Source organism: Electrona antarctica (genome assembly GCF_951216825.1).
Source record: "Electrona antarctica genome assembly, contig: scaffold_93, whole genome shotgun sequence".
Taxonomy (NCBI): domain Eukaryota; kingdom Metazoa; phylum Chordata; class Actinopteri; order Myctophiformes; family Myctophidae; genus Electrona; species Electrona antarctica.
In genome coordinates, this window is record NW_027638165.1 from 180,490 (window position 1) to 287,974 (window position 107,485).

The 107,485-nt window shown below is 42.0% G+C and overlaps 1 protein-coding gene across 6 annotated transcripts; it reads right to left on the bottom strand.

Annotated features, from left to right (window-relative positions):
* Positions 1-6,464: 6,464 nt before the first annotated feature.
* LOC306918346 (disintegrin and metalloproteinase domain-containing protein 10-like) lies at positions 6,465-82,503 on the bottom strand. 6 transcript variants are annotated; one of them, XR_013789325.1, is made up of 18 exons: positions 82,337-82,503; positions 75,353-75,503; positions 73,581-73,699; positions 61,579-61,737; positions 60,661-61,037; positions 56,134-56,262; positions 55,343-55,435; positions 54,149-54,332; positions 52,613-52,776; positions 52,157-52,340; positions 38,193-38,343; positions 30,583-30,766; positions 27,824-27,932; positions 19,388-19,492; positions 18,865-18,980; positions 13,330-13,456; positions 7,391-9,875; positions 7,296-7,332 (listed from the first exon to the last, which is right to left on the bottom strand). XR_013789325.1 is itself a non-coding variant. In XM_079531242.1 (17 exons), the coding sequence occupies exons 1-17, from the start codon at positions 82,416-82,418 to the stop codon at positions 9,628-9,630; spliced, it is 2,547 nt and encodes an 848-aa protein (XP_079387368.1). In that variant the 5' UTR covers positions 82,419-82,503; the 3' UTR covers positions 6,465-9,627. The 6 variants fall into 6 exon arrangements, 5 of the variants coding, with proteins under 5 accessions (XP_079387368.1, XP_079387367.1, XP_079387366.1 ...); XM_079531242.1 differs by having other exon boundaries at positions 6,465-9,875; positions 56,134-56,259; positions 60,793-61,037; XM_079531241.1 differs by having other exon boundaries at positions 6,465-9,875; positions 56,134-56,259; positions 60,751-61,037.
* Between the last annotated feature and the right edge of the window lie 24,982 nt (positions 82,504-107,485).

Consider the following 107,485-nt stretch of genomic DNA (forward strand, 5'->3'; position numbering starts at 1 on the left):
AGTGAGTTTTATGTTAGGACAACCGTCCAATCAGTGAGTTTTATGTTAGGACTCCAAACCGTCCAATCAGTGAGTTTTATGTTAGGACTCCAAACCGTCCAATCAGTGAGTTTTATGTTAGGACTACAAACCGTCCAATCAGTGAGTGTATCATTGTCCACCTGGGAGGAAGTTTAGGACCATATATGGTATGACCATATAAGTCTACATATATATAATATATACATATAGTATATGTTATGTCATACATGTATCATTGTACTGTCCTACAGAAGCAGAGTGCAGTGCAATAACTACAAAAGAAACGTTTAAAAGTGTTTTAACTGGTCAGCCAAACGAGATACTGTCAAATACGTGACATTACACTAATTCTCTATCTGTTCTCGAGGTAATTGTTTATCCTCCAAAAATCCCGAAGACTAATTTGACCTTTCGGGATATTTGACTGCACGTTGGGCTTTGTAGGACAGATCTGCTTTAGTGTCGTACCATAATGATTAATTTAATATCGTACCGTAATGGTTGTTCTTCCCATTGACTATTTCTCCTACCATTCCTTACAAGTACAACTACTAGTACCAGGAGAGTACACAAGTACAGCACGTACTTGGACTGCACCAGGAGAGGGAATACTTTGTGTGGCTGTCGGTGTATAATTTCATGACTAGATGTGATACTTGTGAGAAAGAATATTCTATGAAATGATTTCTATAATGAACTGAAACCTCTGCTACACCTGTACGTACAACACGTAGAAGTGAAAACGGTTCATACAGTAAATACAGTGTTAAGATAATTATAGATATGGATTGTTAATAATAATTATTGTATTACTGTATGAACAGATCTAGGGTTCATACAGTGTTTTATTATAGATCTGAATGCTTGTGTGTTTTGTGAGTCGTCTCGTCCGATTGTGATGTGATATTTATTGACTTTTCAGTTGTTTTTTGTACAGATACATTTGTGTGTGTGTGAGAGAGAGTCTGAAGTACTAGTAGTAGGCTATAATATACTACTAGTAGTATATTATACTACTAGTAGTATAATATACTAGTAGTATATACGTAGTATATACTAGTAGTATAGTCTATACTGTATGTATGTTAGTATAATACTGTATGTATGCGTGTTCCTCTGTGTCGTCCATGGCCTTTACTGTATTATTTTATATTTATTATTTTATTATTATTATTTTATTATTTTATAGAGCACTCTATACCTTTATTTTGTTATTGTATGGCTGTTGTTTAAGATCACAGTGAAAACCTTTATTTTGACAAACTGAAACCATGTTCACTGAAGGAACCTTAACGAGCAATAAATAACAAGAAGGATCAAAAGGGTTAATGTTGCACGAGCTGAACGTCTGGGAGCCTTTATTCTGAAGGAACAACATATGCTTCAGAACGTCTGGGAGGCAGTGGGAACCTTTATTCTGAAGGAACAACATGTTTCAGAACGGGAAAATACCTTTATTCTGAAAGAACAAGAACGTCTGGGAAGTTGAGCTCAGATCAATGTTGAACATGCTTTAGAATGTCAGGGAACATACCTTTATTCTGAAAGAACAACATGCTTTAGAATGTCAGGGAACATACCTTTATTCTGAAGGAACAACATGCTATAGAATAATAGAACATGTTGAACATGCTTCAGAATGCATGTTGTTCTCCTAAAGGAACATGTTGTTCTCCTAAAGGAACATATTGTTCTCCTAAAGGAACATGTTCTCCTGAAGGAACAAACGAACTACAGAAAATAAAAAGCATCATTTTAGAAACTGTTCAGATGTTACAGACCAGCCAACACACACACAGTAATGTTTAATGTAGTAGAAAACTCACTCACTGGATCCTAAGGTGAACACAACAGAACAACAACAGAACAACAACAACACAACAGAACAACGCGACGCAACACGACTCGACACGACACGACGCGACACGACTCGACGCGACACGACGCGACTCGACGCGACACGACGCGACGCGACTCGACACGACTCGACGCGACACGACTCGACGCGACACGACTCGACGCGACGCGACTCGACTCGACGCGACTCGACTCGACGCGACTCGACGCGACACGACTCGACTCGACGCGACTCGACACGACCACAACACCATAACTAAAGTAAGGTAGTTTTCTGTGAAGTGCATTACGTGTTGTCTCTGGTGAACCTTGGATGAGTCCAAACACTCTCATATGATGTACATAATTATTGTGACTATAAACATTGTGTACATATGATAATAATTATGACATATTAACATTGTGTACATATGAAACGGTACCTGTTTGTTGCTCAGTAACGTTAGAGTTGTGTTAACTTCCTGTTAAACGTATACATTTCTCTGTATGTTGAGCCCAGCATCCCTGCTGGTTTCCTGTTCCTGTTCTCATATACTTCCTACTTCCTGTCTCTCCTGGTTCCTGTTCCCTTATTAGGCTACTTCCTGTATGTGGGTAAATCATAGTATTAAAGGTATGAAGTGCATTGTTGTATTTCCATGGAGAACACATTCAGGCCGCTGCGAGTATGATAATGTAAAAGAGGAATACATGTTTTTGTGTGTATTACGTTTTGTATGATTTGGTCCGACCCTGATATTAAAGAGTTATTGTTGCATCTGTGTTTATTTGATGAGCGTTGATTGGACTAAAACGTGTCATTATAACTAAAAATGGCTTTTGGAAGAATGGGAAAAATGTGTTAAGTTGGAATCAAACAAGTTACCCTGCAGTAAACTAGGATTCTGTCTGCTCACTGTGTTGGATAAATGATTAAGAAGTATGCTGTGTGTATTACTTAAGGTTTTACTTAAGGCTGTGTGTATACTTAAGGTTTTTATACATCTGTTAAATTAATCTACACTAGGTCACTGAAGGCCTGCATATTTATTGGTACAAAAACAATATCTGAATTCTACTCGAATACAGAGCAGTTATTTATTTAGCTGCTAATCAGAACTCTCTAAGTCAGGAGGTAGATCAGTTATTTTAGTTATTAAAGCAGAACTCTCTAAGCCAGAGATCGATCAGTTATTTTAGTTAGTAAAGAATAAGGTCGCGAATACAAGCGACGGGTGGCTGGCATCTCCCTTAGAGACAGGGTGAGAAGTTCAGTCACACGAGAGAGACTTGGAGTAGAACCGCTGCTCCTTCGCCTGGAAAGGAGCCAGCTGAGGTTGTTCGGGCATCTGGTTAGGATGCCTCTCGGGCGCCTCCCTAGGGAGGTCCTCGACGCACGTCCCACTGGGAGGAGACCCCGGGGCAGACCAAGGCGCAGTTGGAGGAAACACATCGACTCACTGGCCTTGGAACATCTCGGAATCCCCCAGGAGGAAGTCACTAATGTTACTCTGGAGAGGGAAGTCTGTAGCTCTCTGGTGGAGCTGTTGCCCCTGCGACCCGACTACGGATAAGCGGTTGAAGATGGATGGAAGCAGAACTCTCTAAGTCATGAGGTAGATTAGTTATTTATTTTAGTTTTTAAAGCAGAACTCTCTAAGTCAGGAGGTGTTATTTTAGTTATTAAAGCAGAACTATCTGGGCAGTAGGCTATTATGCGTGTCTAAGTATACCAGGTCTTATTACTTAACTTAAGACCTGGAGGCGTGATCAATGCCATTTGGCTATTCTGAGTGGCCAAACAGCATTGACCACGCCTCCAGGTCTTAAGTTAGGAAGACCTGGTACTTAAGACATGCATAATACTGCCCTCTAAGTCAGGAGGTAGATCAGTTATTTTAGTTATTAAAGCAGAACTCTCTAAGTCAGAGAAGGGTAGATGATAGATCATAAAGGCTGTGCAGAGACCACGTCACATGACCTGTGTCATAAAAAGTGGCATCTGCAGCCTGTATTATATATATATATATATATATATATATATATATATATATATATATATATATATATATATAGGCCTATATATATATAATTGTATCATTGTTACAAACGGGCAACAGATTTGGCACTTGAGAAACTACAGTCAAGGTGGATGCAGAACAATCCTTTTAGAAAGGTAGTTAGCCTGCTATGTAGAGTCTGTCCACTTGAGGGCGACACATCACAGAATAAAAACAGCCTGGGCAAGTGCTATAGAAGAAAAACCTGCTGTTTTTTTCTACTTTCTAATTCTTTGTTTGGCCCAAAACATTGTGTTTATTGTCATGATTGTCACGACAAGAGTTGGCTTTGTCCGCGGCGTAAACGTCTTTAAATAAATACTTTCTGAAAAGTCTATGAGGAAAATGAACAGGGATTTATTTTCGGGTCTCTCGAGGGGGCGGGACTGCGACGCTCTATAGGCCAATTCTGAACAGGTTAGTCTTCAGATTACGGTGGAAGATTGGGAGTGAGTCTGCAGTTCTGACTTCAATGGGTTGTTCATTCCATAGTTTGGGAGCCTGAAGGAGGAGCGTTGTCCAGGGTGTTTTAGAGAAGGGAGAAGAGTCAGGGACGTGTGGAGTTGTCCAGGGTGTTTTAGAGAAGGGAGAAGAGTCAGGGACGTGTGGAGCGTTGTCCAGGGTGTTTTAGAGAAGGGAGAAGAGTCTGGGACGTGTGGAGCGTTGTCCAGGGTGTTTTAGAGAAGGGAGAAGAGTCAGGGACGTGTGGAGCGTTGTCCAGGGTGTTTTAGAGAAGGGAGAAGAGTCTGGGACGTGTGGAGCGTTGTCCAGGGTGTTTTAGAGAAGGGAGAAGAGTCAGGGACGTGTGGAGCGTTGTCCAGGGTGTTTTAGAGAAGGGAGAAGAGTCTGGGACGTGTGGAGCGTTGTCCAGGGTGTTTTAGAGAAGGGAGAAGAGTCTGGGACGTGTGGAGCGTTGTCCAGGGTGTTTTAGAGAAGGGAGAAGAGTCTGGGACGTGTGGAGCGTTGTCCAGGGTGTTTTAGAGAAGGGAGAAGAGTCTGGGACGTGTGGAGCGTTGTCCAGGGTGTTTTAGAGAAGGGAGAAGAGTCTGGGACGTGTGGAGCGTTGTCCAGGGTGTTTTAGAGAAGGGAGAAGGGTCTGGGACGTGTGGAGCGTTGTCCAGGGTGTTTTAGAGAAGGGAGAAGAGTCAGGGACGTGTGGAGCGTTGTCCAGGGTGTTTTAGAGAAGGGAGAAGAGTCTGGGACGTGTGGAGCGTTGTCCAGGGTGTTTTAGAGAAGGGAGAAGAGTCTGGGACGTGTGGAGCGTTGTCCAGGGTGTTTTAGAGAAGGGAGAAGAGTCTGGGACGTGTGGAGAACCAAGAGGTGCCAGCATAGTTTAGGGCTCCAGCTGGAGTTTGAATTAGGGCTCCAGCTGGAGTTTGAATTAGGGCTCCAGCTGGAGTCGTGACTCGTGAGAGCACTTTTGTTGACAAACAAAGTGTAGCCTAGGTTCTGTTAGCTGTTCAGAGCTACAAACAACAAACACAGCTCTTTTTGAACGAGTCTTTAATTAATGCATTTCAAGTACTCCAAAAAATTACATCTCTTTGCACAATACAATTTAAAATTTCTTTTTTTTCTCCTTTTTTTTCCTTTAGTAAAAATGTTCAAAGTGAACAACAATGTGCGATACTGTATAGAACACAGTGGAGGGCTAGGGTTAGGCCTAGGCTAGCCTAAGGCTAGGCTAGCCTAAGCCTAACCCTAACAACATGGTTAGGCTTAGCCTAGTTGGGCCTAACTGGGTTAGGCTAGGCTAAGCCTAACCAGTGAACAGTAGTTTGTGGGGCCTACCGCGTCACCTAACATTTAGGGTTAGGGTTAGGCTAGACTAAGCTAAGCCTAACCCTAAGAGTAGTTTTGGGGCCTACCTAACCCTAACCCAGACCACGTCACCTAACAACATTTTCAACTCAATTTGGACATTTCAGTTAAACACGTTTATCTAAAAACCTTTTCCCCCCCCTTTTTTCATTTTTTTTACCAAGACTAGGAAATTAAAACAAAGTAAAATGTACAGGTTATTGTTCATTTCTTCTGCCAAACCAAACCATGCCACAAGATAACAAACACAGGAAATGAAAACATTACACGAACTCCACCTAATTATACTCAAGTGTTTTTTTTAACTATCGATGATGAAGATGACTCCATTTCAACAAGCAGAGAAATTAAATAACTTAAAAGCCTAAATACCTTCAACCATTTTGAAACCATCTTCATGTAACTGCTCCTCATTAATAGCCCGACAGACTAACCATGACGTTAGCTCGACATTAACGTTTAGCCATGAAGTTAGCTCGACACTCCATTAACGTTTAGCCATGAAGTTAGCTCGACATTAAGGTTTAGCCATGAAGTTAGATCGACATTAAGGTTTAGCCATGAAGTTAGCTCGACATTAAGGTTTAGCCATGAAGTTAGCTCGACACTCCATTAACGTTTAGCCATGAAGTTAGCTCGACACTCCATTAACGTTTAGCCATGAAGTTAGCTCGACACTCTATTAACGTTTAGCCATGAAGTTAGCTTGACACTACATTAAGGTTTAGCCATGAAGTTAGCTCGACACTACATTAACGTTTAGCCATGAAGTTAGCTCGACACTCCATTAACGTTTAGCCATGAAGTTAGATCGACACTCCATTAACGTTTAGCCATGAAGTTAGCTCGACACTTCATTATGGTTTAGCATGAAGTTAGCTCGACACTACATTAAGGTTTAGCCATGAAGTTAGATTGACACTACATTAAGGTTTAGCATGAAGTTAGCTCGACACTACATTAAGGTTTAGCATGAAGTTAGCTCGACACTACATTAAGGTTTCACTTCATTCTTCACACTGAAAGCAGCCTAACTGGGATTGGTTCACACCAACCAATGAAAATAGTAGCAAATCAGGTGACGTCGTTGTCAATCATGTGGCTAACACGGTTGCTAACCGAGCATGTAAACAAACGGTACAATATGTCCATGTAAACAAGCACGGTACAATATGTCCATGTAAACAAGCACGGTACAATATGTCCGATGATGATATTTATCAACGGGCGGGTCCATCATATTAATGAGCACCAATTATATGAAGATAGCTTGGGAAATGGGTGAAGTGGTCCTTTAAGAGGAAAAGCAGTTATTTTTTTTATTTTTTTTTGTCACATATTATGAACATCTTTGAACAATTTACTCTGACTGAATTAGATACAAAAACATAAAACAAGACGTATCAAAAATGTAATTTCATTTTCAAATGAAATGCTAATTTCTCCAGAAAGTACTGTACAACTTTTACAACGTGGATAACCTCCGGGCTAGACTCGCCTAGCCTTGAAACCCCCTCCTCCCCCCCTCTGTACACCATATATGGACACAATATGAAGCTCCGCCCCTTCACCAGGTAATACCATTTACCTGCACCTTCACCAGGAAAAAACATTTACCTGAACCTTCACCAGGAAAAAACATTTACCTGAACCTTCACCAGGAAAAAACATTTACCTGAACCTTCACCAGGAAAAAACATTTACCTGAACCTTCACCAGGAAAAAACATTTACCTGAACCTTCACCAGGTACATTTAGCTGCACCTTCACCAGGTAAAACCATTTAGCTGTACCTTCACCAGGTACAACCATTTAGCTGTACCTTCACCAGGTACAACCATTTAGCTGCACCTTCACCAGGTAAAACCATTTAGCTGCACCTTCACCAGGTACAACCATTTAGCTGCACCTTCACCAGGTACAACCATTTAGCTGCACCTTCACCAGGTAAAACCATTTAGCTGCACCTTCACCAGGTACAACCATTTAGCTGCACCTTCACCAGGTAAAACCATTTAGCTGCACCTTCACCAGGTAAAACCATTTAGCTGCACCTTCACCAGGTACAACCATTTAGCTGCACCTTCACCAGGTACAACCATTTAGCTGCACCTTCACCAGGTAAAACCATTTAGCTGCACCTTCACCAGGTAAAACCATTTAGCAGGACCTTCACCAGGTACAACCATTTAGCTGCACCTTCACCAGGTAAAACCATTTAGCTGCAACTTCACCAGGTACAACCATTTAGCTGTACCTTCACCAGGTAAAACCATTTAGCTGTACCTTCACCAGGTAAAACCATTTAGCTGTACCTTCACCAGGTACAACCATTTAGCTGCACCTTCACCAGGTAAAACCATTTAGCTGTACCTTCACCAGGTAAAACCATTTAGCTGTACCTTCACCAGGTAAAACCATGGGCTTCAATTAGTGGTTATTTATTTATATTCAACAAAATAAATCTAAACGAATCAAAGACAATAAAGGGTCCCTTCTAGTCACAATATCTAGTATTTTAAATACTGGATACAAAACTATCTAGTATTTAAAATACTAGATACTAAAGTATCTAGTATTTTAAATACTAGCTACTAAAGTATCTAGTATTTTAAATACTAGCTACTAAAGTATGTAGTATTTTAAATACTAGATACTAAAGTATGTAGTATTTTAAATACTAGCTACTAAAGTATCTAGTATTTAAAATACTAGATACTAAAGTATCTAGTATTTAAAATACTAGATACTAAACTAGTATTTTTACAGATTTATTTTTTAACCCAACAATAAAAAGTGGCAACCTGGTTCAACCAATCACATGATTCTGGTTCTCAATGTAGGGTCCGGGGACCACCGGGGGGTCCAAATGGACCCTTACAGGTCTGTAACTCTGAGAGTGTAACACATGGAACCAAATGGACCCTTACAGGTCTGTAACTCTGAGTGTACAAAGGAACCAAATGGACCCCACATTTAGGAGTTCTGATTGGACCAAGTCGACATCAATCACAAACTGGAGACCCTTTTCCTTTTGAAGTCCTGAGAGTAAAAAAAACAACTCTTCATTTTACAGTAGAAGAAAATACTGTTTTTTCTTCTTTTATGATACATTTAAATCTGTACAGTCACATGACCAAGACTGTGTGTGTGTGTGTGTGTGTGTGTGCGCATGCGTGTGTTTGTGCGTGTGTGTGTTTGTGTGTGCACATTTGCGCGTGCGTGAGTGCGTGCGTTTCCTTCAGAAAGGGAGAAAAAATATAAAAAAAGATGGCTGCCGCCCACGTTTAGAACCAATCAGAGTAGAGCCGACCACGTTTAGAGCCAATCAGAGTAGAGCCGACCACGTTTAGAACCAATCAGAGTAGAGCCGCCCACGTTTAGAGCCAATCAGAGTAGAGCCGCCCACGTTTAGAGCCAATCAGAGTAGAGCCGACCACGTTTAGAACCAATCAGAGTAGAGCCGCCCACGTTTAGAGCCAATCAGAGTAGAGCCGCCCACGTTTAGAGCCAATCAGAGTAGAGCCGCCCACGTTTAGAGCCAATCAGAGTAGAGCCGACCACGTTTAGAACCAATCAGAGTAGAGCTGGAATATGGATGAACTTCAACTTGTTGTTGGGCTTTTTGTCTTTGGATGGAGTGTGTGTGTGTGTGTGTGTGTGTGTGTGTGTGTGTGTGTGTGTGTGCGCTTGTGTGTGTTCCCACTGTAGTGTGCACACGTTTGCGTGCGCACGCATTTGTGTGTGTGTGTGTGAGCATGCATGTGTGTGTTCCCACTGTAGGCACAAGGAGGGGCCAAGGCATTGCGGGGGGAGTGTGCATGTGTGTGTGCGCGTGCGTGCGTGCGTGCGTGTGTGTGCGCGCGTGTGTGTGTGTGGAGGTCAAGGGTCAGCGCCTCATCTGGCCCATCTGATAGTTCTCTCGGGGGTTGGGTTGGTTCCGGTGTCTCTGAGGCTGGCTGGCTCTGGCCGCTCCGCTAGGCCTCTGGTTGTGGTTCTGTCTCTGGGCAGGGGGGCCATGCCCCCCCGCCCCCCCGTGAGGCCCCGCCTCCCGGGCCCCTCCCCCGTGGGGGGGCTGGACCGCCTGGGCGTTAGCGTTAGCTCGCTGCTGCTGCGCGCGACGTCGCTTCAGGGTTCCTGAGTGGGGAGAGAGGTCATTATTACACCATTCTATTTAGAGAGGTCATTATTACACCATTCTATTTAGAGGTCATTATTACACCATTCTATTTAGAGGTCATTATTACACCATTCTATTTAGAGGTCATTATTACACCATTCTATTTAGAGGTCATTATTACACCATTCTATTTAGAGGTCATTATTACACCATTCTATTTAGAGAGGTCATTATTACACCATTCTATTTAGAGGTCATTATTACACCATTCTATTTAGAGAGGTCATTATTACACCATTCTATTTAGAGGTCATTATTACACCATTCTATTTAGAGGTCATTATTACACCATTCTATTTAGGTCATTATTACACCATTCTATTTAGAGGTCATTATTACACCATTCTATTTAGAGGTCATTATTACACCATTCTATTTAGAGGTCATTATTACACCATTCTATTTAGAGGTCATTATTACACCATTCTATTTAGAGGTCATTATTACACCATTCTATTTAGAGGTCATTATTACACCATTCTATTTAGAGAGGTCATTATTACACCATTCTATTTAGAGGTGTCATTATTACACCATTCTATTTAGAGGTCATTATTACACCATTCTATTTAGAGGTCATTATTACACCATTCTATTTAGAGAGGTCATTATTACACCATTCTATTTAGGTCATTATTACACCATTCTATTTAGAGGTCATTATTACACCATTCTATTTAGAGGTAATTATTACACCATTCTATTTAGAGGTCATTATTACACCATTCTATTTAGAGGTCATTATTACACCATTCTATTTAGGTCATTATTACACCATTCTATTTAGAGGTCATTATTACACCATTCTATTTAGAGGTCATTATTACACCATTCTATTTAGAGGTCATTATTACACCATTCTATTTAGAGAGGTCATTATTACACCATTCTATTTAGAGGTCATTATTACACCATTCTATTTAGGTCATTATTACACCATTCTATTTAGGTCATTATTACACCATTCTATTTAGAGGTCATTATTACACCATTCTATTTAGAGGTCATTATTACACCATTCTATTTAGAGGTCATTATTACACCATTCTATTTAGAGAGGTCATTATTACACCATTCTATTTAGAGGTCATTATTACACCATTCTATTTAGAGGTCATTATTACACCTATTTAATTTTAATAGCTATTTAACTTTAGCTATTGAAAAATCGAAGAACGACTGACATAGAAACATAGCTTTTTCAGAAAACTGTCAGGATGTAGAAGACATTTTTAGAATCTGATCTCAGGTCAGAATGGGTTAAAACAGTTCCATACACCGTCCTGTTCCTGAGTGGAGAGAGAGCATATTTTTTTTGCATGCAATGAAACTAATTGTGAAGTAAATCAGAATTCTATTATGTTTTAGTCTAGTAGCCAGAATGTGAACCCGGACATGTTGAGTACACCAACGTTTTATGTTATAAATGTTTAGTATGGGTCCCCAGCATGTAGAAACTGCCGGATGATAACTTGCATATGTTGAGCAATTTTCATAATTGGCATAATATGTGACCATTAACAACCTATAGAAGGCAAAATATTCAAAATGTCATCATGCTTTATGTAGCATGTGAGGGCTAAAAACAGCCATTGCCGTCATCACAAATGTGATGATTTCAGCACAATTGGGCAAGTGGGCATGGCCGTTTTTAGCCCAATGAGTGTTTTTTTTTGCAAAACAACTAGTTTTTCCATCATGTAACCATGGTTTCCATACGTTGTTTGGTCGTATTGCAGTTGTTCATGGCGCAAAAACGAGGGTGAGGCTTGATTTCATAGGGCGTGCCAGATAGATTTCAGCCGTCACATTTACCAACGCTACGACTGAAATTACGCAAGGATCAGCTGTTTGGGATCACTTCATAAACGGCGTGCCGACGTGAACGCACGCCAAAACCCACGCTGGAATTTAAGGCAGAGTTTACACTCCATTGATAAATGAGGGCCATAGACAGAGGCCGGGGGGGTCGTTTGGGGTAGTTACCTGGTAGAGGTTTAGGAGGGGGTAGTTTGGGGTAGTTACCTGGTAGAGGTTTAGGAGGGGGTAGTTTGGGGTAGTTACCTGGTAGAGGTTTAGGAGGGGGTAGTTTGGGGTAGTTACCTGGTAGAGGTTTAGGAGGGGGTAGTTTGGGGTAGTTACCTGGCAGAGGATTCGGAGGGGGTAGTTTGGGGTAGTTACCTGGTAGAGGTTTAGGAGGGGGTAGTTTGGGGTAGTTACCTGGCAGAGGATTCGGAGGGGGTAGTTTGGGGTAGTTACCTGGTAGAGGTTTAGGAGGGGGTAGTTTGGGGTAGTTAACACACCTGGTAGAGGATTCGGAGGGGGTAGTTTGGGGTAGTTACCTGGTAGAGGATTCGGAGGGGGTAGTTTGGGGTAGTTACCTGGTAGAGGATTCGGAGGGGGTAGTTTGGGGTAGTTACCTGGTAGAGGATTCGGAGGGGGTAGTTTGGGGTAGTTACCTGGTAGAGGTTTAGGAGGGGGTAGTTTGGGGTAGTTACCTGGTAGAGGTTTAGGAGGGGGTAGTTTGGGGTAGTTACCTGGTAGAGGTTTAGGAGGGGGTAGTTTGGGGTAGTTACCTGGTAGAGGTTTAGGAGGGGGTAGTTTGGGGTAGTTACCTGGCAGAGGATTCGGAGGGGGTAGTTTGGGGTAGTTACCTGGTAGAGGTTTAGGAGGGGGTAGTTTGGGGTAGTTACCTGGCAGAGGATTCGGAGGGGGTAGTTTGGGGTAGTTACCTGGTAGAGGTTTAGGAGGGGGTAGTTTGGGGTAGTTAACACACCTGGTAGAGGATTCGGAGGGGGTAGTTTGGGGTAGTTACCTGGTAGAGGATTCGGAGGGGGTAGTTTGGGGTAGTTACCTGGTAGAGGATTCGGAGGGGGTAGTTTGGGGTAGTTACCTGGCAGAGGTTTAGGAGGGGGTAGTTTGGGGTAGTTAACACACCTGGTAGAGGATTCGGAGGGGGTAGTTTGGGGTAGTTACCTGGTAGAGGTTTAGGAGGGGGTAGTTTGGGGTAGTTACCTGGTAGAGGATTCGGAGGGGGTGGTTTGGGGTAGTTACCTGGTAGAGGATTCGGAGGGGGTAGTTTGGGGTAGTTACCTGGTAGAGGTTTAGGAGGGGGTAGTTTGGGGTAGTTATCTGGTAGAGGATTCGGAGGGGGTAGTTTGGGGTAGTTACCTGGTAGAGGTTTAGGAGGGGGTAGTTTGGGGTAGTTAACACCTGGTAGAGGATTCGGAGGGGGTAGTTTGGGGTAGTTAACACCTGGTAGAGGATTCGGAGGGGGTAGTTTGGGGTAGTTACCTGGTAGAGGATTTGGAGGGGGTAGTTTGGGGTAGTTACCTGGCAGAGGTTTCGGAGGGGGTAGTTTGGGGTAGTTACCTGGCAGAGGTTTCGGAGGGGGTAGTTTGGGGTAGTTACCTGGCAGAGGTTTCGGAGGGGGTAGTTTGGGGTTGCTGCTGGGCGTGTGGACGCTGCAGATCTTGATGAAACCGGCCATCAGCATGATGAGAGCGATGCCCATCAGCAGCACCGCCCACCAGTGAGCCTAGAGGGAAGAGAAACCCTGTTAATGTCCTTATGATACCAGGAGAAACCCCGTTACTGTCCTTATAATACAGGAGAAACCCTGTTACTGTCCTTATAACACCAGGAGAAACCCTGTTACTGTCCTTATAATACAGGAAAACCCTGTTACTGTCCTTATAATACCAGGAGAAACCCTGTTACTGTCCTTATAATACAGGAGAAACCCTGTTACTGTCCTTATAATACAGGAGAAACCCTGTTACTGTCCTTATAATACAGGAGAAACCCTGTTACTGACCTTATAATACCAGGAGAAACCCTGTTACTGTCCTTATAATACAGGGGAAACCCTGTTACTGTCCTTATAATACAGGGGAAACCCTGTTACTGTCCTTATAATACAGGGGAAACCCTGTTACTGTCCTTATAATACCAGGAGAAACCCTGTTACTGTCCTTATAATACCAGGAGAAACCCTGTTACTGTCCTTATAATACCAGGAGAAACCCTGTTACTGACCTTATAATACCAGGAGAAACCCTGTTACTGACCTTATAATACAGGAGAAACCCTGTTACTGTCCTTATAATACCAGGAGAAACCCTGTTACTGTCCTTATAATACCAGGGGAAACCCTGTTACTGTCCTTATAATACCAGGAGAAACCCTGTTACTGTCCTTATAATACAGGAGAAACCCTGTTACTGTCCTTATAATACAGGGGAAACCCTGTTACTGTCCTTATAATACCAGGAGAAACCCTGTTACTGTCCTTATAATACAGGGGAAACCCTGTTACTGTCCTTATAATACAGGAGAAACCCTGTTACTGTCCTTATAATACAGGGGAAACCCTGTTACTGTCCTTATAATACAGGAGAAACCCTGTTACTGTCCTTATAATACAGGAGAAACCCTGTTACTGTCCTTATAATACCAGGAGAAACCCTGTTACTGTCCTTATAATACAGGAGAAACCCTGTTACTGTCCTTATAATACAGGAGAAACCCTGTTACTGTCCTTATAATACCAGGAGAAACCCTGTTACTGTCCTAATATTCAACCCCAAATCTAAATTTCTTAATTCAAATATCACTTATTTTTTCGTTTTTTCTGGATAATCCCTACTATAGAGTGTGCTGACCATATAAGGAGTTCCTCCCTGTCCCCAGTGAGCCCCTGGGTCAAAAAACCCTAGTTTCAGTTTTGGTGGCGGGTGGCAAAGCCTTCATCCAATCAGGATGAGAGGGGCCTTCCTCCAATCATGATCGAGTGGGGGCGGGCCTTGGTGCACATGCTATTGGCCTGTTGCACTTCCCCCCACTGTAGAGCGTGCATGTGCACATTTTGTTACCGGGGTACCTGATGCCCATCAGCAGCACCGCCCACCAGTGAGCCTAGAGGGAAGAGAACTACCAGTTCTACCAGTTCATGTGGCGCGGTGCATCGCAGAGCACCGCGTTCACAGCTGTAAGCTCAGAGATGAGGACATATGTGCGTTTTGCAGGAATGTGATGACGTTTTTCACCCGAGGAAAGATATTTCCTGTTGCCTTATATGGTGTGAAATGGGCGTGGATGTTGTATTAAACCAGGAGACAGCAGGCCAACCGCTTGGGAAAGAGGTTCATAAACCAGGAGACAGCAGGCCAACCGCTTGGGAAAGAGGTTCATAAACCAGGACACAGCAGGCCAACCGCTTGGGAAAGAGGTTCATTTAGACCAGGAGACAGCAGGCCAACCGCTTGGGAAAGAGGTTAATTTAGACCAGGAGACAGCAGGCCAACCGCTTGGGAAAGAGGTTCATTTAGACCAGGAGACAGCAGGCCAACCGCTTGGGAAAGAGGTTCATTTAGACCAGGAGACAGCAGGCCAACCGCTTGGGAAAGAGGTTCATTTAGACCAGGAGACAGCAGGCCAACCGCTTGGGAAAGAGGTTCATAAACCAGGACACAGCAGGCCAACCGCTTGGGAAAGAGGTTCATTTAGACCAGGAGACAGCAGGCCAACCGCTTGGGAAAGAGGTTCTTAAACCAGGACACAGCAGGCCAACCGCTTGGGAAAGAGGTTCATTTAGACCAGGAGACAGCAGAACAACCGCTTGGGAAAGAGGTTCATTTAGACCAGGAGACAGCAGGCCAACCGCTTGGGAAAGAGGTTCATTTAGACCAGGAGACAGCAGGCCAACCGCTTGGGAAAGAGGTTCATTTAGACCAGGAGACAGCAGGCCAACCGCTTGGGAAAGAGGTTCATAAACCAGGAGACAGCAGAACAACCGCTTGGGAAAGAGGTTCATTTAGACCAGGAGACAGCAGGCCAACCGCTTGGGAAAGAGGTTCATTTAGACCAGGAGACAGCAGGCCAACCGCTTGGGAAAGAGGTTCATTTAGACCAGGAGACAGCAGGCCAACCGCTTGGGAAAGAGGTTCATAAACCAGGAGACAGCAGGCCAACCGCTTGGGAAAGAGGTTCATAAACCAGGAGACAGCAGAACAACCGCTTGGGAAAGAGGTTCATTTAGACCAGGAGACAGCAGGCCAACCGCTTGGGAAAGAGGTTCATTTAGACCAGGAGACAGCAGGCCAACCGCTTGGGAAAGAGGTTCATTTAGACCAGGAGACAGCAGGCCAACCGCTTGGGAAAGAGGTTCATTTAGACCAGGAGACAGCAGGCCAACCGCTTGGGAAAGAGGTTCATTTAGACCAGGAGACAGCAGGCCAACCGCTTGGGAAAGAGGTTCATTTAGACCAGGAGACAGCAGGCCAACCGCTTGGGAAAGAGGTTCATAAACCAGGACACAGCAGGCCAACCGCTTGGGAAAGAGGTTCATTTAGACCAGGAGACAGCAGGCCAACCGCTTGGGAAAGAGGTTCATTTAGACCAGGAGACAGCAGAACAACCGCTTGGGAAAGAGGTTCATTTAGACCAGGAGACAGCAGGCCAACCGCTTGGGAAAGAGGTTCATAAACCAGGAGACAGCAGAACAACCGCTTGGGAAAGAGGTTCATTTAGACCAGGACACAGCAGGCCAACCGCTTGGGAAAGAGGTTCATAAACCAGGACACAGCAGGCCAACCGCTTGGGAAAGAGGTTCATTTAGACCAGGAGACAGCAGGCCAACCGCTTGGGAAAGAGGTTCATTTAGACCAGGAGACAGCAGGCCAACCGCTTGGGAAAGAGGTTCATTTAGACCAGGAGACAGCAGGCCAACCGCTTGGGAAAGAGGTTCATAAACCAGGAGACAGCAGAACAACCGCTTGGGAAAGAGGTTCATTTAGACCAGGAGACAGCAGGCCAACCGCTTGGGAAAGAGGTTCATTTAGACCAGGACACAGCAGGCCAACCGCTTGGGAAAGAGGTTCATTTAGACCAGGAGACAGCAGGCCAACCGCTTGGGAAAGAGGTTCATTTAGACCAGGAGACAGCAGGCCAACCGCTTGGGAAAGAGGTTCATTTAGACCAGGAGACAGCAGGCCAACCGCTTGGGAAAGAGGTTCTTAAACCAGGACACAGCAGGCCAACCGCTTGGGAAAGAGGTTCTTAAACCAGGACACAGCAGGCCAACCGCTTGGGAAAGAGGTTCATTTAGACCAGGAGACAGCAGGCCAACCGCTTGGGAAAGAGGTTCATTTAGACCAGGAGACAGCAGGCCAACCGCTTGGGAAAAAGGTTCATTTAGACCAGGAGACAGCAGGCCAACCGCTTGGGAAAGAGGTTCATTTAGACCAGGAGACAGCAGGCCAACCGCTTGGGAAAGAGGTTCATTTAGACCAGGAGACAGCAGGCCAACCGCTTGGGAAAGAGGTTCATTTAGACCAGGAGACAGCAGGCCAACCGCTTGGGAAAGAGGTTCATTTAGACCAGGAGACAGCAGAACAACCGCTTGGGAAAGAGGTTCATTTAGACCAGGACACAGCAGAACAACCGCTTGGGAAAGAGGTTCTTAAACCAGGACACAGCAGAACAACCGCTTGGGAAAGAGGTTCATAAACCAGGAGACAGCAGGCCAACCGCTTGGGAAAGAGGTTCTTAAACCAGGAGACAGCAGGCCAACCGCTTGGGAAAGAGGATCATAAACCAGGACACAGCAGGCCAACCGCTTGGGAAAGAGGTTCATTTAGACCAGGAGACAGCAGGCCAACCGCTTGGGAAAGAGGTTCATTTAGACCAGGAGACAGCAGGCCAACCGCTTGGGAAAAAGGTTCATTTAGACCAGGAGACAGCAGGCCAACCGCTTGGGAAAGAGGTTCATTTAGACCAGGAGACAGCAGGCCAACCGCTTGGGAAAGAGGTTCATTTAGACCAGGAGACAGCAGGCCAACCGCTTGGGAAAGAGGTTCATTTAGACCAGGAGACAGCAGGCCAACCGCTTGGGAAAGAGGTTCATTTAGACCAGGAGACAGCAGAACAACCGCTTGGGAAAGAGGTTCATTTAGACCAGGACACAGCAGAACAACCGCTTGGGAAAGAGGTTCTTAAACCAGGACACAGCAGAACAACCGCTTGGGAAAGAGGTTCATAAACCAGGAGACAGCAGGCCAACCGCTTGGGAAAGAGGTTCTTAAACCAGGAGACAGCAGGCCAACCGCTTGGGAAAGAGGATCATAAACCAGGACACAGCAGGCCAACCGCTTGGGAAAGAGGTTCATAAACCAGGACACAGCAGGCCAACCGCTTGGGAAAGAGGTTCATTTAGACCAGGAGACAGCAGAACAACCGCTTGGGAAAGAGGTTCTTAAACCAGGAGACAGCAGAACAACCGCTTGGGAAAGAGGTTCATAAACCAGGACACAGCAGGCCAACCGCTTGGGAAAGAGGTTCATAAACCAGGACACAGCAGAACAACCGCTTGGGAAAGAGGTTCATAAACCAGGACACAGCAGGCCAACCGCTTGGGAAAGAGGTTCATAAACCAGGACACAGCAGAACAACCGCTTGGGAAAGAGGTTCATAAACCAGGACACAGCAGAACAACCGCTTGGGAAAGAGGTTCATAAACCAGGAGACAGCAGAACAACCGCTTGGGAAAGAGGTTCATAAACCAGGAGACAGCAGAACAACCGCTTGGGAAAGAGGTTCTTAAACCAGGACACAGCAGGCCAACCGCTTGGGAAAGAGGTTCATAAACCAGGACACAGCAGGCCAACCGCTTGGGAAAGAGGTTCTTAAACCAGGAGACAGCAGGCCAACCGCTTGGGAAAGAGGTTCATAAACCAGGACACAGCAGGCCAACCGCTTGGGAAAGAGGTTCTTAAACCAGGAGACAGCAGGCCAACCGCTTGGGAAATGAGAAAAAGGCGAAATGAGCTCCAGCCGCGATCCGCACAAATGAAGACATTACGCCACCTTTGGTGCACTTCATTTACACCTGGTCGTAAATGTCCTTTGTGAATCTGGCCCATTATTGTTAGTATTACTACTACGTACCACGATCCACTCAGCGATGTTCTCGTAGAGTTCGGGGTTGAAGATCGCTTTCTTCAGCCTGGCTAGAGGACCGTCTGCATCCACCAGACGACACTTCATGAACACATCACAGTACCCTGGGAATTATAAATATTATTATTATTACTATTATCATTATTATGATACAGTAAACACATAGATTATACACTTCATGAACACATCGCAGTATCCTGGGAATTATAAATATTATGTATGTGTGTGTGTGTGTGTGTGCATGCGTGTGTGTGTGTGTGTGTGTGTGTGTGTGTATAGAAGTATAGAAGCAGAATGCTACTAATGCGTGCGTGTGTGTGTGTGTGTGCATGCGTGTGTGTGTGTGTGTGTGTGTGTGTGTGTGTGTGTGTGTGTGTGTGTGTGCATGTGTGTGTGCATGTGTGTGTGCATGCGTGGGTGTGCGTGTGTGCGTGCGTGCGTGCGTGCGTGCGTGCGTGCGTGCGTGCGTGCGTGCGTGCGTATAGAAGTATAGAAGCAGAATGCTACTAACCTTTGAAGTCGTTGCAGGGAGAGCCGGCCGGCAGCGTGGTCACCTTCTTACCGAAGAACCTGACCAGACGCTCTGAGCCCGTACTGAAGCAGGTGTTAGGATTCACTGTAACGAGACCATGACACTATGACTCTACTGGAACCTACTGTACCCCACCAAGACACCACCATGATACCATGACCCCTAACCCACTGTACCCCACCAAGACACCACCATGATACCATGACCCCTAACCTACTGTACCCCACCAAGACACCACCATGATACCATGACCCCTAACCCACTGTACCCCACCAAGACACCACCATGATACCATGACCCCTAACCTACTGTACCCCACCAAGACACCACCATGATACCATGACCCCTAACCTACTGTACCCCACCAAGACACCACCATGATACCATGACCCCTAACCCACTGTACCCCACCAAGACACCACCATGATACCATGACCCCTAACCTACTGTACCCCACCAAGACACCACCATGATACCATGACCCCTAACCTACTGTACCCCACCAAGACACCACCATGATACCATGACCCCTAACCCACTGTACCCCACCAAGACACCACCATGATACCATGACCCCTAACCTACTGTACCCCACCAAGACACCACCATGATACCATGACCCCTAACCCACTGTACCCCACCAAGACACCACCATGATACCATGACCCCTAACCTACTGTACCCCACCAAGACAACACCATGATACCATGACCCCTAACCTACTGTACCCCACCAAGACAACACCATGATACCATGACCCCTAACCCACTGTACCCCACCAAGACACCACCATGATACCATGACCCCTAACCCACTGTACCCCACCAAGACACCACCATGATACCATGACCCCTAACCCACTGTACCCCACCAAGACACCACCATGATACCATGACCCCTAACCCACTGTACCCCACCAAGACACCACCATGATACCCTGACCCCTAACCCACTGTACCCCACCAAGACACCACCATGATACCATGACCCCTAACCCACTGTACCCCACCAAGACACCACCATGATACCATGACCCCTAACCTACTGTACCCCACCAAGACAACACCATGATACCATGACCCCTAACCCACTGTACCCCACCAAGACAACACCATGATACCATGACCCCTAACCTACTGTACCCCACCAAGACACCACCATGATACCATGACCCCTAACCTGCTGTACCCCACCAAGACACCACCATGATACCATGACCCCTAACCCACTGTACCCCACCAAGACACCACCATGATACCATGACCCCTAACCCACTGTACCCCACCATGACACCACCATGATACCATGACCCCTAACCTACTGTACCCCACCAAGACACCACCATGATACCATGACCCCTAACCTGCTGTACCCCACCAAGACACCACCATGATACCATGACCCCTAACCTACTGTACCCCACCAAGACACCACCATGATACCATGACCCCTAACCTGCTGTACCCCACCAAGACACCACCATGATACCATGACCCCTAACCTACTGTACCCCACCAAGACACCACCATGATACCATGACCCCTAACCTACTGTACCCCACCAAGACACCACCATGATACCATGACCCCTAACCCACTGTACCCCACCAAGACACCACCATGATACCATGACCCCTAACCTACTGTACCCCACCAAGACACCACCATGATACCATGACCCCTAACCTACTGTACCCCACCAAGACACCACCATGATACCATGACCCCTAACCTACTGTACCCCACCAAGACACCACCATGATACCATGACCCCTAACCTACTGTACCCCACCAAGACAACACCATGATACCATGACCCCTAACCTACTGTACCCCACCAAGACAACACCATGATACCATGACCCCTAACCCACTGTACCCCACCAAGACACCACCATGATACCATGACCCCTAACCCACTGTACCCCACCAAGACACCACCATGATACCATGACCCCTAACCCACTGTACCCCACCAAGACACCACCATGATACCATGACCCCTAACCCACTGTACCCCACCAAGACAACACCATGATACCATGACCCCTAACCCACTGTACCCCACCAAGACAACACCATGATACCATGACCCCTAACCTACTGTACCCCACCAAGACACCACCATGATACCATGACCCCTAACCTGCTGTACCCCACCAAGACACCACCATGATACCATGACCCCTAACCTACTGTACCCCACCAAGACACCACCATGATACCATGACCCCTAACCCACTGTACCCCACCATGACACCACCATGATACCATGACCCCTAACCTACTGTACCCCACCAAGACACCACCATGATACCATGACCCCTAACCTGCTGTACCCCACCAAGACACCACCATGATACCATGACCCCTAACCTACTGTACCCCACCAAGACACCACCATGATACCATGACCCCTAACCTGCTGTACCCCACCAAGACACCACCATGATACCATGACCCCTAACCTACTGTACCCCACCAAGACACCACCATGATACCATGACCCCTAACCTACTGTACCCCACCAAGACACCACCATGATACCATGACCCCTAACCCACTGTACCCCACCAAGACACCACCATGATACCATGACCCCTAACCTACTGTACCCCACCAAGACACCACCATGATACCATGACCCCTAACCCACTGTACCCCACCAAGACACCACCATGATACCATGACCCCTAACCTACTGTACCCCACCAAGACACCACCATGATACCATGACCCCTAACCTACTGTACCCCACCAAGACACCACCATGATACCATGACCCCTAACCCACTGTACCCCACCAAGACACCACCATGATACCATGACCCCTAACCCACTGTACCCCACCAAGACACCACCATGATACCATGACCCCTAACCTACTGTACCCCACCAAGACACCACCATGATACCATGACCCCTAACCCACTGTACCCCACCAAGACACCACCATGATACCATGACCCCTAACCCACTGTACCCCACCAAGACACCACCATGATACCATGACCCCTAACCTACTGTACCCCACCAAGACACCACCATGATACCATGACCCCTAACCTACTGTACCCCACCAAGACACCACCATGATACCATGACCCCTAACCTACTGTACCCCACCAAGACACCACCATGATACCATGACCCCTAACCTACTGTACCCCACCAAGACAACACCATGATACCATGACCCCTAACCTACTGTACCCCACCAAGACAACACCATGATACCATGACCCCTAACCCACTGTACCCCACCAAGACACCACCATGATACCATGACCCCTAACCCACTGTACCCCACCAAGACACCACCATGATACCATGACCCCTAACCAACTGTACCCCACCAAGACACCACCATGATACCATGACCCCTAACCCACTGTACCCCACCAAGACACCACCATGATACCATGACCCCTAACCCACTGTACCCCACCAAGACACCACCATGATACCATGACCCCTAACCCACTGTACCCCACCAAGACACCACCATGATACCATGACCCCTAACCCACTGTACCCCACCAAGACACCACCATGATACCATGACCCCTAACCTACTGTACCCCACCAAGACACCACCATGATACCATGACCCCTAACCTACTGTACCCCACCAAGACACCACCATGATACCATGACCCCTAACCTACTGTACCCCACCAAGACACCACCATGATACCATGACCCCTAACCTACTGTACCCCACCAAGACAACACCATGATACCATGACCCCTAACCCACTGTACCCCACCAAGACACCACCATGATACCATGACCCCTAACCTACTGTACCCCACCAAGACACCACCATGATACCATGACCCCTAACCTACTGTACCCCACCAAGACACCACCATGATACCATGACCCCTAACCCACTGTACCCCACCAAGACACCACCATGATACCATGACCCCTAACCTACTGTACCCCACCAAGACACCACCATGATACCATGACCCCTAACCTACTGTACCCCACCAAGACACCACCATGATACCATGACCCCTAACCTACTGTACCCCACCAAGACACCACCATGATACCATGACCCCTAACCCACTGTACCCCACCAAGACACCACCATGATACCATGACCCCTAACCTACTGTACCCCACCAAGACACCACCATGATACCATGACCCCTAACCTACTGTACCCCACCAAGACACCACCATGATACCATGACCCCTAACCCACTGTACCCCACCAAGACACCACCATGATACCATGACCCCTAACCCACTGTACCCCACCAAGACACCACCATGATACCATGACCCCTAACCTACTGTACCCCACCAAGACACCACCATGATACCATGACCCCTAACCTACTGTACCCCACCAAGACACCACCATGATACCATGACCCCTAACCCACTGTACCCCACCAAGACACCACCATGATACCATGACCCCTAACCTACTGTACCCCACCAAGACACCACCATGATACCATGACCCCTAACCCACTGTACCCCACCAAGACACCACCATGATACCATGACCCCTAACCCACTGTACCCCACCAAGACACCACCATGATACCATGACCCCTAACCCACTGTACCCCACCAAGACACCACCATGATACCATGACCCCTAACCCACTGTACCCCACCAAGACAACACCATGATACCATGACCCCTAACCTACTGTACCCCACCAAGACACCACCATGATACCATGACCCCTAACCCACTGTACCCCACCAAGACACCACCATGATACCATGACCCCTAACCTACTGTACCCCACCAAGACACCACCATGATACCATGACCCCTAACCTACTGTACCCCACCAAGACACCACCATGATACCATGACCCCTAACCTACTGTACCCCACCATGACACCACCATGATACCATGACCCCTAACCTACTGTACCCCACCAAGACACCACCATGATACCATGACCCCTAACCCACTGTACCCCACCAAGACACCACCATGATACCATGACCCCTAACCCACTGTACCCCACCAAGACACCACCATGATACCATGACCCCTAACCCACTGTACCCCACCAAGACACCACCATGATACCATGACCCCTAACCCACTGTACCCCACCAAGACACCACCATGATACCATGACCCCTAACCCACTGTACCCCACCAAGACACCACCATGATACCATGACCCCTAACCCACTGTACCCCACCAAGACACCACCATGATACCATGACCCCTAACCCACTGTACCCCACCAAGACACCACCATGATACCATGACCCCTAACCCACTGTACCCCACCAAGACACCACCATGATACCATGACCCCTAACCCACTGTACCCCACCAAGACACCACCATGATACCATGACCCCTAACCTACTGTACCCCACCAAGACACCACCATGATACCATGACCCCTAACCCACTGTACCCCACCAAGACACCACCATGATACCATGACCCCTAACCCACTGTACCCCACCAAGACACCACCATGATACCATGACCCCTAACCCACTGTACCCCACCAAGACACCACCATGATACCATGACCCCTAACCCACTGTACCCCACCAAGACACCATGACCCCTAACCTACTGTACCCCACCAAGACACCACCATGATACCATGACCCCTAACCCACTGTACCCCACCAAGACACCACCATGATACCATGACCCCTAACCTACTGTACCCCACCAAGACACCACCATGATACCATGACCCCTAACCCACTGTACCCCACCAAGACACCACCATGATACCATGACCCCTAACCCACTCCCACTGTACCCCACCAAGACACCACCATGATACCATGACCCCTAACCTACTGTACCCCACCAAGACACCACCATGATACCATGACCCCTAACCCACTGTACCCCACCAAGACACCACCATGATACCATGACCCCTAACCTACTGTACCCCACCAAGACACCACCATGATACCATGACCCCTAACCCACTGTACCCCACCAAGACACCACCATGATACCATGACCCCTAACCCACTGTACCCCACCAAGACACCACCATGATACCATGACCCCTAACCCACTGTACCCCACCAAGACACCACCATGATACCATGACCCCTAACCCACTGTACCCCACCAAGACACCATGACCCCTAACCTACTGTACCCCACCAAGACACCACCATGATACCATGACCCCTAACCCACTGTACCCCACCAAGACACCACCATGATACCATGACCCCTAACCCACTGTACCCCACCAAGACACCACCATGATACCATAGCCCCTAACCTACTGTACCCCACCAAGACAACACCATGATACCATGACCCCTAACCCACTGTACCCCACCAAGACACCACCATGATACCATGACCCCTAACCCACTGTACCCCACCAAGACACCACCATGATACCATGACCCCTAACCCACTGTACCCCACCAAGACACCACCATGATACCATGACCCCTAACCCACTGTACCCCACCAAGACACCACCATGATACCATAGCCCCTAACCTACTGTACCCCACCAAGACAACACCATGATACCATGACCCCTAACCCACTGTACCCCACCAAGACACCACCATGATACCATGACCCCTAACCCACTGTACCCCACCAAGACACCACCATGATACCATGACCCCTAACCCACTGTACCCCACCAAGACACCACCATGATACCATGACCCCTAACCCACTGTACCCCACCAAGACACCACCATGATACCATGACCCCTAACCTACTGTACCCCACCAAGACACCACCATGATACCATGACCCCTAACCTACTGTACCCCACCAAGACACCACCATGATACCATGACCCCTAACCTACTGTACCCCACCAAGACACCACCATGATACCATGACCCCTAACCTACTGTACCCCACCATGACACCACCATGATACCATGACCCCTAACCTACTGTACCCCACCATGACACCACCATGATACCATGACCCCTAACCCACTGTACCCCACCAAGACACCACCATGATACCATGACCCCTAACCCACTGTACCCCACCAAGACACCACCATGATACCATGACCCCTAACCCACTGTACCCCACCAAGACACCACCATGATACCATGACCCCTAACCCACTGTACCCCACCAAGACACCACCATGATACCATGACCCCTAACCCACTGTACCCCACCAAGACACCACCATGATACCATGACCCCTAACCCACTGAACCCCACCAAGACACCACCATGATACCATGACCCCTAACCCACTGTACCCCACCAAGACACCACCATGATACCATGACCCCTAACCCACTGTACCCCACCAAGACACCACCATGATACCATGACCCCTAACCCACTGTACCCCACCAAGACACCACCATGATACCATGACCCCTAACCCACTGTACCCCACCAAGACACCACCATGATACCATGACCCCTAACCTACTGTACCCCACCATGACACCACCATGATACCATGACCCCTAACCTACTGTACCCCACCAAGACAACACCATGATACCATGACCCCTAACCCACTGTACCCCACCAAGACACCACCATGATACCATGACCCCTAACCTACTGTACCCCACCAAGACACCACCATGATACCATGACCCCTAACCTACTGTACCCCACCAAGACACCACCATGATACCATGACCCCTAACCCACTGTACCCCACCAAGACAACACCATGATACCATGACCCCTAACCTACTGTACCCCACCAAGACACCACCATGATACCATGACCCCTAACCCACTGTACCCCACCAAGACAACACCATGATACCATGACCCCTAACCCACTGTACCCCACCAAGACAACACCATGATACCATGACCCCTAACCTACTGTACCCCACCAAGACACCACCATGATACCATGACCCCTAACCTACTGTACCCCACCAAGACACCACCATGATACCATGACCCCTAACCCACTGTACCCCACCAAGACACCACCATGATACCATGACCCCTAACCCACTGTACCCCACCAAGACACCACCATGATACCATGACCCCTAACCCACTGTACCCCACCAAGACACCACCATGATACCATGACCCCTAACCTACTGTACCCCACCAAGACACCACCATGATACCATGACCCCTAACCCACTGTACCCCACCAAGACACCACCATGATACCATGACCCCTAACCCACTGTACCCCACCAAGACACCACCATGATACCATGACCCCTAACCTACTGTACCCCACCATGACACCATGATACTATACCTACTGTACAATACACCATGACACCATGATACTATACCTCCTGTACAATACACCATGACACCTCTACTGTACCCCTTACACCCAACCCTAACCCTAACCTGACCAGACGCTCTATAGGTGTATAACTCACTCCAACAGTAACATATTTATATAGAGTAACATATAGGTGTATAACTCACTCTTATCCATACAACAGACGTGACAGAGTTCCGTCTCGTCCTTCCCGTCCTGGCTCTGACACGTGCACACCTCCAGACCGTACTTCTCACAGATGGAGCCGGAACAGCCCTGCAACACACACACACACACAGCGGTCCAAAAATAAACAAGCTGTCTCTGCGTTATTGTCAGGGAGGTGTCTCTGTGTCGTTATATTGTCAGGGAGGTGTCTCTGTGTCGTTATATTGTCAGGGAGGTGTCTGTATCTCTGTATCGTTATATTGTCAGGGAAGTGTCTCTGTATCGTTATATTGTCAGGGAGGTGTCTCTGTATCGTTATATTGTCAGGGAGGTGTCTCTGTATCGTTATATGTGACCAGATTTGACTGAGAGACTGCCATCGCGCAAATTACCGCTTTTCACCAGAGGAGAAAAACTTTTTTTTTTTTTTTTTTAAATGAGTTAATAGCACAGGCAGACTCTTCACATACTAGAGCATGTCTGAAATAAGTGTCAGAGCTGAAATCGACATGTACATATGAAATAAATTCCCAAACATGTAGCTAGGTGTAACGTTAGAGACCACAGCAGTGAACCTTTCAAGCCGGTTTTCTCAACCTCTCAGGGAGGTGTCTCTGTATCGTTATATTGTCAGGGAGGTGTCTCTGTGTCGTTATATTGTCAGGGAGGTGTCTCTGTATAGTTATATTGTCAGGGAGGTGTCTCTGTGTCGTTATATTGTCAGGGAGGTGTCTCTGTATCGTTATATTGTCAGGGAGGTGTCTCTGTATCGTTATATTGTCAGGGAGGTGTCTCTGTATCGTTTACGACAGTCAGTCACTCATATTTTATACAGTCCGTTTCTAAAATGTAACTAATTCAGCAGCAGTGACAATAGCGTTTTCTCTCAGTCAGTTGATTCTTCATATCCATATGAGTGAAACGGCCAGGATGATTTGGTTATTTTTCAAACACAGTTCTTATATGAGGCGACGTAAAATCCCCCTATGGGGATTACAATACAAATAAAAAGTACATGAACCAGTGGATTTGCACCCTCTACCGATATTGACGTCAGACTTCGGTGTTCTATATGGTAGGTTTTAGAGGGTTAGGGTTTAGGGGTTAGGGGTTAGGGTTTAGGGGTTAGGGTTTAGGGGTTAACTCACCCCGTTGAGGCAGAATTGCGTCTCTCCGTGGCAGGGTTATATTTTTATGAACTAGTTCAGTTCAGTTAAAAAAAAAAAAAATGAACTCGTTCAGTTCATAGTTCATAATTCAAAATGTTGATGGTTCATGGTTCCAAAAAATGAACTATTATAGTTCTTTTTCGTTTTTTTATTATTTCTTTTTAATTATTGCCACAGCCCATAGGAATAAAGTCTGCTATTGGGTTAGGGTTAGGGTTAGGAATAAAGTCTGCTGGAAATGAACCTTTGGGATTAATAAAGTGACAGCTTTTACAATATCTCATTACCATTATCCAAATTAATTCCATATATGTTTTTTACATTTTGAAAATAATAGCTCTTTTGCAATGTGAAATGCCAGCGAATTCTCAATCCTTTTCCTTGTCTTTTATGGGCCAACTTGTGAAAGCTATATGCTTTTATTGTGAAGGCAAAAGTTTCTGAATGTTCTCGTTTCTCACAGCCTGCATGTCTCCGCGTTGTGAGCTTGTAGATCAGATATTTTCAGCACGGAACACTTTGTATGACGAAGAATAAATCATGGCTATATGGACACATAACCTCGACGCAAAAATAACAAGCTATACCCTACCCCCTTAGACAGCACTTTTTAGACTTAGATAGCATTTGATACAGACTTATAGCATGTTATGTAGACAGCACAATAATTGCATTGTATGTAGCACTGTATGTAGCACTTCATAGTATATATGTACAGCATAGTATAGTATATATGTATAGTTTATATGTACATGTGTCATTATATAGATATGTTCTAGCTACGTTCTTAGCTTACGCATGTTTCTTGATAAATGCTTTTTATATATGTGATGTATTCCCATGCTTTTTGTTCTTGCTTAATGTAAATCGCTCTGGATTAAGAGCGTCTGATAAATGCCTAAATTGTAAATTTTAAATTGGAAGCTATTTTTCGTGGCACATTATGTTTAATCAAACAACAAGTTTCCTCAGTGTTTGGGTCGGGAGTCGGGATGTTCTGTGTCTGCTGCCTGCCTGCCTGCCTGCCTGCCTGCCTGCCTGTCTGTCTGTCTGTCTGTCTGTCTGTCTGTCTGTCTGTCTGTCTGTCTGTCTGTCTGTCTGTCTGCCTGCCTGCCTGCCTGCTGACTGTCTGTCTGTCTGTCTGTCTGTCTGCCTGTCTGCCTGTCTGCCTGTCTGCCTGTCTGTCTGTCTGTCTGTCTGTCTGTCTGCCTGCCTGCCTGCATGACAGGATCATCATGCAGTTGCGCGCTGCGCGCTCCAGTGAAATTGTACGGCTGAGAATTAATTTGTGTCGTATAAGGACTTATTGGTGGGTTTTCCGTTAGATATTAAGGCCTGTTTAGGTGTGTTTTAGCGCCAGGGATTTCGCCTGGAAGGCTCTATGGAAACACTTACTATTGAACGAAGTTGAACGTGAGAAAGTGACGTTCACACACGCCAGAAATGAACGCGTTCACAATGACGTTCATCCGGCAGAAATACAGTACGTTCCGTTCACGTTCACCCAAAATATGAACGCGTTTGTGAACGATCGTTCTTTTAACGCATTCAGGGACAGCGGTGGGTCAGGGGTTTAGGGTTTAACTCACCCCGTTGAGGCAGACTTGCGTCTCTCCGTGGCAGGCGGTGAAGTTGGCCTTGGGTTCAGAGGTCGGGCACTGGGCCGTTCCAGCGTTGCACATTCCCTGGTGAGCACACTCTGACTCCTCCCTGCACTTCTCGTTACGGCCTCTAAAGGTGCATTCTGGAGTGCAACAGGGACCCTGGCTGGGACTGTGGAGGAACACAGGAAGGATTTAAACATTCTGGAGTGCAACAGGGACCCTGGCTGGGACTGTGGAGGAACACAGGAAGGATTTAAACATTCTGGAGTGCAACAGGGACCCTGGCTGGGACTGTGGAGGAAAATGTGAGGAATCTGAATGTCTGATATATTTGACTTTTCATTTAACTTAAGTCTCTTTTACACAGTGTGAACTGGCCTAGAGAAGTCTCTTTGACACAGTGTGAACTGGCCTAGAGAAGTCTCTTTTACACAGTGTGAACTGGCCTAGAGAAGTCTCTTTGACACAGTGTGAACTGGCCTAGAGAAGTCTCTTTGACACAGTGTGAACTGGCCTAGAGAAGTCTCTTTTACACAGTGTGAACTGGCCTAGAGAAGTCTCTTTGACACAGTGTGAACTGGCCTAGAGAAGTCTCTTTTACACAGTGTGAACTGGCCTAGAGAAGTCTCTTTTACACAGTGTGAACTGGCCTAGAGAAGTCTCTTTTACACAGTGTGAACTGGCCTAGAGTAAAGTCTCTTTTACACAGTGTGAACTGGCCTAGAGTAGAGGTGAAATAATGTACCACAGTGTGAACTGGCCTAGAGTAGAGGTGAAATAATGTACCACAGTGTGAACTGGCCTAGAGTAGAGGTGAAATAATGTCTCTTTTACACAGTGTGAACTGGCCTAGAGTAGAGGTGAAATAATGTACCACAGCTCTGTTAGTAACAATACATACAAGACAATGTACAATGTAAATAAACCAACTCAACCCAACAATAACAGGACAGACAGAACAGGCTACGTTCATAAACACAGAACCAACTGGCAACTACCGAAGATCAAAGGAAGAACAGAAACGTCCAATAACGCAACCAATAAAGGCTAATATACAAATACTAAGTTTGCCTAATAAACTAAAAAGCAAGAGAACCAACATTTGCTATTCGTCAAAGCAGGAGCAGTGTCTGGGAAGTGTGTCCACGATGGCAATCCTTTTAAAACTCACTAGGTGAATCACAGAAGACAGTTTGAGTCTGGTCTGCAGGTCATTCCAATCCTTTTAAAACTCACTAAGTGAATCACAGAAGACAGTTTGAGTCTGGTCTGCAGGTCATTCCAATCCTTTTAAAACTCACTAGAGGAATCACAGAAGACAGTTTGAGTCTGGTCTGCAGGTCATTCCAATCCTTTTAAAACTCACTAGAGGAATCACAGAAGACAGTTTGAGTCTGGTCTGCAGGTCATTCCAATCCTTTTAAAACTCACTAAGTGAATCACAGAAGACAGTTTGAGTCTGGTCTGCAGGTCATTCCATCACCAGGGACCCAAAAAAGCAAAAAAAAATTAATCTGATCATTGTTTTATTTGAGTTTATTATAGTGTGTATTTCATTTAAACAAAACATTTGTATTTGTAACCAGTGTGTCTTGAGTGTTTTATTTAAATAAAACAGTTCTGTGTTTCATTGTCCAACAAAACCACAATAATATTGGCCACTAGGTGGCAGTGCAGGACCACAGGACAGAGCTGGGTCTCTGACATGAGTACACAAATTAAATGTAGAACATTTTTATTTTTTACTTATTAGGGCTGGGACTCGATTAAAAAAATGAATCTAATTAATCAGAGGCTTTGTAATTAATTAATCTCAATTAATCGCATTTTAATCGCATATCAATATTTGAACCTGAGAACTGTGAGAAGTATGTTTTAAATGGATTTTGGTATACTAGTGAATCAATTGGTGCAGCAAATATGTGACATGACCATAAGAAAACACCTCTGTGTTTCTTCCGTGGACATACAGTAACAGCCATAACAGATTTTACATTTTAGTTGACCATAACCGTTTAGTTAGAAACCATGTCATCTGGACGGGTCCTTGAACTGCTACTGGGAGTTGGAATAACGTTTGCTCTGATCCATAGTGTTAGAAGGAGGAAAGTAGGCTTTCAACATCTTTTTTGTGCTAAAAACGAGGGGCTGCACAGCCTGCACTTCCGCGGGTGTGAGGGGAACGGATCAAATTAAGTACCATAGAACTCCTCCTGAGTCCTAACTACGCTATGGACCAGAGCTACTGTTGTTGACGTTAGCTTCCAGGCTAGGCTCGGTGAACTCCTCCTGAGTCCTAACTACGCTATGGACCAGAGCTACTGTTGTTGACGTTAGCTTCCAGGCTAGGCTCGGTGAACTCCTCCTGAGTCCTAACTACGCTATGGACCAGAGCTACTGTTGTTGACGTTAGCTTCCAGGCTAGGCTCGGTGAACTCCTCCTGAGTCCTAACTACGCTATGGACCAGAGCTACTGTTGTTGACGTTAGCTTCCAGGCTAGGCTCGGTGAACTCCTCCTGAGTCCTAACTACGCTATGGACCAGAGCTACTGTTGTTGACGTTAGCTTCCAGGCTAGGCTCGGTGAACTCCTCCTGAGTCCTAACTACGCTATGGACCAGAGCTACTGTTGTTGACGTTAGCTTCCAGGCTAGGCTCGGTGAACTCCTCCTGAGTCCTAACTACGCTATGGACCAGAGCTACTGTTGTTGACGTTAGCTTCCAGGCTAGGCTCGGTGAACTCCTCCTGAGTCCTAACTACGCTATGGACCAGAGCTACTGTTGTTGACGTTAGCTTCCAGGCTAGGCTCGGTGAACTCCTCCTGAGTCCTAACTACGCTATGGACCAGAGCTACTGTTGTTGACGTTAGCTTCCAGGTTAGGCTCGGTGAACTCCTCCTGAGTCCTAACTACGCTATGGACCAGAGCTACTGTTGTTGACGTTAGCTTCCAGGCTAGGCTCGGTGAACTCCTCCTGAGTCCTAACTACGCTAAGGACCAGAGCTACTGTTGTTGACGTTAGCTTCCAGGCTAGGCTCGGTGAACTCCTCCTGAGTCCTAACTACGCTAAGGACCAGAGCTACTGTTGTTGACGTTAGCTTCCAGGCTAGGCTCGGTGAACTCCTCCTGAGTCCTAACTACGCTATGGACCAGAGCTACTGTTGTTGACGTTAGCTTCCAGGCTAGGCTCGGTGAACTCCTCCTGAGTCCTAACTACGCTAAGGACCAGAGCTACTGTTGTTGACGTTAGCTTCCAGGCTAGGCTCGGTGAACTCCTCCTGAGTCCTAACTACGCTAACGACCAGAGCTACTGTTGTTGACGTTAGCTTCCAGGCTAGGCTCGGTGAACTCCTCCTGAGTCCTAACTACGCTAAGGACCAGAGCTACTGTTGTTGACGTTAGCTTCCAGGCTAGGCTCGGTGAACTCCTCCTGAGTCCTGACTACGCTAAGGACCAGAGCTACTGTTGTTGACGTTAGCTTCCAGGCTAGGCTCGGTGAACTCCTCCTGAGTCCTGACTACGCTAAGGACCAGAGCTACTGTTGTTGACGTTAGCTTCCAGGCTAGGCTCGGTGAACTCCTCCTGAGTCCTGACTACGCTAAGGACCAGAGCTACTGTTGTTGACGTTAGCTTCCAGGCTAGGCTCGGTGAACTCCTCCTGAGTCCTGACTACGCTAAGGACCAGAGCTACTGTTGTTGACGTTAGCTTCCAGGCTAGGCTCGGTGAACTCCTCCTGAGTCCTGACTACGCTAAGGACCAGAGCTACTGTTGTTGACGTTAGCTTCCAGGTTAGGCTCGGTGAACTCCTCCTGAGTCCTGACTACGCTAAGGACCAGAGCTACTGTTGTTGACGTTAGCTTCCGGGCTAGGCTCGGTGAACTCCTCCTGAGTCCTAACTACGCTATGGACCAGAGCTACTGTTGTTGACGTTAGCTTCCAGGCTAGGCTCGGTGCAACATATTTCACATCGAGCCGATACTGGAGGCTTGACGAGGTGCGGGCGGTGATATGCAAATTCTTTATTGAAAAATTGCACACAACTGTGCTGTAATCCACGCTATCATCGGATAGCCTTTTAAATCCTATTTCCAATCCACAGGGACAAGCAAAGTGATCTCAGCGGTGAAAAATATCAAGATCAAGAATTTTTTAATGCAATAATTTTTCTGTAGTTAATTAATCTCAATTAACGCGTTAAAGTCCCAGCCCTATTGATTTGTCTTTTGTTCTAGACTAGAGGTACTAGAAACCCACTGTCTCCATTCTTTACCTTCTCTAATGTTTCACTGTCTCCATTCTTTACCTTCTCTAATGTTTCACTGTCTCCATTCTTTATACCTACTCTAATGTTTCACTGTCTCCATTCTTTATACCTACTCTAATGTTTCACTGTCTCCATTCTTTACCTACTCTAATGTTTCACTGTCTCCATTCTTTACCTACTCTAATGTTTCACTTTCTCCATTCTTTACCTACTCTAATGTTTCACTGTCTCCATTCTTTACCTACTCTAATGTTTCACTGTCTCCATTCTTTACCTACTCTAATGTTTCACTGTCTCCATTCTTTATACCTACTCTAATGTTTCACTGTCTCCATTCTTTATACCTACTCTAATGTTTCACTGTCTCCATTCTTTACCTACTCTAATGTTTCACTGTCTCCATTCTTTACCTACTCTAATGTTTCACTGTCTCCATTCTTTACCTACTCTAATGTTTCACTGTCTCCATTCTTTACCTACTCTAATGTTTCACTGTCTCCATTCTTTATACCTACTCTAATGTTTCACTGTCTCCATTCTTTATACCTACTCTAATGTTTCACTGTCTCCATTCTTTACCTACTCTAATGTTTCACTGTCTCCATTCTTTACCTACTCTAATGTTTCACTGTCTCCATTCTTTACCTACTCTAATGTTTCACTGTCTCCATTCTTTACCTACTCTAATGTTTCACTGTCTCCATTCTTTACCTACTCTAATGTTTCACTGTCTCCATTCTTTATACCTACTCTAATGTTTCACTGTCTCCATTCTTTACCTACTCTAATGTTTCACTGTCTCCATTCTTTACCTACTCTAATGTTTCACTGTCTCCATTCTTTACCTACTCTAATGTTTCACTGTCTCCATTCTTTACCTACTCTAATGTTTCACTGTCTCCATTCTTTACCTACTCTAATGTTTCACTGTCTCCATTCTTTACCTACTCTAATGTTTCACTGTCTCCATTCTTTACCTACTCTAATGTTTCACTGTCTCCATTCTTTACCTACTCTAATGTTTCACTGTCTCCATTCTTTATACCTACTCTAATGTTTCACTGTCTCCATTCTTTACCTACTCTAATGTTTCACTGTCTCCATTCTTTACCTACTCTAATGTTTCACTGTCTCCATTCTTTATACCTACTCTAATGTTTCACTGTCTCCATTCTTTACCTACTCTAATGTTTCACTGTCTCCATTCTTTACCTACTCTAATGTTTCACTGTCTCCATTCTTTACCTACTCTAATGTTTCACTGTCTCCATTCTTTATACCTACTCTAATGTTTCACTGTCTCCATTCTTTACCTACTCTAATGTTTCACTGTCTCCATTCTTTACCTACTCTAATGTTTCACTGTCTCCATTCTTTACCTACTCTAATGTTTCACTGTCTCCATTCTTTACCTACTCTAATGTTTCACTGTCTCCATTCTTTATACCTACTCTAATGTTTCACTGTCTCCATTCTTTACCTACTCTAATGTTTCACTGTCTCCATTCTTTACCTACTCTAATGTTTCACTGTCTCCATTCTTTACCTACTCTAATGTTTCACTGTCTCCATTCTTTACCTACTCTAATGTTTCACTGTCTCCATTCTTTATACCTACTCTAATGTTTCACTGTCTCCATTCTTTACCTACTCTAATGTTTCACTGTCTCCATTCTTTACCTACTCTAATGTTTCACTGTCTCCATTCTTTATACCTACTCTAATGTTTCACTGTCTCCATTCTTTACCTACTCTAATGTTTCACTGTCTCCATTCTTTACCTACTCTAATGTTTCACTGTCTCCATTCTTTACCTACTCTAATGTTTCACTGTCTCCATTCTTTATACCTACTCTAATGTTTCACTGTCTCCATTCTTTACCTACTCTAATGTTTCACTGTCTCCATTCTTTACCTACTCTAATGTTTCACTGTCTCCATTCTTTACCTACTCTAATGTTTCACTGTCTCCATTCTTTATACCTACTCTAATGTTTCACTGTCTCCATTCTTTACCTACTCTAATGTTTCACTGTCTCCATTCTTTATACCTACTCTAATGTTTCACTGTCTCCATTCTTTACCTACTCTAATGTTTCACTGTCTCCATTCTTTATACCTACTCTAATGTTTCACTGTCTCCATTCTTTACCTACTCTAATGTTTCACTGTCTCCATTCTTTACCTACTCTAATGTTTCACTGTCTCCATTCTTTATACCTACTCTAATGTTTCACTGTCTCCATTCTTTACCTACTCTAATGTTTCACTGTCTCCATTCTTTACCTACTCTAATGTTTCACTGTCTCCATTCTTTACCTACTCTAATGTTTCACTGTCTCCATTCTTTACCTACTCTAATGTTTCACTGTCTCCATTCTTTACCTACTCTAATGTTTCACTGTCTCCATTCTTTACCTACTCTAATGTTTCACTGTCTCCATTCTTTACCTACTCTAATGTTTCACTGTCTCCATTCTTTACCTACTCTAATGTTTTCACTGTCTCCATTCTTTACCTACTCTAATGTTTCACTGTCTCCATTCTTTATACCTACTCTAATGTTTCACTGTCTCCATTCTTTACCTTCTCTAATGTTTCACTGTCTCCATTCTTTATACCTACTCTAATGTTTCACTGTCTCCATTCTTTACCTACTCTAATGTTTCACTGTCTCCATTCTTTACCTACTCTAATGTTTCACTGTCTCCATTTTTTACCTACTCTAATGTTTCACTGTCTCCATTCTTTATACCTACTCTAATGTTTCACTGTCTCCATTCTTTACCTACTCTAATGTTTCACTGTCTCCATTCTTTACCTACTCTAATGTTTCACTGTCTCCATTCTTTATACCTACTCTAATGTTTCACTGTCTCCATTCTTTATACCTACTCTAATGTTTCACTGTCTCCATTCTTTACCTACTCTAATGTTTCACTGTCTCCATTCTTTATACCTACTCTAATGTTTCACTGTCTCCATTCTTTATACCTTCTCTAATGTTTCACTGTCTCCATTCTTTACCTACTCTAATGTTTCACTGTCTCCATTCTTTACCTACTCTAATGTTTCACTGTCTCCATTCTTCACCTTGTGGTGGTTTCACCTTTCTACTAGGAGAAAGGTGTTACTGTACAGTAGTGGGAGACAGGTGTAGGAGACAGGTGTAGGAGACAGGTGTAGGAGACAGGTGTAGGAGACAGGTGTTATAGTGACAGTGGTTTCATACCTGCATTCTTTAGTTAGGGTTAGAGACAGGTGTGTTTTCATACCTGCATTCTTTAGTTAGGGTTAGAGACAGGTGTAGGAGACAGGTGTGTTTTCATACCTGCATCCTTTCCCAGGCTTCAGTTTACATTTCTTGTTGTCAGGCTGGTTGGCATCGTAGCAGCACTGGTCTCTGCACTGGTCAGAATATCCACAGTCACACTCCTCTCCTGGCTCCACTAGTCCGTTACCACAGATAGGCTGACCACTCTCTGGAAAATATATAATATACTGTTAACACTAGTCCGTTACCACATATAGGCTGACCACTCTCTGGAACATATATAATATATAATATACTGTTAACACTAGTCCGTTACCACAGATAGACTGACCACTCTCTGGAAAATATATAATATACTGTTAACACTAGTCCGTTACCACAGATAGGCTGACCACTCTATGGAACATATATAATATATAATATACTGTTAACACTAGTCCGTTACCACAGATAGACTGACCACTCTCTGGAACATATATAATATACTGTTAACACTAGTCCGTTACCACAGATAGACTGACCACTCTATGGAACATATATAATATATAATATACTGTTAACACTAGTCCGTTACCACAGATAGACTGACCACTCTCTGGAACATATATAATATACTGTTAACACTAGTCCGTTACCACAGATAGGCTGACCACTCTATGGAACATATATAATATACTGTTAACACTAGTCCGTTACCACAGATAGACTGACCACTCTCTGGAACATATATAATATACTGTTAACACTAGTCCGTTACCACAGATAGGCTGACCACTCTATGGAACATATATAATATATAATATACTGTTAACACTAGTCCGTTACCACAGATAGACTGACCACTCTCTGGAACATGTATAATATACTGTTAACACTAGTCCGTTACCACAGATAGACTGACCACTCTCTGGAACATATATAATATACTGTTAACACTAGTCCGTTACCACAGATAGACTGACCACTCTCTGGAACATATATAATATACTGTTAACACTAGTCCGTTACCACAGATAGACTGACCACTCTATGGAACATATATAATATATAATATACTGTTAACACTAGTCCGTTACCACAGATAGACTGACCACTCTCTGGAACATATATAATATACTGTTAACACTAGTCCGTTACCACAGATAGGCTGACCACTCTCTGGAACATATATAATATACTGTTAACACTAGTCCGTTACCACAGATAGACTGACCACTCTCTGGAACATATATAATATACTGTTAACACTAGTCCGTTACCACAGATAGACTGACCACTCTATGGAACATATATAATATACTGTTAACACTAGTCCGTTACCACAGATAGACTGACCACTCTCTGGAACATATATAATATACTGTTAACACTAGTCCGTTACCACAGATAGACTGACCACTCTCTGGAACATATATAATATACTGTTAACACTAGTCCGTTACCACAGATAGGCTGACCACTCTATGGAACATATATAATATATAATATACTGTTAACACTAGTCCGTTACCACAGATAGACTGACCACTCTCTGGAACATATATAATATACTGTTAACACTAGTCCGTTACCACAGATAGACTGACCACTCTCTGGAACATATATAATATACTGTTAACACTAGTCCGTTACCACAGATAGACTGACCACTCTCTGGAACATGTATAATATACTGTTAACACTAGTCCGTTACCACAGATAGACTGACCACTCTCTGGAACATATATAATATATAATATACTGTTAACACTAGTCCGTTACCACAGATAGACTGACCACTCTCTGGAACATATATAATATACTGTTAACACTAGTCCGTTACCACAGATAGACTGACCACTCTCTGGAACATGTATAATATACTGTTAACACTAGTCCGTTACCACAGATAGACTGACCACTCTATGGAACATATATAATATACTGTTAACACTAGTCCGTTACCACAGATAGGCTGACCACTCTCTGGAACATATATAATATATAATATACTGTTAACACTAGTCCGTTACCACAGATAGACTGACCACTCTATGCAACATATATAATATACTGTTAACACTAGTCCGTTACCACAGATAGGCTGACCACTCTATGGAACATATATAATATACTGTTAACACTAGTCCGTTACCACAGATAGACTGACCACTCTATGGAACATATATAATATACTGTTAACACTAGTCCGTTACCACAGATAGACTGACCACTCTCTGGAACATATATAATATATAATATACTGTTAACACTAGTCCGTTACCACAGATAGACTGACCACTCTATGGAACATATATAATATATAATATACTGTTAACACTAGTCCGTTACCACAGATAGACTGACCACTCTCTGGAACATATATAATATACTGTTAACACTAGTCCGTTACCACAGATAGGCTGACCACTCTATGGAACATATATAATATACTGTTAACACTAGTCCGTTACCACAGATAGACTGACCACTCTCTGGAACATATATAATATATAATATACTGTTAACACTAGTCCGTTACCACAGATAGACTGACCACTCTATGGAACATATATAATATACTGTTAACACTAGTCCGTTACCACAGATAGACTGACCACTCTATGGAACATATATAATATACTGTTAACACTAGTCCGTTACCACAGATAGGCTGACCACTCTATGGAACATATATAATATACTGTTAACACTAGTCCGTTACCACAGATAGACTGACCACTCTCTGGAACATATATAATATATAATATACTGTTAACACTAGTCCGTTACCACAGATAGACTGACCACTCTCTGGAACATATATAATATACTGTTAACACTAGTCCGTTACCACAGATAGACTGACCACTCTATGGAACATATATAATATACTGTTAACACTAGTCCGTTACCACAGATAGACTGACCACTCTCTGGAACATATATAATATACTGTTAACACTAGTCCGTTACCACAGATAGACTGACCACTCTCTGGAACATATATAATATATAATATACTGTTAACACTAGTCCGTTACCACAGATAGACTGACCACTCTCTGGAACATATATAATATACTGTTAACACTAGTCCGTTACCACAGATAGACTGACCACTCTATGGAACATATATAATATACTGTTAACACTAGTCCGTTACCACAGATAGGCTGACCACTCTATGGAACATATATAATATACTGTTAACACTAGTCCGTTACCACAGATAGGCTGACCACTCTCTGGAACATATATAATATATAATATACTGTTAACACTAGTCCGTTACCACAGATAGACTGACCACTCTATGCAACATATATAATATACTGTTAACACTAGTCCGTTACCACAGATAGACTGACCACTGTCTGGAACATATATAATATACTGTTAACACTAGTCCGTTACCACAGATAGACTGACCACTCTCTGGAACATATATAATATACTGTTAACACTAGTCCGTTACCACAGATAGACTGACCACTCTCTGGAACATATATAATATACTGTTAACACTAGTCCGTTACCACAGATAGACTGACCACTCTCTGGAACATATATAATATACTGTTAACACTAGTCCGTTACCACAGATAGGCTGACCAATCTCTGGAACATATATAATATACTGTTAACACTAGTCCGTTACCACAGATAGGCTGACCACTCTATGGAACATATATAATATACTGTTAACACTAGTCCGTTACCACAGATAGGCTGACCACTCTCTGGAACATATATAATATATAATATACTGTTAACACTAGTCCGTTACCACAGATAGACTGACCACTCTCTGGAACATATATAATATACTGTTAACACTAGTCCGTTACCACAGATAGGCTGACCACTCTCTGGAACATATATAATATATAATATACTGTTAACACTAGTCCGTTACCACAGATAGACTGACCACTCTCTGGAACATATATAATATATAATATACTGTTAACACTAGTCCGTTACCACAGATAGGCTGACCACTCTCTGGAACATATATAATATATAATATACTGTTAACACTAGTCCGTTACCACAGATAGACTGACCACTCTCTGGAACATATATAATATATAATATACTGTTAACACTAGTCCGTTACCACAGATAGACTGACCACTCTATGGAACATATATAATATACTGTTAACACTAGTCCGTTACCACAGATAGACTGACCACTCTATGGAACATATATAATATATAATATACTGTTAACACTAGTCCGTTACCACAGATAGGCTGACCACTCTCTGGAACATATATAATATATAATATACTGTTAACACTAGTCCGTTACCACAGATAGACTGACCACTCTATGGAACATATATAATATACTGTTAACACTAGTCCGTTACCACAGATAGACTGACCACTCTATGGAACATATATAATATACTGTTAACACTAGTCCGTTACCACAGATAGACTGACCACTCTCTGGAACATATATAATATACTGTTAACACTAGTCCGTTACCACAGATAGACTGACCACTCTCTGGAACATATATAATATACTGTTAACACTAGTCCGTTACCACAGATAGACTGACCACTCTATGGAACATATATAATATACTGTTAACACTAGTCCGTTACCACAGATAGACTGACCACTCTCTGGAACATATATAATATACTGTTAACACTAGTCCGTTACCACAGATAGACTGACCACTCTCTGGAACATATATAATATACTGTTAACACTAGTCCGTTACCACAGATAGGCTGACCACTCTCTGGAACATATATAATATATAATATACTGTTAACACTAGTCCGTTACCACAGATAGACTGACCACTCTATGGAACATATATAATATATAATATACTGTTAACACTAGTCCGTTACCACAGATAGACTGACCACTCTATGGAACATATATAATATACTGTTAACACTAGTCCGTTACCACAGATAGACTGACCACTCTCTGGAACATATATAATATACTGTTAACACTAGTCCGTTACCACAGATAGACTGACCACTCTATGGAACATATATAATATACTGTTAACACTAGTCCGTTACCACAGATAGACTGACCACTCTCTGGAACATATATAATATATAATATACTGTTAACACTAGTCCGTTACCACAGATAGACTGACCACTCTATGGAACATATATAATATATAATATACTGTTAACACTAGTCCGTTACCACAGATAGACTGACCACTCTCTGGAACATATATAATATACTGTTAACACTAGTCCGTTACCACAGATAGACTGACCACTCTCTGGAACATATATAATATACTGTTAACACTAGTCCGTTACCACAGATAGACTGACCACTCTCTGGAACATATATAATATACTGTTAACACTAGTCCGTTACCACAGATAGACTGACCACTCTCTGGAACATATATAATATATAATATACTGTTAACACTAGTCCGTTACCACAGATAGACTGACCACTCTCTGGAACATATATAATATACTGTTAACACTAGTCCGTTACCACAGATAGACTGACCACTCTATGGAACATATATAATATACTGTTAACACTAGTCCGTTACCACAGATAGGCTGACCACTCTATGGAACATATATAATATACTGTTAACACTAGTCCGTTACCACAGATAGACTGACCACTCTATGGAACATATATAATATACTGTTAACACTAGTCCGTTACCACAGATAGGCTGACCACTCTATGGAACATATATAATATACTGTTAACACTAGTCCGTTACCACAGATAGACTGACCACTCTCTGGAACATATATAATATACTGTTAACACTAGTCCGTTACCACAGATAGACTGACCACTCTCTGGAACATATATAATATACTGTTAACACTAGTCCGTTACCACAGATAGACTGACCACTCTCTGGAACATATATAATATACTGTTAACACTAGTCCGTTACCACAGATAGGCTGACCACTCTCTGGAACATATATAATATACTGTTAACACTAGTCCGTTACCACAGATAGACTGACCACTCTCTGGAACATATATAATATACTGTTAACACTAGTCCGTTACCACAGATAGACTGACCACTCTCTGGAACATATATAATATACTGTTAACACTAGTCCGTTACCACAGATAGGCTGACCACTCTCTGGAACATATATAATATACTGTTAACACTAGTCCGTTACCACAGATAGACTGACCACTCTCTGGAACATATATAATATATAATATACTGTTAACACTAGTCCGTTACCACAGATAGGCTGACCACTCTCTGGAACATATATAATATACTGTTAACACTAGTCCGTTACCACAGATAGACTGACCACTCTATGGAACATATATAATATACTGTTAACACTAGTCCGTTACCACAGATAGACTGACCACTCTATGGAACATATATAATATACTGTTAACACTAGTCCGTTACCACAGATAGACTGACCACTCTATGGAACATATATAATATACTGTTAACACTAGTCCGTTACCACAGATAGACTGACCACTCTCTGGAACATATATAATATACTGTTAACACTAGTCCGTTACCACAGATAGGCTGACCACTCTCTGGAACATATATAATATACTGTTAACACTAGTCCGTTACCACAGATAGGCTGACCACTCTCTGGAACATATATAATATACTGTTAACACTAGTCCGTTACCACAGATAGGCTGACCACTCTCTGGAACATATATAATATACTGTTAACACTAGTCCGTTACCACAGATAGGCTGACCACTCTCTGGAACATATATAATATACTGTTAACACTAGTCCGTTACCACAGATAGACTGACCACTCTATGGAACATATATAATATACTGTTAACACTAGTCCGTTACCACAGATAGACTGACCACTCTATGGAACATATATAATATACTGTTAACACTAGTCCGTTACCACAGATAGACTGACCACTCTCTGGAACATATATAATATACTGTTAACACTAGTCCGTTACCACAGATAGGCTGACCACTCTCTGGAACATATATAATATACTGTTAACACTAGTCCGTTACCACAGATAGACTGACCACTCTCTGGAACATATATAATATACTGTTAACACTAGTCCGTTACCACAGATAGACTGACCACTCTATGGAACATATATAATATACTGTTAACACTAGTCCGTTACCACAGATAGACTGACCACTCTATGGAACATATATAATATACTGTTAACACTAGTCCGTTACCACAGATAGACTGACCACTCTATGGAACATATATAATATACTGTTAACACTAGTCCGTTACCACAGATAGGCTGACCACTCTCTGGAACATATATAATATACTGTTAACACTAGTCCGTTACCACAGATAGACTGACCACTCTATGGAACATATATAATATACTGTTAACACTAGTCCGTTACCACAGATAGACTGACCACTCTCTGGAACATATATAATATACTGTTAACACTAGTCCGTTACCACAGATAGGCTGACCACTCTCTGGAACATATATAATATATAATATACTGTTAACACTAGTCCGTTACCACAGATAGGCTGACCACTCTCTGGAACATATATAATATACTGTTAACACTAGTCCGTTACCACAGATAGACTGACCACTCTCTGGAACATATATAATATACTGTTAACACTAGTCCGTTACCACAGATAGACTGACCACTCTCTGGAACATATATAATATATAATATACTGTTAACACTAGTCCGTTACCACAGATAGACTGACCACTCTATGGAACATATATAATATATAATATACTGTTAACACTAGTCCGTTACCACAGATAGGCTGACCACTCTCTGGAACATATATAATATACTGTTAACACTAGTCCGTTACCACAGATAGGCTGACCACTCTCTGGAACATATATAATATACTGTTAACACTAGTCCGTTACCACAGATAGACTGACCACTCTCTGGAACATATATAATATACTGTTAACACTAGTCCGTTACCACAGATAGGCTGACCACTCTCTGGAACATATATAATATACTGTTAACACTAGTCCGTTACCACAGATAGACTGACCACTCTCTGGAACATATATAATATACTGTTAACACTAGTCCGTTACCACAGATAGACTGACCACTCTATGGAACATATATAATATACTGTTAACACTAGTCCGTTACCACAGATAGACTGACCACTCTCTGGAACATATATAACATATAATATACTGTTAACACTAGTCCGTTACCACAGATAGACTGACCACTCTATGGAACATATATAATATACTGTTAACACTAGTCCGTTACCACAGATAGACTGACCACTCTATGGAACATATATAATATACTGTTAACACTAGTCCGTTACCACAGATAGACTGACCACTCTATGGAACATATATAATATACTGTTAACACTAGTCCGTTACCACAGATAGACTGACCACTCTCTGGAACATATATAATATACTGTTAACACTAGTCCGTTACCACAGATAGGCTGACCACTCTCTGGAACATATATAATATACTGTTAACACTAGTCCGTTACCACAGATAGACTGACCACTCTCTGGAACATATATAATATACTGTTAACACTAGTCCGTTACCACAGATAGGCTGACCACTCTCTGGAACATATATAATATACTGTTAACACTAGTCCGTTACCACAGATAGACTGACCACTCTCTGGAACATATATAATATACTGTTAACACTAGTCCGTTACCACAGATAGACTGACCACTCTATGGAACATATATAATATACTGTTAACACTAGTCCGTTACCACAGATAGACTGACCACTCTATGGAACATATATAATATACTGTTAACACTAGTCCGTTACCACAGATAGACTGACCACTCTCTGGAACATATATAATATACTGTTAACACTAGTCCGTTACCACAGATAGGCTGACCACTCTCTGGAACATATATAATATACTGTTAACACTAGTCCGTTACCACAGATAGGCTGACCACTCTCTGGAACATATATAATATACTGTTAACACTAGTCCGTTACCACAGATAGGCTGACCACTCTATGGAACATATATAATATACTGTTAACACTAGTCCGTTACCACAGATAGACTGACCACTCTATGGAACATATATAATATACTGTTAACACTAGTCCGTTACCACAGATAGGCTGACCACTCTCTGGAACATATATAATATACTGTTAACACTAGTCCGTTACCACAGATAGACTGACCACTCTATGGAACATATATAATATACTGTTAACACTAGTCCGTTACCACAGATAGGCTGACCACTCTCTGGAACATATATAATATACTGTTAACACTAGTCCGTTACCACAGATAGACTGACCACTCTCTGGAACATATATAATATACTGTTAACACTAGTCCGTTACCACAGATAGACTGACCACTCTATGGAACATATATAATATACTGTTAACACTAGTCCGTTACCACAGATAGACTGACCACTCTCTGGAACATATATAATATACTGTTAACACTAGTCCGTTACCACAGATAGGCTGACCACTCTCTGGAACATATATAATATATAATATACTGTTAACACTAGTCCGTTACCACAGATAGGCTGACCACTCTCTGGAACATATATAATATATAATATACTGTTAACACTAGTCCGTTACCACAGATAGACTGACCACTCTATGGAACATATATAATATACTGTTAACACTAGTCCGTTACCACAGATAGACTGACCACTCTATGGAACATATATAATATACTGTTAACACTAGTCCGTTACCACAGATAGGCTGACCACTCTATGGAACATATATAATATACTGTTAACACTAGTCCGTTACCACAGATAGACTGACCACTCTATGGAACATATATAATATACTGTTAACACTAGTCCGTTACCACAGATAGGCTGACCACTCTATGGAACATATATAATATACTGTTAACACTAGTCCGTTACCACAGATAGGCTGACCACTCTATGGAACATATATAATATACTGTTAACACTAGTCCGTTACCACAGATAGACTGACCACTCTCTGGAACATATATAATATATAATATACTGTTAACACTAGTCCGTTACCACAGATAGACTGACCACTCTCTGGAACATATATAATATATAATATACTGTTAACACTAGTCCGTTACCACAGATAGACTGACCACTCTATGGAACATATATAATATACTGTTAACACTAGTCCGTTACCACAGATAGACTGACCACTCTCTGGAACATATATAATATACTGTTAACACTAGTCCGTTACCACAGATAGGCTGACCACTCTCTGGAACATATATAATATACTGTTAACACTAGTCCGTTACCACAGATAGACTGACCACTCTCTGGAACATATATAATATATAATATACTGTTAACACTAGTCCGTTACCACAGATAGACTGACCACTCTCTGGAACATATATAATATATAATATACTGTTAACACTAGTCCGTTACCACAGATAGACTGACCACTCTCTGGAACATATATAATATACTGTTAACACTAGTCCGTTACCACAGATAGACTGACCACTCTCTGGAACATATATAATATACTGTTAACACTAGTCCGTTACCACAGATAGGCTGACCACTCTCTGGAACATATATAATATACTGTTAACACTAGTCCGTTACCACAGATAGGCTGACCACTCTCTGGAACATATATAATATACTGTTAACACTAGTCCGTTACCACAGATAGACTGACCACTCTCTGGAACATATATAATATATAATATACTGTTAACACTAGTCCGTTACCACAGATAGACTGACCACTCTCTGGAACATATATAATATACTGTTAACACTAGTCCGTTACCACAGATAGACTGACCACTCTCTGGAACATATATAATATACTGTTAACACTAGTCCGTTACCACAGATAGACTGACCACTCTATGGAACATATATAATATACTGTTAACACTAGTCCGTTACCACAGATAGGCTGACCACTCTATGGAACATATATAATATACTGTTAACACTAGTCCGTTACCACAGATAGGCTGACCACTCTCTGGAACATATATAATATATAATATACTGTTAACACTAGTCCGTTACCACAGATAGACTGACCACTCTATGGAACATATATAATATACTGTTAACACTAGTCCGTTACCACAGATAGACTGACCACTCTCTGGAACATATATAATATACTGTTAACACTAGTCCGTTACCACAGATAGACTGACCACTCTATGGAACATATATAATATACTGTTAACACTAGTCCGTTACCACAGATAGGCTGACCACTCTCTGGAACATATATAATATACTGTTAACACTAGTCCGTTACCACAGATAGGCTGACCACTCTATGGAACATATATAATATATAATATACTGTTAACACTAGTCCGTTACCACAGATAGACTGACCACTCTATGGAACATATATAATATACTGTTAACACTAGTCCGTTACCACAGATAGGCTGACCACTCTATGGAACATAAATAATATATAATATACTGTTAACACTAGTCCGTTACCACAGATAGACTGACCACTCTCTGGAACATATATAATATACTGTTAACACTAGTCCGTTACCACAGATAGACTGACCACTCTCTGGAACATATATAATATACTGTTAACACTAGTCCGTTACCACAGATAGACTGACCACTCTCTGGAACATATATAATATACTGTTAACACTAGTCCGTTACCACAGATAGACTGACCACTCTATGGAACATATATAATATACTGTTAACACTAGTCTGTTACCACAGATAGACTGACCACTCTCTGGAACATATATAATATACTGTTAACACTAGTCTGTTACCACAGATAGACTGACCACTCTCTGGAACATATATAATATACTGTTAACACTAGTCTGTTACCACAGATAGACTGACCACTCTCTGGAACATATATAATATACTGTTAACACTAGTCCGTTACCACAGATAGACTGACCACTCTCTGGAACATATATAATATACTGTTAACACTAGTCTGTTACCACAGATAGACTGACCACTCTCTGGAACATATATAATATACTGTTAACACTAGTCCGTTACCACAGATAGGCTGACCACTCTCTGGAACATATATAATATACTGTTAACACTAGTCCGTTACCACAGATAGGCTGACCACTCTATGGAACATATATAATATATAATATACTGTTAACACTAGTCCGTTACCACAGATAGACTGACCACTCTATGGAACATATATAATATACTGTTAACACTAGTCCGTTACCACAGATAGGCTGACCACTCTATGGAACATAAATAATATATAATATACTGTTAACACTAGTCCGTTACCACAGATAGACTGACCACTCTCTGGAACATATATAATATACTGTTAACACTAGTCCGTTACCACAGATAGACTGACCACTCTCTGGAACATATATAATATACTGTTAACACTAGTCCGTTACCACAGATAGACTGACCACTCTCTGGAACATATATAATATACTGTTAACACTAGTCCGTTACCACAGATAGACTGACCACTCTATGGAACATATATAATATACTGTTAACACTAGTCCGTTACCACAGATAGACTGACCACTCTATGGAACATATATAATATACTGTTAACACTAGTCCGTTACCACAGATAGACTGACCACTCTCTGGAACATATATAATATACTGTTAACACTAGTCCGTTACCACAGATAGGCTGACCACTCTCTGGAACATATATAATATACTGTTAACACTAGTCCGTTACCACAGATAGACTGACCACTCTCTGGAACATATATAATATACTGTTAACACTAGTCCGTTACCACAGATAGACTGACCACTCTCTGGAACATATATAATATACTGTTAACACTAGTCCGTTACCACAGATAGACTGACCACTCTATGGAACATATATAATATACTGTTAACACTAGTCCGTTACCACAGATAGACTGACCACTCTATGGAACATATATAATATACTGTTAACACTAGTCCGTTACCACAGATAGACTGACCACTCTCTGGAACATATATAATATATAATATACTGTTAACACTAGTCCGTTACCACAGATAGACTGACCACTCTATGGAACATATATAATATACTGTTAACACTAGTCCGTTACCACAGATAGACTGACCACTCTCTGGAACATATATAATATACTGTTAACACTAGTCCGTTACCACAGATAGACTGACCACTCTCTGGAACATAAATAATATATAATATACTGTTAACACTAGTCCGTTACCACAGATAGGCTGACCACTCTCTGGAACATAAATAATATATAATATACTGTTAACACTAGTCCGTTACCACAGATAGACTGACCACTCTCTGGAACATATATAATATACTGTTAACACTAGTCCGTTACCACAGATAGGCTGACCACTCTATGGAACATATATAATATACTGTTAACACTAGTCCGTTACCACAGATAGGCTGACCACTCTCTGGAACATATATAATATACTGTTAACACTAGTCCGTTACCACAGATAGACTGACCACTCTCTGGAACATAAATAATATATAATATACTGTTAACACTAGTCCGTTACCACAGATAGGCTGAACACTCTCTGGAAAATATATATACACTGGTCAGAATATCCACAGTCACACTCCTCTCCTGGCTCCACTAGTCCGTTACCACAGATAGGCTGACCACTCTCTGGAACATATATAATATACTGTTAACACTAGACCGTTACCACAGATAGACTGACCACTCTCTGGAAAATATAGAATATAGAACATACTGTTAACACTGGACTGTCTCTGTAACACATATATACACTGGTCAGAATATCCACAGTCACACTCCTCTCCTAGTTCCAGACTAGACCGTTACAGCAGATAGACTGTCCAGACTCTAGACGGAGAGCTCTCTATGGTTCTCACCAACGAAACAGTTTCCTCTCTTCTTGTCCAGAACCTGATGTTCCTCAAGGTTACATAGTTAAACTATATGGTCTTAGGGTTAGTGTTTAGAAGGTCAGGGTTTCTCACCAACGAAACAGTTTCCTCTCTTCTTGTCCAGAACCTGGCTGATGTTCCTGACGCTGCACAGAGAGAACTTGTTGTTGTTCAGTTTGTCTCCTGACGTTGCTCTGGCGTACATGATGTAGTTTCCTTTCTCCTTCTTGTCCTGAACTTTAGATTCTCCCGGAGTGCACTCAGTGCCTGAGTCATGCTGAGAGAGCGCACACACACACACACACACACACACACACACACACACACACACACACACACACACACACACACAGTACATGATGTAGTTTCCTTTCTCCTTCTTGTCCTGAAACTTCAACTCTTCTGGAGTACACTCTGAGCCTGAATCATGCTGAGATTGAACAGGCACGCACGCACGCACGCACGCACGCACGCACGCACGCACGCACGCACGCACGCACGCACGCACGCACGCACGCACGCACGCACACACACACGCGCTGGACTCACCGGGGAACCGAAGTTGTGTCCCACTTCGTGAGCAAAGGTGATGTGAGAGACTTTGGGAGGAACGTGGGAGGCATAGTTCTGTACCGTGATGATCCCCGTGTTCAGAGACTTCTTCTTACCGTCCGAATACAGCTTGGACTTCTCACAGATCCCCCCCGAACTGCCTGGATGAATACACACACACACACACACACACACACACACACACACAATACTGTTAAATACAGTTAAATACAGTTAAATACAGTTAAAATACACACAATACTGTTAAATACAGTTAAAATACACACAATACAGTTAAATACAGTTAAATACAGTTAAAGTACACACAATACTGTTAAATACAGTTAAATACAGTTAAAATACACACAATACTGTTAAATACAGTTAAATACAGTTAAAATACACACAATACTGTTAAATACAGTTAAAATACACACAATACAGTTAAATACAGTTAAAATACACACAATACTGTTAAATACAGTTAAATACAGTTAAAATACACACAATACTGTTAAATACAGTTAAAATACACACACAATACTGTTAAATACAGTTAAATACAGTTAAAATACACACAATACTGTTAAATACAGTTAAATACAGTTAAAATACACACAATACTGTTAAATACAGTTAAATACAGTTAAAATACACACAATACTGTTAAATACAGTTAAAATACACACACAATACTGTTAAATACAGTTAAATACAGTTAAATACAGTTAAAATACACACAATACTGTTAAATACAGTTAAATACAGTTAAAATACACACAATACTGTTAAATACAGTTAAAATACACACACAATACTGTTAAATACAGTTAAAATACACACACAATACTGTTAAATAGAGTTAAATACAGTTAAAATACACACAATACTGTTAAATACAGTTAAAATACACACAATACTGTTAAATAGAGTTAAATACAGTTAAAATACACACAATACTGTTAAATACAGTTAAAATACACACACAATACAGTTAAATACAGTTAAAATATAGTTAAAATACAGCTTGGACTTCACAGATGCCCCCCGAGCTGCCTGGATGAATACACACACAATACTGTCATAATACACACACAATACTGTCATAATACACACACAATACTGTCATAATACACACACAATACTGTCATAATACACACACAATACTGTCATAATACACACACAATACTGTCATAATACACACACAATACTGTTTACTCTTCTCACAGTTCCCCCTGAGCTGCCTGGTAGTAGAATACGGTTATGACCAGGGCTTGGTGAGGGTTAGGGGGTTAGGGGTCATGTTTAGGGGTTCCTGCAGGCGCTCCCACCCAGGCCAGACCCAGAACTCCGTCATTAAAGTCCCGGTCAGTGAGGACGTAGGGGGTTAGGGGTCATGTTTAGGGGTTCCTGCAGGCGCTCCCACCCAGGCCAGACCCAGAACTCCGTCATTAAAGTCCCGGTCAGTGAGGACGTAGGGGGTTAGGGGTCATGTTTAGGGGGTAGGGTTTAGGGTTTAGATGGTAGGTATACCTGCAGGCGCTCCCACCCAGGCCAGACCCAGGACTCCGTCATCGAAGTCTCGGTCAGTGAAGACGTAGGCCAGACAGTAGTCGTCGTGGTTCTGTTCAGAGTTCAGCTCCAGAAACTTCTCCACTCCGATGTTGGCGAAGCGGAACGGGTTGGAGCGGTCACGCTCATCACTGGTAGTGTTGATCTGTCACGACACACACACACACACACACACACACACACACACACACACACACACACACACACACACACACACACACACACACACACACACACACACACACACACACACACACACACACACACACACACACACACACACACACACACACACACACACACACACCAATATAGGTGCATTAGAGTACTGCAAAATCATGGCATGTGTTTTCATGATACAACAGGCATGTCACTCAGTACTCTATTGGAATAAGTAACAACATCTCCGCCATATATGACGGCTGCCGATTATAGCAGACACTTTGGGCATCCCAAGTTGTAGGAACCCTCTAACAACCAGTCTGTGGGTATAATGCCCTAGGCTGCCAAATAGTCTGCACCTATTAGCCCAGCTCTGAGATGTTATGTAGAAGTGGTTGGTATTTTATGACCTTGGTCATAAAGGCTTCCTCTAAGCTGGGGTCAAAGGTGCTGCTATCACTAATACAGACACTTCTCTGGATCAACCACAACAATATCTGGTGTATTAGCTGTCAGAGATGTAAAGGTATCTGAGTTATCACAGAGTTGGAACATGGGTGAAATGACCCTGGAATGTTTGTACATTCTCACTTAATATATGGATGAATGATTATTCATTAGCACTGTGGTGCTTAAACTTTAATGACAGCCCCACCCCCTGCTATTCACTTCAATGGAAGTCTGGAGGCCTTGTTGAGACTTCAGCGTGGCCTTTCAGAGTATGGCCTCAAAAATGGGAACATTTAGGCTCAGACTCACACTGATTCTTTTAGGCTCAGACTCACCCTGATTCTTTTAGGCTCAGACTCACCCTGATTCTTTTAGGCTCAGACTCACCCCGATTCTTTTAGGCTCAGACTCACCCTGATTCTTTTAGGCTCAGACTCACCCCGATTCTTTTAGGCTCAGACTCACCCTGATTCTTTTAGGCTCAGACTCACCCTGATTCTTTTAGGCTCAGACTCACCCTGATTCTTTTAGGCTCAGACTCACCCTGATTCTTTTCACCATGAAGCTGATGTTTCTGATTCCCATGAAGTCTGTTCCCTGATAGATGGCGTCGATGGCTTTAACATGAGAGGAGATCTGAAATACAACATTACAATACTATTACAATACAATACAATACTATTACAATACAATACATGAATACAATAACAATACAACATGAAGTCTGTTCCCTGATAGATGGCGTCGATGGCTTTAACATGAGAGGAGATCTGAAATACAACATTACAATACTATTACAATACAATACATGAATACAATAACAATACAACATGAAGTCTGTTCCCTGATAGATGGCGTCGATGACTTTAACATGACTGGAGATCTGAAATACAACATTACAATACTATTACAATACAATACAATAAAGCTGGCGCTTTGGAATGGGGGATCAGACCAACATGGAATTAATTCTGTACCGGCCATATATGGAGCGTGTCTTGAGTGTACAGGGTTTGATGAGGTCAGATCAACATATGGAATGTCAGAACAAATCAGCTCCATATATGGAGATCTAAGGGTGGCAGCCGGGGCAGTGTCTTGAGTGTACAGGGTTTGATGAGGGGCCTTCATTTTCGGGCCTGTTGAGAACTCTAGTTTTGGCTGCCGGGCGCGGTTGCACTAATACCTTTGGGGCAGCAGGCCCGACCTGCGGTCACAACAATGTATACAATAACAATACCATACAATATACATTTGTATATACAAATGTATATCAATACATCACACCTCCCTGGTGTGATAGTATTGTGTGTGTAGTAGTGTGTAGTGTGTACCTGGGCGATCACAGCCTCCCTGGTGTGATAGTATTTGTAGAACAGATGGTCGGTCTGGATGAAGAGCTGACAGGTGTTCTTCTCCACCTGAATCATCCTCCTCTTCCTCATTAGGACAGAGTCTGTCTGCTAAAACACATGAAATATAGAATAAATACATTATCTATCATTATAATGGACCATCCTCCTCTTCCTCATTAGGACAGTCTGTCTCTGAATGCTGATAGAATACATAACATATCAATACATTATCTATCTAATAACATGTTATAGTATTATATAGAATATATAACATATCAATACATTATCTATCTAATAACGTGATATATTCATCATCATCATTTTTCGACCGCGGTCGAGATCATGGATTCCACAATGCTATGCCAGACTTCCCGGTCCTTCATTGCCATCCCCAGTTCCTGCTCACTGAAGCATGTGTCCCTAGCGATGACATCATGTGTCCCTAGCGATGACATCATGTGTCCCTAGCGATGACATCAGGGAACGACAGCTTTCTACCTCTGGTCCTCCCTGAGGCAGGACTGCAGAGAAGAAGGGAAGATATAACCTCATTGTCAGTGTAGAAACACGGGGAAGGTTGCCGTATATTAGATTAGTCGATGGGTGGACTAGTGTAGAAACACGGGGAAGGTTGCCGTATATTAGATTAGTCGATGGGTGGACTAGTGTAGAAACACAGGGAAGGTTGCCGTATATTAGATTAGTCGATGGGTGGACTAGTGAAGAAACACGGGGAAGGTTGCCGTATATTAAGATTAGTCGATGGGTGGACTAGTAAAGAAACACGGGGAAGGTTGCCGTATATTAGATTAGTCGATGGGTGGACTAGTGTAGAAACACGGGGAAGGTTGCCGTATATTAGATTAGTCGATGGGTGGACTAGTGTAGAAACACGGGAAGGTTGTCGTATATTAGATTAGTCGATGGGTGGACTAGTGAAGAAACACGGGAAGGTTGCCGTATATTAGATTAGTCGATGGGTGGACTAGTGTAGAAACACGGGGAAGGTTGCCGTATATTAGATTAGTCGATGGGTGGACTAGTGAAGAAACACGGGGAAGGTTGCCGTATATTAGATTAGTCGATGGGTGGACTAGTGAAGAAACACGGGGAAAGTTGCCGTATATTAGATTAGTCGATGGGTGGACTAGTGAAGAAACACGGGGAAGGTTGCCGTATATTAGATTAGTCGATGGGTGGACTATTGAAGAAACACAGGGAAGGTTGCCGTATAATAGATTAGTCGATGGGTAGACTAGTGAAGAAACACAGGGAAGGTTGCCGTATATTAGATTAGTCGATGGGTGGACTAGTGAAGAAACACAGGGAAGGTTGCCGTATATTAGATTAGTCGATGGGTGGACTAGTGTAGAAAAACAGGGAAGGTTGCCGTATATTAGATTAGTCGATGGGTGGACTAGTGAAGAAACACAGGGAAGGTTGCCGTATATTAGATTAGTCGATGGGTGGACTAGTGAAGAAACACGGGGAAGGTTGCCGTATATTAGATTAGTCGATGGGTGGACTAGTGTAGAAACACGGGGAAGGTTGCCGTATATTAGATCAGTCGATGGGTGGACTAGTGTAGAAACACGGGGAAGGTTGCCGTATATTAGATCAGTCGATGGGTGGACTAGTGTAGAAACACGGGGAAGGTTGCCGTATATTAGATTAGTCGATGGGTGGACTAGTGTAGAAACACAGGGAAGGTTGCCGTATATTAGATTAGTCGATGGGTGGACTAGATGGGTGGACTAGTGAAGAAACACAGGGAAGGTTGCCGTATATTAGATCAGTCGATGGGTGGACTAGTGTAGAAACACGGGGAAGGTTGCCGTATATTAGATTAGTCGATGGGTGGACTAGTGAAGAAACACAGGGAAGGTTGCCGTATATTAGATCAGTCGATGGGTGGACTAGTGTAGAAACACGGGGAAGGTTGCCGTATATTAGATCAGTCGATGGGTGGACTAGTGTAGAAACACGGGGAAGGTTGCCGTATATTAGATTAGTCGATGGGTGGACTAGTGAAGAAACACAGGGAAGGTTGCCGTATATTAGATCAGTCGATGGGTGGACTAGTGTAGAAACACGGGGAAGGTTGCCGTATATTAGATCAGTCGATGGGTGGACTAGTGTAGAAACACGGGGAAGGTTGCCGTATATTAGATTAGTCGATGGGTCGACTAGTGAAGAAACACAGGGAAGGTTGCCGTATATTAGATCAGTCGATGGGTGGATCTTCCAAGACAGATTTTGCGCTGATATATTATTAGGGTGTCTCAGAATTCTGCTGCTAGAACACATTAAATTAACCCTTTCAGCGCTATCATTTATTGAAAAATTAGGATCTAATTCATGCCAGCATTTTTTTAATTGAGGTCTTATTTTGAAAAGCCGCCATTTCCGCTCCACTCGCAGTAGTCCTAAATTAGGAATTTACACGGAGCTGGGCCGGCCTTGTTTACATTGTGAATCCAGACCGGACCTCTGCAGAGCTCCAGATCGTCAGCTCTGTGCCGTCAAAGAAACATTGTTTTGACCAAAATGCCATCTGGGACAAGGAATAGGAGATACAGGCGATTGAAAGAAATGGATAGAATGGATTATTATGGCGACGACGATCTAAGATGGGCGATCCAGTGCTGTGCTAACAACACAGCTAGCTAACCGGCTAACGTAAGTAGCATTTTGGCTCGAGCAATCAAACGCACTATATAAGCGCAATTGCCGAAGGGCTTCGGCAATGGCGTTCAAAATTAGGCTTCAATTGACAAAGGTTTTCGGCAATGGCGCTGAAAGTATTAACCCTCTTATTTCCCTTGGCGCTATTGACGTAATTGTTTTATTCCCTATAATCGGGGGCTTAATGTAGCAACTTTTGGCTATTTTGGCTAACGGCCGATGTAATCTACCTAAAACCGGCCGAAATCCTTGCGTGCACGGTCACGCACGCAACCTCAAGTCTTTATGTGCATTGCTGCGTAAAATGAGATATTCGGTGCTTGATTAGAGCTTAATTTGAGTTAGATATTCAAATAAACGATGATCGCTTAGCATCCCAGACTGTAACACAGCTTAGCATCCCAGACTGTAACACAGCTTAGCATCCCAGACTGTAACACAGCTTAGCATCCCAGACTGTAACACAGCTTAGCATCCCAGACTGTAACACAGACTGTAACACATCCCAGACTGTAACACAGGCCTTAGCATCCCAGACTGTAACACAGCTTAGCATCCCAGACTGTAACACAGCTTAGCATCCCAGACTGTAACACAGCTTAGCATCCCAGACTGTAACACAGCTTAGCATCCCAGACTGTAACACAGCTTAGCATCCCAGACTGTAACACAGTCTTAGCATCCCAGACTGTAACACAGTCTTAGCATCCCAGACTGTAACACAGTCTTAGCATCCCAGACTGTAACACAGTCTTAGCATCCCAGACTGTAACACAGCTTAGCATCCCAGACTGTAACACAGTCTTAGCATCCCAGACTGTAACACAGCTTAGCATCCCAGACTGTAACACAGCTTAGCATCCCAGACTGTAACACAGTCTTAGCATCCCAGACTGTAACACAGCTTAGCATCCCAGACTGTAACACAGCTTAGCATTCCAGACTGTAACACAGTCTTAGCATCCCAGACTGTAACACAGCTTAGCATCCCAGACTGTAACACAGTCTTAGCATCCCAGACTGTAACACAGCTTAGCATCCCAGACTGTAACACAGCTTAGCATCCCAGACTGTAACACAGCTTAGCATCCCAGACTGTAACACAGGCCTTAGCATCCCAGACTGTAACACAGCTTAGCATCCCAGACTGTAACACAGCTTAGCATCCCAGACTGTAACACAGCTTAGCATCCCAGACTGTAACACAGACTGTAACACAGACTGTAACACAGACTGTAACACAGACTGTAACACAGACTGTAACACAGACTGTAACACATCCCAGACTGTAACACAGACTGTAACAGACTGTAACACAGACTGTAACACATCCCAGACTGTAACACAGACTGTAACACAGACTGTAACACAGACTGTAACACATCCCAGACTGTAACACAGACTGTAACACAGACTGTAACACAGACTGTAACACATCCCAGACTGTAACACAGACTGTAACACAGACTGTAACACAGACTGTAACACAGACTGTAACACAGCTTAGCATCCCAGACTGTAACACAGCTTAGCATCCCAGACTGTAACACAGCTTAGCATCCCAGACTGTAACACAGTGCAGAAAGCTAGCGGATGTTGTGATCCGTTTAACCGGAAATGACATCGCCAGATTCGCTCTATTCGGTCAAAATCGGCATAATGGTGAAGTTACCGCCACCATAAATGTCCAAATGTAATAAATGTCTAAATGTAATAAATTACCTGAGGTTCTTCAGGTTCTAGAGGTTCTAGACGCTCCTCTACTCCTCTACCCTCTACGTATTACTTCATATTATTGTATGAAGTTAACATTAAACAGACCTGAGGCTCTAGATGTTCTTCAGGTTCTAGATGTTCTTCAGGTCCAACAGGTTGCTCTACAGCAGGTTCTAGATGTTGTTCTGGTCCAACAGGTTGCTCTACAGCAGGTTCTAGATGTTGTTCTGGTCCAACAGGTTGCTCTACAGCAGGTTCTAGAGGTTGTTCTGGTCCAACAGGTTGCTCTACAGCAGGTTCTAGATGTTGTTCAGGTCCAACAGGTTGCTCTACAGCAGATTCTAGAGGTTGTTCTGGTCCAACAGGTTGCTCTACAGCAGGTTCTAGAGGCTGTTCTACTCCAGAGTTCTGGTATTTCTTCATCCTCTCGAACACTGAACTGTCAGCACAGCCTCCCTCTGGTCCGTACTTATGTGGATAATCTGATGAGGAGCACATATTACACACATTATGGTAATCTGATGAGGAGCACATATTACACACATTATGGTAATCTGATGAGGAGAACATATTACACACATTATGGTAATCTGATGAGGAGCACATATTACACACATTATGGTAATCTGATGAGCACATATTACACACATTATGGTAATCTGATGAGGAGCACATATTACACACATTATGGTAATCTGATGAGGAGCACATATTACACACATTATGGTAATCTGATGAGGAGCACATATTACACACATTATGGTAATCTGATGAGGAGCACATATTACACACATTGTGGTAATATTTAAATATGTTAATAACTATTATTTAATGTGTTAATACTCATATTTAAATATGTTAATAACTATTATTTAATATGTTAACTAATATTTAAATAACTATGAATAGACTCACTGATATCGTCTTCATGGTAGATCACAGAGTGATTTAACATGGTATTTATGGTATTTAACATCGTATTTATAGTATTTAACATGGTATTTAACATGGTATTAGACTCACTGATATCGTCTTCATGGTAGATCACAGAGTGAAAAGGGACATCTTTGTCCTTCAGGTGTCTTTCTGCAGGCTCAACGTAGAACGTTCCCTGGAAGGTCTGGATGAATCCCTCGAACCTCCCGTCCACCACAGAGCCGTGGCTCAGGGTGCCTTTCTCCCCTGAAATGACAACATAGATGTTTAGTCTACTAGGGTACCTTTCTCCCCTGAAATAACAATATAGATGTTTAGTCTACTAGGGTACCTTTCTCCCCTGAAATGACAATATAGATGTTTAGTCTACTAGGGTACCTTTCTCCCCTGAAATGACAACATAGATGTTTAGTCTACTAGGGTACCTTTCTCCCCTGAAATGACAATATAGATGTTTAGTCTACTAGGTTAACTTTCTCCCCTGAAATGACAATATAGATGTTTAGTCTACTAGGGTACCTTTCTCCCCTGAAATGACAACATAGATGTTTAGTCTACTAGGGTACCTTTCTCCCCTGAAATGACAATATAGATGTTTAGTCTACTAGGGTACCTTTCTCCCCTGAAATGACAACATAGATGTTTAGTCTACTAGGGTACCTTTCTCCCCTGAAATGACAACATAGATGTTTAGTCTACTAGGGTACCTTACTCCCCTGAAATGACAACATAGATGTTTAGTCTACTAGGGTACCTTACTCCCCTGAAATGACAACATAGATGTTTAGTCTACTAGGGTACCTTACTCCCCTGAAATGACAACATAGATGTTTAGTCTACTAGGTTACCTTTCTCCCCTGAAATGACAATATAGATGTTTAGTCTACTAGGGTACCTTTCTCCCCTGAAATGACAACATAGATGTTTAGTCTACTAGGGTACCTTTCTCCCCTGAAATGACAACATAGATGTTTAGTCTACTAGGGTACCTTTCTCCCCTGAAATGACAACATAGATGTTTAGTCTACTAGGGTACCTTTCTCCCCTGAAATGACAACATAGATGTTTAGTCTACTAGGGTACCTTTCTCCCCTGAAATGACAACATAGATGTTTAGTCTACTAGGGTACCTTTCTCCCCTGAAATGACAACATAGATGTTTAGTCTACTAGGGTACCTTTCTCCCCTGAAATGACAACATAGATGTTTAGTCTACTAGGTTACCTTTCTCCCCTGAAATGACAACATAGATGTTTAGTCTACTAGGGTACCTTTCTCCCCTGAAATGACAACATAGATGTTTAGTCTACTAGGGTACCTTTCTCCCCTGAAATGACAACATAGATGTTTAGTCTACTAGGTTACCTTTCTCCCCTGAAATGACAATATAGATGTTTAGTCTACTAGGTTACCTTTCTCCCCTGAAATGACAACATAGATGTTTAGTCTACTAGGGTACCTTTCTCCCCTGAAATGACAATATAGATGTTTAGTCTACTAGGTTACCTTTCTCCCCTGAAATGACAACATAGATGTTTAGTCTACTAGGGTACCTTTCTCCCCTGAAATGACAATATAGATGTTTAGTCTACTAGGGTACCTTTCTCCCCTGAAATGACAACATAGATGTTTAGTCTACTAGGGTACCTTTCTCCCCTGAAATGACAATATAGATGTTTAGTCTACTAGGGTACCTTTCTCCCCTGAAATGACAATATAGATGTTTAGTCTACTAGGGTACCTTTCTCCCCTGAAATGACAATATAGATGTTTAGTCTACTAGGTTACCTTTCTCCCCTGAAATGACAACATAGATGTTTAGTCTACTAGGGTACCTTACTCCCCTGAAATGACAACATAGATGTTTAGTCTACTAGGGTACCTTACTCCCCTGAAATGACAATATAGATGTTTAGTCTACTAGGGTACCTTTCTCCCCTGAAATGACAATATAGATGTTTAGTCTACTAGGGTACCTTTCTCCCCTGAAATGACAATATAGATGTTTAGTCTACTAGGGTACCTTACTCCCCTGAAATGACAATATAGATGTTTAGTCTACTAGGGTACCTTTCTCCCCTGAAATGACAACATAGATGTTTAGTCTACTAGGTTACCTTTCTCCCCTGAAATGACAACATAGATGTTAATATAACAAATCTACAAGCTAACAACGCGTCGCTACTGCACCGCAATGCAAGGCATTGTTGCTTATAGATCAGTTTTGTTCTGAGCACTCCCAGAGTCCCCGTCCCCTTTCTTCTGGGCAGAGGGAAACAGGACTCGAGTTTGTCTACACTCACTGCGCTCTGCAGTGCACAGAACAATATGTAAAGAAAGACGAATTAAATGGACGGCCAATTATACTCAGATGTCGAGCGAGTGGAGGTTGAGGAAGGGCTAGTTCCCAAAAATAACTTGTGGTATGGAACTATTTCGGATTCTCGGTAAGGGACAAGGTCCAAAGGAACATTATTTTCAAACCTCTACAGTTTCGTCCGACGGCCACTTCATACTTGCATAAACACACGCTGTGTGTGTGTGTGTGTGCGCGTGCGTGCGTGCGTGCTTGAAGTGCAGTAAATTAAGGCAGAGTGTTGACAAAGCTTTGCTTTTTTTGCCTTGAAAATCCTGAAAGGCAGACGTTTTGCGGAAATGTGGAACGCCCTACCAACAGTCATTAAGACATGCGAATCCCGGAGAGTTTCCGGTGACGCTACACAAGATGGCAGCTTAGTAACAGAGCTCCGGGTATCAGCCCATATATTCCCCTAATTTAGTAAGTTTTATACATCCAGATTTATACAAACTGAGTGAATAATGAATGGGGAAAAGAATCAGGGTAAAAAAAAAAAATATGAGTTAAGAAACACCGCTGTTGAACAGAGGAACGAGGAGGACGCGAACGCTGGGAAAACAACAGCAGGACAAGATGGAGGCGGCAACAGCATAGCCCGGTGTCCCGACATGGAGATGGCGGATTCACTTCGCAAAGTTGTGAGTGAAGTTATGACCGCGGGTTTGGCTACAATGCAAGCCGAACTGAAAAAAGATCTCGCTGAATTCCGTATAGGCTTCCGAGAAGATATTAAAAAACAAATGGAGGAGTTTAAGACTGAAATAAACCAGAAAATACAGGATTCGACGGACCGGCTGGACGGAGCAGTGAAACGTGTCGGGGAAATGGAGGAAGGCCTTGCTAATATGGAAAGATGGGACATTGGTGTCAAGGACACTCTTCTTCAACTGCTATCCGACCAACAGGTACTACAAGATAAAGTTTATTTTATGGAAGGGTACTCCAGACGCGAAAACATAAGAATATACTCCATTCCTGAAGGGGCTGAACTGGCGGAGGAGGGGGGCTCCACAATCAAGTTTGTTGAAAATTTGATAAAGACTGAACTTGGGGACTTGGATTTGGGTCAAAACCAGAGCTTAGGAATTATGCGAGCCCACAGGGTCGGACCAAAGCCCCCCGCGACCGCCCCGCCACGCTCTATGGTGATTCGATTTCTTCAATTCACAGTGAAGGAGAGAGTCATCCACACCGCTTGGAAGAAAAAGCCTGGGCCGTGCATTAATGGAAAACGGGTGTATTTCGATCATGATTACACAGACGAAGTGCAAAAAAAGAGAAAAGAATATGTTCCTGTTAAAAAAGCCCTACTACAGAAGAAGATACGATTTCAAACCCCGATGACCAGAATGAGAGTTGAATTGGACACTGGTGCCGTTGTTTACGACAGCGCACTACAAGCAGCGGAGGACTTGCGGAAGAGAGGAATCGACATCGGTGATATCGTCCCGGCCACCACCAAGAAGAAGAAGGGCATGACTGCGGAGGCGCTGACCCAACTTCTGCCTTGGGAGATAGTGGGACCCAGACGTGCGTCGCAAGGAGCTAAACAGCGCTTTCAACAACAGGTTCGAGAGAGGCTGAGTGAATACCGCAGGACGGACTCTGACGATACAGGAGAAGTTGGAGTCTTGGAGAAACGTCCTGATAAGAGGTGAACGACCTATCTCCGACCTCTTGGAACACGGTGTGTGATACAGTTAATCATACAAATGATAAATATCCTTTGAATACGTTTAAAAAAGTAATGATTACGGGCTGATACTTGTACTGTGAACTGACGCCACTTCTTTTTTTTGCTTGTTCGATTAGCTAGAGAGGGGCCCCACCTAGTGGCCAGATCCCCTCATTACTTTAAAGACATACAGATGTCTTTTATTTCCCTAGGAAATTCTCTGTGTTTTTTTTGTTCTGTTTTATTGTCTTTTTGTTTTTGTTTTCTGCTGAGGTCCGGGCTGTTGTTGTTACAGGTACAATGTATGTTCTTTGAAATGCAGGTTTTTGTTGGAACCACAGGCTTGAGGTCTAGGTTACCTATTTGTTCAAAATCTAGATTACAGGGCTCGCTTGTTGGGGCTGTAGTATTACTCACACAGGGTTCAATGCAAAAAAAAATATGAATCTTCAACATTATAACTTATTATCCCTAAATGTAAATGGGTTAAATAGCCCCATTAAAAGGAGCAAAATGATATAAAAAATGAAGAAGGAGAAGATAAATATTGCTTTCTGGCAGGAAACACACCTGTCTGATGCAGAACACGAAAAATTAAAGAAAATGGGGTTTAGGAACACTTATTTCTCCTCATATAAAAACGGTAAAAAAAGAGGGGTTGCTATCCTGATTTCTAACTCGATTCAGTTTGAACTCATATCCAAAATAATTGATAAAGAGGGCAGATATGTTCTATTGAAGGGAAAGTTGGACCAAAAAGAAGTTACATTATTTAATGTCTATGCTCCCCCGGGCAGTACTATGTCTTTCTACAAAAAAATATTTGATTTGATCGCAGCTGAATCATATGGTACTTTGTTTTTTGGTGGTGACTTAAATGCTACGCTCCATGACTCGGACTCAACAAACAAAAAGAGAAAGAGAACCCCTACAGAAAAACGCATTAAAAAGGTATTAGCAGACTTGGGTTTAATTGATGTGTGGCGTGCCATGCATGGATCAGCCCCAGGGTACACTTTCTTTAGTGCAAGACATTCTGTTCATACAAGACTAGATTATATATTTGTGTTCAATGCAGACTTGCACAGGTTGAAGGAGTGCAGAGTGGGCCAGAGAGACCTTTCTGATCACTCAGGGGTATACTTGACTTTTCATTTAGATGGTAGAAGGAGAAAAACACTTTGGAGAATGAATACCAGCCTTTTAAATAATGCTGTATTTAGAGAAGAAATGGAATCAGACCTAACTGAATATTTACAGGATAATGACAGGGGAGACGTGGACCCAGGTATATTGTGGGATGCAGCTAAAGCGGTTCTCAGAGGGAAAATTATAGCCCGAACAGCTAGGATAAAAAAGGCAAAGGCTGAACATTTTTCGAAACTACAAGAACAACTGAGGGAGTTAGAACAAGCGCATGTTACAAACAAGGAACCTACAATAAAAAACCAAATAAAAAATATTAAACAAGAAATAGACAAAGTACTGAGTGAAGAAGTGGAAAAAAATCTAAGATTTATGAAGCAAAGATATTACGAGGCTGGCCCTAAGGCGTCGAGGCTTTTAGCCTGGAGGCTTAAAAAACAACAGGCCGAAAACACCATATATAAAATTAGAGACCCAGTTACAAATAAAATTACCAGTAATATGGATAGCATACAGAATGCATTTGAAACACATTTTAAATCACTATACTCCCAACCGGACAGGGCAGATAAACAAACAATTGTTGATTTTTTGGAATCACTAGACCTCCCCTCAATTGACACAATGATGAATAAAAAACTAATTTCACCAATAACACAAGAAGAAATAGATGAAGCCATTTCTAGCCTAAACTCCAATAAATCCCCTGGCACTGATGGATTTCCACCTGAGTGGTATAAGGCTATGAGGGAACACTTACTCCCCCTACTGCAGAAGTGTTTTAATTTCACGTTAAAGGAAAGTCATCTTCCACCATCATGGAATGAGGCCTTTATATCTGTTATCCCCAAGGAAGGAAAGGATAAAACGGAATGTGGGAATTATAGACCCATAAGTGTGTTAAACACAGATTATAAGCTATATACCTCAATTTTAACAAGGAGGATGGAGGAGGCAATGACATTTCTCATCGATGAGGACCAATCGGGTTTTTTGAAAACCAGGCAAACCCAAGATAATATAAGGAGGGCTTTACATGTTATTGAGCAGATTAATAATGAAAAATCCAGCGCTATCGTAATCAGTCTGGATGCTAGGGCTGCCTTCGACAGCGTGGATTGGGGCTTCCTCTACTTAGTAATGCACAGATTTGGTTTTTGTGAGGGTTTTATACAACGCATTCAAGCACTCTATTCTTCCCCTACAGCAAGGATAAAAATAAATGGTAGTCTTTCCGATCCCATAGCCCTGGAACGTGGATGCCGTCAGGGCTGCCCAAGCAGTCCGAGCCTCTTCAATCTTTTCATCGAGCCGCTGGCCCAAGCAATTAGAGAGGAAATAAGATTAAAGGGGATATCCATAGGTGGAGAAGAATATAAAATCGGGTTGTATGCTGATGATGTCCTTGTCACAATCATGGACCCAGGTTCGGGGCTACCTACACTGATGGAAATATTGGAAACATATGGTTCTTACTCAGGGTATGCCCTTAATGTAAATAAAACCCAGGTATTGACATTCAATTACAATCCTACACAAGAAAACATAACAAAATACAATTTTAATTGGTATTCATCTCATATTAAATATCTAGGTGTGAATTTGCCCAAGGACCTGTCGCAATTGTTTGACGTAAATTACAAAGGTGCAACGGAAAAAATGTATGATGATCTTGGCAGGTGGAGCGTGCTTCCTCTCGATTTAGGTGGCAGAATAAGAGCAGTCAAAATGGTAATTTTACCCAGATTACTATACCTTTTTTTGTCACTGCCAGTGGAAATACCTTTAAAACAATTCAGGGAATGGAATAAACATATCTCACGTTTTATTTGGGATAAAAAAAGGCCAAGGGTGAAATTTTCTACCTTACAACTGCCCCGAGAGAGAGGAGGCATGTCTCTCCCATCTTTAAGGGACTATTATCTAGCAGCTCAGCTAAGACCCTTGGTATATTGGTGTAACCGACCCTACATTGCAAAATGGAAAAGCATAGAGTTATCCCTGATGGATATACCAATACAGTCACTATTGGGTTGCACTGACAGAGAGAAAGGACTGTTTCAGACGAGGAGTCAGTGGGTAAATTTATCGTTCAAAATATGGCTGGAAGTTGTTAAACGCTTCCATCTTCAGAGGGAGGCAAAACTTTTAAGATGGCCAGCATATGACCCTGACTTCATACCAGCAGTATTAGACAATAGGTACAAACAATGGCACCACAATGGCATCACCTCTATATGTACTATGATAAGAAATGGAGATATTGATAGTTTTGAAAACTTAAAGCAGAAATATGGGTTGGCTAACCAGGACTTTTTTAGATACTTGCAGGTAAGGGATTATTTTGGTAAAAAGGTAAAAGGGTCTACTCCAGGTATTACAACAAGTCTAATCACTATATTTACAAATGCTTATGGCTCAGGAAGTAATAGGGGTCTTGTGAGTAAACTATATAATGGACTTATGTCGTTGAAAAAGGATTCTACAATGTATGTGAAAGAGAGATGGGAAAAAGAGATGGGCATTGATATAAGTGATGAAGTATGGATGAATACATGGAAAACGCAATCAACGACCACTAATTCCTTGATTTGGAGAGACTTTTGTTGGAAAAACCAGATTCGCTTCTTTATTACTCCAAAACAGAAGTCCAAACAGACTGGCAACCATATGGACTGTTGGAGAGAATGTGGAGATACAGTGGTTGATCATGCACATGTCTTTTGGTCTTGTCCTGTAATTCAACCATTTTGGAAGGAAGTGACAACACTTATCTCAAACATTATGGGTTTTGGAATAGATGATACATTCACATCTTTGTACCTAGGACAACTCCCAGATGGGCTAAATCAGGATGACTCCTACTTACTTAAGATTTTACTTGTAGCAAGCAAAAAAGCTATTACAAGAAATTGGTTACAAAAGAATTGTCCTACTGCTGACCTATTTATCAACATTGTGAAACAACTACATCTCCTAGAACAGATGACCTATTCTCTGAGACTGCAAAAAGAGCTGGGTGAAAGAAGATGGGAGAAATGGATAGAGTATTTAGCTGGGGGGGCGGATATGGAGTGAATATGGGCTGTGTCTTTTCGGTTGTCAATGAATCCAAGTCTGTAATATGTATTGTTGTTGCTTGTTGCTGTACATCCCGTGACCTCATTTGTTTGTTTGTTTGTTTGTTTGTTTGTTTTGTTTTTTATTATTATTCTGTTTCTTCTGTTGATGTTTTTGTTTTAATGTATGCCTTGTTTGTCTTTTGTGTCTCTTGCATATTAAAAAATTCAAAAATAAAGAGTTTAAAAAAAAAAAAGACATGCGAATCCCTTGACTCCTTCAAAACCGCTCTCAAAGGGCACCTACGGATGGCTGCAATTTGAAACTGGCCCCCGTAAAATCTGAATCCCCCCCCACCCTTTTCCCCTCACTGTATATGTTTATTTTACCTCCATTATGATGAATTCCTGTTCTGTTCTTTGTCTATATAGAAGTGTCTATTTGTACGTCTCTAAATGTTTTGATGAATTGAACATGGTGGACCCTGTTGTAAACAAGTGTAATGCTTAATTGGGTCGTCCACTCACAGTTAACAGCCTTTGTATTGAGTTTGTGCTTGAAATGTACTGTAATTCTGCAAACTGTTAATACAATTTTCAATCAATCAATCAATCAATTGCATGGCTCTGCTCACTCAAGGACCCCTAAATTAATGTATTTGACTGCGGACCCCCATCTGAAAAATATTTTGTGTTTAAGCTTGTAGATCGGCTATTTTCAAATAGCCAATGTGTATGATTAAAGTGGTTAATTAGATATTTATGATATTCATAAATTTAGCTGGGGACCCCCTGGAACTGCTGGACCCCACTTTGAGAACCAATAGTGTAGGTTTTTAAAAGTGATTATGCTATTTTGTATTTTTTTGCTACTTTAGCAAATTCCCACAATTCTGCCTCATACATTCACATAAAACCCTGCATATTCCATCGCATAATCAAGGATTTCTGCCCGCATTTTTCTGGAGGGTCTACTAAATGGTATTTCTTTTCGTTTTTTTGTTACGTTGTACTGTTAAAGGTATATTCAGTGATTTCACTTAATTCAAATATCACTTCTTTTTTTGTTTTGTTGTGATAATCCCCCCTACTATAGAGTGTTCTGACCATATAAGGAGTTCCTCCCTGTCCCCAGTTAACCCCAGGTGGTCAAAAAACCGTAGGTTTCGTTTTTGGCTAGGTGGCCAGCCTTCATCCAAACAGGATAGAGAGGGGCCTTCCGCCAATCATGATCGAGCAGGGGCGGGCCTTGGTGTGTGTGCTGTTGGCCTGTTGCACGTCCCCCCCACTGTAGAGCGTGTGCATGTGCACATCTTGTTACCGGGGCGGACCGGGGGGGTTTCCAAATCAGCCAAATCACTGAATGCTCCTTTAAGTAACTTGAAAATAACCATTAAAAAGCGCAAAAAAATACTGTGATAATACTTTTGGATAGATCTGTCCATTATAGAATGAACTCACCATAGATCTGTCCAGTATAGATCTGTCCAGTGTAGAGTGAACCTAGCCTGGCTTGGCCAGCCTCATAGCGGGGATTCACTGAAGATTCTTCCCCGCATATGAGTCTGGACTTCGGCCATAGGCAGCTTGAAAAGTGGGCGTTAGTAGTTGCCTTGACAGACAGATCCATCTAGCCAATCAGCGTAACAAAAAGCTGACGTCACCACACAGTGCGCTGGTCCGCTCCTCATACCACGGCAACCACGCTAAAAACAACAAGGTCTGTTTAATAGTTTCTACTTTATACGTGAGCGAGATATGTCGGATATATGTCAGAGTCTATATCTGAAATAACTGCTGTTCTTATCGTTTCTGTGTAAACTTTTAAACTTGTTGCGTTGAGGGCAGCCAATGTTGTTTTGAAAGTACTGCAGCATAAATGTTACGTCACCATATACACATGAACCAATCAGAGGCTGCTTTTCACTGTTGTACGGACAGCCGTTGAAACGCAGTCACTGATTGGCCACGATCATTTTCTGATTTCTCCAGCTTCCGCATACTCTCTGTCAATGAGCGGGGAGGAAACATCAGTGAACCCTCTCTATGAGTCTGGCCGCGCCAGGCTAGAGTGAACCCACCATAGATCTCTATGAGTCTGGCCACGCCAGGCTAGAGTGAACCCACCATAGATCTCTATGAGTCTGGCCGCGCCAGGCTAGAGTGAACCCACCATAGATCTCTATGAGTCTGGCCACGCCAGGCTAGAGTGAACCCACCATAGATCTCTATGAGTCTGGCCGCGCCAGGCTAGAGTGAACCCACCATAGATCTCTATGAGTCTGGCCGCGCCAGGCTAGAGTGAACCCACCATAGATCTCTATGAGTCTGGCCGCGCCAGGCTAGAGTGAACCCACCATAGATCTCTATGAGTCTGGCCACGCCAGGCTAGAGTGAACCCACCATAGATCTCTATGAGTCTGGCCGCGCCAGGCTAGAGTGAACCCACCATAGATCTCTATGAGTCTGGCCGCGCCAGGCTAGAGTGAACCCACCATAGATCTCTATGAGTCTGGCCGCGCCAGGCTAGAGTGAACCCACCATAGATCTCTATGAGTCTGGCCGCGCCAGGCTAGAGTGAACCCACCATAGATCTCTATGAGTCTGGCCGCGCCAGGCTAGAGTGAACCCACCATAGATCTCTATGAGTCTGGCCGCGCCAGGCTAGAGTGAACCCACCATAGATCTCTATGAGTCTGGCCGCGCCAGGCTAGAGTGAACCCACCATAGATCTCTATGAGTCTGGCCGCGCCAGGCTAGAGTGAACCCACCATAGATCTCTATGAGTCTGGCCGCGCCAGGCTAGAGTGAACCCACCATAGATCTCTATGAGTCTGGCCGCGCCAGGCTAGAGTGAACCCACCATAGATCTCTATGAGTCTGGCCACGCCAGGCTAGAGTGAACCCACCATAGATCTCTATGAGTCTGGCCGCGCCAGGCTAGAGTGAACCCACCATAGATCTCTATGAGTCTGGCCGCGCCAGGCTAGAGTGAACCCACCATAGATCTCTATGAGTCTGGCCGCGCCAGGCTAGAGTGAACCCACCATAGATCTCTATGAGTCTGGCCACGCCAGGCTAGAGTGAACCCACCATAGATCTCTATGAGTCTGGCCACGCCAGGCTAGAGTGAACCCACCATAGATCTCTATGAGTCTGGCCGCGCCAGGCTAGAGTGAACCCACCATAGATCTCTATGAGTCTGGCCACGCCAGGCTAGAGTGAACCCACCATAGATCTCTATGAGTCTGGCCGCGCCAGGCTAGAGTGAACCCACCATAGATCTCTATGAGTCTGGCCGCGCCAGGCTAGAGTGAACCCACCATAGATCTCTATGAGTCTGGCCACGCCAGGCTAGAGTGAACCCACCATAGATCTCTATGAGTCTGGCCGCGCCAGGCTAGAGTGAACCCACCATAGATCTCTATGAGTCTGGCCGCGCCAGGCTAGAGTGAACCCACCATAGATCTCTATGAGTCTGGCCGCGCCAGGCTAGAGTGAACCCACCATAGATCTCTATGAGTCTGGCCACGCCAGGCTAGAGTGAACCCACCATAGATCTCTATGAGTCTGGCCGCGCCAGGCTAGAGTGAACCCACCATAGATCTCTATGAGTCTGGCCGCGCCAGGCTAGAGTGAACCCACCATAGATCTCTATGAGTCTGGCCGCGCCAGGCTAGAGTGAACCCACCATAGATCTCTATGAGTCTGGCCGCGCCAGGCTAGAGTGAACCCACCATAGATCTCTCCAGTGTAGATGTAGATATCATAGAGAACTCACCATAGAAGTGTAGATGTATCGTATGGAAGCTCTTCTCCAGTATAGATATAGATATCATAGAGAACTCACCATAGATCTCTCCAGTATAGATGTGCGATGTATCGTAAGGAAGCTCTTCTCCAGACATCTCCACCTTCAGGTCAGGATGGAATAACGACGTGTCTCTCTTCATCCTCAGGTTGAAATGTCTGGAAGATCATAATCATAATTCATAATTCATAAGGCGGTGTCTTGACAATCATAATATTAATTCATAATTCATAAGGTGGTGTCTCTACAATCATAATAATAATTCATAAGGTGGTGTTTCTACAATCATAATAATTAATAATTCATAAGGTGGTGTCTTGACAATCATAATAATTAATAATCCATAAATTGGTGTCTCTACAATCATAATAATAATTAATAATTCATAAGGTGCTGTTTCTACAATCATAATAATTAATAATTCATAAGGTGGTGTTTCTACAATCATAATAATTAATAATCCATAAATTGGTGTTTCTACAATCATAATAATTAATAATTCATAAGGTGGTGTTTCTACAATCATAATGATTAATAATTCATAAGGTGGTGTTTCTCCATTATTGGCACTGAAGTTCCAATAACATCTAAAAGCATGTTATTAGAAAGCAACCTGTCTTCGTTTATATTCCTGAACCGATTATATGATGGAGGACTAAAGGATATAAGGATTATATGATGGAGGACTATAGGGTATAAGGATTATATGATGGAGGACTATAGGGTATAAGGATTATATGATGGAGGACTATAGGGTATAAGGATTATATGATGGAGGACTATAGGATATAAGGATTATATGATGGAGGACTATAGGATATAAGGATTATATGATGGAGGACTATAGGATATAAGGATTATATGATGGAGGACTATAGGGTATAAGGATTATATGATGGAGGACTATAGGATATAAGGATTATATGATGGAGGACTATAGGATAGGATTATATGATGGAGGACTATAGGATAGGATTATATGATGGAGGACTATAGGGTATAAGGACTATATGATGGAGGACTATAGGATATAAGGATTATATGATGGAGGACTATAGGATATAAGGATTATATGATGGAGGACTATAGGATAGGATTATATGATGGAGGACTATAGGATAGGATTATATGATGGAGGACTATAGGATATAAGGATTATATGATGGAGGACTATAGGATATAAGGATTATATGATGGAGGACTATAGGATATAAGGATTATATGATGGAGGACTATAGGATATAAGGATTATATGATGGAGGACTATAGGGTATAAGGATTATATGATGGAGGACCATAGGGTATAAGGATTATATGATGGAGGACTATAGGGTATAAGGATTATATGATGGAGGACTATAGGATATAAGGATTATATGATGGAGGACTATAGGATATAAGGATTATATGATGGAGGACTATAGGGTATAAGGATTATATGATGGAGGACTATAGGGTATAAGGATTATATGATGGAGGACTATAGGATATAAGGATTATATGACGAAGGACGCGGTCGTTCATGAGCTCAGCTGGTCACTGATTTAAATGGAGCCTGGGTGTAAAAATCCCATAGCTGGTGGGGACGGAGGCGCTCCAGCAATGCTAAAAGGTAAATTGACGGTCACAGCTTTCATATACAGTATGGAGTATACGGTTGTCTACCAACATGCACGTAGCACCTGCCGTACCCTAGCCTAGGGGGTACGATTATAATCGTAGATAGCAGAATAATAATTTTAATGAGCTGGAGCCGTTGCCAATCTGTATGTAGTCTAAATAAATAAATAAATAAAGAGTTTAGTACCAACCTGCCGTGGGCGTGGAAGTCTAGATGCAGGAACTGCTCGTGGTGCGACAGCGCCCTCCTGGCTCTCTGGTGGTTACTGTGTACTGTGTCCGTGTCGTACGACAGCCCCTCGTAGTGACGGACATACTTGTTGAGAGGATTCCCATAGTAGCCTGATTACCATGGAAACAACAAACACAGTAGCCTGGTTACCATGGAAACACCAAACACAGTAGCATGGTTACCATGGAAACAACAAACACAGTAGCCTGGTTACCATGGAAACAACAAAACACAGTAGCATGGTTACCATGGAAACAACAAACACAGTAGCCTGGTTACCATGGAAACAACAAACACAGTAGCATGGTTACCATGGAAACAACAAACACAGTAGCCTGGTTACCATGGAAACAACAAACACAGTAGCATGGTTACCATGGAAACAACAAACACAGTAGCCTGGTTACCATGGAAACAACAAACACAGTAGCCTGGTTACCATGGAAACAACAAACACAGTAGCCTGGTTACCATGGAAACAACAAACACAGTAGCCTGGTTACCATGGAAACAACAAACACAGTAGCCTGGTTACCATGGAAACAACAAACACAGTAGCATGGTTACCATGGAAACAATCAGATTAATTAAAGGGTAAGACCACTTTTTTAGAGGTTTGGGTTGTTTTCTTACATTATTATGGGCAAACTAGTCCATTCCATGAGTTATTTGGCTCCGTTGTGGTGTTTATTAGCAAATTTAGAAATACAAATAAAAAACAGTCGCTTACGGCACCCTGGGCGCGTTCCTGCGGGTCTGGAAGTTCCCGGGGACCCCCCGGGGACCCCCACACGGAGTTGCACCACTTACTTCACACGGGTGTGATTTTTTTTAATTAAAAAAAATTACATTTTGTCTTGTTTTGACTAATTTGTGTAGAAAGAAGATCCGGTAGGTTTGCCTACGCCGACCAAATCACTGCTGTTCGCGTTGAGTAAAAAACGATCTGATTGGACCAAAACTGTACACACACTCCTGAAGCGTATTATTGGAATGCCCATTGAGCCCCAACGGGGACATAAACAAATGGATTTGATCTTGTCCGCTTACCACTAAAAACATAAACAATGGACGTGTTTGAGGGAGACACTTTAGAAGACACTTTAGAAGAAGCGTCTGTCTCTGGGACTGCTCATATGCGAGGCTGCAGCTGGGTGCATCTCAAACACCGTGGAGACTTGTTTACAAACGAAACCTCGCAAGACGTCCCGCGAGAGTTGGGAACGCCGTAGTACTGCTTCAGTATATCTCCAACCAAAATAGTAACTTTATAAATCTAATTTAAAAGACGAAAATAAAACTGCATTAGTTCTCCTGATGTCATAAACTGTCAGAATCAGCTTTTGTTGCGTTGGTTTATGTGCTAAAAGAGTGACTTTGAGAGCTGTTCCCCCGTTTCAATGGAAGTCAATGAGCGACTGTTTTTATTTCTTAAATTGCTAATAAACACCACAACGGAGTGAAATAACTCATGGAATGGACTAGTTTGATAAGATAAGAAAACAACCCAAACCTCTACAAAAGTGGTCTTACCCTTTAATTTATCCAAATCTATTTGCGTAGATTGTGCATTACATTCACCCCACACACACTATCTATCCCTGTATGGAATGTGATATAATATAATATTATTTATTTATAATGTCTATCACTGTATGGAATGTGATATACTATTTATTTATATTGTATATCACTGTATGGAATGTGATATACTATTTATTTATATTGTCTACCACTGAATGGAATGTGATATAATACTATTTATTTATATTGTCTACCACTGAATGGAATGTGATATACTATTTATTTATATTGTCTATCACTGTATGGAATGTGATATAATACTATTTATTTATATTGTCTACCACTGAATGGAATGTGATATACTATTTATTTATATTGTCTATCACTGTATGGAATGTGATATAATACTATTTATTTATATTGTCTACCACTGAATGGAATGTGATATAATACTATTTATTTATAATGTCTATCACTGTATGCCGAATACAAATATGTATTTGGGTCACAATCCCATTTCATTTCCTACATTAAACAACAGTAGTGTGTGTGTGTGTGCTGCGGGTGCGTGTGTGTGTGTCCGCGTGTGCGTGCATGTTTGTGCATGTGTGCGTGCGTGTTCGTGCATGTGTGCGTGCTCGTGCGTGCGTGCTCGTGCGTGCGTGCGTGCGTGCGTGCGTGCGTGCGTGCGTGACAGAAAGAAAGCCATTGTAAACATGAAGCTGAACATCACATCAATCAGTCTTTGTTCTGTTCACACTTCAGAGGAAGATGAATTATGACATTATTCTCTAACAGCTACTACTATATATGATACTACATACTAGGCTATACTACTACTATATATTATATAGTAGTAGTAATAACTGATGTTAAAACACAGCAGCGTAGACCTGCCCTTTGTGTTCCATTCCTATAATAACTGATGTTAAAATACAGCAGCGTAGACCTGCCCTTTGTGTTCCATTCCTATAATAACTGATGTTAAAATACAGCAGCGTAGACCTGCCCTTTGTGTTCCATTCCTATAATAACTGATGTTAAAATACAGCAGCGTAGACCTGCCCTTTGTGTTCCATTCCTATAATAACTGATGTTAAAATACAGCAGCGTAGACCTGCCCTTTGTGTTCCATTCCTATAATAACTGATGTTAAAATACAGCAGCGTAGACCTGCCCTTTGTGTTCCATTCCTATAATAACTGATGTTAAAATACAGCAGCGTAGACCTGCCCTTTCTGTTCCATTCCTAGAAGCCAATAATGCTGCTGCTCTGACAAAACTCAGTCTAATCACTAATCAGCACAACTGATATTTCATAATGTGATTAATCCGTTCTCAAATCTTCTATTAGCGGCTAGGTGTGATTTGATGCTCATTTCAGCACGGCTGGAGAGCCTGTTTCAACCAATAGTCAGAAGAACTACCTGCAGTAATATAAATATTTCATTCCACTTTTGTCTTTTTTTGAGTGGTACAACCACTCCCTTACGGAGCTATGTGTGTGGCTGGGTGGCTGGCTGGGTGAAAACAGCATGGTTGTTTTTCACCACCTGTGCGCAACCTAACACACACACACACAAACACACACATATTAACTGTATATATGATGATTTTGGGTGTCCCAGTACAGTTACAGTACAGTAGAGGGTACAGTAGAGGGAGCCCCACAGTAACTGTCATTTCTCAACCGTTTCGGACCGGGCAGCTCGCCGGCACCCTGGGTGCGTTCCCCCCCCCCCCCACACACACACACACGGAGTTGCACCACTCATTTCACACGGGTGTGATTTTTTCCCCTTTTTTTTGGGCGACTCCTCTGAGTACCACCAGAGGGGGCTCAAGTACCACCAGCGGTACTAGAACCAGTGGTTGAGAACCTCTGGTCTAAATCATGTAAACAATGTAACTAGTGGTAGTTGACATCAGAGACACATACTCCATGTAAACAATGTAACTAGTGGTGGTTGACATCAGACACACATACTCCATGTAAACAATGTAACTAGTGTTGTTTGACATCAGACACACATACTTCATGTAAACAATGTAACTAGTGGTAGTTGACATCAGAGACACATACTCCATGTAAACAATGTAACTAGTGGTAGTTGACATCAGACACACATACTTCATGTAAACAATGTAACTAGTGGTAGTTGACATCAGAGACACATACTTCATGTAAACAATGTAACTAGTGGTAGTTGACATCAGAGACACATACTCCATGTAAACAATGTAACTAGTGGTAGTTGACATCAGAGACACATACTCCATGTAAACAATGTAACTAGTGGTAGTTGACATCAGAGACACATACTCCATGTAAACAATGTAACTAGTGGTAGTTGACATCAGACACACATACTCCATGTAAACAATGTAACTAGTGGTAGTTGACATCAGAGACACATACTCCATGTAAACAATGTAACTAGTGGTAGTTGACATCAGATACACATACTTCATGTAAACAATGTAACTAGTGGTAGTTGACATCAGAGACACATACTTCATGTAAACAATGTAACTAGTGGTAGTTGACATCAGAGACACATACTCCATGTAAACAATGTAACTAGTGGTAGTTGACATCAGAGACACATACTCCATGTAAACAATGTAACTAGTGGTAGTTGACATCAGAGACACATACTCCATGTAAACAATGTAACTAGTGGTAGTTGACATCAGAGACACATACTTCATGTAAACAATGTAACTAGTGGTGGTTGACATCAGACACACATACTTCATGTAAACAATGTAACTAGTGGTAGTTGACATCAGACACACATACTTCATGTAAACAATGTAACTAGTGGTAGTTGACATCAGAGACACATACTCCATGTAAACAATGTAACTAGTGGTAGTTGACATCAGACACACATACTCCATGTAAACAATGTAACTAGTGGTGGTTGACATCAGAGACACATACTCCATGTAAACAATGTAACTAGTGGTAGTTGACATCAGAGACACATACTTCATGTAAACAATGTAACTAGTGGTAGTTGACATCAGACACACATACTTCATGTAAACAATGTAACTAGTGGTAGTTGACATCAGAGACACATACTCCATGTAAACAATGTAACTAGTGGTAGTTGACATCAGAGACACATACTTCATGTAAACAATGTAACTAGTGGTAGTTGACGTCAGAGACACATACTTCATGTAAACAATGTAACTAGTGGTAGTTGACATCAGAGACACATACTCCATGTAAACAATGTAACTAGTGGTAGTTGACATCAGAGACACATACTCCATGTAAACAATGTAACTAGTGGTAGTTGACATCAGACACACATACTCCATGTAAACAATGTAACTAGTGGTAGTTGACATCAGACACACATACTCCATGTAAACAATGTAACTAGTGGTAGTTGACATCAGACACACATACTTCATGTAAACAATGTAACTAGTGGTAGTTGACATCAGAGACACATACTTCATGTAAACAATGTAACTAGTGGTAGTTGACATCAGACACACATACTCCATGTAAACAATGTAACTAGTGGTAGTTGACATCAGACACACATACTTCATGTAAACAATGTAACTAGTGGTAGTTGACATCAGAGACACATACTTCATGTAAACAATGTAACTAGTGGTAGTTGACATCAGAGACACATACTCCATGTAAACAATGTAACTAGTGGTAGTTGACATCAGACACACATACTCCATGTAAACAATGTAACTAGTGGTAGTTGACATCAGAGACACATACTTCCCACAGATTACACAAGTTAACACACCCAAACCCTAACTAACTACTAACTACTAAACTAACACACACCCAAACTAACTACTAACTACTAAACTAACACACACCCAAAGTGAGTTTGAAACTATGACCAATGACAAAAAACACTCCCGTGCCTATTGGGAGAAATACAACAATGTACAAACACAGCAGCAGCAAGATGTGTGAATGGAATACAACCACCCTAAGGACTACTATCTGTACCCAGTAGACCTACTGCACATGTAAACAATGGAATACAACCACCCTAAGGACTATCTGTACCCAGTAGACCTGCTGTACATGTAAACAATGGAATACAACCACCCTAAGGACTACTATCTGTGCCAAGTAGACCTGCTGTACATGTAAACAATGGAATACAACCACCCTAAGGACTATCTGTACCCAGTATACCTACTGTACATGTAAACAATGGAATACAACCACCCTAAGGACTACTATCTGTACCAAGTAGACCTGCTGCACATGTAAACAATGGAATACAACCACCCTAAGGACTACTTAGATGCTGTACCTCGAACTGTATATACTTTATGTTTACACAATGCTGTACCTCCAAATGTTTCTTTTCCCCTTTTAAACAGTTTTTAAACGCATGTTCTCTCATATCAATAAAGCTCCTTTGAACTGAGTTGAGTTGTAAGACACTATTAAGCGGTAATAATGGAGACGTGTTAACAGATGATAATGTTCATCATTTAGTTGTTATGAAGCCGCTGCTGTTACACCAATCTATGTGACCCAATGAATTCCGTGACTCCAGGGGGTCGCTCAGCTGTTGTCTGACTGTGGTTTTATTTGATGCTATTTTCCCTCCTCACCTCTATTATATCATAATGGTATATAAAACAGGCCTACTGGTTTTAATATCATAATGTGATCAATGCGAAAAGCAGCCTCTAGGGTCACACATTTCGACAGGTCACTAATATCCGCATATGGAGGCGTCATCTCCTCACAGGAATGAGCAGCTTTTTAATTTAACACAAACAACAACAAGTCTAACGTCCATCCTCTCCTCCTCCTGGTCCATTCCACCAATAACTAGATGAATTACATTCAACTCAACTCAATTCAAAGGAGCTTAATTGGCGAGAGATAACATACATACATCTGCATCCATTGCTGCCAAAGCAGAAAAGTGGAACAATACAATCCAAACTAAATGTCTGAAAGCTACAGTTAGAACGTCCAGAACCTCCAAATAGATCAGTGTCTGTCAGGAGATCACCGGATGCAGAGAGTGGCGGAAAACACACAATAATACATCCTTCACAACAAGCTGGGCCGTTAGCATGTAGCATGTAGCATCCTGCTGTGTTTCTATAGTGAACTAATGCTATCTGCTGCTGTTAGCCCGTTAGCATGTAGCATCCTGCTGTGTTTCTACAGTGAACTAATGCTATCTGCTGTTAGCCCGTTAGCATGTAGCACCCTGCTGTGTTTCTACAGTGAACTATCTGCTGCTAGCCCGTTAGCATGTAGCACCCTGCTGTGTTTCTACAGTGAACTATCTGCTGCTAGCCCGTTAGGATGTAGCATCCTGCTGTGTTTCTACAGTGAACTATCTGCTGCTAGCCCGTTAGCATGTAGCATCGTCTTGTTGTTTGGACTCACCTTGTGTGAGATGAACGACAGACAGCAGTAAAGATGCTTTGATGAGAGCATGAGGTGATAAATCCATCTTTACAACATTCATGAATATTCATGTATGTTTATTGTTTTGTTAAAACAAAGAAATAATCCCTGATCCTCCATCAACAGCCAGCCAAGCTGTCCCCTCTCCACCCTGCCTGGGGTAATTATTTTACCCTGAAAACCCTCCCTGGCCCCTCTCCACCCTGCCTGGGGTAATTATTTTACCCTGAAAACCCTCCCTGTCCCCTCTCCACCCTGCCTGGGGTAATTATTTTACCCTGAAAACCCTCCCAGTCCCCTTTCCACCCTGCCTGGGGTAATTATTTTACCCTGAATACCCTCCCTGTCCCCTCTCCACCCTGCCTGGGGTAATTATTTTACCCTGAAAACCCTCCCAGTCCCCTCTCCACCCTGCCTGGGGTAATTATTTTACCCTGAAAACCCTCCCAGTCCCCTCTCCACCCTGCCTGGGGTAATTATTTTACCCTGAAAACCCTCCCAGTCCCCTCTCCACCCTGCCTGGGGTAATTATTTTACCCTGAAAACCCTTCCAGTCCCCTCTCCACTCTGCCTGGGGTAATTATTTTACCCTGAAAACCCTCCCAGTCCCCTCTCCACCCTGCCTGGGGTAATTATTTTACCCTGAAACCCTCCCAGTCCCCTCTCCACCCTGCCTGGGGTAATTATTTTACCCTGAAAACCCTCCCTGTCTTCTCTCCACCCTGCCTGGGGTAAGTCTTTTACCCTGAAAACACTCACTGTCCTCTCTCCAACCTGCCTGGGGTAATTATTTTACCCTGAAAACACTCCCTGTCCCCTCTCCAACCTGCCTGGGGTAATTATTTTACCCTGAAAACACTCCCTGTCCCCTCTCCACCCTGGGGAGAGGGGAGAGTGTGTTTTAATGTCACATACCTGCCATCTGAATATACAACCTGTACTATAATATACTGTATCAGTGTGTTTTAATGTCACATACCTGCCATCTGAACCCTCCCTGTCCCCTCTCGATCCTGCCTGGGGTAATTATTTACCCTGAAAACCCTCCCTGTCCCCTCTCCACCCTGCCTGTGGTAATTATTTTACCCTGAAAACACTCCCTGTCCCCTCCACCCTGCCTGGGGTAATTATTTTACCCTGAAAACCCTCCCTGTCCCCTCTTCACCCTGCCTGGGGTAATTATTTTACCCTGAAAAACCTCCCAGTCCCCTCTCCAACCTGCCTGGGGTAATTATTTTACCCTGATAACCCTCCCTGTCCCCTCCACCCTGCCTGGGGTAATTATTTTACCGTGAAAACCCTCCCAGTCCCCTCTCCACCTTCCTGGGGCAATTATTTTACCCTGAAAACCCTCCCTGTCCTCTCTCCACCCTGCCTGGGGTAATTATTTTACCCTGGAAACCCTCCCTGTCCCCTCTCCACCCTGGGGAGAGGGGACTGGGAGGCCATGTTGGTTCAGGGTAAAATAACTACCCCAGGAAGGGATAGAGGGGACAGGGAGGGTTTCCAGGGTAAAATAATTACCCCAGGCAGGGTGGAGAGGGGACAGGGAGGGTTTCCAGGGTAAAATAATTACCCCAGGCAGGGTGGAGAGAGGACAGGGAGGGTTTTCAGGGTAAAATAATTGCCCCAGGAAGGTGGAGAGGGGACTGGGAGGGTTTTCACGGTAAAATAATTACCCCAGGCAGGGTGGAGGGGACAGGGAGGGTTATCAGGGTAAAATAATTACCCCAGGCAGGTTGGAGAGGGGACTGGGAGGTTTTTCAGGGTAAAATAATTACCCCAGGCAGGGTGAAGAGGGGACAGGGAGGGTTTTCAGGGTAAAATAATTACCCCAGGCAGGGTGGAGGGGACAGGGAGTGTTTTCAGGGTAAAATAATTACCACAGGCAGGGTGGAGAGGGGACAGGGAGGGTTTTCAGGGTAAATAATTACCCCAGGCAGGATCGAGAGGGGACAGGGAGGGTTCAGATGGCAGGTATGTGACATTAAAACACACTGATACAGTATATTATAGTACAGGTTGTATATTCAGATGGCAGGTATGTGACATTAAAACACACTGATACAGTATATTATAGTACAGGTTGTATATTCAGATGGCAGGTATGTGTCATTAAAACACACTGATACAGTATATTATAGTACAGGTTGTATATTCAGATGGCAGGTATGTGACATTAAAACACACTGATACAGTATATTATAGTACAGGTTGTATATTCAGATGGCAGGTATGTGTCATTGAAACACACTGATACAGTATATTATAGTACAGTATATTATAGTACAGGTTGTATATTCAGATGGCAGGTATGTGACATTAAAACACACTGATACAGTATATTATAGTACAGTATATTATAGTACAGGTTGTATATTCAGATGGCAGGTATGTGACATTAAAACACACTGATACAGTATATTATAGTACAGGTTGTATATTCAGATGGCAGGTATGTGTCATTAAAACACACTGATACAGTATATTATAGTACAGGTTGTATATTCAGATGGCAGGTATGTGTCATTGAAACACACTGATACAGTATATTATAGTACAGGTTGTATATTCAGATGGCAGGTATGTGTCATTAAAACACACTGATACAGTATATTATAGTACATTGTGGGCTGTATATTCAGATGGCAGGTATGTGACATTAAAACACACTGATACAGTATATTATAGTACAGGCTGTATATTCAGATGGCAGGTATGTGTCATTAAAACACACTGATACAGTATATTATAGTACAGTATATTATAGTACAGGTTGTATATTCAGATGGCAGGTATGTGACATTAAAACACACTGATACAGTATATTATAGTACAGGTTGTATATTCAGATGGCAGGTATGTGTCATTAAAACACACTGATACAGTATATTATAGTACAGTATATTATAGTACAGTATATTATAGTACAGTATATTATAGTACATTGTGGGCTGTATATTCAGATGGCAGGTATGTGACATTGAAACACTGATGCAGTATATTCTAGTACAGTATATTCTAGTACAGGCTGTATATTCAGATGGCAGGTATGTGTCATTAAAACACACTGATACAGTATATTATAGTACAGTATATTATAGTACAGGTTGTATATTCAGATGGCAGGTATGTGACATTAAAACACACTGATACAGTATATTATAGTACAGGTTGTATATTCAGATGGCAGGTATGTGTCATTAAAACACACTGATACAGTATATTATAGTACAGTATATTATAGTACAGGTTGTATATTCAGATGGCAGGTATGTGACATTAAAACACACTGATACAGTATATTATAGTACAGGTTGTATATTCAGATGGCAGGTATGTGTCATTAAAACACACTGATACAGTATATTATAGTACAGTATATTATAGTACAGGTTGTATATTCAGATGGCAGGTATGTGACATTAAAACACACTGATACAGTATATTATAGTACAGGTTGTATATTCAGATGGCAGGTATGTGACATTAAAACACACTGATACAGTATATTATAGTACAGTATATTATAGTACAGGTTGTATATTCAGATGGCAGGTATGTGACATTAAAACACACTGATACAGTATATTATAGTACAGGCTGTATATTCAGATGGCAGGTATGTGACATTAAAACACACTGATACAGTATATTATAGTACATTGTGGGCTGTATATTCAGATGGCAGGTATGTGACATTAAAACACACTGATACAGTATATTATAGTACAGTATATTATAGTACAGGTTGTATATTCAGATGGCAGGTATGTGACATTAAAACACACTGATACAGTATATTATAGTACAGGTTGTATATTCAGATGGCAGGTATGTGTCATTAAAACACACTGATACAGTATATTATAGTACAGTATATTATGTAAGGGATAATATCTGGCTAGGTGGTCATTGTCGGGAGATAATTCACCGACAGGGAGTTTAACCACCGAGGCGAAGCCGAGGTGGTTACACTCCCTGAAGGTGAATTATATCCCGACAATGACCACCTAGCCAGATATTATCCCGCTTATTACATGGCTAACTAACATAAATTAATCCATTGATCCAAAACACAACAAAAAAAGTATTCCATAACTTCGCGCTGGCTGCGTCTGCCCAGCTGCAGGGCTGAAGCACTGTCGGAAAACAAGGAAGTGAGTTGATCAAATAGAATCCATTTTCGGGTCCAGCTGCTTCGTCTATTTCTCGCTCAAATGTTTTCAAAAACATTTTTAAGAGCAATGTTTAGCTGTAAATTACATTGTGTGTCAGTAGTGTGTGTGTTTACATGGCTGTTATGTTGGAAACGGCAGTAAATCAAGCGGGCGCAGCCGCGCAGCTGGTGGTGCTCAGAGGGTTTGATTAGGCAGCGGTCATTATACAGCGGAGCGGTCATTATCATGAGATAACTCACCGCTGAATTAAGCGATTGACCAATCAGAATCAAGCATTCAACCAAGCCATGTAATAAAGTACAGTATATTATAGTACAGGTTGTATATTCAGATGGCAGGTATGTGTCATTAAAACACACTGATACAGTATATTATAGTACAGGTTGTATATTCAGATGGCAGGTATGTGACATTAAAACACACTGATACAGTATATTATAGTACAGGTTGTATATTCAGATGGCAGGTATGTGTCATTAAAACACACTGATACAGTATATTATAGTACAGGTTGTATATTCAGATGGCAGGTATGTGACATTAAAACACACTGATACAGTATATTATAGTACAGGTTGTATATTCAGATGGCAGGTATGTGACATTAAAACACACTGATACAGTATATTATAGTACAGGTTGTATATTCAGATGGCAGGTATGTGTCATTAAAACACACTGATACAGTATATTATAGTACAGTATATTATAGTACAGGTTGTATATTCAGATGGCAGGTATGTGTCATTAAAACACACTGATACAGTATATTATAGTACAGTATATTATAGTACAGGTTGTATATTCAGATGGCAGGTATGTGTCATTAAAACACACTGATACAGTATATTATAGTACAGTATATTATAGTACAGTATATTATAGTACAGTATATTATAGTACAGGTTGTATATTCAGATGGCAGGTATGTGTCATTAAAACACACTGATACAGTATATTATAGTACAGTATATTATAGTACAGTATATTATAGTACAGGTTGTATATTCAGATGGCAGGTATGTGTCATTAAAACACACTGATACAGTATATTATAGTACAGGCTGTATATTCAGATGGCAGGTATGTGACATTAAAACACACTGATACAGTATATTATAGTACAGTATATTATAGTACAGGTTGTATATTCAGATGGCAGGTATGTGTCATTAAAACACACTGATACAGTATATTATAGTACAGTATATTATAGTACAGGTTGTATATTCAGATGGCAGGTATGTGACATTAAAACACACTGATACAGTATATTATAGTACAGTATATTATAGTACAGGTTGTATATTCAGATGGCAGGTATGTGACATTAAAACACACTGATACAGTATATTATAGTACAGGCTGTATATTCAGATGGCAGGTATGTGTCATTAAAACACACTGATACAGTATATTATAGTACAGTATATTATAGTACAGGTTGTATATTCAGATGGCAGGTATGTGTCATTAAAACACACTGATACAGTATATTATAGTACAGGTTGTATATTCAGATGGCAGGTATGTGACATTAAAACACACTGATACAGTATATTATAGTACAGTATATTATAGTACAGTATATTATAGTACAGGTTGTATATTCAGATGGCAGGTATGTGACATTAAAACCCTGATACAGTATATTATAGTACAGGTTGTATATTCAGATGGCAGGTATGTGACATTAAAACACACTGATACAGTATATTATAGTACAGGTTGTATATTCAGATGGCAGGTATGTGTCATTGAAACACACTGATACAGTATATTATAGTACAGGTTGTATATTCAGATGGCAGGTATGTGACATTAAAACCCTGATACAGTATATTATAGTACAGGCTGTATATTCAGATGGCAGGTATGTGACATTAAAACACACTGATACAGTATATTATAGTACAGTATATTATAGTACAGGCTGTATATTCAGATGGCAGGTATGTGACATTAAAACACACTGATACAGTATATTATAGTACAGTATATTATAGTACAGGTTGTATATTCAGATGGCAGGTATGTGACATTGAAACACACTGATACAGTATATTATAGTACATTGTGGGCTGTATATTCAGATGGCAGGTATGTGACATTAAAACACACTGATACAGTATATTATAGTACATTGTGGGCTGTATATTCAGATGGCAGGTATGTGACATTAAAACACACTGATACAGTATATTATAGTACAGGCTGTATATTCAGATGGCAGGTATGTGACATTAAAACACACTGATACAGTATATTATAGTACAGTATATTATAGTACAGGTTGTATATTCAGATGGCAGGTATGTGACATTAAAACACACTGATACAGTATATTATAGTACAGTATATTATAGTACAGGCTGTATATTCAGATGGCAGGTATGTGTCATTAAAACACACTGATACAGTATATTATAGTACAGGTTGTATATTCAGATGGCAGGTATGTGACATTAAAACACACTGATACAGTATATTATAGTACAGTATATTATAGTACAGGTTGTATATTCAGATGGCAGGTATGTGACATTAAAACACACTGATACAGTATATTATAGTACAGGTTGTATATTCAGATGGCAGGTATGTGACATTAAAACACACTGATACAGTATATTATAGTACAGTATATTATAGTACAGGTTGTATATTCAGATGGCAGGTATGTGACATTAAAACACACTGATACAGTATATTATAGTACAGTATATTATAGTACAGGTTGTATATTCAGATGGCAGGTATGTGACATTAAAACACACTGATACAGTATATTATAGTACAGTATATTATAGTACAGGCTGTATATTCAGATGGCAGGTATGTGACATTAAAACACACTGATACAGTATATTATAGTACAGGTTGTATATTCAGATGGCAGGTATGTGTCATTAAAACACACTGATACAGTATATTATAGTACAGTATATTATAGTACAGTATATTATAGTACAGTATATTATAGTATATTGTGGGCTGTATATTCAGATGGCAGGTATGTGTCATTAAAACACACTGATACAGTATATTATAGTACAGTATATTATAGTACAGGTTGTATATTCAGATGGCAGGTATGTGTCATTAAAACACACTGATACAGTATATTATAGTACAGGTTGTATATTCAGATGGCAGGTATGTGTCATTAAAACACACTGATACAGTATATTATAGTACAGTATATTATAGTACAGGTTGTATATTCAGATGGCAGGTATGTGACATTAAAACACACTGATACAGTATATTATAGTACAGTATATTATAGTACAGGTTGTATATTCAGATGGCAGGTATGTGACATTAAAACACACTGATACAGTATATTATAGTATATTGTGGGCTGTATATTCAGATGGCAGGTATGTGACATTAAAACACACTGATACAGTATATTATAGTACAGGTTGTATATTCAGATGGCAGGTATGTGTCATTGAAACACACTGATACAGTATATTATAGTACAGGTTGTATATTCAGATGGCAGGTATGTGTCATTAAAACACACTGATACAGTATATTATAGTACAGGTTGTATATTCAGATGGCAGGTATGTGACATTAAAACACACTGATACAGTATATTATAGTACAGGTTGTATATTCAGATGGCAGGTATGTGACATTAAAACACACTGATACAGTATATTATAGTACAGGTTGTATATTCAGATGGCAGGTATGTGTCATTAAAACACACTGATACAGTATATTATAGTACAGTATATTATAGTACAGGTTGTATATTCAGATGGCAGGTATGTGACATTAAAACACACTGATACAGTATATTATAGTACAGGTTGTATATTCAGATGGCAGGTATGTGACATTAAAACACACTGATACAGTATATTATAGTACATTGTGGGCTGTATATTCAGATGGCAGGTATGTGACATTAAAACACACTGATACAGTATATTATAGTACAGTATATTATAGTACAGGCTGTATATTCAGATGGCAGGTATGTGACATTAAAACACACTGATACAGTATATTATAGTACAGTATATTATAGTACAGGTTGTATATTCAGATGGCAGGTATGTGTCATTGAAACACACTGATACAGTATATTATAGTACATTGTGGGCTGTATATTCAGATGGCAGGTATGTGACATTAAAACACACTGATACAGTATATTATAGTACAGTATATTATAGTACAGGCTGTATATTCAGATGGCAGGTATGTGACATTAAAACACACTGATACAGTATATTATAGTACAGTATATTATAGTACAGGTTGTATATTCAGATGGCAGGTATGTGACATTAAAACACACTGATACAGTATATTATAGTACAGTATATTATAGTACAGGTTGTATATTCAGATGGCAGGTATGTGACATTAAAACACACTGATACAGTATATTATAGTACAGTATATTATAGTACAGGTTGTATATTCAGATGGCAGGTATGTGTCATTAAAACACACTGATACAGTATATTATAGTACATTGTGGGCTGTATATTCAGATGGCAGGTATGTGACATTGAAACACTGATGCAGTATATTCTAGTACAGTATATTATAGTACAGGCTGTATATTCAGATGGCAGGTATGTGTCATTAAAACACACTGATACAGTATATTATAGTACAGTATATTATAGTACAGTATATTATAGTACAGGTTGTATATTCAGATGGCAGGTATGTGACATTAAAACACACTGATACAGTATATTATAGTACAGTATATTATAGTACAGGTTGTATATTCAGATGGCAGGTATGTGTCATTAAAACACACTGATACAGTATATTATAGTACAGTATATTATAGTACAGGTTGTATATTCAGATGGCAGGTATGTGACATTAAAACACACTGATACAGTATATTATAGTACAGTATATTATAGTACAGTATATTATAGTACAGGCTGTATATTCAGATGGCAGGTATGTGACATTAAAACACACTGATACAGTATATTATAGTACAGGTTGTATATTCAGATGGCAGGTATGTGACATTAAAACACACTGATACAGTATATTATAGTACAGGTTGTATATTCAGATGGCAGGTATGTGTCATTAAAACACACTGATACAGTATATTATAGTACAGGTTGTATATTCAGATGGCAGGTATGTGACATTAAAACACACTGATACAGTATATTATAGTACAGTATATTATAGTACAGTATATTATAGTACAGTATATTATAGTACATTGTGGGCTGTATATTCAGATGGCAGGTATGTGTCATTAAAACACACTGATACAGTATATTATAGTACAGTATATTATAGTACAGGTTGTATATTCAGATGGCAGGTATGTGTCATTAAAACACACTGATACAGTATATTATAGTACAGGTTGTATATTCAGATGGCAGGTATGTGTCATTAAAACACACTGATACAGTATATTATAGTACAGTATATTATAGTACAGGTTGTATATTCAGATGGCAGGTATGTGACATTAAAACACACTGATACAGTATATTATAGTACAGGCTGTATATTCAGATGGCAGGTATGTGACATTAAAACACACTGATACAGTATATTATAGTACAGTATATTATAGTACAGTATATTATAGTACATTGTGGGCTGTATATTCAGATGGCAGGTATGTGACATTAAAACACACTGATACAGTATATTATAGTACAGTATATTATAGTACAGTATATTATAGTACAGTATATTATAGTACAGTATATTATAGTACATTGTGGGCTGTATATTCAGATGGCAGGTATGTGACATTAAAACACACTGATACAGTATATTATAGTACAGTATATTATAGTACAGTATATTATAGTACATTGTGGGCTGTATATTCAGATGGCAGGTATGTGACATTAAAACACACTGATACAGTATATTATAGTACAGTATATTATAGTACAGTATATTATAGTACATTGTGGGCTGTATATTCAGATGGCAGGTATGTGACATTAAAACACACTGATACAGTATATTATAGTACAGTATATTATAGTACAGGTTGTATATTCAGATGGCAGGTATGTGTCATTAAAACACACTGATACAGTATATTATAGTACAGTATATTATAGTACAGTATATTATAGTACAGTATATTATAGTACAGGTTGTATATTCAGATGGCAGGTATGTGACATTAAAACACACTGATACAGTATATTATAGTACAGGCTGTATATTCAGATGGCAGGTATGTGTCATTAAAACACACTGATACAGTATATTATAGTACAGTATATTATAGTACAGTATATTATAGTACAGTATATTATAGTACAGGTTGTATATTCAGATGGCAGGTATGTGACATTAAAACACACTGATACAGTATATTATAGTACAGGTTGTATATTCAGATGGCAGGTATGTGACATTAAAACACACTGATACAGTATATTATAGTACAGGTTGTATATTCAGATGGCAGGTATGTGTCATTAAAACACACTGATACAGTATATTATAGTACAGTATATTATAGTACAGGTTGTATATTCAGATGGCAGGTATGTGTCATTAAAACACACTGATACAGTATATTATAGTACAGGTTGTATATTCAGATGGCAGGTATGTGTCATTAAAACACACTGATACAGTATATTATAGTACAGTATATTATAGTACAGGCTGTATATTCAGATGGCAGGTATGTGTCATTAAAACACACTGATACAGTATATTATAGTACAGTATATTATAGTACAGGTTGTATATTCAGATGGCAGGTATGTGTCATTAAAACACACTGATACAGTATATTATAGTACAGGTTGTATATTCAGATGGCAGGTATGTGTCATTAAAACACACTGATACAGTATATTATAGTACAGGTTGTATATTCAGATGGCAGGTATGTGTCATTAAAACACACTGATACAGTATATTATAGTACAGTATATTATAGTACAGGCTGTATATTCAGATGGCAGGTATGTGTCATTAAAACACACTGATACAGTATATTATAGTACAGTATATTATAGTACAGGTTGTATATTCAGATGGCAGGTATGTGTCATTAAAACACACTGATACAGTATATTATAGTACAGGTTGTATATTCAGATGGCAGGTATGTGTCATTAAAACACACTGATACAGTATATTATAGTACAGGTTGTATATTCAGATGGCAGGTATGTGTCATTGAAACACACTGATACAGTATATTATAGTACAGTATATTATAGTACAGGTTGTATATTCAGATGGCAGGTATGTGACATTAAAACACACTGATACAGTATATTATAGTACAGGTTGTATATTCAGATGGCAGGTATGTGACATTGAAACACTGATGCAGTATATTATAGTACAGTATATTATAGTACAGGTTGTATATTCAGATGGCAGGTATGTGTCATTAAAACACACTGATACAGTATATTATAGTACAGGTTGTATATTCAGATGGCAGGTATGTGTCATTGAAACACACTGATACAGTATATTATAGTACAGTATATTATAGTACAGGTTGTATATTCAGATGGCAGGTATGTGTCATTGAAACACACTGATACAGTATATTATAGTACAGTATATTATAGTACAGGTTGTATATTCAGATGGCAGGTATGTGACATTAAAACACACTGATACAGTATATTATAGTACAGTATATTATAGTACAGGTTGTATATTCAGATGGCAGGTATGTGTCATTAAAACACACTGATACAGTATATTATAGTACAGTATATTATAGTACAGGTTGTATATTCAGATGGCAGGTATGTGACATTAAAACACACTGATACAGTATATTATAGTACAGGTTGTATATTCAGATGGCAGGTATGTGACATTGAAACACTGATGCAGTATATTCTAGTACAGTATATTCTAGTACAGGCTGTATATTCAGATGGCAGGTATGTGACATTAAAACACACTGATACAGTATATTATAGTACAGTATATTATAGTACAGGTTGTATATTCAGATGGCAGGTATGTGACATTGAAACACTGATGCAGTATATTCTAGTACAGTATATTCTAGTACAGGCTGTATATTCAGATGGCAGGTATGTGACATTAAAACACACTGATACAGTATATTATAGTACAGTATATTATAGTACAGGTTGTATATTCAGATGGCAGGTATGTGACATTAAAACACACTGATACAGTATATTATAGTACAGGTTGTATATTCAGATGGCAGGTATGTGACATTAAAACACACTGATACAGTATATTATAGTACAGGTTGTATATTCAGATGGCAGGTATGTGACATTAAAACACACTGATACAGTATATTATAGTACAGTATATTATAGTACAGGTTGTATATTCAGATGGCAGGTATGTGACATTAAAACACACTGATACAGTATATTATAGTACAGTATATTATAGTACAGTATATTATAGTACAGTATATTATAGTACATTGTGGGCTGTATATTCAGATGGCAGGTATGTGACATTAAAACACACTGATACAGTATATTATAGTACAGGTTGTATATTCAGATGGCAGGTATGTGTCATTGAAACACACTGATACAGTATATTATAGTACAGTATATTATAGTACAGGTTGTATATTCAGATGGCAGGTATGTGACATTAAAACACACTGATACAGTATATTATAGTACAGGTTGTATATTCAGATGGCAGGTATGTGACATTGAAACACTGATGCAGTATATTATAGTACAGTATATTATAGTACAGGTTGTATATTCAGATGGCAGGTATGTGTCATTAAAACACACTGATACAGTATATTATAGTACAGGTTGTATATTCAGATGGCAGGTATGTGTCATTGAAACACACTGATACAGTATATTATAGTACAGTATATTATAGTACAGGTTGTATATTCAGATGGCAGGTATGTGTCATTGAAACACACTGATACAGTATATTATAGTACAGTATATTATAGTACAGGTTGTATATTCAGATGGCAGGTATGTGACATTAAAACACACTGATACAGTATATTATAGTACAGTATATTATAGTACAGGTTGTATATTCAGATGGCAGGTATGTGTCATTAAAACACACTGATACAGTATATTATAGTACAGTATATTATAGTACAGGTTGTATATTCAGATGGCAGGTATGTGACATTAAAACACACTGATACAGTATATTATAGTACAGGTTGTATATTCAGATGGCAGGTATGTGACATTGAAACACTGATGCAGTATATTCTAGTACAGTATATTCTAGTACAGGCTGTATATTCAGATGGCAGGTATGTGACATTAAAACACACTGATACAGTATATTATAGTACAGTATATTATAGTACAGGTTGTATATTCAGATGGCAGGTATGTGACATTGAAACACTGATGCAGTATATTCTAGTACAGTATATTCTAGTACAGGCTGTATATTCAGATGGCAGGTATGTGACATTAAAACACACTGATACAGTATATTATAGTACAGTATATTATAGTACAGGTTGTATATTCAGATGGCAGGTATGTGACATTAAAACACACTGATACAGTATATTATAGTACAGGTTGTATATTCAGATGGCAGGTATGTGACATTAAAACACACTGATACAGTATATTATAGTACAGGTTGTATATTCAGATGGCAGGTATGTGACATTAAAACACACTGATACAGTATATTATAGTACAGTATATTATAGTACAGGTTGTATATTCAGATGGCAGGTATGTGACATTAAAACACACTGATACAGTATATTATAGTACAGTATATTATAGTACAGTATATTATAGTACAGTATATTATAGTACATTGTGGGCTGTATATTCAGATGGCAGGTATGTGACATTAAAACACACTGATACAGTATATTATAGTACAGTATATTATAGTACAGGTTGTATATTCAGATGGCAGGTATGTGTCATTAAAACACACTGATACAGTATATTATAGTACAGTATATTATAGTACAGTATATTATAGTACAGTATATTATAGTACATTGTGGGCTGTATATTCAGATGGCAGGTATGTGACATTAAAACACACTGATACAGTATATTATAGTACAGGTTGTATATTCAGATGGCAGGTATGTGACATTAAAACACACTGATACAGTATATTATAGTACAGTATATTATAGTACAGGTTGTATATTCAGATGGCAGGTATGTGACATTAAAACACACTGATACAGTATATTATAGTACAGTATATTATAGTACAGGTTGTATATTCAGATGGCAGGTATGTGTCATTAAAACACACTGATACAGTATATTATAGTACAGGTTGTATATTCAGATGGCAGGTATGTGACATTAAAACACACTGATACAGTATATTATAGTACAGTATATTATAGTACAGTATATTATAGTACAGGTTGTATATTCAGATGGCAGGTATGTGTCATTAAAACACACTGATACAGTATATTATAGTACAGTATATTATAGTACAGGTTGTATATTCAGATGGCAGGTATGTGTCATTAAAACACACTGATACAGTATATTATAGTACAGGTTGTATATTCAGATGGCAGGTATGTGTCATTAAAACACACTGATACAGTATATTATAGTACAGGTTGTATATTCAGATGGCAGGTATGTGACATTAAAACACACTGATACAGTATATTATAGTACAGTATATTATAGTACAGGTTGTATATTCAGATGGCAGGTATGTGACATTAAAACACACTGATACAGTATATTATAGTACAGGTTGTATATTCAGATGGCAGGTATGTGACATTAAAACACACTGATACAGTATATTATAGTACAGTATATTATAGTACAGTATATTATAGTACATTGTGGGCTGTATATTCAGATGGCAGGTATGTGTCATTAAAACACACTGATACAGTATATTATAGTACAGGTTGTATATTCAGATGGCAGGTATGTGACATTAAAACACACTGATACAGTATATTATAGTACAGTATATTATAGTACAGGTTGTATATTCAGATGGCAGGTATGTGACATTAAAACACACTGATACAGTATATTATAGTACAGGTTGTATATTCAGATGGCAGGTATGTGTCATTAAAACACACTGATACAGTATATTATAGTACAGTATATTATAGTACAGGCTGTATATTCAGATGGCAGGTATGTGTCATTAAAACACACTGATACAGTATATTATAGTACAGTATATTATAGTACAGGTTGTATATTCAGATGGCAGGTATGTGTCATTAAAACACACTGATACAGTATATTATAGTACAGGTTGTATATTCAGATGGCAGGTATGTGACATTAAAACACACTGATACAGTATATTATAGTACAGTATATTATAGTACAGGTTGTATATTCAGATGGCAGGTATGTGACATTAAAACACACTGATACAGTATATTATAGTAAACTAAACAAAATACATACATACATACATGGATGCACCTGGGACGTATCCTCAGTGATGTATCCTAATAGTAAGAGAAATCTATGAAAATCTGGGAATTAAATCGTTACCAATTCTTCACCAATGTGTTTCTAAAGGTGTCTAATAACATGTACTAAAAGTTTGAAATTCAACTCCCGTGGGAAAGTTGAGTTATTAGCATAATATGTGACCATACCCTTAACATCCTATATAAGGCAAAAAAGTCCAAATTTCATCATTCTTTAAGTAACATGTGACATATGAAACTAGGGTGTTTGCATGATTCTGAATTCATTCCAAGCATTAGTTTTGCACAAAAAACACTCCTTGGGAGGAAAACGGCCACACAAACGTGATGAGGTCAGCACATTTGGTCAAGTGGATATGGCCTAATTTAGCCCAAGGAGTGTTTTTTGTGCAAAACTAATGCTTGGAATGGATTCAGAATCATGAAAACCCCCTAGTTTCATATGTCACATGCTACTTAAAGAATGATGAAATTTGGACTTTTTTGCCTTATATAGGATGTTAAGGCTATGGTCACATATTATGCTAATAACTCAACTTTCCCACGGGAGTTGAATTTCAAACTTTTAGTACATGTTAATAGACACCTTTAGAAACACATTGGTGAAGAAATTTCTTGGTAACGATTTAGTTCCCAGATTGGTCAAATACCTGATAAAATGCCCTTACTATAAGGTCATCGGGGTTTCGGGTCTCCCAACATCATACCCCTCACTCAGGTGACCCAGCCGGGGTGATCAAGTCCCGACTTACGTCCCAGTAGCTACCCTTGATCAGTCCCATTAGGGAAAAACCAGGGCCACACAATCCGTTCTTCCTGAACTACTCTGCCGGGACTGGGAGGTACCATTCTGGCGCGTGGAAGGACTAGGCTCTGTGGGTTGACTCCTGTCCGGGCCCCTCCTACGTCTCACCAGGTCCACTCCTGCTCTCACCAGGTCATGCCCTGTGCGTTGCACCAGACTCCCAGCACCAGGCACTTTATTCAGGAATGGTGGATTCTCGAGCCGCAACAGTTCCGCAGGCTCCACCTTGCCCTTGGTGGTGCCGCAGGCTCCGCTTGAGGCTTGAATGGCCCTCCTAAAGGCCTCACCATGGGTTTGTTGGGCTTCTTCCTCACGGAAGACACAGGCTGGGGCGCCAACCCATACTGCTCCCGGGTGCCGTCTAATTTCCGGCTGCCACCCGTCTCTCCGGTGGTCAGTACAGTACAGTATATTATAGTACATTGTGGGTTGTATATTCAGATGGCAGGTATGTGTCATTAAAACACACTGATACAGTATATTATAGTACAGCTCTATTGCTAACCTGTCTGTCACTCCTCTTTCCAGTGAAAAGGGTAAGAAACTCTCTGATCACTACTTCATGTCCTACTCTCTCTCTCTCTCCTCTCCCCCCTCACAGCCCCTCCCTACCCACATGATTTCCTCACGTCACAATCTTCGCTCACTTTCCTCCACTGATCTTTCCTCTTCTGTTCTCTCTGCTCTCCCTGCCCCTGAATCCTTTGCTCTTCTATCCCCTGATACCGCCACAGATCTTCTTTTCTCTACTCTATCCTCTTCTCTCGACCATCTCTGTCCCCTCACCACCAGGCCTGCACGCCAAACTCCACCTGCCCCCTGGTTGTCGGACTCAGTGCGGACTGAGAGACGGAGCCTGAGAGCGGCTGAGCGCAAATGGAGAAATGGCAACCTCCCGGAGGACCTTCTCACCTTCCAATCTCTCATTTCTACTTTTTCCTCCTCTCTATCAGCTGCTAAAGCTGCTTTTTTCTGCACTAAAATTCAGGCTTCTGCTTCCAACCCTAAAAAACTCTTTGAAACTTTCTCCTCTCTCCTACAACCACCACCCCCTCCTCCCTCCTCGTCCCTCCTCCCTGACGATTTCGCCAACTTCTTTGACAAGAAGGTGAACGATATCCGATCCTCCTTCCCTCCTCCCCCGGCTGGTGCCCTGCGCACTACCCACACCCGTCTGCCTGCCACCCCCCCCTCTCTACCTTCATCTACTCCTCTTCCCCCCCCCATCCCCTCTCTATCCCACTTCTCTCCCCTCTCCCCTAACGAGGTCCTTCTCCTTGTTACCTCTAGTCGCCCCACCTCATGCTCTCTGGACCCGGTCCCATCCACTCTGTTGCAGTCTATTGCACCTGAACTTCTTCCCTTCTTAACCCACCTTATTAACACCTCTCTGACATCTGGCTACTTTCCCTCTACTTTCAAGACTGCCAGAGTCACCCCCCTCCTGAAGAAACCGACACTTGACCCCTCTGAGATCAAGAACTACAGACCGGTTTCCCTTCTATCCTTCCTATCTAAAACTCTCGAACGTGCTGTCTTTAAACAACTGTCCTCCTATCTCCACCAGAACAACCTCCTGGACTCCAACCAGTCTGGTTTCAAAGTGGGTCACTCGACAGAGACTGCCCTGCTGGCAGTGACGGAGTCGCTCCATGCCGCTAGAGCGAACTCTCTCTCCTCCGTCCTGATACTCCTGGACCTGTCTGCAGCGTTCGACACGGTGAACCATCAGATCCTCCTCTCCACCCTCGAGGGGATGGGTGTCTCAGGCTCTGCACTCTCCCTGTTTGCATCCTACCTGACGGGTCGCTCCTACCAGGTGATGCTGAGAGGGTCTGTGTCAGAACCACACAGGCTCACAACTGGGGTTCCCCAAGGCTCGGTTCTGGGTCCTCTTCTTTTCTCTCTCTACACTACATCTCTGGGTGCTGTCATCCACTCCCATGGCTTTTCCTACCACTGCTATGCCGATGACACCCAGCTGATCCTCTCATTCCCCCCCTCTGATACCCAAGTGGAGGCACGCATTGCTGCTTGTCTGGCTGACATCTCGGCGTGGATGTCGACAAACCACCTGAAGCTCAACCTGGACAAAACCGAGCTGATGTTCCTCCCGGGGAAGGGCTGTCCGCACCGAGACATGGCCATCACCATTGATAATGCTGTGGTGACCTCAACTCGGACTGCGAAAAATCTGGGTGTGACCCTGGATGATCAACTGACGTTCTCGGCAAACATCGCATCAGTGACAAGGTCCTGCAGATTCCTCCTCTACAACATCAGGAGGATTCGCCCCTTCCTCACGGAGAAGGCAGCCCAGGTGCTCATCCAGGCTCTCGTCATCTCCCGCCTGGACTACTGCAACTCCCTCCTTGCTGGTGCTCCGGCATCTGCCATCAGACCTCTGGAGCTTGTTCAGAAAGCTGCGGCTCGTCTGGTGTTCAACCGCCCCAAGTTCTCCCACACAACCATCCTTCTCCGTTCTCTACACTGGCTCCCCGTAGCGGCCCGCATCCAGTTCAAAACCCTGGTGTTAGCCTATAGGGCAGTGAAAGGAACAGCTCCTTCCTACCTCCGGGCTATGGTCGATGCCTACACCCCTGCCCGACCACTTCGGTCTGCCACCTCGGGGCGACTGATTGCCTCGTCACTCAAGGGTCCTTCTGGCCGATCCACACGGTCACGACTCTTTTCTGTTCTGGCCCCACAGTGGTGGAATGAACTCCCCACTGATGTTAGGACAGCAGAGTCACTGCCCATATTTCGCCGCAGGCTGAAAACCCACCTCTTCAGGAAACACTACCCTTCCTCTCTGCCTGACCTACTTGTTGTTAACTAGTTGTACGAACGCTTGTCTTCTATTGTTGTATTGTTTATTGGATCTTGTTTAGTCGATACACTTAATTGTTTTAGCTCATGCTCATTTGATTTAGCTATTTTGTCTCATCTGGTTAAGGAAATAGGTAGCTGATATATTGCACTTTTACCTTAGCGCTAGGTATACTCTTGGTTGCTTGTTTTTGCAGAAAATGCACTAAAGACTTCTGGTGATTAGTAGTTTTTGTTCCCTACCTATGTTGAATACACTTATTGTAAGTCGCTTTGGATAAAAGCGTCTGCTAAATGACTGTAATGTAATGTACAGTATATTCTAGTACAGGCTGTATATTCAGATGGCAGGTATGTGACATTAAAACACACTGATACAGTATATTATAGTACAGGTTGTATATTCAGATGGAAGGTATGTGACATTAAAACACACTGATACAGTATATTATAGTACAGTATATTATAGTACATTGTGGGTTGTATATTCAGATGGCAGGTATGTGTCATTAAAACACACTGATACAGTATATTATAGTACAGGTTGTATATTCAGATGGCAGGTATGTGTCATTAAAACACACTGATACAGTATATTATAGTACAGTATATTATAGTACAGGTTGTATATTCAGATGGCAGGTATGTGTCATTAAAACACACTGATACAGTATATTATAGTACAGTATATTATAGTACAGGTTGTATATTCAGATGGCAGGTATGTGTCATTAAAACACACTGATACAGTATATTATAGTACATTGTGGGTTGTATATTCAGATGGCAGGTATGTGTCATTAAAACACACTGATACAGTATATTATAGTACAGGTTGTATATTCAGATGGCAGGTATGTGTCTGTGAGAGGGAGGATGACTGAGTTAAGCAGTCACACCTGGCCTGAGTCAAACTAGAACTGGACTCAGAGCTGGGTGTGGCTGCGCACCTGTTGTGCATGGACTTGATCAAGGCACAACAGGATAAATCAGTCATCTCCACAAACACTCAGGGAAGAGCCTCTGTCCGGACGGTGGAGAGCTATTTGCTCTCCTGTGTATTAATATTATTGTGTATAATTCCCTGCACATGGAGGAATAAACGTTCAACTTAAGGAAGCTGCCCTGTCATGTGTCCTTCCTTGCCCTGGGTAGTGACTAGTCGGTCACATTTGGAGCCTGAACAGGGACATGGAGGGACAGCAGTGAACTCCTGGGACTCTGCGGAGGTGCAGCAGAACACTGCCACTCTTCAGCAGCATCAGTTTCAGGCATAGCTTGCTATCGACACACGCCTGCAACAGGCAGAGGCACAGCGGCAGCAGTTGGACCAAGCAAAGGAAAGGCCGATGGACAGCAGTTACCGGCGCAATCACCAGCGCCTTTTGCAAGGACTACAGTACTTGCATGAAATGACGGGGCCACTGAGCCGGGCTACGTGTGAACGGCATCCTGGTGAGGACCAGCCACCCAGTGTCCTGGTGAGGACCAACGAGCCCGACTACAGGTCCCAGCAATCTGGTCATCGGCCTAGCTACAAACCCCAGCACTCCTCGGCAGCAGTGGAAGGCAACAGAGTTGTCAACCTGAGGGTGGGTAAGCAGAGCATCAGCCACCGTGGACAACGGCCTGCAGCTGGAGAACCCACCAACAAGCCACCATCGTGACTCCACTGGTGAGCCTCCTCCCAGCCTGTCCAAGCAGCCCCTGCAGCAGCATAAGCCCGAACCACCTCTGCCAACCTGGTCAGCAGCCCATGCCTCTGGTCTCCAGGAGTGAGGGGGAGGGTGGGGGGCTGGACATTGGGGAAGTGTGTGGGACAATGTTGATTGAGGGGTTTTATTATTTTAGGTATAGCAACCCTGTTTCAGAGTCTGTTGTTGTTTATGTTAGGAATGGTAACCCTGTGTCAGAGTCTGGTGTTAAGATTTTGTTTTGCTTGGTATGGGGGGGGGGGGGGGGGGGGAGTAGGTTTCGGCTGGGGATTCTCCCCAGCCTCAGTTTAACGAGGGGGGTATGTGAGAGGGAGGATGACTGAGTTAAGCAGTCACACCTGGCCTGAGTCAAACTAGAACTGGACTCAGAGCTGGGTGTGGCTGCGCACCTGTTGTGCATGGACTTGATCAAGGCACAACAGGATAAATCAGTCATCTCCACAAACACTCAGGGAAGAGCCTCTGTCCGGACGGTGGAGAGCTATTTGCTCTCCTGTGTATTAATATTATTGTGTATAATTCCCTGCACATGGAGGAATAAACGCTCAACTTAAGGAAGCTGCCCTGTGTTGTGTCCTTCCTTGCCCTGGGTAGTGACTAGTCGGTCACATTTGGTCCTCCATGTGCAGGGAATTATACACAATAATATTAATACACAGGAGAGCAAATAGCTCTCCACCGTCCGGACAGAGGCTCTTCCCTGAGTGTTTGTGGAGATGACTGATTGTCTCCACCAGGCCGAAGGCATGGGGAGAGAGTATGTTTTGCACTCCGTGTGTGTGTGTCCGTCCGTGTGTGTGTCCGTCCGTGTGTCCTTCCGTCCGTCCGTTACCAGCTAATCTCCGGCACCGTTAACCCGGTCGATGCCAAACTTTGCACACACACTCCCTAGATGCCAACGATGAACGTCTGCCCCGCATTTTCCAGAACGGCCTGTTATAGCGCCACCATGAGGCAGCTTTTCACATTTGTTACCTAAAACTGCACCGATCTGCGTGAAACGTTGCATGCACACTCCCTAGAGGCCAAGGACAAACCTTTCACCTGCATTTTCCGCATCTGCCTTTTATAGCGCCACCAGGAGGCCGACTTTTGTAAAACACATTTTTGGATATTACTCCTCCAGATTCTGTCCAAAAATCTCACAAATCGTTACACAGTATCTCTATGGTCATGTGCTCAAGTCGGATCTGTCCGATATTTCATATTCCACCCTAATTGGCTACAATTGCCTTTCACAGTTTGCAAGATTGCCCCGTTTTGAACAAAAGCCTCAAATCATGAACACAGCATGCAATTTACGTGAAATCTTTCACATTTTCTTACTAGGCTGAGGAATATATCCCACCCTTTTCACATTGGCCTGTTATAGCGCCACCAACAGGTTGATTTTTGCAAAACAGGTTCATTGGAACAAAATGCCTCAAATCATCCAATTGCCATACAAGGCAAACATGTTTATATTACTACTAAACATTTTGCCAAACATCTCACAGTCCTATCCTCCTGGTGGAGACCTGTGCCCAGAAGGGCACTTTTTCTAGTTTATCCTGTTGTGCCTTGATCAAGTCCATGCACAACAGGTGCGCAGCCACACCCAGCTCTGAGTCCAGTTCTAGTTTGACTCAGGCCAGGTGTGACTGCTTAACTCAGTCATCCTCCCTCTCACAGTGTCATTAAAACACACTGATACAGTATATTATAGTACAGGTTGTATATTCAGATGGCAGGTGTGTCATTAAAACACACTGATACAGTATATTATAGTACATTGTGGGCTGTATATTCAGATGGCAGGTATGTGTCATTAAAACACACTGATACAGTATATTATAGTACAGGCTGTATATTCAGATGGCAGGTATGTGACATTAAAACACACTGATACAGTATATTATAGTACAGTATATTATAGTACAGGTTGTATATTCAGATGGCAGGTATGTGTCATTAAAACACACTGATACAGTATATTATAGTACAGGTTGTATATTCAGATGGCAGGTATGTGTCATTAAAACACACTGATACAGTATATTATAGTACAGTATATTATAGTACAGGTTGTATATTCAGATGGCAGGTATGTGTCATTAAAACACACTGATACAGTATATTACAGTACAGGTTGTATATTCAGATGGCAGGTATGTGTCATTAAAACACACTGATACAGTATATTATAGTACATTGTGGGCTGTATATTCAGATGGCAGGTATGTGCCATTGAAACACACTGATGCAGTATATTATAGTACATTGTGGGCTGTATATTCAGATGGCAGGTATGTGCCATTGAAACACACTGATGCAGTATATTATAGTACATTGTGGGCTGTATATTCAGATGGCAGGTATGTGTCATTGAAACACTGATGCAGTATATTATAGTACATTGTGGGCTGTATATTCAGATGGCAGGTATGTGACATTGAAAAGGACAAATCAAACATATGGGACACTTTATTAGAACACAAACTAAATGGCTACAGCCTCAGTAATGGACCAGTGAAAGTATTTTATGAGTATTTTATGATGCCTCTCATAGGGATTGCATTGACAGCTGCAGTACAGCGTTCTAACGGACATGAAGTGCTGGTCCGCCCCCTACCAGGGCCCAGGAAATGATTCCCCGTTCTTTTTCCTCAGACATTTCAAAAAGTATTTATTTAAAGACCTTTTAAGCCTCGTACAAAGCCAACTCGAGTTGTGACAAATCATAACAAACACAATTTTTCGGGCCGAACAAATAATTAGAAGAAAACGGCAAGTTACAACACTTTTTTTTGTTGTTTTTCTTCTTTGTAATTATTTGTTCGGTCCAAAATGTTGTGTTTGTTGTCATGATTTGTCACAACTCGAGTTGTCTTTGTCCGCGGCGTAAACGTCTTTAAATAAATACTTTTTGAAAAGCCTGTAAATGAACGAGGAATTCACTTCTAGGTCTCGCGTCGTCATGAAAGGGGGCGGGACTGAAAGGGGGCGGGACTGCGACGCTCTATACAGGATAGAGTACGGACAGCCCCGCCCCCTGCTATTCATTTCAATGGAAGTTGCTCAGTGGCGTTTTGAAGCACCCTGAGGAACGCCAGAAGAACCGTTATTTATACCAACATGTCTCCAGCGACTGGAAGTTGAGAACGGACCTCGAATTAGTGTTATGTACATGACGTCACTGAACGTCCGTCCACCTCCAGGAACGTGCTGCTGGGGGCGGGGTCTTGGGTCATCACTCCACACAGGCTCCTCCCCCTCTGGCGCCCTGAGAGGTCACATGACAAACCTCCACCTGAGCTCCGAGCGTCGTCAGCTCGTCCAACCAGATTTGCTGCTTCTGAGACAGACGGTCGCTGGGTCCCTTCACCTCCACCAGCTGTCAATCATTAAATCATTAACCAATCAGTACAGTCGCTGGGTCCCTTCACCTCCACCAGCTGTCAATCATTAAATCATTAACCAATCAGTACAGTCGCTGGGTCCCTTCACCTCCACCAGCTGTCAATCAATCATTAACCAATCAGTACGGTCGCTGGGTCCCTTCACCTCCACCAGCTGTCAATCAATCATTAACCAATCAGTACAGTCGCTGGGTCCCTTCACCTCCACCAGCTGTCAATCAATCATTAACCAATCAGTACAGTCGCTGGGTCCCTTCACCTCCACCAGCTGTCAATCATTACATCATTAACCAATCAGTACAGTCGCTGGGTCCCTTCACCTCCACCAGCTGTCAATCATTAAATCATTAACCAATCAGTACAGTCGCTGGGTCCCTTCACCTCCACCAGCTGTGAATCAATCATTAACCAATCAGTACGGTCGCTGGGTCCCTTCACCTCCACCAGCTGTCAATCAATCATTAACCAATCAGTACAGTCGCTGGGTCCCTTCACCTCCACCAGCTGTCAATCAATCATTAACCAATCAGTACGGTCGCTGGGTCCCTTCACCTCCACCAGCTGTCAATCAATCATTAACCAATCAGTACGGTCGCTGGGTCCCTTCACCTCCACCAGCTGTCAATCAATCAATCATTAACCAATCAGTACGGTCGCTGGGTCCCTTCACCTCCACCAGCTGTCAATTAATCAATCATTAACCAATCAGTACAGTCGCTGGGTCCCTTCACCTCCACCAGCTGTCAATCAA

Coding starts and splice junctions, on each gene's coding strand:
- LOC306918346 (XM_079531238.1), bottom strand. CDS start 82,418: ATGAATGTTGTAAAGATGGATTTATCACCTCATGCTCTCATCAAAGCA. Junction 73,700..75,352: donor GACTTCCACGCCCACGGCAG/GTTGGTACTAAA, acceptor ATGATCTTCCAG/ACATTTCAACCTGAGGATGA. Junction 54,333..55,342: donor TCATGGTGAAAAGAATCAGG/GTGAGTCTGAGC, acceptor GTGTCGTGACAG/ATCAACACTACCAGTGATGA.